The sequence below is a fragment of the Ambystoma mexicanum genome, chromosome 2q, assembly GCF_040938575.1.
Source record: "Ambystoma mexicanum isolate Mex_15411 chromosome 2q, UKY_AmexF1_1, whole genome shotgun sequence".
Lineage (NCBI taxonomy): Eukaryota > Metazoa > Chordata > Amphibia > Caudata > Ambystomatidae > Ambystoma > Ambystoma mexicanum.
The window spans coordinates 1,000,351,996-1,000,496,174 of NC_090924.1; positions in this window are offsets into that span (position 1 = coordinate 1,000,351,996).

Here is a 144,179-nt window from a genome sequence, read left to right on the forward strand (position 1 = left end):
TCGGGCGAAGTGAGAGGCAACAGTGAGCAACAACGCAGCACCGATGGCTAGGGTAGGTGCCCAGATGGCCGCTAACATGACTGGGCTGAGTTTTTGTCAACCTGAATAAGAGGATTTCTTGACATGGTCGGCAGGATAGTAGATGGCAATATGAAGAGGGTACATAGTGATGCAGCGGTAGTTAGCAACAATTGGAGGCAGTATCACATATAGGCAGCAAGTTGCGCGGTCTTACTAAGACACTTATCAACATAGTACAGGCAGACAATCTAATCGCTGTGGCACTGATGAGCAATGTTATGCTAACTTCAGGTACGCAGACAGAGTTCTTAGGTGGTAATAATTTCACGGAGTGATTACAAAAGAGGATACTAGCCAGCGGCGTGACAGGTCATTAGGTCAAGCTGGGCTCTGGTGTGTGAATATAGTTGGCACTAGTGCTTGCACGGGTGTGATGCCAGGCTCTATAGGGTGACTGGGTCTACATGTTTGTAAATATAGATAGTTTCTTATCATGATGGTGGCAGTGCCAACAATTATAGTACTTACCTTGCACAGATGCAGGTAGCTGGTTAACGTCTAACAAGGGGGGCAGGGTCCTTGGCGCACAGTGCTCGTCTAGCTCTGTCAGCTTGAAAAGCTTGAACTGTCAGCATTGTTCTAGTATCATTAAAGGTCAATATATATGCCATCCACATAATGGGAAAAAGATCAAACTTAGAAACTATGCAACATGTGACAGCAGGAATGCAATATATGCATTAAGATGTCCTTGTGGCAGATATTCCCTTGGGAAAATGACATGGAAGGCAAAAGAAAGATGGACTGAACAAGTCCAACCTAAGAACTGCTAATTTTTAATTCCCAGTCTACCGTCACTTCAGGGATAATAGACACACCACTGCACAAATGAGGTGCATCTTACTCAAAGTGGTACATCCACTTTCAAGAGGAGGTGACCTGGCAAAGCGCCTTGCACAAAGAGAGTTATACTGGATACATTGCCTGGACTCCATGGCGCTCCTTGGCATGAATGAAGATTTCTATCTCGGTCCATTCTTATAAGGACCTATACAAACTGAGAGTCCCTTTACCATTTAGACATTACCTATGAGTCCTGGTATAATTGATGAGAGGAAGTGCACTTTATACTGAGACAGTTTTGAATTGGCATGAGGATACTTTTGGATTTAAGTCTAGGACCAGATTGGTTGGGACAACTGTCGAGTTACTCGAATCAGTAAGAGTAATCATATGGGTGTGTCAGGGACATAGTCTAAACGTATGACTTGCATATATACCATCAACATATAAGGGGAACATCAGTAGAAGGCGGTTTCTTCTGACTCATTAGGATCTTTTATGGTTTAGACAACAGTGTATGATGCATTTGATAAACAGAGTGACTTCTCTAAAGGTACTTAACATTATAGGTTACTGTATATCAGTTGCCAACTTGCAACTTAGAATGTGAACTTCAGCTGAAGGCGGTGACACTTGTCCCCCTCGAATCCCAAGGTTTGATTAACATTTGATTAACTAAGCGAGGCTTACTATTCTAGGCCAAACAAAAAATGCAATTATCCGTGGATAAATTGCACAACCTCCTATAACTGATTCATATAAATGTATGCGTAAAAACGCTGCATAATCCCCTACAAAACCAACAACCCTACTTAAAGGGTGTATATTTTAGACATAAGACAGCATGAGAGAACTCATTTGTTTTAGATTTGTTTAATCATTTTTTAATAGTAAAAAACTTTTACAAAAGAACATATATTAATAACACATCTATAAAAAATCAATTGTCAAGAACACATTTTATCACATCAACAGGAAAAAGCTCACATCTCACATATCATTCCTTGCATACTCATTCATCCCCATGCATACAAAAAACCCACTCATACTTGTGCAAAAAACGCAATTCTGATAGTTTTGTTCTGTGACTCAGAACATCCCATCTCATCTATTCTAGGGTCACTTGCTGAACCATGCGGGCATAACGTACTTCATAAACATCTCATGTTAATTTCACTCATAGATATGTAATTTGTCTTAATTGGATCTACAGAGATGGGTTATTCAGGAGAAATACGTTTAACATTCTCTCTACACTATAAACATCATGTCCATTCGTAATATAGTTCTGTTTAGAGAACAACAGAGATGGGTTATTCAGGTGAATTATCATTCTCTCAACACTACCATCATCATGACCGTTCGAAATATAGTTCTGTTTATAAGAACAACAGGAGTCAATACCACAGGATTTCCCGTAATCTAGACTTTATTATGTACTACACTTTATTATGTAATGTTTTTTTTGGGGCGGTAACTTACCAGGCCACTCACTTTAGCCATGCTAATACCTGGACATCCATGCCTAAAGGACACCGTGCAGGTTAAGATCTGTGGTATATATCGCAAGGAAGCAGATAATAAGTAATAATGTAGATTACTGTTTCTATCCCACAATGTATATGCATTAAACTTAGTCAGAGTGAAAGTGGAACACTATCACAACGACATGTCGGAATTACCTTTTACATATGAGTACAACACATTGATCTTGGCAGGCTTATGACTGAGTAACAGTTGCAACACTTGACACAAACTGGGACTGCATCAACTTACAGTGAGGATGTAAATATTTACATTGTGACGATATGGCAGCATTTCTGAAGTAAACAATACCCGGCAAGCATGATGACGTCAACACCGTCTATTGCACGCTTTCTTAATGTCAGCTGTCGGGTTGGCCCGGCTGTCGGCCAGGACAGACGGTAAGGGAACTCGTGAGTGGAGTTAAAGGTAAATATGCAAGGTGCAAACCTGCTTTACCTAAGAGGGTGACAAGCTAAATATACACACAATGAGTATACACTATCCTGAATATTTTCATTGTTTTTGGTTATTTTGAAAGAATTGGTCAACTTTGGGTGGTGACTTTTCTCACGTAAAGAATTCATGCATCAAGCTGGATCGGAATACTTTGTCCAGTGGTGAGTCTTAGGATAACTTACCTTACCCTTTATCATGTACCAGTAGAGTCATTGGGCCTCATTACGGGTCTGGCGGTAGCCGTGCCAGTAAAACCGGCAGGTAGCCGCCAGACCCATAATTAATTACCGGCACCTGACTTCCCGGTGCCACTGGGCGATTCCAAGTCTGGTGGCCGGGAAGTCAAGCACCTGTAATTTTGTTAGTCCCCATTCCCATGGAGTTGCATAGGACTCCATGGGAATGGGGACACTGGAACTCTGCGAGCGGGTGCCATCCCGCCCAGCAGGTCTGACCCTTGCATGAGGGACGGCACCTGCCAGCGGGGTTGTACTTTGCCGGTCCGTTAGCAACAGTGCTGGTAGGCTTACCGGCACCGTTGTTACCAGACTGGCACAGTTATAATCAGGCCCATTGTATGGCTGTAGGTTCATATGACAAGGCTTGTTTCGCCTAAGTGAGTGATCTGTACATTTTTTTTATTTTTCAGACTTCACAGTCCCCTGTGATTATTGGGACAAATTGTACACAATGGGCCTCATTCCGAGTATGGAGGTAGTCATGGCGCTATTTGCACCATGACTGCCTCCCATACTGGTACCGACTCCGGTTTGGTGAAAGGGGGATTTACCGGTCCAGTTCGACAATCGGAAAGTGAAAGTAGCTAATAACGGTACTGCAAAATGCGGTACCTTAGTAGCTCTAAAGTCCCTTAACGGGTCCCGTCCTTAACACCTGGTCAGACCAGGCGTTAAGGAAGGGACCCGTTAAGCGAACTCGGAATGGGGCGCAAAGGGATTACCGGCACCGGTGTCCTTACCGGTGCCGGTAATCCCTTTGCGCCCAACTCGAAATGAGGCCCAATGTTTTTTTGCTCGTAATCTGTGATTTACTCCGGCAGAGGGGTGTTATTGTTTTTAGCTTATTATTGGGCTATTCATTAATAGGTAGAACGCAACACCATAAATTCATGGGATTGCTTAGATATTAGAAGGGTATCTAATGGTGACTCCAAAACCTTATTGGAAGACACTTTAATTGGTGGAACAGTTCAGGGATTGTCTGTAAATAAGAACAAGGTTTAGACTCCCTATTGATTAACATTCACCCAGGATTGGTGAATTTACCATATGGAAGGTAAAAATGTGCTATAAATCCGATGTGGAATGTTAGAACTCACCTGGGCTCAAGTGAATCAACCATATGGAATATATAAATGTTCTAGAAGTTTGATGTGGAAGGCTAAAACATTAACTACATGGTGATTATATGACATGAAGGACATATTGTACTTGTGAATACTTACTGATGGAATAAATGGACTGTAACTTTGGGTTGATTGGGAAAATCCCACTAAAATGCACATTGTTTCCATTCTTCTTTAGAATTGAAGTAAAATACAGCCCCTGATGAAGAGTTATGTCAACTCGAAACATGTTAGGCATGATGAATACACTTTCTGAAAAACCAATGATCATGAACTTTTGTGGATATTTGGACACCAAGGACAATGGGCCTCATTACGAGGCTGGCGGTAGTACAGGCACGGCTGCCGCCGGTATACATTTTTTTCCGGTGCCCAGAAAAGGGCAATTATCAGGTCATTACGACCTTGCCAGACCCGGTAATTGCCCTTTTCTGTGCGCCAGAAAAAATTCTTCCCCATTCCCATTGTGCCCAATAGGGCTCAATGGGAATGGGGAAGGTGGTAGCACTGGTGCCTTTAATAATGGTACCAGTGCTACCGTCATGTTCTGCTCCCGGGTGCTGGTACGGCCACCAGGTCAGACCTGGTGGCTGCAAAGGCACCCGCGAGCAGAACTCGTAGTTTTCCAGTACAGTAACAATGGTACCGGCAAGCTTACCGGTACCGTTGTTACTGTACCGGCAAACTCATAAGGAGGCCTAACCTCTCTAAATACATTTCTGTTGAAATATCATTGATTATATGAAAGTTGTTATTATAAAAAGATTTGTTAGTCTTTACCAATGATCTGTCTAAAATATTAAAATATCTTAATCTACTGATTGAAAGGTTTGGTTTTGTAGCCTTAGAAAGTGTGCGAGGGACAGGAGTTCCCTGTTTTGGGACTTTGGTCCTCATTACGCGGTAGGCGGTAGCCATGGCGCTATTAGCGGCATGGCTACCCCCTTACCGCATTCCAGGTCCGGGTTCCCGAAATAGGGACTTACCGGGTCATTACAACCTTGGAGGACCCGGTAAATCCCCATTCCGGGAACCATTCCCCATTCCCATTGAGCACCCATAGGGCTCAATGGGAATGGGGATGGAGCTAATAACGGTACCACAATATGCAGTACTGTTATTAGCTCTGAAGTCCCTTAACGGGTCCCTTCCATAATGCCTGGTCAAACCAGGCGTTAAGGAAGGGACCCGCTAAAGGACCTTGTAATAGGGTGGTAAGGGATTTTTAATCCCTTACCACCTACCGCGTAATGAGGCCCTTTATCTTGTTCTATTTAAATTAGGCTACCCTTGGCTGGAGGAAGGTGTGCCTTCCCCCTTCTTGAGATGCTTTGCTGTACCCATGGCTGTCACATTCCAGTTGAATATGACAGGGGAAGACGGTGACAGTAGGCTGTGTCTTCCTAGAGTACACATGACTATGCGTTTCATGTGGGAAGCAGATGAAATGTGCGTGCAGTGGCCTCACGCATTTCTCTGAGGTTATTCTCCCATCATTCATTTTCATTATCAAAAAAAAAAGGGAGACCCAAAGATTTAGGGTTTCAGCTTCTTTACGGCCCATAAACCTGCATATGCCTCTTTCTCTATGACTGCCCAGTTCCTTTCTCTTTTTGTCAACCGCCTGCTAATGTAGACGACAGGATTCTCTACCCCTTCAGAGTTCAGTTGCGCTAACACTGCTCCAATCCCAAAATCACAGGCGTCTTTCTGTATAATGAATTCCTGACCATAGTTTGCCACTTTCATAACTGGGGCCTTGCACAATACATCCTTGAAATCCTGAAAGGAGGTTTGACAGGCAGGGGTCCAAGTTACCTTCTTTGGAAACTTTTTTGGATGTTACATCATTCAGGGGCATGGCAATAGTCCCATACCCTCTGATGAACGATCGTTAGTACCCGGTGAGACCTAGAATGACTCTCACCTGCGTTTGTGTAGTGGGGATGTCCCAATCCTTCACAGCCTGTACCTTTGCTTGAGAGGTTGTTTCTTACCTCCACCGACCCGGTGGCCTAGGTAAATCACGGTACCCTGTGCTATCTGGAACTTCGTGGCCTTGATAGTCAGGCCTGCATTCTGCAGTGCCTGAAGCATTTGTTTCAGGTGGGATACATGATCCTCCCAGGTGTGGCTGAACACAGCAATGCCATCTAAATAGGCGACACTGAAGCTTTCCAGACCAGACAAAATCTGGTTAAACATTCTCTGAAAAGTGGCAGGGGCATTCTTCAATCTGACGGGCATCACAGTGGACTGATAATGTCCTTTTGGGGTTGGGAATGCTGACCTCTCTCTCGTTCCATCTGTCAAGCCGACCTTCCAATACCCCGCTGTGAGGTTAAAAGTACTCAGGTGGTTGGCAGCGCCGAGTTTGTCAATGAGCTCATCTGCCCCAGGAATGGAATGAGTATCTGTCTTCATGACAGAATTGAGCCCCCTGTAGTCCACACAAAAGGGAACTTCAGTCTTCCCACTAATGGTCGTTTTAGAGACCAGTACCACTGGGATAGCCCAGGGGATGTCGGATGGATCTATCACTCCTAAGGACAATATCTTGGAAACGTCCTCCTTGATGGTGTCCCTGACCTTTACGGACATCCGGTGAATTCTACTCTTCACCTGCTTCATGTCTCCAGTGTCCACATCATTGGTGCACCAATCTACATGGCCTGGAGTCAGAGAAAACAGATCAGCAAACTGTCCCAGTAACGGGCGACAGTCTGTCAATTGATGTTCTGACAGGTCAGTTGCAAGGTTGTCACCTTCAACAGACCCATCTGTGGCTTCAGTGTGCAAGAGGTCTGGAAGGGGATCGGTCTCCTCCTTAGTCTCTCTGTCAGTCACTAATGCCATGACCAAGTCATCCCGGGTATAATGGTGTTTTAACCGGTTGACGTGAAAGTCCCTGCACATCTGTTTAGGTCCTTTCACGTCAATGAGATAATTCACATCACTGACCTTTTCCAGCACACAGTAAGGCCCACTCCACTTGTCCTGAAGGGCACTGTGTTTGACAGGCTTCATAATCCACACCGACTGGCCTGGAGACTAGACTGTCACTGAGGCATTCTGGTCATGCCAGTGCTTCATCAGCTCCTGACTAGCCTTTAGATGCCTTGTTGACTGTTCCATGTACTTTGCCATTCTAGACCGATGGCCAAGTACATAGTCCACCACATCACGTGACGGGGATGAGGGTTTGTTTCCCATCCTTCCTTCACTACACTGAGGAGACCTCGTACAGGGTGTCCAAACAGAAGCTCAAAGGGGATAAACCCAACTCTGTTCTGTGACAAAGACTCTATGGTCAGAAGCCAGTCATGTTAAAAAAGTTTTTACTTTATGTACAGCAGTCTTTCCCGCAAGTCCTCAGATTTTAAATCGATACTGTCTAGCAGTGCAATAATCTTGGCATGATAATTCTTGATTTAATATGGATGGTTTTCCCCAATCAAGATGACAAGATTTTCATAGAGAGAATTGTTCGGTGGATTTAACATCTTATAAAAGTTATTTAACAATCTTCAGGTGTATCTTGCTGCCAAAGATATGATCCCTAACTCATGCTGTAATATTACATTGGGAAGGGCCATAGCTAGCAGGAGAGTGTTCTTCCAAAGCATTCCCTGCATTTGATTTACAGTAGTGTCAAGATTTACAAGGCACATATCCAAACCGTAGAGGATTACTGACTCTACTTTTAGAGTGTAATGCTGAGAGTGGTGACATGAAGAATTCATAATATCTAGAGTAGATTAATTTCATTTGGGAACGAAAGGGTTAACTTTCTCTGCTAGGGCTTTTTTCCACATAGTATCTGAGGATTTGTTACACAGATTGTAGCCTAGATATTTTGCAGAGGGGGCTTGTTCGACTTTTAAACCACTCAGCAGCAATTTATATTTAACGTGTTTCCTTTTTTGATTCTTAAAGATGATATTAGATTCGGAAATATTAGGTTGCAGGTTTAATTCCTTTGTATATGAGGCGAAAAGCTCTAACTTTGCCTGTAGTCCAAACAGAGTTGTGTCAAAAACCATATTATCGTCAGCAAATGCTAGCCAATGGATGTTAAATTTACCTAGTCTGGCCGGAAAGGTGGACATTTGTGACCATAGGGAGTCCGGTATACACGCATTCCACTGTGGTATTTTTCATCGCGTGTTTTTTCATCACCATCGTTTTTTTTGTTTTTGGGGGGTTAAAAAATTAAATATATGGTTGTGGGTGTAAGGGAATAAAAAAAAAAATAGGGGGGGGGGGCTTTGGGGTTAACCCCCCCAAAAAAACAAACAAAAAAAAACCAAGTTTTTCGAGAAAAAAAAACGGTGATGAAAAAACCTGCGATGAAAATTACTGCGGCGAAATAACGTAGAACCGGGAGTCCATATCAGCTAAATAAAGATTAACAAGAGTAGCCGCTTGTTAGGGAGAATTCTCATAAATGTGCTTATTCCTTTCACTTTAGACACCTCCAGTAACTTTGCTGGATTTTGAGGACTTGATTTTTTACCTGGAGAGAGTGTGAGCCTTTTTTCCCACTCTCTCATGTATTTTGATGTGTGTTTTACTCTTGTGTTCTTTGATTGTGGAGTTTTAGACAACTCCATAGGCATCATTTTTCATTTGTGTCACACAGCACTCTCAGTGCAGTGACACAGGGAAGCCTTTTAGGCTGTCCCAAGGTTTAAATACCTTCCCTGGGATAAACCACTGTTTCCCAGAGAAAGTAAAGTGAAATTGACCTTACTAGTCTTTCCAAATTCCTAGACCCAGCACACACTATTTTACAATAGAGTGCTGGAGGGGTTACTTAGTATCCCCTATGTCTAGAAACTCATGTAGCAGTCAAATGCTACCCTTTCCTCTCGAAATGGCTGGTGGCAGTTGTTTTACAATGAACTACCATGATTTTTCTCAACCGCGAACACCGGTAGCATTAAATCACAGGAGCCATGTTTTTCAAGATGGCGTCTGAGCCCCCTTTGTTTGAACAGGTCCTGGTCTTCTTTTTTTTCGCCATTTCTTTTTGCAAAGGTCCTTCTAGAGTTTGTCTCTGCATGCCATTTGGTCCCTTTGTTCCTACGCCTTTGGCAGGCTTCAGGACTGAAGACCGCCTCTGGCGCCCGAGTGTCTGGGGTGGGCAGGAAGTGAGGGAGGTGCCTGAACTCCCTGTGCTTAGTCTCCCTGGAGACCCAAATGCACTCTGGTGTGATTGGTTGGCTGACTGTCCGGCAAGGACAGACACCCTGCTGGGTGAGTGGCAGCTAGGCTGGAATGAATGGGAGGAAACTGGATAAAAGGCGAGTCTCTTGGCTTGGAAGGCAAAGTCGATGTAACGCTCACCTGATTCCCGCAGAGGCGCCGGTCTTGACTGGGTGAATGCCGTATCTTCAAAGGTGATGTGTAACACACGGTTGGCTCTTTGGGCTGGACCTCTGTGCACTGTATGTCTGACTCGAAGAGTAAGATGTCTTAGGTAAGTGAACGCCGAGCTCTCCATCTGCCTCGGGGCAGGGTGCCGTAACCAGTTCCTTCACTGGATAAGGGTGCAGGCCTCGACCTCAGAGGACTGCTGTCCGTCGTTAACTGCACGAACGGTAAGTTCTGGGCGCTTCAAATGTCTTAAAAGTCTTTTGTAATGATATCTCTTGTTTTGCAGAGTTCCGGCGATGGCGGATGGCGGGCTGATGAGAGTTGAGGATCGAACCCGCGTGAAGAACAGAAGCGCCTGGAAGCACGTAGGTAAGCGCTTGTAGCCTGCTTCACGACGCGCACTAACTGTCCCTTTTATCTTGCAGGTACAAGTTCGGAGCTTTAGAGAAGCTGAAGGGTGCTGGAATACCCACTGGATTCGGCGTGGGAAGGAGTAATGGCACGTGAGTAATAAAGTTGCCCAATGTCTTTAAACGCACCTTCTTTTGTCTTTCAGATGCGGGATGCAGCGCCGAAGGCCTCCGGAGCGTGCGAAGAGCTGGTAAGCTTTTGTCTTTCAGATGCCGGAATGCAGTGCGAAGACCTCCGGAACATGCGAAGAGTAGGTAAGCCTTTGTCTTTCAGATGCCGGAATGCAGCGCAAGGCGTTGGTGACAGCCGATGGACCAGGTAAGAGATGCGCTGCCACTGAAGACCGTAGTGCTAACCTGTTCTTTCTTTGTCTTTACAGGTGCTGCTGAAGACTGGATTCCAGGATGGTAAGCCTTTGTTTCCTTAGGCCCAGGATCAGAAGCAGAAGACACGATGAGCGTTCTGCTGCAGAGAATGCAGAATAACACAAAGCAAGATTCATCCATCGGGTGTGGTTTAAATAGCCTCCTGTAGTGCTTAGGTGTCTCCTTCCACAGCCACGCCTAGGTAAGAAAAGAGTTCCTGCTTTCCAGAAGAGTTCCAGTGTTCTGAACCTAGGGAGTGGCTCCTGCCCCACCCAACAGGAAAAGTAGTCCCAAACAGAAGAGGATCCGGGGTTCAACTGGCAGGTAAGTAAGCAGCATGGTCTGCTGCAGGTAAGTCCACCCAAGCATTATGAGCCCAGCGCTTCCAGCGCTGGGACTGGGCATCTTTATGAGCCTGGTGCCACTGGCGCCAGGACAGGGTCCAAAAGGTCCCAATTGGGACTGGCTGGCACTCGGAACCGGGGTTATGGGTCTGCTTCCAAGGGAGTCGGGCAAGTCCTGATCTTTTGGAAGCAGAGATCATGACAGCACCCCCCCTCAAGGCCCCTCCCAAACCGGGCTTCTCCGGGGATTTGGGCTTGTTAGGAAATGTTCGATGAAATCTTTTGATTAGACGAGGCGCGTGGACATATTCTGCAGGTTCCCAGGATCTTTCTTGGGGACCGTAGCCTTTCCAGTCAATCAGGTAAAATAGTTTAGATTTGGAGATCTTGGAATCCAGGATGCTTTTGACTTCAAACTCGAGTTCTCCATCAACTAGAATAGGTTTTGGAGATGTAGTTAGTCGGGTTCTGTATGTCTGCTGGAGTTACCAGTAGCCTGGCTTTATCCTTAACTTCCTCTATGGATTGTGTGGCGATTACACCTAGAATTCTTTGTTCGGGAATGATAGGTACAGGTTTAGGATTGATCAAATGTTCTTCCACTCCCATCCGAGAAAGGGCATCAGCTTTACCGTTTTTTGTACCAGGTCGATAGGTAATTATGAAGTCAAACTCGGCAAAGAATAGTGCCCAACGGAGTTGCCTAGAGGATTGAGCTTTTGCGGTTTTCAAATATTGCAGGTTTCGGTGATCTGTAATCACAGTAACGGTGTGTCGGGCCCCCAGAAGATAATGCCGCCAAGCCTTAAAGGCGGGCTTGATAGCTAGAAGTTCCTTATCAGTAATAGTGTAATTGATTTCAGGAGGCGAGAATTTGCGGGACCAAAATGCCACGGGATGCAACTGATTGGTTACTGGGTCCTTTTGTGATAGAACTGCCCCCATGGCAAGGCTCGAAGCATCAGTTTCAACGATGTAGGGGGGTTCTGGGCGAGGATGTTTTAAGATCGGTGCAGAGATAAATCTAGTCTTCAAATTCTGGAAAGCTTGTTCCGCCTCGGTAGACCATTCAAAACGTTTGTTTTTCTTTAACAAGGCGGTGATGGGCTGGACTATTCGAGAGAATTCGGGGATAAACCTGCGGTAAAAGTTAGCGAAGCCTAACATGCTTTGAACACCTTTTACGGAGGATGGCGATGACCATTTGAGAATTGCATCGACCTTCTTTGAATCCATACGCACTCCGCTAGGTGATAATATGAATCCCAAGAATTCAACTTCAGTCACGTTGAAAACACATTTTTCCAACTTAGCGAAAAGTTTGTGTTGACGCAATCTCTCGAGGACCATTTTCACGTGTTTCCGATGTTCAGTTTCCGATGAAGAAAAAACGAGGATGTCGTCAATGTAAACAACAACACACACATCTATGAGCTCTCTGAGGACATCGTTCATAAAATATTGAAAGGCGGCCGGGGCATTGCAAAGTCCGAAGGGCATGACCTGATATTCAAATAGCCCATACTTGGTGCGGAAGGCCGTCTTCCATTCATCGCCCTCTTTTACTCGTACCAAGTGGTAGGCTCCTCTAAGATCCGGCTTTGTATATATGCATGCTTTTCTGACTTGGTCCAGGAGTTCAGGGATCAAAGGTAACGGATATCTATTCTTAACGGTGATCTGGTTCAGGGCGCGATAATCTATACAAGTTCTAAGGTCCCCTTCTTTTTTTGGAACGAAGAACAAAGCTGAGGAAGCAGGGGACTTGGAAGGACGAATGAACCCATTCGCTAGGTATTGATCCAGGTATTGTCGGAGGTGAAGATTCTCAGGCTCGGTGAGGGCATAAATTCTACTACAAGGAGGAGTAGATCCAGGTATCAGGTCTATCTGGCAGTCATAAGACCTATGAGGAGGTAGAGAGTTAGCCTGATCCTTCGGGAAAACATCTTGGAATTCTAGGTATTCAGGAGGTAACTGGGGAGCCTCCGAGGAAATTGCTGCCAGTGCAACACCAGGTCGAGGGTGACAAGTAGAGACACATTCTGGAAACTGAACCGTTCTTGCTCGCCAATCGATCTGAGGATTGTGCTTCTCTAACCAAGGAATTCCTAGAATAATCTGGAACTGAGGGGCCTTGATCACATCGAACACGATCTTCTCATGGTGTCCCTCTTGACTTACTAGCGTCACTTCTTGGGTGGTATGCGTTACTGGTCCGGAGGCTATCTCCGTACCATCCACCGTAGTAATGACGTCCTTTACAGCCTTTGGACAAAGAGTCAGATTCATCCTCAAAACCATTTCATGATCCACATAATTGCCAATGGCACCGCTGTCGACGTAAGCTTCAATCGCATGTAATCGATCCAGATGTTCAGGGCTAATGAGGACCATAGGTATCACGAAATGCGAGGTCACGGAACTGGTTTTACCGCTCGGCAAGAGGACCTCTATTCTTGTCGGGCGAGGTCGTTTCCCTGCTCAGAGTTTGTGACCCTGGTAACTGCAGCTCCTACTGCCTTCTTGGCTGGTTTCACCGGACAGTCTCGAAGAAAGTGTCCCGAGTTTCCGCAATAGAGGCATAATTGCAGCTGTTTTCTCCTTTCCCGCTCCTTTTGTGTTAGTGGTCCTTTCAGGCCCCCTATTTGCATGGGTTCCCCGGAGTCTACTCCTTTGGTAGGAGTTGGTGGTTTGGAAAATACTCGAGCATCAAACTTGGAACGATCGGCCTTCCTGTTCTGCAGTCTGTGGTCAATTTGAACGACTAAGTCAATATAGTCCGAACAGTCTTGCGGGGGATTCACTACTTGGGCTAACACATCTTTGAGCTCTCCACGTAGACCTCTATAAAACAGCTTAATCCTTTTGTCCTCAGGCCATCGAGTTTCCACTATCAGTCTGTTGAAAGACGCAATATAAGCCAAAAGGTCTTGATTACCCTGTCGCAATGAAAGGAGCTCATGGTCCAAGGCCTGCCCCTGTGAATGTCTTGCAAACAGTTTTTCCATACTGAGCTGAAAAGCTTGAAAATCATGGAGAACCGGATCATTTTGATTAACTAGAGGGATCGACCAGTCTGCCGCATTGCCACTAAGGTACGAAAGCACGAAAGCTACCTTAGCTTGATCAGTTGGAAAGGCTGCTGGCCGGCATAAGAAGTGCAACCGGCACTGATTAATGAATACTGCAAACCTCTTTGGGTCACCAGAAAATCGTTCGGGCGGAGCCAGAGGTACATTCCCAGGTAGGTTGATCTGCACTGGGTTCGTAGAGGATGTTGAAGGAAGATTTGCCCCTGATGCGGGTAACGGAGTTTGTCCGTCTTGTGACTGTAGCAATTGTCTAGCGAGATCGTCTGTTCGCTCCTTGGAAATAATCAGTTCCCTTCTTAGAGCATTCGTTTCCTGACGGGCTGCATGCACTTCTGCTCTTAGTTCCCCAAGTAACTGGGCTAGTTGGTCGGTATCCGAGGTTTCCATAGCGCCTGGGTGGGAGTTTTGCGGTAGGCTTTGTGTTCTGTAACGCTCACCTGATTCCCGCAGAGGCGCCGGTCTTGACTGGGTGAATGCCGTATCTTCAAAGGTGATGTGTAACACACGGTTGGCTCTTTGGGCTGGACCTCTGTGCACTGTATGTCTGACTCGAAGAGTAAGATGTCTTAGGTAAGTGAACGCCGAGCTCTCCATCTGCCTCGGGGCAGGGTGCCGTAACCAGTTCCTTCACTGGATAAGGGTGCAGGCCTCTTGACCTCAGAGGACTGCTATCCGTCGTTAACTGCACGAACGGTAAGTTCTGGGCGCTTCAAATGTCTTAAAAGTCTTTTGTAATGATATCTCTTGTTTTGCAGAGTTCCGGCGATGGCGGATGGCGGGCTGATGAGAGTTGAGGATCGAACCCGCGTGAAGAATAGAAGCGCCTGGAAGCACGTAGGTAAGCGCTTGTAGTCTGCTTCACGATGCGCACTAACTGTCCCTTTTATCTTGCAGGTACAAGTTCGAAGCTTTAGAGAAGCTGAAGGGTGCTGGAATACCCACTGGATTCGGCGTGGGAAGGAGTAATGGCACGTGAGTAATAAAGTTGCCCAATGCCTTTAAACGCACCTTCTTTTGTCTTTCAGATGCGGGATGCAGCGCCGAAGGCCTCCGGAGCGTGCGAAGAGCTGGTAAGCTTTTGTCTTTCAGATGCCGGAATGCAGTGCGAAGACCTCCGGAACATGCGAAGAGTAGGTAAGCCTTTGTCTTTCAGATTCCGGAATGCAGCGCGAGGCGTTGGTGACAGCCGATGGACCAGGTAAGAGATGCGCTGCCACTGAAGACCGTAGTGCTAACCTGTTCTTTCTTTGTCTTTACAGGTGCTGCTGAAGACTGGATTCCAGGATGGTAAGCCTTTGTTTCCTTAGGCCCAGGATCAGAAGCAGAAGACACGATGAGCGTTCTGCTGCAGAGAATGCAGAATAACACAAAGCAAGATTCATCCATCGGGTGTGGTTTAAATAGCCTCCTGTAGTGCTTAGGTGTCTCCTTCCACAGCCACGCCTAGGTAAGAAAAGAGTTCCTGCTTTCCAGAAGAGTTCCAGTGTTCTGAACCTAGGGAGTGGCTCCTGCCCCACCCAACAGGAAAAGTAGTCCCAAACAGAAGAGGATCCGGGGTTCAACTGGCAGGTAAGTAAGCAGCATGGTCTGCTGCAGGTAAGTCCACCCAAGCATTATGAGCCCGGCACTTACAGCGCTGGGACTGGGCATCTTTATGAGCCTGGTGCCACTGGCGCCAGGACAGGGTCCAAAAGGTCCCAATTGGGACTGGCTGGCACTCGGAACCGGGGTTATGGGTCTGCTTCCAAGGGAGTCGGGCAAGTCCTGATCTTTTGGAAGCAGAGATCATGACAGTCGACCACTGTAACGAAAGAACCGAAGATGAGCCGGAAGAGGACGGCTGCTGCAACTCCTGGACAGTTGGTTTGCCTAGTGAAGCCCTGCTGCAGGTCCGAATCGCCAAGTTCATCTTGACAGAGAAGCCCTTCAAAGACGACTTCTCCCTTTGAGTTGCTGGGACCTGTCATGATGCCTACCCCCGGGCATCCGGATCAAGCCCATCAGCCCCGGGAGCAGGCATCCAGACATTTATAAAAACCCCAGCAGCCCCAGCTAGGGGCTGTCTGGGTTCGGTCCTGGCGCCGTAGGCACCAGGCTCATAATAAAAATCAGTCCTGGGGCCATAGGCGCCAGGCTCACAGACATTACTTACCTCATGCAGACCATGCTGCAAATAAATCCAAGCCAACTTGAGGCCTGGATGGGACTATTTTACTACAGGGACTATTCTTTACTCGGGTGTGGTCCTGGGGAACTTCTTTCCTGGGACTACTTTGGAGGCTATTTAAACTACGCCTGAACAGCAGCACATGCTTTGTGTTATTCTGCATCCAGCAGCGTGACTCTCACCGTGCCTGCAGCCAGCATCCAGTCTTCTGCCATGCCCGCGTGCCTACAGCCAGCATCCTGTCTTCTGCCATGCCCGCCTCAAATCCGGAGCTCCTAGAATAAAGTGGAAGAAAAGGACAAGGTTAGAAAACAAACTTATTTCAAATTCCTCACCTGATTCCGGATCCATTTCCTCTCCCGACCTGGAAAGTACATCAGTCCTGCATGCATCGCTTCGTCAGCTCCAGCACGGCGCCATACTCACCAGTTCTCACAGCATCTTTCTATCCAGCACTGTCTCCATCATTTCTTCGCTGTACTCCGGCACCTAGGGGCACAAGAATAACAAGGTGAGCCAAGGGAATCAACAAATACCTCTTACCACCATAGACTTACCTGATTTACCACCGGCGGTATTATTCTCCATATCTTCATATGCTGCATCTGTAAAGAGGGAGAAAAACAACACGTTAACGCATGCAATAGTTACCGGACAGCGTTGGGTAACACAGACTCTTACCTGAACGCAGCTACGAGACCTTCTTCTCACGATCTCAGTTGCAACTTAAGGAAGGAAGGGGACAAGAGTGAACATCAGGCACATTGAACTCTTTGAACTTGATACTTACCAATCCCCCCTGGGACTTCAGAGTCAATGCTTACCGGAACTCTCCCAACGCCTTCAAACCAGTGAAGTAACTGGTATCTACGCACCCCTGCAAGACACACAGGATGGAGAGCTCATCTTTTACAAACATAAGTTGAGGTTACTAAGGGGATATCGGAGGTGATTAGTGGAGGAGAGCGAGAACAGTTGGGTGGCCATCACTAAAACCCACAGGTGGCTAATCCCTGTCTCCACTTGCAGGAAAATACTTCTTCGGGTCCAGCAGACAAGACTAGGCGGGCCAGTCCAGACAGTCATCTCTGCACTATGCATCACGTTGACGGAGACCGCAGCTGTCCGGATCCGATCGACACCCCTGTGGGGTCCAGGTGAGCATAACAGGCCCAATAAACCTGTAAGCCACCTGGATAGCATTCTCGGAGCTGGTTGTATTTTCCTCAGAGTGCTGCAGGAAACCGAATAGCCAGGGAGAAGGACACCCGTTTGTGTGCTTGATTAAAGCTACTGGAATTGAAGATTCAACTTTGGCAGCTTTTTGACCAGTCCCAGTGCAGTGCAGGATTCCCCCGACGTGCTCCCTCTTGTCCCCATGACTGAGGCTCAGGAACAGCGAGATCTGCAGGAACTGCCAGGAACAAACGTCTTCAGCTGTATCTTTTCTTCATTGTAAGGTATTGTGAAAACCCGACCGAGAGAATTTACCTCTCACTACGAAAGTGCTTGAAACTTTGAGAACTTGCAGGCCTAGTCAGCTTGTGTCCTAACATATGAATCTTTCTTTTACAAACTATTGCTGAGAACTTTGGCAAAGACTTTTCCGTTTAACATCCGGAACTGCTTTATCCTATGCAAGACTTTAGCCCACTGACTTTAGCCTAAACTATTGCATTGAAAGAACTCCTCTGGTGAACTCAAACTATTTGCACTGTTTAAAAAGAACTGTAATATTCGTTTTATTAACTTATGCCTTTTTGCTCCTACTTCAAATGCTCTGAATGCCATTTTGCTCCTCCTTCAAAGTAGTTTACATGCCTCAGAGCCTGATCTTGTGAAGTACTGAAGATTATTTTTGTGTGATATAGTTTGCCTCCTTCTAGTGAATGTTTTATAACTGACTGTGAAAAAAATTAATAAGTGTTTTATCAAGAAACCTTTGTAAGTGACTTCAATGCAGCACTCCAACTAAGTCAATGCCTAGTCTGAGATGCCCAATGGAAGCCCTTATTTATATATTTTGATGTCAAAGTTCTTAAATCTGGATGATGAACCCTTATATAACGCCCCTCTCTATGGATCTCCCCAACCTCACTGAGCCAAGAAGTAGGTTTGTTTTGCAAATTAAAAGATTTATTTGAAGAATTAAACAATATATATATCACACTTTTATGAATAAAATAATATTTGAATAACACACTTATGAATATGGACGGTAATCAACAATGGGTAATGTTACAAAAATGACACTCACTTTTCCACTTCAACTGATTCCTGCGAAGCACTCTGCCGGACCAGATCCAGTCAGTATCCAGACTCCAGGCTCCAGATAGATCCAGAGACCAGACTCTAGAACCAAGCTCTAGAACCTAAAGTGGAGGCCTAACCCAAAAGCTGAACTCTTCTCAGCAGGCCTGTAGAATCTAGCAACTTGATTCTCACATTCAACAGCCGGGCTGAACCCTGCAAAGCCACCTAGATAGGGAGAAGGCAGAGAGCAACAAATTATTTCTGAAAGACCTGGACACCCAGGCAGAATTTGAGGAAGAGCGCCAGAAAGCTGGTGCCCATCAAAGGCAGAGGGACGACCTGGCGTCACAGAGGCAGGCTCTTACTCAGGAAAGGGATACCTTAGACCAGGAAGTCTGCCACTTAAAAAAGAAAATGGAAGAAAATCACCTGGCCCTCCAGGGACTGGGTGACCTCCAAAAAGAGCATCAGAACTTGTTAGAGCACACCAGGAGGGTGGATGATGCTCTGGCAAGAAAGGAGCAGGCCGGTAGGGATGGGACTCAGGAGGTAACCCTCCTGCAGCAAAGACTGGCCCAGTACTCCAGGACCAACCCGGAAGCATAGAGAGAGAATGAGGCTCTCTGCCAGCACAATGATAGGCTCCAGCAACAGGTAGCCATGCAGCATAGACTGATAGAGTCTAGTAAGGCCTTGATTGAGGAACTGAAAGCACAGGCTCTGGCAGGGCAACAGGGATCAGGGGCTGATAGATATGAGGTTCACTGGGAAAGGGAAACACCTGAGCAAAACCTCAGGAGCCCTAGTACCAGAGGCCTCCATCTCTCCCAGTCCCTGGACTCTGCCACCCCCATGTCCCCTGGCGCACATGAGCCCAGCGCCACAGGGATGGCAGATTACTATCCAGTCAGAAGTATCGGGCTCATAGGCCAGTACCTTCCAGGAATGGATGGGTGGGCATCCGGGTATGGGCACCCAGGTACAGTGCAATTTAGTGGGGAACCCCGGGAAAGTAGGCCCTTTAAGGGCATTCTGAAAACCTCTGCCCAGTTAGGTCAGTGGGGGAGTACCCATCAAATCCGGGCAGCAAGGAGAAATCTGAAGACTCCTCTGAGCATCCCAGGGCACAATAGACTAGGTCCCCACATTCTGCTAGCCATTCCTAGGCTCACAGAATCCGGGAAAACCTGGAAGATCAGACGGGCACCTCTGGGAGCAGTGCTTCTGAGTCAGAGGATGAATAGACCAGGGTTACCCGAACCTAGAAAGCTAATAAGGCAAAAAGGGCCTTGCTTAAGGAACCCTTAAAACAGATCAAAGCAATAAGGAGTGTCATCACTCCTTACCATAAGAACTCCAAGTATTCTGTTTGGGAACACTTGGAGTTCTTTGAGCAAATGATGGAGACTTTCCATTTGAAAGACAGCAGTAGCTGCATTCAGTACGTAAAATGGACATTCGCCCCAGAATACTCCAGTTTCTTTGTGGGGCTGGAGGATCAAAATCATTCAAGATGGTCGACCTACAGGGCGGCCATCTTAAAGCACTTTTCTGTTCATAGAAATCCCCAAGAGGCTCGCAAGGCAGCCTACAATTTACAATGTGGGGAGGATCAGGCCCCACAAGAATTTGTGCATGAGTTGAAGTGTGCCTTTGCGCAGACTACCAAAAGGGTGCGCACGGACAGTAAAGAATTTGTAAATACGTTTTTCCATGCCTTACCCAAATACATCATGACCCAGCTAGTGAGAGATTTTTAATGAGAAAAGGTCACTAGACTGGGTCATTGAACAGGCCACCTGAATCTATGAGGTGTAGAAGCCCATAGAAAATAAAAAGAATGCCCAGAAAAGCCCCAAACCAACCAGCACCCCTGCTACTGCTAAGGTGGCAGAGGTAAAGGTTGCCCCCATTTTGGATTTGGAGATGGGGGGGCCTAAAAACTTACCTGCACAGAATATTTCCAAGCCCAGAAGGCCCTCGGGCCAGTCACAGAAAGGGAGTCAAGGAGGTAGCCCCACAAATGGGGTACCTCACTCCCCTGACTATGTAAGTCCCCGCTACAAGGGAAACCGACCCATCCTGGGTTATGTGTGGACTCCTCCAGCCCAAGGGGGGGAATCCAACCAAGCACCTTACCCAGGGAACTTCCCTCCTAACTTCCACCAGGAGGGCAGAAATTTACCAAACCCTGGGCAGAACTTTTTCCCCAGGTATCCACCCAACTTCCAACCCCAAAATCATCCATCCTTCTTTCCCCACTTCCCTGAGCCCAGACCACCTAATCCGGGAGAGGGGAGGCCAAGGGTGGAGGGGTACCCAAATCTTCCCAACCCGGGGTACTGCCAGAGAAGGGATAGCTACCCTTCCCGGGATCAGCCCAGGGGAGAAAACAGAACCCCGTATCAGCCTGAGCGGGTTTCACAGTTAGAGTGCCAGGTCCAAAATATGGCACAGGATCTGGGTCGCATGCTGAGCGCTCAGCAGAACCCTCAGATGAGCATACCGGCACAGAATGCCCCAAACTCTGGACCTGGTGCTCCAGAACAATGACGGGGCAGCACCCCGACAACCCACCGGTTCCCAGGGAGGAGGCACAAGGGGAAAGGGGGTGTAAAGCCTTGGAGGAAGCTTTGTTTCCCACTTGTAAACAGCCCCTGGAAACCCAGGAACAGAAAACAAAATCTCCTACCCCTGAAAGTCTGCCACCCAAGGAGCAGAGAGGAGGTAGGAGAAACAAAGGACCCAAACAGACCCACTTTGAAGAGGAGGTACAGATATTCCAATTTGAAGGAGAGGGATCCTCAGAGGATCCTGGGGAAAGAATCTTCACCTTCAGAGATGGGGGAACTCATCACAAAGAAAAATGGGTCCCAAGGGATTCACATCCAGACTGGGTAGATGTGGGGACTGAGCTAGCGCTGCCCATCATACGATCCCAGAACCAACAGCAAGAAAATCCCCTGGTTCAAACCCATCCTGGGGACTGCCTCCAAAAAGGCGGGGAGGGGGGCGGCCCAGAACCAGAACCAGGGGAACCCAAAACTTCTCCTATTTCTAGTTGCCAACTTATTCTTTCAGATTCCCAAGACTCCCCACAGAATTCTGCCCAAATCTCTTTTCTCTCCATGTCCAAAACCAGAAAATTAGCCCACCAGTTGTCCAAAAATATTCATTATCTGTGCGCCCTTGCAGAGAAGAAGGGAAGATACTATGCCCCGGTACAAGTACAGGGGCAGGGTGCAATTTTGGCACTGGTGGACACTGGGTCCCAAGATACCCTTCTGTCTGGAAAGGCCTTTGATTAACTAAATTCAGGAAGGGGGGAGCATTACCAAATCCCTCTCACCTCTCTTCCTGGACAACTTCAGAACTTTGACGGGAAGGAAATTCCTGTCGAGGGGACTGCGGATCTGGACATCAAAATTGGTCGACACAAGGTGAAACACCCGGTCATAGTAGTGACTCCAGAGGGCACCCTTGTTTACTAGGGAATGACCTCCTGAGAAGGTTGTCACCCCTAATAGATTGCGTAAACAAGGTCCTCTGGACCCAGACGAGCCGGCCCATAAAATTGAAATAGAGTGTCAACCATGTTAGTCTAAATGGCACATGCCACATGGTTGAACAAAAATCTGACCAAGTAGAATTTCACTTCCAGAACAACCAAATTCCAGACGTGACAGTAATAGCAGTAGGACAACAAACTGGTGATGGGGGGTCCTCTCTATTTCTGAAAATCAACCTTCCTTCCAGTTTAAGGTGGTATTCCACACCGGAAGGAAACACTCTGAAATTCTTTACCAATCCACAATCAGACATTCCCACTCCTGTAGTCCAGAAAGATGAGAAATCAGCTCAGAGCCTGGCTGATATTCAGCAAATTGGAGAGCAGTTGTTCATCCCTGTTCAGTTAAATGAAGAGAAGGACTCTGTGTGTGTGAACAATGGTAAGAGCTTCATCAGCGAAGCCATGTTCCGCCAACTCCCAAAAGATCTAGCCATTCCCTCATTCAAACTGATAGACAAATGGGAAATGGATCTGGAAGCACCCAATTCCAAACATCCCCTGCCAAGCAGGTGTATACTCAAAATCTCCATTGGCAACAAGAGCATAGTCCATAATTATTGGGTCGTGCGAGACATCACTGCCGCCTTTTACTTAGGCAGTGACATTCTCAATCGCTTTGGCATTAGTTTGGACCTAATAAACTTCAAAGCTTGGTCCCAATTAGCGGATAATCCCATGGGCTTTGATGACCAAGAGAAAGCATTTAGGTCAGCTTAACTGCTGCCTTATGCAGTTGAAATTCAGATTGGAGAGGAAGTCACCATCCCAGAAAGGACCCGACAATTCTCCCTGGAAATGAAAGTTAAAAGGGGACAGAAATTGAAAAACCCTGATGCTTATATTCATCTAAATGCTTCTCTCCAACAGCAAGGGTTGGGGGTAAACCCAACACCATTAGTCAATATAGAACATGGCACCATTCTAATAGAGGTGGATAACAGCGACTTAAAGAGTATCACTCTAGCCGCAGGCACCATTATTGGAATGGCGGTTGATGATCGACACTTTTCCATTGATCTAGGTAACGAACTGTTAGGACCAATCCCCAAGGACTGTTTTGACATTGACAGTGATGACAATATAACACTAGACAGGATCTTTACCCGGCATGGGGGAACATCCTGGTGTACACTTCCTGCGCTTATGGTAAGGAAGATGTGACTTGTGACTTCAGGAGGGATGAGGTGATTTTTCAGATCCATGAGGGCTGCCTTTCCCACCTGAAGCCACCAGTCCAAATCAGTACTCTGACCAGGGACTTCTCGACCCAGCTGGAGGAAGCCGCTGAGATAGCGAAACCAGAAGTCTTTCCCGGCTTCAGGCAGATGGTCGAAGAGAGAGTCAACCTAGCTGATGCCTGTGTGACTCTGGAGCATAAGCAAAAGTTGAAACAAGCTTTCTTGGATTTTTAAGATCTCTTTGAGGTGGACTCATATGACTGTGGTCGCACCGACATCCACACAACAACAATTCCCACGGACCCTGGCATGACTCCAGTGTTTGTGAAGCAATATTGCTTGCCTCTTGCATCAATGGAGTCCCTTACTGAAATAATTAAGAACCTTGAGTCCCGGGGGATAATCCGTCTAGTCCACAGCACCTTCAGTAATCCGGTGCTGGGGATATTGAAGCCAAACGGCCAGTGGAGACCCTGCGCCGACCTTAGGGAGCTCAACAAATGGGTCCATACTTCCCGATGGCCTCTTCCCTACATTGACCAAGGACTGGCCCAGATCCAGGGGTCACAGGTATTCACTGCAATAGACCTGACCAGTGGATATTGGACTGTGCCTGTCAGTAGGGAGGACCAATACAAGCTGGCTTTTAACTTTGGGGGCCAGCAGTACACATGGACCCGGACTCCCTTCGGATACCTCAACTCCGGCAATGAGTTCAACATTTTCCTACATAAGGCCATGCCCGACCTCGGTGAGAGGGGTAACCTGGCTTATGTAGATAATGTCCTCATCAAGAGCACAACTGTTGAGGAACACATAGCAGAGACCCGTTATGTTCTGACACAGTTGAGGGCCGCCGGAGCAAAACTTTCCTTTCAGAAAGCACAGTGGTGTAGAACCCGTGTTAATTTCTTGGGGCATGAGATTACTCCTCAGGGTCTCTGTCCCCAGGAAAAGAAAGTGGAAGCACTTCAGAAACTGAAGGACCCCACAACTCTGCGGGAACTAAGGAGCCTCCTTGGACTGACTAATTACAGCAGAAAGTTCATTGAGGGCTACGCAGAGATCACAAGACCCCTGATTCATCTTTTGAAGGGGGGTGTCAAGTGGGAATGGGGTCCAGAACAATCCGAGGCAGTAAGACAGCTCAAAAGAAGCCTCTCACAAGCGCCTTGCCTAGCTTACCCTGTCAGAAAGAAGGAGTTCTTCCTGGAGATAGGGTTCTCTAATACATGCTTGACTGCAGTATTATACCAAAAGCATGACAAGGTCAATAAAGTAGTCTCCTATGCGAGCAAAACTTTATCCTCTGTGGAGGAAAAATTCAACGATTGTGAGAAGGCACTCCTGGAACGGTGTGGGCATTGAAGGATTACCGCCCGTTTATCTAGGGGGAACACATCATAGTGGAGACTCCACACCAGCCTCTGCAATATCTCCAAAGTGACAGAATCTGGGCCGGAAATGTGAGTAATTCCCAAATTACTTCCTGGATTCTGTCAATGCAAGGCTTTCCTGTGGAGGTCAGATATGGCCAAAACAAGAAGAGTCCCCTTGCGCAAGGTCTGGCTGATTTGCATGATTGTGCCAGAGAAAACTGTCTCGAGGACGAAGGTCTAAAAATCAAGGACAACATGGAGGCATACCTCAATTCCCCCCACAAAGTCTTTGAAGAAGACAAGTGTGAGGGAAGGGCCACTGTTTATGTGGATGGATGCTCCTACCATGCTGACAACAACGGGGAAAAAGAACTTGTGGCCGGTGTAGGGAATGCATGGGTGAATGAGTCCCCAGAACCCTCTGCTGGGTACAAGATTGGTCCCCGAAGTAGTCAAGTGGCAGAGTTGATGGCTGTGCATCAAGCCATCCTCACTGCTGTCCAACATCAACTCCACAAACTGGTCATAATCACAGATTTGGATTATGTACGGAACGGGTTCGTGGAGCACCTGGTTAATTGGAAAACCAAAGGCATGCTATGTGCTAATAACAAGCGCTTGAAACATGGTAAGTTAATCCAAAATATTGATGATCTGGTCACCTCGAATGGGATGACCATCTACTGGAAAAAGATCAAGGGTCATTCCAAAGTAGAGGGACCAGACAAAACTTGAAATGACTTAGCTGATCAGCTGGCCAAAACCAGGACCATCCAAGGGGATCTAATAGAGATCGAGTCTCTGTTGGGGGAAATCCAGGTCACTACTATCACTAGGTCCCAGACAAATGCTCACGATGATCTTTCAACTGCACAATGGAGTAAGGAGACCCCAGATGCTGATTTGATTACGGCTCAAAAAGGGGATCCAATAATTGGTAAATTTTACCAACACATTGAGGACCCTGAGAACTTTCCCCTGACGGATACCGATTACATTGGGAAAGAGGACCTCAGAGTGTTGATGAAATGTCCAAAAATGTTCCGAATCCAAGACCGTTTGTTGGTAAGGAAATCACAAGCAAGTCACGGCCATGATGCGGCCACAGCCGGCCATAGGGGGTTTCATACAACACTTGAAATCTTAAGAGAGGTTGCATACTGGCCACACATGGGGCAGGACCTCGACCAATACTTGAAGGGGTGTCTTGTGTGTGCACAATTTCAGCCAACAACCCTCACACACCGTGCGCCTCTTCAAAAGAGGGGGTTGACACTGCCATGGTCAGATTTACAAGTCGACTTTATAGGGCCTGTGATTCGCTCCTCTAGGGGGAAGAAGTACATGTTGTTACTAAATGGGTGGAATGTCTCCCGGCCCCAAACTGCAAGGCAGAAACAGCAGCTGCCCTGATGATCAATCACATCTTTTCGCGTTTTGGACTACCCCAAAGGATTGAGTCAGACAGAGGTAGCCATTTCACCAGTAAAGTAATGACAAAGATGTGGGAGATACTTGGGGTTAAAAGGAAGCTACATATTGCTTACCGGATAGCCTCTAGTGGAGTAGTAGAACGTTACAACAAAACCATTGTGAGCATCTTAAAAAAGTGTGTGGCAGATTCTGGGCCAAGTTGGGATATTCGATTACCTCTTGTCCTAATGGCTATCAGATCTACCCCTTCATCTGCAACTAAAATGTCGCCATTTGAGCTGATGACTGGACGCAGGATGGTGCTTCCCCAGCATCTGCTTTACAAGACCCAAGAGCAGACATTGATCAATGCCTCCACAACTCATGAGTATGTTGAAAATTTAAGAAAACACCTTCAACATGCTTTTGCCTAAACTCAGCGAAATCTAGAAAGATCAGCCGATAGCATGAAGACCCACTACGACTTGAAGACTACTAGGAAAGAATACAATGTAGGAGACCGGGTCTAGCTATACAATTTCCAAAGGAACCAGGCCAAATAGTGGAAATTTCTGCCTACCTGGAAGGGACCTTTTGAAATTGTAGACAAGATCTCACCAGTCGCCTACAAGATCCGCATCCCCAAAGGCAGTTTGGCGGAGGGGGAAGATAAGTGGGTCCATATTAATCAGCTAAAGTGTTGCCATCCCAGGCACACTCTACAGCAACTGGAGGAGTCCTCTGGAATCCCAGAGGAGGCCGCTCCAGATCAATTAAATCCCAACCCTAAAATATACCACATATAGGCTATAAAATATAATAATAAGAATGCAAATGTCTCCTGATTTATAAAATGTATATGCCCGCCCCACTACATTAATAGTGGTGGGGAAATGTCTACGAATATGTTTCTGCCGCTTTGCTTTGTCATCCTAGGAGAGATAAACCATGGAGACTGACCAAGGAGGACGACCCGGGGACCGGGAGCAAAGATCCGAGGGGCCGGGGTATCGCTCAATACTCCCATCAGGACTGGCGAGGAGAACCAATCGATCCACCCCTGATGGAGGAAAAGATGCTGAACTTTGCCATTTTGGAATCCGAAGAAGATGAGGCTAACATCCCAGTCTTGCGAGTTCCATTGATGGAAGATAGACGGCCATCGCAAGAGAGGGGCTTGTGGGATGTTTTAACCCACGCATCCATGCCCTACAACAGTCCTGTGCATTGCTGGCAGCAGAAACATCAGACTGGCCACGGGAAAGCATGCTGATCACTCAAAACCATCCAAAAATGCGCAGTAAAAACCGGAAAAATAGGCTGCCACCCACTTTTGCCTATATTAGTAAGCATAGGAGGTCACTGCCTAAAACCACCATTGGGCTACACACAGTAGCCTGAAACCACTTGGAAATAGCAATACTGATTGCCAAAAGCAACCCAGAGCTGTTTGGGAATTCATTTTCTTGATTATCAAAATGTGCTAAAATCATGGCTCACAAATCACCAAAAAGATCCAACCTCCTTGTTGGGTGTTCCACATCATTATACTGCAAGAATCCACATAAACACAATGTCAGCAAGAATCATATGCTATCAAGCTAAATCTCATTTTAAAGATATTGATGTAAAGACAGCTGTCAAAAATGGGTGTAGTACCGTTGCTCACCTCTACCAGAAAGCCGGCGTTTTAAAACAATTCCTTGTAAAAACTGAACAACTGAACCCAAACTATGCCAAACAAATACTGGCTATCAGAAGCCTAAGGGGTAGAGACAATGTAAAACTATATTCTGAAATGACTTGAAGGAAGCAATTGTTTAATGTATGTATTAAAAATGTGGGTTATATTGTAAGAAAAGACAAATTGTAACATTAGTGGCAGAGTTAAAAAGTGTTCCCACACTGGGATCAGACAGATTCCACACCTCTCCCTGAACAAAAGAAGCTTCCTTCTGCCCCAAGCCAAGAGATTGACAAGTTGGTGTGAAAAGGAACTAGGGAGTGGCACCCTGCACCCTGGACTGGGGCTCTGCTGGCAGGAAAAAGAGACAATGGATTCTTTCAGCTGAATAGAATATGCTGATTTGGGTGTGACTTGTCAACAGCTGCTCTAGCAGGAAGGCAGGCCATGTGACCATCTGACTCACCAAGCTTCTGGGGGGCGGACCAGACTAAGATGTGAATTGAATTACAGGCAACTGTATGTTTTATGAAATTGCAATTTACAAAGTTTACCAAGCTGACAGAAATGTCAAACTTGGAGATTTTTAAAATGACAAATTCTCTCACAGTTCAAGACTAAGCTGGACGCTGTGTGATGTTCTGAGACCACACCCCGTAATTATTAATATTGTAGCTGCTGTGTTTATGCTAGAAACATAAAAGAAAACGTACAGTAATGTGCTCAGAGAGGGTGTGTACGTCTGTGTAAAATTTGGTGCGGAACCAATCTTGGCAAATTCACCAAAATTGAAAATAAGTGGTCATTTCTGAACCCAAGCTCGTAGGAACATGGGACTTGAACAGAGACCGATCTTAATTAATCTATGAGGTGTACATGTATTCTCAACAACTTGTATATCTGGGAAACATGTTTGTTATGAAAAATGTATTTTCTAAGTAAAAGCAAAGGGGAGTGTTCTTTCCTCAAGCCATAAACACAGCATCACTCTGACTCATTCTGACACGCTAATCCTTTCTCTTGTCAGGTCACAGGGAATCCTCTAACCTATCAAATCCTTAGGGGGTTGGGCATGTAGAATCAGCCTTCCCACTCACTTTGAAAACACATAAAAAGAGACTGCTTAGGACAGGGAGGGACACACTCACTTTTCCACTTCAACTGATTCCTGCGAAGCACTCTGCCGGACCAGATCCAGACAATATCCAGACTCCAGACTCCAGATAGATCCAGAGACCAGACTCTAGAACCAAGCTCCAGAACCTGAAGCGGAGGCCTAACCCAAAAGCTGAACTCTTCTCAGCAGGCCTGTAGAATCTAGCAACTTGATTCTCACATTCAACAGCCGGGCTGAGCTGTTCTATTCTAGCCAAGAACCCTGTGCTAGGACCGAAGTCCAGACCCAGAAAGCAGCGCTGTATACAGAACCCATCAGACCCCGACCAGAGGCCGTGCTGTGAGCAGAACCAGTTCCTGAGACTGTCCGGTGGCGAGTGAAGTCCAAACCTGACCAGAACGTTGACAATGCCCATTTCCATTCCATTCCAAAACTAGGAGTGAGTATCTAGTCTAGAACTGTACAGAACCAATCTCTTAGTTTAAAATAATCCTCCTCCATCCATTTTGACCTTTTAGAACTGCATTATAGAAATCCTGTGTCCATCCTGTTGATTTTGCCCATTCATGGAATTAATCTGCGCTGAAAATGTCCTCGCAAGCGTGCGAAAGCGTGCAAATCGCAGCGCAAGTGCGAAAATCGCAGCGAAACCCGCGCACAGCGATTCATGGAAGTTCGGGCACGTGTAAATCCATGGAGGTGCGCTAAAATCCTGCGTGGCGCACGCTGGCGCACACATATTCAAACAGCGTGCGCTACGTGCACAGCGAAAGCGCACATAGCGCAGCGTATACAACAAAAGTAGGCATAACACGCGGAATGGGGAACAATGCGTGAAAATGTAAGCATCACAGTGGAAGTACAGGAGGCAAATGCGCGGAACGCACACACGCACGCCCACAACACGTATTCATGGAATTGAACGGGACTAACGCGTGTGCCAAAAAAGACGCGCTAATCTGGAAACACGTACGCCAGCAGGAAGCAGGTGTACGTGGACCCGCGCAGCATAAAAGTGCACGCAAACAACAAACAAGCTCAGACGCTAAGATGAATATACCGTTCCTCGCAGCAGTGGTTGTGGGATACCGCAGGAGGAGGAGGAGGATAGTCAGGGCCAGAATTTTTACACCAAGAACCAGCCTTTTTGGGATGCCTGATGACCAGGTGTATGGGAGGTACAGGTTTCCACCTCACATAATACTCGACCTGGTGAGTGAGTGGGAGGATGACCTCACATCACCCACCCTGTGCTCCCAAGCACTGAGCCCCTTGGAAAAGGTGCTCAATGTACTGCACTTCTTGGCCACAGGTTCATTTCATAGTGGGGGGGTGTCACATTCCACGCAGTCACGCTGCCTGCACCAGGTGTTGGCCATCATGACTGCGCACCCATCAGTCTGCAAGCACATATAACTGCTCAGAACACCTGCAGAAAGGCAGACTGTCACCCAGGATTTTTACGGGGTGGCACACTTCCCCAAAGTGCTAGGTGCCATTGACTGCACCCATGTGGCTCTACGTCCTCCCAGGGCAACTGAGCACATATACAGAAACCGCAAGCACTGGCATTCCATCAACGTGCAGGTAGTATGTGATGCCAAGGGAATCATCACCTCAGTATATGCCAACTATCCAGGGTCCACCCATGACAGTTTCATTTACAGAATGTGAACCCTAGACCGGGACCTCTAAGCTGGGCGGCATGGCGATACATGGCTGCTTGGTGAGTATAAATGCCCCTGCACATGCATGCATGTCAGATACTGAGTAATGTCACAACCCCACTAATGATACCCATCATCACCTCCCCAGGGGACTGTGCCTACCCTCTGAGCACCCACATGATGACGCCGATTTGGAACCCCACCACACCACCCGAGGTAAGATACAACACAGCCCATATTGCAACCCAGGGCATAGTGGAGCGCACATTCGGAGTGCTCAAGTCACGCTTTCGCTCCCTTGACCGCTCTGGTGGGCAGCTGCTATACGCGCCCCAAGTAGTGTGCAGGATCATAGTGGCAGCATGTGTCGTGCACAACGTTGCAACACGCCGGGGCCTGCTGGTGGACATGGTGGTGGCCCCACATCCCCAACCACATGCACGGCCGCAGCGCATGGGATCGGAAAGGGCACGTGGTGAGGCAGCCCGTACGCAGCTGGTGGCTAATTACTTCACCTAAATTCACACCCCTGTGGACTGCACACAGCCCTGGCACATACCATCAATGATGATGACATAAGGGACAGTCAACTGTCACAACCATACCAGCCTGAGATTGGTCACCTGGAAGTGTTACATTGTGTGCATCCCTACCTACCTAAAGACAACCAATGCTGTGTCACAAAAAGACCCACATTTATGCTGCATGAATGACTACCCACTTGCAAAATACAACATGAAAATAGCGCCATGTCACCCAACCCCTCCCCATCTCTGCCACCCAACACACCATGGCATGTCCTGCAATGTGAAAGCAAACAAAGGAATGCACAACACATGACACAAGTGTCACAAAGTGCACTGTCCCAAATGGAAACAGGCCACAGACAATATGCTCCCAGTAATCAATAACAAACAGCACACATGACGAAATACTTATCAGCAACACAATACAGCAACACCGCATGAAACATTGCCAAAATATGACAGTACAAACTCAAAGTAATGTAAGTCATACAACCTCAATAAGCCAGCACATCGACCCCTTCCAACTCCAGAGTGTTGCTGTCAGGTAAATGTGTCAGTGTACTGCATACAACATGAACTGCATCTGCAAAGGAGACGGCCTTGTGAAGACATGAAGAAGGTACCTGCGGATAAGGAGGAAGACATGGATGCACAAGCACATATCAATTCAATACATCATGCAGTTTTCAATACAAAAAAAACCCCACTAGGGATGTCCACACAGTTATGACTACAGACTGCCCACACAGCTCATGGGAGCCCAATGTCACTGTGTAAGTCACCGTCACTTGGTCACACCCTTTGCAAGCCCATGGAAACAGGAAGCAGGAGGGGTGTGTGTGTCAGGAACCCAAGCATCTAACCCAAACCCAGGACAAGCCTGCATGTGCCCAGCCGGAATACACAGTGGATGCCCACGGGAGCCACACAAGGCAACACACTGTAAAAAAAAAAAATCAAAAATGGCCATGTGGGGGGAGAGGCCACCCAGGAGGTCCGAGGACAGGGTGCACAACAACACCCACCTGTGTGGATGTTGCGGAAAAAAACACCTCCATGGGCTCATGGCCTGCACGGCTATGCTACTGTGGGAGAAGTCACCCTCTGCTGCTCCATCAGGAAGTGGTGGTGCTATGAGAGGCAGCCCACGCAAAGCCCTGGTATGGTCCTCCATGGCAGCAAGGATGCGGGTGTGGAAGGTCTCGTTCTGGAGGATGATAGTACGGAGATCCCCATGCAGCATGTGACGGGTTGCCTGCATTTCTGCACGCATGGACTCCCATGTTGCCCGGATCTCCTCCCGAGTTGCCTGCAGCTCAGCTGAGAGCGAACGTGTGAGCCGCTCCAGCTGCTGTTCTGTCCTCAAATTTGTGGAAGCCTCAAGTTCAACAAGAGTCTCCCTGAGGTTATGGAGTTCTACCCTCAGGGCTTCCCTGTGGCCCTGTGACTCTATAGAAATGGCTTCCCACAGAGACTCCAGTGCCGCCCGTCGGTCCCTGTTGGACGCCAACATGTCTTCCCTGTGTGATTGGCAAATGGAGTCTGTTGCCTGCTGTTGTTGCTCCATCTGCCTTTCAGGGGGGATAATGGAAGTGGCCACCATCTCCATTGCCTGAGCCATCATTTCAAATGATGCTGCCTGTTGGGTTGCCATACCGTACATGGAGTTTTCCCATACAGTATTGCCTGGTGGCGTATGGCCACCGTGTCGGTGGGCACCACACCTGTTCGGGGCAAGGCGATCTGCACCTTGCTGTGCTGGCACTGCCTGAGGCTGCAGGACTGCATTCCCCCTATGATCTGCTGGCCCAGGAACAGGATCAGATGTTGTGGAGTGTGACCCTGCATCCATAACCGCCAAAGGCGGACTTACCAACACTGACATCCCCATAGAGGGTTCTACCCCTGGTGCAGGTGGGTTGGACAGAACAGAATCCCTGCCAGAAACACTCACATGTGACGGCACATAAGTCTCATCATCCGATTCAGCACCTGAATAGAGGTCTGGGGAGGTGCACCCAGAGACACCCCTGGACAGTATGGTCTGCAGTAAGATTGGGTTTTCACCCACCACCACACCACGTCCCCCACTGGTGCCCGGTCGTGCGAGAGACTCCTCCTGGGTCTGCACCATCTCCTCAACCTCAACAGCATCAAGTGCGTCATCACCTGCAAAAACATGAAAGACAAAAAATGGAAACAGGCATTAGCACCATAGCACACACATAGGCCTGACAAGCCAGAGATCCAGTACATGATTTACACATGTCCCACATGACTATAACCCTGGCATGCATGCACTGTCACTGAGTTGGAAGGGGAGGCAAAAAGCAGACACTGATGACACCAAGATGGAAAAGCAACACATTTGCTGCATGCTGGGTAGCACTGGCATCACACATTAGCCTGTGAGTGGCATGTCCAATACACATACTTGACACATGCCAGCACACAGATGGCTTGTAGCATAGCCATGGTACATTTGACAAGTACAGCCATATGTCAGTGAATGAGTACTGTCAGCCATCCATGTGAGATGGACATGATGAGATGAAAAATGCTACATAGTGTGACAAAATATGCATGTGCCACTCACTGCAACACATCCAGTGTACAAGAATACAGTGATTGCAGGCAGATGTACACGTCAATGGTTGGTCGCTTAAACTTGACAGGAAACAACTATCATGTACCACATACAAACAGGCACCAAAAATCAATGTGAGCAGGCCAATACTCAATCAGCCTGAATGGTCTAATCATTTACATAACAAGGTAACAAATGTGGGCCAATGTGGGGTGTAATCAATGACAGAAGCATGTCACATATGTGACAATAGGGCTGAAAAATGTGTTGCAAAAGTGGGAGAATTGAAACAATCAGCCTGAATGAACACTGAAAAATTCTGAACAATGTTGTTGCAAGATGACAGTTCAAGGGCAACTGCAGTAATGTGGCACTAAATGGCTATTGTGGGCAGAAGGGATACTGTCATACCCAAATCCAAGGCCTGTGAATGTTTTGGAGGAAGCACATGTGTGACCCATACCACTCAGGTGCATACACCCTCACCTGGCACTCAATCAGAACCCGTCACCCACACAACATACACATGGATTACACACATATGCATGGGCACTCACCGGACAATGCGTCATGATCTGGTAGGTCTCCCACGCTTTGGATCTGTTCCTCTGTGACGAAGGTTCCAGCAACAGACTCATGTTCAGTGAGTTCGTTGTCCTCTTGTGGAGACCCACCACCAGTCACCAGAGTAGAAGCATGATTTGAGGCCAGCTTGTTCTTTGCTCTGCGTTTCAGGTCATTCCACCGCTTGTAGCAATCATCAGCTGAGCGCCTCACAAATCCAAGGGCACTAATGATGTCCGCGATGGTCTGCCAGTGTGCCTTACGTTGACCAGGTGTGGTCTTGCACCCTGCAGTCACCACCATTTTGCGGCTATGTGCCGACACATAGGTCACTGGTGCATCAAGTTCGGCGTCATTAAAGCTAGGCTTCCTTGACATGCCGGAGTGTGTAGCCTGTAGTGCCAGAGCACCCTTCTTCCTCTTTTTCAAAGGTGGTGCGGATCCTGAGTGGCTTATGCCGCTCTGGTTAGTAGGGCAGAACCGCCGGTGGACTGGCTACTAGGAGTGTGCGAACGCACAATGACCATAGGTCTTGGTGCAGGCATTGGCTGCAGGGTGATGTTGGCAGGGGCAACGTCTGTTTGATGGACCGGGACCGACACTGTCCCAGCTGGGAGACTCAGAGCTGGGGTGGATTGAGCTGCAGCTGCCCCTGCAGCCTCCCCACCCTGCCTACTTGGGGCAGCAGATGACATAGCTACCCCAGATCCACGTGGCCTGGTGACACCAACTTGCACCGCCACACGTGGTGTAGCCTTGCTGACCTGGAAGTCAGCCTGGGAGCCATCCTGTGATGGTTCAGGTGCCACAATGGGCTGGTCCAACAAGGGCTGAGCTGGGATGGTGTCAGCTACGTTTCCCACAACCATGGGGGGGCATGGAAGTGCCTGATTGCTCCTCCACACATGGGGGTCTAGGGGCACCTTGCAAATCCTGGCCACAACCCCTACCGCGCCCACCACGCCCACCTTTTGGAGGTTGGCCACCTTTGCCTCCCTTACCGCTTGGTCACCTCCCAACCATGGCACTGATGTTGTTGTGCGTGTGGGAGTAGCAGTAAATGATTGTCCTGGAAAATAGGGGGTGAAAGGGGTAGGGTACTAGATGGAATTTGAACCCTAGTGCTGTCTCTGACCCCTGGGGGAAGATGAGGGGACATGCAACGCACAGGCACCACAAAAACAAAAAATAACATGCACGCAACCCCTCGTAGCCCACGTGCGTGGGAAAATGAACCCGCACTACGCTGTGGCACCCAGAAACACAAAAATAAGCGTACCCGTGTTACACACAGCCTGCAATGACATCTGAAGGGGTATGCGACACACGGGGCAAGCACAGTTGGTAAATATATGCGCGACTCACCGTCTGCCTGGAAAAAGAATGTGAAAAAGACGCATGTGTGCGCGTTGGCAACACCCCCGCCAAAAGAAGAATTGTACGCTGTCTGAGAAGACAGGACAAAAGAAGAAGTGAACGCTGTTTGAGGAAACAGGCCCAACAAAAAAAATGAACGCTTTCAGAGGTAACAGGGAGTACGAACTTGAAACGCTGTGAATCAATTGCGTGTGAACCGACAAGAAGTACAGAATTCACCCACTCGCTCTCCACGAAAAGCACGTACAAGGAAATGGCGTCCTACTCGTACCTTTTAAACTGGCCCACACATACAACGTCACTTACGTGTGTACTCGCTAAGGCCCTTTCCTCCAATTACACGAGCTGACACTCGGACGTGCAGTTTTTGCACGTGTACGATGAACATGCACCCGTGTTGAGGGAGACGCCCTTGCACGTCACGTCACAGACGCGTAGGCCCTTTCATCGGATTACACGCATTCACACGTGGACGTGCAGTTTTTTCACGCGCCCTGAACCACTATGCCCACGTCACGAGGGAAATGCCTGCGTGCGTAATGTCACAGACACGCTTACACGCTAGGGGCCTTTCCTCGAATTACACGCAGACGTGCAAGATTTTCACATGCCAAATCACTCTGTATCAAGCTGGCCACGCAACAACACATGGAACACCACGCTCCTGCCCAGAAGGCCGAATTACTGCCCCCCAGAGCCCAGAGCACGCTCCCACCTGCCATCTGCTGCTGCCTGCCTGCCAGCTGCCCACGTGCCCTGCTATTTGCTGCCTGCACATCATCCATCTGCAGGGGTGCACTTGTTGTGACCACCCCTGCTGGAACTGAAGACTCCCGACTGGGATACCATCGCTCCACAGCCCAGCCCCAGGACCCAGTTGCCCACCCACACCTACCTCTGGGGTTGCCATGTCGGGCACACCACCATCTAGCACCACTGGCAACCCCCAGCCAGAGAGGCAGAGGGCCACCAGCTTCAGTGCCAGGGAAGTTGGTGTCCTGGTGGAGCAAGTCCTGGGGCAGTATGATGCCCTCTTTGGAAGTTCTCGCGCCGACTATGAAGGACGGACCAGGATCTGGATGGACATCGTGACTGCCATCAACGAGGAGGGGGTGACAGTCCGCAACATCAAACATGTCAAGAAGCTCTGGGAGGACTTCAGGTCCAGGACCCTCGACAAGGCCCGGCGCCTCTTGAAGGCAGCGAATGCCAAGGGGCGCCGGGGCCACCTGTCCGACCACCAAATGAGGGTCCTGGAACGCATATGCCCAGCGCTCCACGTCAAGGTCCTTGAGAGGCAGGCCCATCTGGAGTCGAGCGGTAAGAGTACATGCATACTGATTGGACACTGTGCGTGTCATGGTGTGCCAGTAGTGTGGAGGTTGCACAGGTGTTTTTGTAGGGCCATGTATGGATGTGTATGTACAGGGGTGTGAGGCTGACACATGCGAGTCCTCTCATGTGTGAGACACATGGATGGTGTATGTGTGGGTAAGCATGCAGGCCAAATGCAGATGTGGGAGCACACATTGAATTACTGTGTATGTACGTTGGCATGGTTGTGGTGTCACAGATGGATGTTGGTTCCAGCTGCATGTATCTGCACTGTGTACATGTGCATGTGTGTGTATTTGACAGCGTATTTACTGTGTTACTGTTGCTCTGAAATTGTGGTAAACTAGGGCTTTTTTTCCCCTCGCAGGACTCTCAAATTTAGGTGGCCTCTACACTGGGTACCTAAATTGTATTTACTGTGTTACTGTTGCTCTGGAATTGTGGTAAACTAGGGCTTTTTCTCCCCTCGCAGGACTCTCAAATTTAGGTGGCCTCTACACTGGGTACCTAAATTGTATTTACTGTGTTACTGTTGCTCTGAAATTGTGGTAAGCTAGGGCTTTTTCTCCCTTCGCAGGACTCTCAAATTTTAGGTGGCCTCTTCACTGGTACCTAATTCGTTTTTATTATGTTACTGTTGCTCTGAAATTGTGGTAACTAGGGCTTGCCGCTTCATTCCTTTCCGCTTTATCTCATCTGTCTTCCCCCCCACTCCCTCCTTATTCCATGGTGCTCTCTATCTCTACTATCTTCTCTAACTGCTTCTCCATTGACTATCCTGCTCTCCTCACTAAATCTGGCAGCAAAACGTTTAAAAAGGATATCCTGGTCTTCAACCCAGGCCTCCCTATCGCTGATACCTACACTAGCGCCTCCTCCAAGGAAACTCTTACTGACATCCTCTTTTTCGTGCCTTCCCCTGACCTATGGACCCTTCATATGGTCTCTGTGATCTCTCCCTTCTCCTCTTCTCCCATTAATGGTGGCACCCGTTGGGATGTCCTCTTGGCCTCCTTCCACTCCTCTAAGGCGATCATTAATGTCTAAGCTAATCGGACCGTCTTTGTCTAAGGCCCTCAGGCCAACCTCCACCTCTTTGATAGACGCTTCCCGCGCCTCATCAACTTCCTTTCCTCTCCTGCTGTCCCCTCTTCTCTGTCCTCGGCTACCTTGCCTCCACCCTCTCACCCTGCACTCTCTCTGGCTCCATCTTCTTCACCTCCACAGGGCATACCTCTGATCTGCACCCCTCCCCGGAAGTCCTTCAAGGATGGCAACCTACCCCACATTGCCACGCTCAACTCTCGCTCTGCCGTCAAACATTCCTCTGATATCTGTCACCTTCTTGAGGAACTGGACCTTGACATCCTCGGTCTCACTGAGACATGGTTCACGGCCAGCTCTGTCACCAGCTTTGACACACTCCTACCTGACGGTTACAAGATCCTCTCCTTGCCCAGGCCCAACCGTGCTGGGGGGGTGTGGCCCTTATCTTCCCTGAGTGGATTCCTGCCACTGTCACTCCTATGCAGACCTACTCCTCCTTTGAATGCCTTGTCTTCCGACTCTCTCCCTCTCCTTGCCATTCCCTTACCATGGCTACTATCTATCGGCCACCTGGTCAAATTTCCTCCTTCCTCTCTGTGTGGGCTGACCTCTCCTCCTCACTCCTGTCCTTAACCACTCAACTTATCTTTCTTGGAGACTTCAATATCCACCTTGATGCCTCCTGTCCTCCCTCTAGACTCTTTCGCGACCTCTGCGACTCTCTCTCACTCTCTGTTCTCCCGTCTGGGCTGACCCATTCTGCAGGGCACACTCTTGATGCTCTGATCTCTTCTGACCTTCCCCTCTCTGTCCCACTCTCCACTCCTCTCTCCTGGAGTGATCACTTTCTCCTATCCTCTCAGCTCACCCTCCCTACCCCACAGACAAAGCCACCCTCATCACTGCCACCCACCTTCGCGGTCATCCGACCCATGAAGCGCGTGTCAGTTGAGGCTTTCGCTATCACCTTCTCGCCTCCCCCTCCCCCTCCCCCTTCGGCTGACTCCCACCCTGACACAGCCCTCTCCACTCTCCACTCTGCTATATCTGATACCCTTGATATCCTTGCCCCTGTCATGAGAAACTGCCTGAAGCCCAAAGCCAAATGTAACTCCTGGTATGACTCGGATCTCGTCACCCTTAAACGCAAGTGCAGGGTGGCAGAGAGGAAATGGTGTGCTTCATTTTCATCCTCTGACAAACTAGCCTGCCGCCTGCTCCAAAGGCAATACCGGCTCTCCGTTCTCACTAAGAAGAGAGCCCTTATCCAAGCCTGCATCTCTGCGGCATCTAACAATTCAGCCGAACTCTTTAAAATCTGCAAGGAGCTGGCCAACCCTGCTGCAGTCTCCACCTCTCCTGTCCCCTCCCAGGCCCTCTGCACGGCACTGGCCTCTCACTTCATTTCAAAAACTCAAGATATCCTGTCCTCACTCTCCTCCTATCACCTCCCCTCCCCTATTCCCTGCTCTCCCTCTGGCCTTTCTGCAGCCACCCCTCCTCCCTCCTTCTCTGCCTTTCCCCTTTTTTCTGCTGACGAGGTTTCGAGACAAGTCCGATCTATGAAAGTCTTGTCAAAACAGGTCCACCCCTGTTCCTCCAAAACTATCAAGGACCACATCGACTACCTGGCGCCTGCCCCGGCTGACTTCTGCAATCACTCCTTCACCTCTGGAGTCTTCCCATCCCCCCTCAAGCACTCCCTTGTGCACCTCCTTCTTAAGAAACCCTCCTCCGACCCCTCCTGCCCAGCTAACTATCGCCCAATCTCTATCACTCCCTTCCTGGGCAAGCTCCTGGAGAAACTCTCTCAGCTTAATCTCCATGCTGAATCTGTTGGTAGTCTTCATGACCATCAGTCTGGCTTCAGGGCAGCCAGAAGCACGGAAACTGCTCTCCTGAACATCCGTGAGGACCTGTTCTCACACCTTGACTCTAACACCCCTTGTGTTCTCATCTTGCTCGACCTCTCTTCTGCCTTTGACACTGTTAACCACACCATCCTGCTCAACCGTCTCCGTGATAACCTGGGTATCACTGGTCAAGCTCTGGCGTGGCTGTCTTCCTTCCTCTCCAATCGACCCTCCCAGGTCCAACTGGGTTCCTTCCTCTCTGACATCTTTTTCTCTACCTGTGGAGTCCCCCAGGGATCTAACCTCTCCCCCTGGTTGTTCAACCAGTATCTGGCGCTTCTTGCTCACTGCATCGCCGCTCTCTGTCCCAACTTTCAGTGCTACGTGGATGATGCCCAGCTCATTTTCAGGCTACTCTCGGCCTCCTCTTCCACTTCTCTCATCTCTGACTGTCTTTCTGCTATCCAGGAATGGTGTGCCGCCAACGACCTCTGCCTTAATGCCACTAAAACTGAGATTCTACTTATCGGCACACCCACTCCCTCCTTCCCTGCAGCTCTCTGGCCGGCCTCCCTTGGCCCTCTTCCTGCTCCTACCTGCACGGCAAAAAACCTCTTCGACTCCACACTCTCCTTCTCTCCTCACATCTCTGACGTCTCTAAGAAGTCACACTACCAGCTACACCTTCTCAGAGGTATCCTTCCTTTCCTCTCCTTCCCCCAGAAGCTCACTGTCTCCAGAGCTCTGGTTCTCTCTAGGCTGGACTACTGTAACAGCCTCTATCTAAATCTTCCTGCCTCTACTCTCCGCCCTTTGCAACTCATCCAGAACAGGACTGCAAGACTTGTCCTTGGCCTCAGGCCCAGGGACCGTATCTCTCCAGGACTGAAATCACTACACTGGCTCCCAGTGGCTGCAAGGATTAAGTTCAAAACCCTCTGCATTGTCCACAAGGCCTTCTGGGGCCTTGGGCCAAAATCCCTGCAACTCTCTCTTCCTAAATATCTTCCTTCTCGAGCCCTTCGCTCATCCACCTCCAACCACCTCAGGGTCAGCCGCTTCTCCAAGCAACGAGCTGGGGGTAGATCTCTCGCCGCAGCAGGGGCCTCCCTCTGCAACAGCCTTCATGCCTCCCTGAAACTTGAGGAGAACCATCTCCGGTTCCGGAAGCACCTCAAAACCTTCCTCTTTGCCTCTGCTTTCTCTCCCTCTCTCCCCTGCTAAAATCACTGAACCTGCACTGAATCTGCAACTGGGCCACTCACCGATCTCGTGTCCTGGCCCAGCCACTCTTCCCTACACTGCCTACCTGCATTACGGGACTGTCTCTGTATCCTACAGCCCCTTCTCCCAGCACTTACCTTGCACTTGCCACCAGCTGGCCCTACTATTTATCTCGTATTCTATTAACCATGTACCGCACTTTGCTTGCACTTGCCACCAGTTGGCCCTTTTATTTATCTTGTATTCTACTAACCATGTACTGCACTTCCCCTCTCCACTTCCCCTGCACTTTTCCCAGTCCCCCTACCCTTGCACTTGCGCGATCTGAATGACACCTGGCCTAGTAGGATCGTTGTCTGTCTCCCCTTGTTCCCCCCACTGCCTCGTCGCGCCTTGAAACACTTATCATATCATATCATATCATATCAACTGTGATGCAACATGGATGCATGTGACACTGATATGTAGAAGGCTGAATGCCAGATGTGACATGGATGGCGATCTCATCACTGCGACAGTTGGTGGAGATGTACACATGCATGTAAGTGTGGTGGCGTGTGTGCATGTCTTGTGCACTCCCTGTGTTTCATGTGATGTCAGGCTCACCTTCGGCTGCTCATGCTGTTGTATGTGTATGGATGGTGCTGCCTGGTGTGATATTGCTGTGGAATTGCTCATGTGTGTGAGTTGAAATGACATGTGTGTTGGGGATTGTGATGCCATGTCTGAAGTTTGACACTGCCACTCATGTGTAACTGTCATGTGTGTATCAGTCCATTGTACAGTGCCCTGATGCCTGTGTCCTATCTCTCCCTGTCTGCAGCGTCAACTGATGAAGAGGGCGGAGAGGGTGCTGTGAAGCAAGGCGGCAGGGATCGCACCGCCAGCTGGAGACGCAAGGCCCGGCTCCCCTCCCAGGTTGTCATCTCGTCAGGGAGTGAGGAGTCTGGTGCCGTGTCCCAGGCCGCAGCTGCCGAGGGTAAGTCCAAGAGGCGGAGGTTGGAGTTGGACTCCTCTGCAGCAGAAGGGGCAGCTGAGACCCCAGAGGGTCTGACGGAGGAAGATGGCATGGAGTCATCCAGGTTGGTGGGGGTTTGGTGGAGGAGGAGGCCGTGGAAGGGACAGACACGGGTCTGGAGGTGGGGATTCCACTGGTGCTAGTGGTGCAGTGCAGGGGCAGAGACAAGAGGCAGCACAGGCCACCGCGGAGGTGCCTGTGTGTAATCCTGTCCCCGATCCTGTGACTGCATCATCCTGCACCAGCAGGGATGCCTACGTCCATACCCGTTTTCAGGGAGGGGATCCGCTTACAACAACTGGCCTTCCTCTCCATGTGGACGTGGCTATCCGGGACCGGGTTGAGCCTGTCCTGAGTGGGATGGCGTTGCGTCAACAGGGCATGCGAGGTGACCTGCAGTGTTTTCATGAGGACACTGCACATCATCTCGAATGCCTCGTTGACCGTGTTGACCTACTGGGACGGGTCACCAGGGCTGGAATCCTCCGTTTGGTGGACCTTGTTCTGACCCCCTCCTCAACTGAACCCCCTATGCGCCAGTCGTCCTCCATGCCATCTTCCCACCCATGTATCACCTGGGTACCCTGTGGAGCTGCCTCTGACCCTCCGGCCAGGCTGGTGGAGGACACATCCCTGCCACAGTCGGGAGTCGGACGTCCAGCAGGGGTGGCCACCTCAACAACTGCACCCCAGCCGGAGGAGGACGTGCAGGCAGCAAGAGCCAGGGCACAGGCACAGCAGCAGCAGCAACAAGGTGGGAGCCATGATGTCTCAGGGCCTTCAACATCGGAGGGGCAGGCATCGGCCAGAGGGCAGGAGGACCCAAGATTGGGAGTGTCTTCTGTGTGGCAGGGTTTTGGCCAGGCCATAGATGCGGAGCTGCAGCGGGCGGAAGAGGCGCGGCTCACAATGGTCAGGCCGAAGAACTCCATGTGGAGGGCTCTGAGGCGGGCCGAGTGCCTCGAGGCAATTCGCAGGGAGTTGGAGGTCCACATGTCATCGTCCCTGCGAACCCTCGGGGCCATGGAAGAGGACCGCCTCCGGGACATCGAGCAGGAGTTCGATTATGCCCTGGCCCGGGAAATCGGGAAGTGAGCCGTCAGACTAACCCGCTGCCATTGTAAATAGTTTTTAGAGTTAGGTTTCCTTTTCCTTTTCCTTTGATTTGTGGTGAATGGACTATGCCACACACATTTGTAAATAGTTTTTTTATTAGGTAGTTTCTTAGGTAGGTTTCATTTCTTTCGTTGGGCTCTTGGACCCTTGACAATGGATTGTACATAGTTGGACAATGGATTTATTTGAACTTTTTATTTGATTTTGAACATGGATCAATGGATTTTTCTTTTGGACAATGGATTGTACATAGTTGGACAATGGATTATTTTGAACTTTTTGTTTTGATTTCACCATGGATCCATGGATTTTTCTTTTTACGTTTCCTTTGGATTTGCGTTGGTGGAGGGAGAGTTTGGACTATTTTTCTTTCGGATTTCTTTGGATTGGTTATACTTTTCATTTACTCATCTTTTGCACATGCTTTTCATTTCATGTTTGCTATTTTGTTATGCTTTCATTTCATTGCTTTATTTTTTGTACATAATACATTTTCATATTTTAGTTCCATGTGTGGGATTCACTCATTGGGTTAATGCATGTTAAAATGTGGGTTTACACAATCAATGCCAACCAGTGAGTGTGTGTTTGACGGACATGTGTTGATGTACATAGTTGACTTTTGGTTTGTGTCTTCAGATAGGCATGTCAGTGTGGGGCAGATTGGGAAATCATTGCGTCTCAAGAATGGGGTGGCGTGCTGTGGTATTTTGGTGTAGAAGTGGGCCATGATTGTGCATCTTTATTTCATGTAGGGGGGGACATGAGTGGGGACCTGCTGGCAGGTGCCCCTCACTGCTGGGGGGTGGGGTTGCTGGGTGACATGAGTGGGGGGCCCCTCACTGCTGGGGGGTGGGGGTGCTGGGGGACATGAGTGGGACATGAGTGGGGGCCTGCTGGCAGGTGCCCCTCAATGCTGGGAGGTGGGGGTGCTTGGGGACATGTGTGGGACATGAGTGGGGGCCTGCTGGCAGGTGCCCCTCACTGCTGGGGCGTGGGGGTGCTGGGGGACATGAGTGGGGGCCTGCTGGCAGGTGCCCCTCACTGCTGGAGGGTGGGGGTGCTGGGGGACATGAGTGGGAAATGAGTGGGGGCCTGCTGGCAGGTGCCCCTCACTAGTGGGGGGTGGGGGTGCTGGGGGACATGAGTGGGGGCCTGCTGGCAGGTGCCCCTCACTGCTGGGGGGTGGGGGTGCTGGGGGACATGAGTGGGAAATGAGTGGGGGCCTGCTGGCAGGTGCCCCTCACTAGTGGGGGGTGGGGGTGCTGGGGGACATGAGTGGGGGCCTGCTGGCAGGTGCCCCTCACTGCTGGTGGGGTGGGGGTGCTGGGGGACATGAGTGGGGGCCTGCTGGCAGGTGCCCCTCACTGCTGGGGGTTGGGGAGCTGGGGGACATGAGTGGGACATGAGTGGGGGCCTGCTGGCAGGTGCCCCTCACTGCTGGGGGTTGGGGGTGCTGGGAGACATGAGTGGTCGCCTGCTGGCAGGTGCCCCTCACTGCTGGGGGGTGGGGTGCTGGGGGACATGAGTGGGACATGAGTGGGGGCCTGCTGGCAGGTGCCCCTCACTGCTGGGGGGTGGGGGTGCTGGGGGACATGAGTGGGACATGAGTGGGGGCCTGCTGGCAGGTGCCCCTCACTGCTGGGGGGTGGGGGTGCTGGGGGACATGAGTGGGGGCCTGCTGGCAGGTGCCCCTCACTGCTGGGGGGTGGGGGTGCTGGGGGACATGAGTGGGGCCTGCTGGCAGGTGCCCCTCACTGCCTGGGGGTGGGGGTGCTGGGGGATATGAGTGGGGGCCTGCTGGCAGGTGCCCCTCACTGCTGGGGGTGGGCGTGCTGGGGGACATGAGTGGGGGCCTGCTGGCAGGTGCCCCTCACTGCTGGGGGGTGGGGGTGCTGGGGGACATGAGTGGGGGCCTGCTGTTAGGTGCCCCTCACTGCTGGGGGGTGGGGGTGCTGGGAGACATGAGTGGGGGCCTGCTGGCAGGTGCCCCTCACTGCTGGGGGGTGGGGTGCTGGGGGACATGAGTGGGACATGAGTGGGGGCCTGCTGGCAGGTGCCCCTCACTGCTGGGGGGTGGGGGTGCTGGGGGACATGAGTGGGACATGAGTGGGGGCCTGCTGGCAGGTGCCCCTCACTTCTGGGGGGTGGGGGTGGTGGGGGACATGAGTGGGGGCCTGCTGGCAGGTGCCCCTCACTGCTGGGGGGTGGGGGTGCTGGGGGACATGAGTGGGGCCTGCTGGCAGGTGCCCCTCACTGCTGGGGGTGGGGGTGCTGGGGGATATGAGTGGGGGCCTGCTGGCAGGTGCCCCTCACTGCTGGGGGGTAGGGGTGCTGGGGGACATGAGTGGGGGCCTGCTGGCAGGTGCCCCTCACTGCTGGGGGGTGGGGGTGCTGGGGGACATGAGTGGGGGCCTGCTGACAGGAGCCCCTTACTGCTGGGGGGTGGGAGTGCTGGGGGACATGAGTGGGACATGAGCGGGGGCCTGCTGGCAGGTGCCCCTCACTGCTGGGGGGTGGAGGTGCTGGGGGACATGAGTTGGTGATCATATTGCAACGTGACATGTGGCTTGGCTGGGGGGCATGCCCATGGTGGATGGGCTGTCTGCGGGACATGACCAGGGGTGCAGGGTAGTCCCCTGTGGTGTGGGCTGCCTGCAGGGGCCGTGGAGGGGGTAGAGGGGACACCTGGGAGGACCCAAACTGCCAATTCACGTGTAGGACTCCCAGCGCACCACACTGGATACACGTACCCCGCTCTAACAGCGAAATCACGTGTGAAACTTCACACGCACCCCCGAAATACACATACCCCGCTCTGACAGCAAAGTCACGTGTGAATCTTCACGCGCACCCCCGAAATACACGTGCCCCGCTCTGACAGCAAAATCACATGTGAAAGTTCAAGCGCACCCCCGAAATACGCGTACCCCGCTCTGACAGCAAAATCGCATGTGAAACTTCACGCGCACCCCCGAAATACACTTACCCCGCTCGCACAGGGCCAATTGCGTGTGAAACTTCCCGCGAACCCCAGTTATACACGTACCCCGCTTGCACAGGGCCAATCGCGTGTGAAACTTCCCGCGAACCCCAGTTATACACGTACCCCGCTTGCACAGGGCCAATCGCGTGTGAAACTTCCCGCGAACCCCAGTTATACACATACCCCGCACGCACAGGGCCAATCGCGTGTGAAACTTCCCGCGAACCCCGAAATACACGTACCCCGCTCTGACAGCAAAATCACATGTGAAAGTTCAAGCGCACCCCCGAAATACGCGTACCCCGCTCTGACAGCAAAATCGCATGTGAAACTTCATGCGCACCCCCGAAATACACGTACCCCGCTCGCACAGGGCCAATTGCGTGTGAAACTTCCCGCGAACCCCAGTTATACACGTACCCCGCTTGCACAGGGCCAATCGCGTGTGAAACTTCCCGCGAACCCCAGTTATACACGTACCCCGCTTGCACAGGGCCAATCGTGCGTGAAACTTCCCGCGAACCCCAGTTATACACATACCCCGCACGCACAGGGCCAATCTCGTGTGAAACTTCCCGCGAACCCCGTAATACACGTACCCCGCTCGCACAGGGCCAATCGCGTGTGAAACTTCCCGCGAACCCCAGTAATACACGTACCCCGCTCGCACAGGTCCAATCGCGTGTGAAACTTCCTGCGAACCCCAGTAATACACGTACCCTGCTCGACAGGGCCAATCACGTGTGAGACTACCCGCGCAGCGGGGTACGTGTATTCGGAGGGGTCCGCGGGGAGTTTTACAGTCATTTTCGAGGTTGTGAGCCTGTGCACCATGTATGGGATTTGTGTGCTGTACATGGCGCACGGGGAGGGGTTGGGGGCTTATCTGGCGCTGCTGCAGGGTCGATGCGCCACTCTGCACCACGGCTGGTTTTGGATGTTAAAATCCATGAATACGCTGTGCGCGGAAATGGATTTTAGCGCACGCGGCTGGCACAGGAAGTCGCACGCGCACCCTGTGTGCCAGCCGCGTGCACCACTTGTGCGCAGAATTCTATGAATTACCCCCTAAATCTGTAAAGCGCCATTTGTTGATTCTGAAATCTTGACTTCATTTCTGTAAATATACCTCCACAAAAACATCTGTATCTTTTGAACCGTATGCCCTAGATGCAAAATGTAACTGTCATCTTAAAGCTAAGATCCTCAGCTTTCCAACAAACCTAAAACATTCCAATTCCTTATAGTTTTTCCGTAATCGCGATTTACGCACACAGAAAAAGTGCTGCGAATTGCAATTTAGCTAAATTTCACCCCATGTTAAAAATCGCTGCTCTTGCTTTCAACTGCTTAGATTCGTTTTCAACATGGTAATCACTCACAAATCATTGCTAGTGTTGACCTGAATTAACCCAGAGTAACTCTCACTTATTCTGAATATCCCTTAGTGAATTAAAAGCATTTTTAGTATATTTTCCAGCCATTGCAATTACATTCAAAAGTATTTTGCCTGTTTTAAAATCATACCTGTTCTCTCTATGCTCGCTGGGGGAACTGGAATTGAACTGCATTATTGATTGTATTCTTGAAACCTGTGTACCCTCCTTCCCATCTCTTCATACTGCATAGTGGGGGAGAGTGAGTAGTCACAGGGGAAAAAAGTGACCATATTATCTTTTGATTGAAATCATATCAAGTTTATTTCGGTGTTGCATTCATTCCCATTATTGCATTTTCTTGAATCATATAAAGTATTCTCTGCTACAGTATCATCCATATCCATACTCCTAAGTGATTAAAGAGATTGTAATTTTGTAATATTACCTATTGTTGATTACCGTCCATATTCATAAGTGTGCTATTCAAATATTATTTTATTCATAAAAGTGTGATATATATATATATATTGTTTAATTATTAAAATAAACCTTTTGATTTGCAAAACAAACCTACTTCTTGGCTCAGTGAGGTCAGGGGGGATTCAAAGAGAGGGGCGTTATATAAGGGTTCATCATCCAGATTTAAGAGCTTTGACATAAAAAAATATATAAATAAGGGCTTCCATTGGGCATCCCAGACTAGGCATTGACTTAGTTGAATTGCTGAATTTAAGTCACTTACACCTTTAGTATAAGAGTCTATTTGGATCCTTGTAATTATAGACCTCTGTGTAACATCCTTACAGCTCACATTCCCTCTTGAGATAAGCCTGGCTGCTCAGCATCGCTACCACAAAACTGTGTAGTACAGATTTATACCAAAGGTTGGTTTTGCTTACACCTGTAGTCCTAATTGTGTGTAGTGGTCCCAAAGGGTACTGCATACAAACTTTGCCTAACGCCGCTAGGTTGCACCCCTGTTTGACACCAACATATGTCGGGATGGAATCAGACTGGTCTCCCTGCGGAGGACTTTCTTACTCTAAATGTATTGTATTTTCATGAAGCTTAATATTGAGATTGTATGATTGTATGTGATTGGAAACCCGTTTCGGCCATCTTTCTCCAAAGAATATTCTGGATGATGCAGTCAAAAGCTGGTGTATGATTGAGGGATGCCATATAAATGGGTCCTGAATCACGGAACTTGCTTTTTTTCCAATAAATGGGCCAAGATAGTAGTATTAAGAGTTTGCCCATCTGCCAACGAAAACCCACTTGAAATCTAGAAAGAATACTATGCTGTTTTATATGTGTTTCCAAATCAGTCAGGATTAATATGGAGAATATCTTTTGGGATACATTTAATAGCGCAATTGCACAGTAGTTTCCCGGATCTTCCAGATCGCCTTTTTTAAATAACGGTATTATAATTGAGGCATGCCAAGAAATGGGCATGGACTTGGAGATGTAGATGTTATCAAATTTTATTTTGAGTATTAGCGCCCAGAAACTTGGGTCCTGTTTGATCACGCAAGCGGGAATCCCGTCGGGACCAGGGGCCTTTGTGTAGTTCAGCCGCATGATTGCCCATACCATGTCAGCTATTGTCCCTGGGCATGTCTCAAATTTTAAGTTCGATCTTTTTTTGGGGGAGGGGCTCACCTTTAACTTAGTTAGTAATTGGTATTTATCCAAAAAGAAGGCAGAACATTTTGCAGCTGCTATAAAAGATGGAAAACTATTTGGTTGCTTGGGAGAGATAGTTCTCAATGCTGCCCATATCGATTTTCTATTATTGGAAAATAAGTTAGCTATGAGAGCACGGCGGGTCTGTCAGCCGCAAGTTGATGCTATTAATTTCTTGGGAGATCATGCAAATCAGTTTACCACATAAGTGAGCACTCCATTTAATGGATATTAAGGGACGATCAACCTCTAGTAAGAGCGGGCTCAATAATCAATAGAGAGCCCTTGTCATAGACGTTGGTTGAGATGATAATATGATCACCTAGGAGGGGGTCAAGAGTTGTCACAGAATTGCAGTGCGGCAAAAGGTGATTCAATGCTGCTAGGTGGTCAATACGGGAAGCTCTGATGCCACTGTGCCAAGTGAAGGGGAGGGCTTTGGAGTTAAATTAAAAGAAATGTAATGTCCCAGTTTTCAAAAAAGGCTTTACATCTTTCGCCATGGTTAATCACCATCACATAGTGGGCGGTGGGCGCACTATGTGTACTAGTTAGTGCCTCTGGGAGACAGCATGCATTAAAATTGCCTCTAATAATGCTGTTGTACTGAGGATTATCCGAGTAAACATTTTCGAGAATAGAAGTAAGCTGATCAAAGATATAGGGCCTCATTACAACCCAGGCGGTAAGTTCCCTACTTTACCACCATGGTGTAAACTCTGTTTACACCATGGTGGATGGCGGATTTACCGCCCCATTCCAAGGTGAGTGGGGCGGTAAATCCCCATTCCCCATTTACCCTTCCTCATTCCCATTTTTGCCCCATAGGGCATAATGGGAGTGGGGAAGGCGCTAATTACGGCACCGTAAATTACGGTGCCGTAATTAGCACCAAGGCGGGTTAGCGCCTTGCATTTTAACGCCTGCTAAAAGCAGGCGTTAAAATGGTAATCAGGAGTTAAGGGTTAACCGCGCCGACGGCGCCGTTAAACCCTTAACGCCTGGGTTGTAATGAGGCCCATAGTCTAAAGATTTTTTTTACGGGGTTCCAATAAAGGGATATTATAATATATGGATCCTCGCTCGACTCAATGAAGATACATTCGATTGCAATAATGTCTTCTGTAGTAGCTCTTACTTTGGAGACTATGCTGAGGCTATTGTTGAGGTAAATGGTAAGCCCCCCATAAGGTCTTCCCTGACGACCACATGTTGCCTCAACAAAATATGATGTGAAGCCATTAATTGCAAGTTTGTTTAGTTTAATGGTTTCTTGTAGCATAAGCATTACACTTAGCAGTGCTGCTTTATCAGAGATGCCCAGTCAAAAAAAGTCAAGCCAAACTAAGAAATGACTAGACTGGCTACACCAAAATGCTTCTCTTGCCACTAATACCACATATCATGCCTGCTTAGCCTGGCCATGGATGACCATTACGATTTATCACACAATTTGCATCCCACCCCACACCCCCACACATCCCATCCCCCTCCCACGCCCTGCCCCAATCCCCAAAATCATCTTCTCAGCCCAGAGTTACCTCTGCATCCCTTTTCCTCATCCCAATGCTTACGTATGAGTCTCCTTGCCTTATAGGTATGTACTGGGATGAGGACGAGTGGGACTAGGAGTAATGAAGAATACAAGTAACTAAGCCAGGCATTGCCTCCATGTCCCTCTTCCTCATCCCACTACTTGTGTATGAGTCAAAAAGCCTCATACACAAGTACAGGGACGAACACCAATAGGACTATGTGTAATGAGGGATCAATACCATTGAGCTGACTGGCTTCAGCCCTCCCCCAGGCCCCTGCATTGAAATTTTGGGCTATGTTGACTCAACCTGGCTCACCTACAGAGCCGTTGACGGACAGAACAGGATACAGATGTTAAACGGCACCTGAGCTTCGCTGTTAACAAATGCCCAGCAATTACTAACATAAATCATTTTACTGTCAGTACCTGCATTCAAATGCATAATTCTTTTGGCAATTAAAATCTTCATGTGGGATAGTACTTGCATGCCAGGGAAGTGATTGGAAGGGTGGATAGGAAACAGGAGACTGCTTATTCTCAGAGCAGTCAATAAGTGGGTGCTTTCAGACTTAAAGGAGAGAGTTAACTGCTTGTAACATTTAAGCTGCACTAGAATAGTCTCATTAGAATGCATAAAGAAGTTAGATGCCCCACACACATAAGTTTTCCCCTCCCCCACCGCCCGTGAAGTTAGCACCTCTTCCAACATTAGAAGGGTTAACACCCCCCCTGAAATGTAGGTTTCGTTGCACCCTTGAACACAAGCACACACACCATTCCCCATACACAGACATGCACACCCAGCCACCCATACATTTAAGTGTCCACCCTTTCACCATACAGGCACACCCAGGCAGCCACCCATACATTTAAGTGTGCACTCTTTCACCATACAATCACACACGCACACATCATGGGGTTGAGGGGAGCCCTATTACTTCAAAAAGAAATGGTTTCTTTTTGAAGTCACTCCAACTTCATAAAGAAATTATTTCCGTTAAGGACCGGACAATAATGGAAATAATTTCTTTATGAAGGATGAGTGACTTCAAAGAGAAACTATTTCTTTTTGAAGTCATAGAGCTCCCCCACTCTCTGACATGGAGGCCTCCAGCCTAGAGGCTTCCATGTCATCGGTTAGGGAGAGCCCTAGGACTTAAAAAAATAAATAGTTTCTTTTTGTAGTCACCCTGCCTTCATCAAGAAATTATTTCTGTACGCTGTAACAGAAATAATTTCTTTATGAAGGCAGAGTGATTAAAACATTTTGGTTTTTTTAGAATGTTTTGGGATTTTTTAGGCCAAGAGGGCTCCCCTCTGAGGACAGACATGGGTTACAGAGCTTCCCGCATCGCGGCATCGCAGCATTGCGGGGTGGGGTGCAGCAACCCTTGTTACGCTAGTGCTTTTCAAGACCACATGGTATGCCCTCAGGCTCCTCTATTAGTGGTCCCCAATGCCATCACCTAGAATTGCATTATTGTTGCATTGGCCCTCCTTCAGTTCCATATCACTTGATTTGCCAGGCAGATATGTCGGATGTGGCCCCTCTCGTGGTGGCCAAGTCCATGTGTCTTTTACGGTTCTAGGTGTTTATCTCTAATATTAAAGGACACAAAAAAAATACATATTTCTTTGGGGCGATTTTGTATGCCCTTTACTATTTGAAACACATAAATCCCTCCCATCCCCTCACCTTTGAAATCGAGGTTTCACCCCTGAACTCTCTTCAACCTCTGCCCCATGCCAACCCCACTTCACACTCACACACGCCTTTTCTTCAGCACCCTCCCCTCCGCCCCTATCCCCCTTCTAATAAAAAAATGCACACATATACGCAGACACACTGCTTCTCCCCGGCCCTCTCCTCATCACACAAACACCCCTTTCATACACGTGCAAACATACCCTTACCTGAAACCGGTCCTTCCATGCCCATCTCGGTCAGCCTGTCAGCCCCTGCGCGCACTCGTGTGCGGCAGGAGCGTGACAGTTAAGATTTTAAAAAAACGCTGTAAGCGTTCTCAGGGCGGTATTTAAACATTGGTATTTTTCATTTTTGGCAAATATGAAAAATACCTTTTCACTTAATACCGTCTTTTATGGCATTTTCGTATGGGAACAATCCCGCATACCCAGTACCCCGAGGACACCACCCTGTTGTAAAATGCTTGTAATGAAGACAGGAGTCTCCGAGCTTGTAAACGTTGTATTTATTCTATCATTGGTTTCATGCAGGACGCACACAACATGTGTGCCTCAATAACAGAGGCCAACGGGCCTAATGTGGCTGGGAGGCAGCTGCCTTATGTCTGTGTCCAAGATTCAAAAGGAGCGGGCCCCGTATGAGGAGGGCTCAGCAGGACGCGCCTTATCGCGTCCTCCGCTCGTCCCGTAGTGCGCGCGGAACGCGCGGGGGCGGAGCTTTGGTCCGCGACGAGATCTCGCGAGAGCGCGCGCTCTCGCGATATCTCTACACATCTCCCTTTTTAAATGCACAGCGGAATCACTGTAAAACATAGTCATTATATCTCACCAGTCTACTGTGTTCTCTTCTGGGCCGATCATCAGTTCTGGTGCAATTCTCCTGTTGCTCCTGATCGGGATCTGTACCCAGTGCTTCCGGTTTGACCTCAGTTTCCACCCTCTCTCTGTCGTCTCCTTCTGGTTCTCGTTCTTCACCTGCTCCGTAGTCTCTTTCGGTTTCCGTTCGTGATCTCTCTGGGGTCTTCGCTCTTCCCCGAGTCTTCTGGTATAGTGCCACTCTTTCAAGATTCCATGCTCGCCCGTCTTCCGTACGAACATGATTTGTTCCTTTGTGAATCACTTTGATGGGTCGGCTAAACAGAGACCCTGTGACCTGATCTTTCTTCGGCAACTGGATTTTTACCAAGTCTCCTTTTCCTATGTCGGACGCTTGCTTGGTTCTTCTTCTCCTATCACTCCATAATTTCATGCGTGGCTTGTTGCTTTCGATTCTCCAGACTACTTCTGCCATATCCACCACTTCATCTTCTCGTATTTTCGACAACCATGGTGGAATCAGCGTGGATGCCGCACTCCTCCCTCTCAACATTTTGAACGGGGATATTTGGGTGATACCATTTGGAGTGAGTCTGTGGGCCGCTATGGCCTCCTTGGTGGTTTTGAGCGGGTCCATGCCCGAAGCCGTTGCTAATTGGATGGCGCCTTTTATGAACCTGTTGGCCCTCTCTACAAGCCCATTGGCTTGGGGGTGATATAGGGCCGCTTTCCTTTGTTTTATGTGATTTCTTTTTAAGAATTCCTCCATGTCTTTTGAGACTAGTTGCACCCCGTTGTCTGTAACCACTTCCTTGGGGAGGCCTTCCCTCTGAAAAATTTCTGTGAGTACTTCTATAACGGTTGCCGTGGTTATGTTCGGGACGAACGCGGCCTCCACCCACTTGGATAGATAATCAACCAGTACTATGCCATACCGGTGTTCACGTGCCATTGCTTCCAAAGGCCCTATGAAGTCAATGCCAAGCTTTGACCACACGGCTTCTGGAATTTCCGTGGGTATTACGGGTGCTTGGCGAACCTTAAGTCTCTTGTCGCTGTTGAGACATTCATGGCAACGTTCTATCATGGATCGAATCTCCTGGTCCATGGATGGCCACCAGTAAGCCTCACTCACTCTGCGACGGGTCATGGTGTTTCCCAAGTGACCTGCGTGGGCTCTACATAGGATGATCCTTCTCATTCCTGTGGGAGGAATAATCTGATCTGATTTCATAATTATCCCCTCCGTTTCAGACAGTTCGTCCGACACCTTCCAGTAGGGTCTCATGCCCTCGGGCAACGCCTTTTAAGTTGGCCAACCTTCCTTGGTCCATTTGCGAATCATGGCCATGGTGGGGTCTTTCCCATCTTCCTCTTCCCAGTGTCTCTCACTGAGTTCCAGGTAATCTGGCGCTCTCAAGTCCATGATGGATGCAACTATGCATTCTCCATGAAGGAACGTGGTGGCTTTATCCTTACCCTCCGGCAGTCTCGACATGCAGTCAGCTTGTGAATTTTTCCAACCTGAGATATGCTGGATCTCAAACGTGTACTCTTGCAGCTTGGCTGCAATGCGTGCCAATCTGGGTGTGGATACTTTTGTGCCACCCGGGCTGAGCATATGGATGAGGGGCTTATGATCAGTTACTAACTTGAATTTGGTGCCCCATACATACGTCCTGAAGTGTTCCACCGCCCATGCGCAGGCCAACATTTCTTTTTCAATGGTGGAATAGTTCTGTTCCGCTTCCGATAATGCCTTCGATGCAAAGGCCACCACATGTTCAGTGTCACCTTTCTTTTGTGTTAGCACTGCTCCCAGTCCATAAGCACTGGCGTCGGTGGTTACGACTGTTACCAACGCCGGATTAAACGGTTGAAGGCACGGGGCATCTATGATGTGCTGTTTTATATTCACCATCGCCGTCCTTTGGGGTTCTTGCCATACAAATTCCGAGCCCTTTTTGAGTACGTCGCGAAGGGGTGCCGTGGTCTCGGAAAACTTCGGTATGAACTTCGCATAGTATTCAGCCAGCCCCAGAAATGACCTTACTTCCTCTTTGCTGTTTGGTTCCGGTGCTTTAATGATTGCTTGCATGAGATTCTGTTTGGGACTGATACCTTTTTCTGAAATCTTGTACCCTAAGTATTCAACTTCTTTCACTCTGAACAAGCATTTTTCATACCGTAACCGCACCCCTGCTTCTTGTAGCTTGATTAGGACAATTCTTAACGTGGCGTCGTGCGTCTGCTCATCCTCCGCATACATGAGGATGTCATCCTGGAAGTACACCACGTTTTTAACTTTCCTTAGCAAGACATCCATCATGCGTTGGAAAGCCGATGCTGCTGATGACAACCCGAATGGCATCTTGGTGAATTGGTAGGTGCCAAATGGAGTGATGAATGCCGTGAGGGGTTTCGACTCTTCATGTAGCTGTATTTGGTGGTATGCATTCCTCATGTCCAGTTTTGAAAATATTCTGGCTTCTTTCATTAACAGAATGAGTTCATTTATGCTTGGAAGAGGGTAGTTATCTGTGATGACTTCCAAGTTTAAACTGCGTAGATCTATGCATACTCTGAGTTCCTGTGATTGGGGTTTCTTTATAAGGACGACAGGGCACAGCCATTCAGATGCTTCGATTTCTTCGATGACACCCTCCATCTTCATCTTTTCCAACTGACTTCTGAGGATGTCCCTTGCCGTGGCTGGTACTGGCCTCACTCGGTGCTTTACAGGGACCGCATTCCTTTTGAGCACTATTTTGTGCAGAAATCCCTTAATGTGCCCCGGCTCCTCCGAGAAAAGTGTTGGGTAGTCGCTTTTGACGACAGGTCCGCTCGTCACCCTGACCGACAGGACCTGATCTTCGGTGCTGGGATCCAGTCTGATTTTTAGCTTGTCTTGGTCGTCCCACCCTAGCACTGCTGGGCCTTCTTGACTGAAGTAGACCCTGGTTGTGGTTTCCCTTCCTTTGAATTCTACTTTGGCTTTGATATATCCTAACAGTTCGACTGACGCCCCTCCAAAAACCGTGGGTTTGTGCCTCGTCATAAGCACTTGCACCTTTTCTTTTCCCACCATGTCCTTATACGTGCAAAGGGGAATGATCGTTAGATCCGAACCTGAATCTGCCATGACCCTTGTTTCCATGCCATCAATCTTGATCATGCAGTGAGGTTTCTCTCTCCTTGCTCTTGTGCTGTTCACCATGATGACTGTGGGTCTTCCTTCATCTTCTGAAGATGATTCTTTCTCTGTATTGCGATCTGCATTAAGGCTGGAGACTTTCTTGTTCCTCCACCGACACACAATGGAGAAATGGCCAATGCGTTTACAAATGGAGCACTCCTTGTCTCTGGCTGGGCACTCCCTGTCAAACGCCAGGTGTTTCGTGCTGGTGCACCTGTGACACTTTAGGGGTTCTTTCCTGTTGCCTCTCCCTTCTCTCGTGTCGGTTGTCGGCCTTTCTCTTCTTGCATGGAAACCCACAGCTTGTATTTCAGCGGAACTCTGGGCCCCAGTAAGCTCCTTTCGTCTTCCCGCCGTTTCCTCGACTGCTCTGGCGATCTCAATCGCTTTCTCCAACTGCAGTTCCTTTTCCACAATAAACTTATCTTGGACCTTCCGACTGTTAGTGTGGACGACCAACATGTCACATATGAGGCTCTCCGCATTGTTGCCAAAATTACACAGCGCTGCTAATTCCCTCCGCTTGGTGACGTAATCGTCAACTGGTTCAGACATTTCTTGCCTTCGCTTGTAAAACCGTATCCTGTGGAGCACTGTGTTCTCTTTACTGGCAAACCTTTTTATGATTCTCCTGACTGCCTCCTTGAAAACATCGTCATTGTCGCCAGCCACCGGTATCGGGGTGAGACTCTCGAATATTCTTTGACCTTCCACTCCAGGGCATTTGGTAACATGGCCCTGCGCCTCGCCGCTGAGAACCCTGCCCCACCTAGGGCCTCCACATATGTCGTGAATAGGGGCTGCCATTGTGGCCATGGGATGGCAGGCCTACCTGGAGTTTGGAGAAAGGGTGGCGGTGGCGTTGCTCCTTGCATGCTCTTCCGTGAGTTCTGGTGGTGATCCTCGTCGCCAATTTATGTTGTAAAATGCTTGTAATGAAGACAGGAGTCTCCGAGCTTGTAAACGTTGTATTTATTCTATCATTAGTTTCATGCAGGATGCACACAACATGTGTGCCTCAATAACAGAGGCCAACGGGCCTAATGTGGCTGGGAGGCAGCTGCCTTATGTCTGTGTCCAAGATTCAAAAGGAGCGGGCCCCGTATGAGGAGGGCTCAGCAGGACGCGCCTTATCGCGTCCTCCGCTCGTCCCGTAGTGCGCGCGGAGCGCGCGGGGGCAGAACTTTGGTCCGCGACGAGATCTCGCGAGAGCGCGCGCTCTCGCGATATCTCTACACACCCCCAACCCCCGCTACACTTAAAACCTTTTTTCTTATTCCAGAACCCACACACCCTAAAAATATGCATAAGACACGGTAAAACATGCAGTGAAAAATGCAGTGAAACAGCCGCAATGTGGTGGGCAGGCTCTGATAGTCTCACCAGCCATTCAGTGGACCAGAAATGTGGGTATAGCAGCGGGACTGTGGCAGTAATCTCTCTCTCCATGCACTGTCAGTCCCTCTCTGCGCTGTCACTCTCTCTCTGTGCACTGCCACTCTTTGCTGCTGCCAATCTCTCTCTCATTGCACTGTCACTCTCCCTATCCTTGGGTTGTCACACTCTCTCTCAAACCTTCCACTCCCATGCTCCCTCGACCTGGCGCTGCCTCTCTCTCTCTCTCTTCACACCCTTCCTCCTGGCGCCTTTACCCTCCCCCTCACCTGATAAGCCTTGACAATATCCCCTCTTGCATCCTTATTCCATCTTCTCCAACTCTCAGATTTGCTCGCAGCCCTCAGTTTTTCTCTTATCTTTACTCTCACATCCTGTGTTTTTCTCTTACCCTCCTTCTTTCACCTTTCTCGATCATATTTCCTCTTGCTCATCATCAATGTAACCCCCTCTCAATGGCTCTCTTGCTCCATTCCCCTTCTCATTCTCTAGCACCCTTGCATCCCTTCTCGCATCCTCCCTTGAAACATTGCACTCACCACCTTGCACCCTGGTGCCTAGAAATGTAAAATTCAAAGAACAGCAGTAAAGCCAAAACTAATGGCTTTGCCAATGTTTGTTTAGTAGAGCTGGGATGTTACAACGGCTGCTGTCAGAGACAGCACAAAGCACAATTCCACTTCCACAAAAGCACTTAAAACAAACCTATGCCTTGTGAAGCCACGCTGTAAACAAAGAGTAGGATTTGAAAAAACATTTTATCACAAGGAAAAAAAACACATATGCCCAGACAGGTCAAGTGTACATGTCTAACCTTTAATGCACATTCGACATTCTATCTCCAGGTTCTATATTCTGCCTGTCGCATTCATTGGAAGCTAGTTAGGGGCTAACAGCCGAGGGGAGGCACGGCACCAGCTCACAGTGATGAGAGACTGCGCCTGCCGAGGCATACCATAGAACAACAGTTTACTAGGACACAAGTAATTACTGCTGCTTGCTGCTTGCATGGCAGAAAACACCACCACAGCACCGATGTCTTCGGATAGTCTACAGAGCGATGGCCAGATGAGGTCCGGAGTCTGCGCCGGCCCACCCATGTCAGTTTCAGTGTCGGAAGGTTTTTGTCCGCTCCGGTGCTAGTCCTCGAGGGCGATTGTTGGTGTCCTCCTCACCAGCTCCAAGTCACGTTGCAGCTCGTTATCCTTGTCAAAGCAAGTGAAGCAGGGCAGTAAATGGAAATAGGTAATTGAAGTGAGATTTATCATGAGGAAAAAAAGACCACAGGACTGATTCCCCAGACAAGTCAACACTCATTGTATAACAATCAATTGACAAGATCTTTATTAGGGGACTGAAACATTTGGCACTCCAAAATACAACTGCCACCAACCCTAGACCGCATAGTCAAAAACATCCAGAGAGCCACAGGTTGCAGACCCCTGGTCTATATTCAGGGCAGAAGCAGTGGCGTAACACAAAATGTGGGGCCCCCACTGCGAGCCATGCTGAGCCCCCCCCCCAACTCAGCAACAAATCACCGGTGGTGCCACACTCTGGGGCGGCCTAGATTATCACACTGGCACAATACGCACAAATGTGCTGCTGAAGGGGTATGCTGCACACTGTAGTATAAGAAAGATATAAATATGTGTTTTAAATCAATATACAGCACACTTTCTGAGAAAAACTGGCTAAAAAAGCCAGAGTGTTTGCAATTGTTTTGTAGGGTAACACCAATCCAATACATGCACGTCACCAACTGTGCACAGGAACATTAATGCTTTGCTATTAAAAATGCCATGCCACATTGAAAACATGTCCCACTGGCTGCACAATGTAGACCAGTGTAGACACGTAATAACATTACAGTAAAGCATTCAAGGCCACATTTAGACATACCTAGACTGGTTGCACCAAAATGCCAGTCAAAGCAATAACACTCATCAAGAAGAGAGCACACATTCAAGCCCAGGTCTCTGCGGCCTCTAACAACACGACTGAACTCTTTAAAACCTGCAAAGAACTGGTCAATCCAGCTGCAGTCTCTACCTCTTCTTTTCCCTCCCAGGCCACCTGAATGGCTCTGGCCTCTCACTTCTCCGTTAAATCTCAGGACATCCTGTCCTCTATCTCCCCTTCCTCTCCCTGTTTCTCTCTCGGCTCCCTTTGACCATCTCTACCTCTCCTCCTCCTTTCTCCTCTTTCTCTCTGACAACACCTGATGAGGGTTCTAGACAAGTCTGATCTATGAAATTGTTGTCCAAACAGGTGCCCCCTGCTCCTCTAAAACCATCAAGGACCATATTGACACCCTCGCTCCAGCCTGGGCCGATTTCTGTAATCACACTTTCACCACTGGAACATTCCCCTCTCCCCTTAAGCACTCCTTTGTGCACTCACTCCTCAAAAAGCCATCTGCCGATATTACCTGCCCAATCTCCATCACCCCTTTCCTGGGCAAACTCTTGTAAAAGCTGGCTATCTCCCAGCTTACTCTCCACACTGAATCTTTTGTCTCCATGATCATCAGTCTGACTTCAGAGCTGCCAGAGGCACGAAAACAGCTCTACAGAACACTCATGACGATCTGCTCTCAAACCTTGATTCCAGCATTCCTTCTGTTCTAATTCTCCTTGATCTTTCCTCTACTTTTGACACAGTCTACCACGCCATCCTGATCAACCGACTATGTGAGAACCTGGGCATCATGGATCAGGCCTGGGAGTGGCTGACCTCCTTTCTCTTGGACTACCCCTCCCAGATCCCTTTCTCTCTGCCACCTCTCTCTATACCTGTGGCGTTCCTGAGGGCTCTAACCTCTCACCCTGGGTTTTCAACCTCTACTTGGCCCCTTTGGCCCATCTGACCTCTACCTTCTCCTGTAACTTTCAGTGTTATGCGGATGACACTCAGCTTTCCTTCAGGCTCCTCTCCTTTCTCGCTCATTCCTGACTGTCTATCCACGATTCAGAATTGGTGTACCTCCAACGATCTCTGCCTTAATGCCAGTAAGACAGCGATCCTTCTCATTGGGACCCCTGCCCCCGCTTCCCTTCTCTCACTCTGGCTGCCCACCTTGGGCCCTCTTCCTTTGCTTTCGTGCAAGGCAAAAAACGTTGGTGTCATCTTCGACTTGACCCTCTCTTTCTCTCCTCATATCCCGAACATCGCCAAGAAGTCCCACTACCAGTTGCTCCACCTCAAAGGGAATCTTTCCTTTCTCACTTTCCCTCAGAAGCACACTGTGTCCACAGCCCTGTTTCACTCTAGGCTGGGCTACTGCAACAGCCGCTTTCTCAATCTGCCTTCCTCTACTCTCCGCCCTATGCAACTAATCCAGAACAGGACTGCGAGACTTATCCTTGGTCTCAAGCCCAGGGATCATATCTCTGCAGCCCTGAAATCTCTCCACTGTCACCTAGTGGCTGCAAGGATCAAGTTCAAGACCCTTTGTATTGTCCACAAGGCTTTCTGGAGTCGGGGCCCACACTACATCCTTCCAAAGTACCTTCCTTCTTGAGCCCTTCCCCCAGCTACCTCCAACTCTCTAAGGGTTAGACGCTTCTCCAGGAAGAGAGTGGGGGGTAGATCTCTCTCCTCTGCAGGTGCCTCCCTCAGGAATGGCCTCCCTGCACCTCTGAAAGTTGAGTGGACACCCTGAAGTTTCTCTTCTCCTCTGCTCTTTCTCTCTCCCTCCCCTTCTGACCTACCTGACCTACCTGTCTGCTGTACTGACTGGTTGCTTGGCTAACCTCAGAGTCTGACTGAGTCAGGCTCTTTCTTGATCAGTCACCCTTGCAATGTCTCCGGGCCACGCATTTAGGGGTTGTAACTGTAACCCTACAGTCCCTTTTTCTCTTTGCACTACCCAGAGCCGCACTGCCCTGTCTGCACTTACTCAGAGCATTACTGCCCTGTTTCCCCTCCCCTCATCCTTGCACTTCCCTCTTGCATTTCACGTTCTCGCACTTGCACAATTGGAATGACACAAGGCCTAGTAAGATTGTCTTGTCCTCCCTCTATCTTCCCTCCCTTGTGTTGTTGCACCTAGAAACACTTGTGTACAGGTGTGTTATAAATGACTTGTATCATATCATATCATATAATTTTATCACAGATGCCCATAAAAATAAACCATGCTGCAGTAAGAAACAGCTAGACTGGCAGCACCCAAATGCCAGTCTAGCAAGATAATTACACTTGGCAGGACTGCTTTATCAGAAATGTGCAGTTAGAATAAAGTCATACCAAACTGAGGAATGACTAGACTGGCTACACCAAAATGCCTCTCTAACCACTAATACCACATATCATGCCTGCTTAGCCTGGACCTAGACAACCATTATGATTTATTGCACAATCCTGGCCCCCACACTACACTCCTCCCCCCTGAAATTTTGGGCTATGTTGACTCAACCTGGCTGACCTTCAGAGCAGTTTCCGGACAGAACAGGACAAAGATGTTAAACAGCACATGGGTTTCGCTGTTAACAATGGCCCAGCAATTACTAACGTAAAGAATTTCACTGCTAGTACCTGCATTGAAAGAGTACATTGTGTAGTGGGTTTAGTACTTGGATGCCAGGGGAGTGATTGGAAGGGTAGAGAGGGGACGGTAGACCGCTCATTCTCACAGCAGTCCATAAGTGGGAGCTTTAAGACTTAAAGGAGAGAGTTAACTGCTTGTAACATTGAAGCTGCACTAGAATAGTCTCATTAAAATGAGAAATTGGAGTCCCCGATACAAATAAGTTTGCCTCTCCCCCACTGCCCGTGAAGTTAACGCTTCTCCCAACATTTGAAGGATTAGCCCCTTGAAATGTAGGTTTTGTTGCGCCCCTGAACACAAGCACACACACCATTCACCATTATCACATATGCACACCCAGCCATCCATACATTTAACTGTGCACTCTTTCACGATAAAAGCACACCCATGCAGCCATCCATACATTTAAGTAGGCACCCTTCACCATACAGGCACACCCAAGCAGCCACCCGTACAGTTAAGTGTGCACCCTTTCATCATAGAGGCACAGACACCCAGGCACCCACCCATACATTTAAGTGTGCACCCTTTCACCATACGCTAACACAGGCAGTCCCCTATACATTTAAGAGTGCACCCTTTCACCATACAAGCACATCCAGGCAGCCACCCGTACATTTAAGTGTGCACCCTTTCACCGTACACGCACACACGCACACCCAGCCTCCCATACATTTGTGTGCATCCTTTCTCCATACACTCACACAGGCAGCCACCTACACATTTAAGTGTACACCATTTAAAAATACACTTACACATACACACATCATGGGTTTGAGGGGAGCCCTATCACTTCAAAAAGAAATTGTTTCTTTTTGAAGTCACTATGACTTCATAAAGAAATTAGTCCCGTTAACGACCAAACTATAGCTGTAATAATTTCTTTCTGAAGTCAGACTGACTTCAAAAATAAACTATTTCTTTTTGAAGTCATAGGACTCCCCACTCCCCATAACATGGAGGCCTCCAGCCTGTAGTCTTCCATGTCATGGGCTGGGGGGAGCACTCAGACTTCAAAAAGAAAGTTTCTTTTTGTAGTCACTCTGCCTTCATAAAGAAATTATTTCTGTTACAGAAATGTCTTTATAAATGCAGAGTGCGTTAAAAAAGAAACATTTCTTTTAAAAATAGAAAATGATTTGTTTTTATTTTTTTTCTCCAAGTGGGCCCTCTTCCCAGGACATGCGCAAGCGGGGCCCCCCACACTGCAGAGGCTGCGGGGGCCCTCGTTACACCAGGGGGCAGAAGTCCTAAACAAGAGGGGGGGCTCAAAATCAGGTGCAATCGGAAGTGATATCACGGAAAGTGTTTATGTTTATGTTCATGTTTATTTGCTCATATTGCGCCGGAGCCAGCAGGCATCAGGGCCCAAACACAGAACAAGAAAAACAAACAGTACCATAACATTGTAATCTAGACAAACAGTAGTGTTTTAAGACTCTTCCTAAAAACAGAGTTGTTTACTTCTCGACGCATCTCCAAAGGGAGTTTATTCCACATCACCCCAGCCTGTGATGCAAAGGAACGTCCATTACCTTTGACCCTTTTGCATCTTGGCTGAGTTAGGCCCATGGAGTCCTTTAAACGAGTGACTTTGGTAAAACGTCACAAAACCAATCTGTCCTGCAGGTATTGAGGTGCTTTTCCATACAGGCACTTGTGTACAATAGTGTTTAGTTTGAAGCGTATTCTAGCATCCATTGGGAGCCAATGAAGCTCTTTCCTGTGTGTGGATACAGGGTCCCGTCGTGTGGTGCCCTTAATAATCTGAACTGCATCGTTCTGAAGTGTTTAGAGTTTTTTGATGTATCCCTTACTAGCTCCAGTAAGTAGGGCACGACAATTGTCCAACCTTGGCATAACAAAGTCTCTCACTAGTGTTGTGCAGTTTGCTGCTGATACATATGGCCTCACTAGTCTAAGCAGCCTTAGATGATATTGGGCTTTCTGAACTACATTATTTACATGAGTTTCGGAGCCCAATGATGATTCCAAGATCACTCCCAGGGTCTTCACCTTGGGAACAACTTTGATGTAATGACCTTCTATGGTAAACCCCTCGTACAAGTTTGCAAGTTTAGCGTGTGCCAGCCAAAGATCAGGAACTCTGTTTTATTAGCCTTGAGACAGAGACCATCCATTATCATCCAGGCCTGAATAGCCTCCTACACTTTTTCTATGTTCTCCAGATCTTTCTCGTAGACCCCACTCAGCTCTATAATGAGCTGCGTGTCATCTGCATAATTTGAAAATGGCACCCCCAATGCATCCAGAACATCGCATAGGGTGCGACAAAATATGTTAAATAGAACCGGGGAGAGACATGTCCCCTGTGGAACACCACACTTAATTAGTTCGAACTCAGAGCATGCCTCGCCCCAGACTATTCTTGGCTGTCTGTCAGGAAGAAAGGACCTAATCACTCAATAGCTCCACTAGAGCATCCTCCCTGATCTGCACGCTTAGTCAACAATCTTTCCTGATCTACAAGGTCGAAGGCTGCAGACAAATCTAATAGCATCAGCAGCCCCGACTTGGTCCTATCTATGATATCGAGCGTTTGTGATTGCAGATCCAGCCACTGCCTGGCTGGATTGCCTCCTTGATTCCGCCTCTCCAGGATTTCATACGGACTGTTTTCAAAACGTGCCATCACCCGCCTCCTCGTGCCTCCTCCAGCTCGCCCCCCTCCAGTGTGTCATCAGCTACTTAACCTAAGGTGCACGCGCATTGTGCGTGTGCATCTGAAGTAGCAACATAAGTAGCTGTTTGGCTGCACTGCCTGGCTGGATTGCCTCCCGGATTCCGCCTCTCAAGGATTTCATACGGACTGTTTTCAAAACATGCCATCGGTAAGAGGAAACCCTTGGTAAGGCGTAACACGGACTAAGCAAAATTGAAGAAGTGTGGAAGTGCAACATAGACTGTACTTTATATATTGAGCCTGTTAGTTAGAACTGTGGGCTCTTTTTGTTGGAACTGTGGGCGTTCTTAAAGGAACTTGGGGCATTCTTTCAGACGTTGAGTGTTTCCCAGCATTTTACAACGCCCATAACGTTGTTTCTTTTTTTTACCAACAGCCCCGCCTCCTCGCGCCACCTCCAGGCCGCCCACCTCCAGTGTGCCATCAGCTACTTAACCTAAGGTGAGCGCGCAATGTGCGCGCGCATCTGAAGTAGCATCATAAGTAGCTGTTTGGCTATTCGGCAAGGAGGCAAGGGGCAAGTGTGTGTATGCTGCTCTAAGGTAAAATTACTCATAGAAAACTAAGAGATTTTGTTCTACTTGCTCTCACATGTGTGCAGTAGTCTCCCCTACTGGTAGAAAATAACATTGTACAGGTCTCCTAAAAAAATTAAAACAAACATAGTAAACGGTCGTAACTTCAAGAAATTACTCTAAACGTTCTCTTCATTAGTGGAGACACACTTACTTTGGAAATCATTAGTTGTGTCATAGGACAATAATGGAAACAACACTCAGAAATGGGGAAAAAATAAAAGAACTCCCCTTTAAGGATCACTTGCTACCCAGTATTAATAAAAACAAAAATAAAAGCCAGGACCCGTGCCATCTCTAAATGGGAAATATTCCTTCCTATCCATTATCCTCTCAAGCTCTAGAGGGGGGACATTTAGAAGAGGCACACGTAGAGGAAATTGCCATCCCGGATATACCTAAATTGAAATCACTTTGGTCTCTGAAGATGGCAAATGCTGACATAACACGTGACCCTTTTATTGACAAAGACTTACTAAGAAGGGAATATATAGTGGAAGTTGAACTACATGAAAACAAGTTCACCCCTCTGGCTGATATTTCCATGCTGGCGTCAGTTGTTATGGCAGACTTAGACAAACGTATACACGTTTCTCTGGGACCTTCCACTCCTGTGTCATCACTTGGCAATTTCTGTGAACATGTGCAATTTCATCTACCCCATACACGTGAACATGTAAGACCCAAACCACCTGTTATCGGTATTGATTCCGTGTATATACCAAAAATAGCATGCATGTCTGCTAGTTCGCCCACAGACATGCATGAGAAGAAAGATAACATCCCACCCCATGCTAGTCCACAAACTCATGGTTCCTTTCCTTCACCAGTTTTCAATCTATCCAATTCACAAGACGCTTCACAGCTACCTGAGAGAGGTTCCCCAGATCTTCTCGAAAAAGAAATCCAGGATTTCCCTGTACTTACCAGAATTTAAAATCTTCTTGATGGGAGGACATGAATTCACTCACTCGTTTCTCAAAGATTTAAAAGACTCCATATCTCACAACACAGAAAAACTTATAAAACTGAAAGGATTTATTCTTGCGCAAGAAGCATGCCACAAATTTCATACTGAATGTCCAGAAAGAGCCGTTATGGTGGTTTAAAGGGAGCTTTCAAAACAAGCCACAATAATGGCTACTATCAATGCAGTTAAACAAACCTCCGATGATCCGTTGCTATTGAAGGCAATGCCTACATCCTTTTCAAAAGTACTAATGAAACGGGAAATCTCACTCAGTGAAAGCCCTCCTGTAGCATCCATCGACTTGTTGGAGTAGGGAAACTACAACACAATCGTTTGCTACAGCTAGAACAGATCTTGTTCAAAGCTAATTTAATTCCCCAACCTAATCAAGGATATCTACATATATATCAGACTGCAGGTAGTGAGGAAGATCCTCCTGATAGTCCCTCTGCCATCACTGATATTATAGATCAGGAAAAGACCGAAGCCGGAGTAATAGAGGACTCCGCAGAGAAGAGCTCTCCCGGTGAGGGTTTCTATCACTTGTCCAAACGTGCTAAAAAAATCACCAAAAAGCCCTAAAAAGGAAAAGAGACATCGGACAAAAGGCGGCAAGAGACACACGGAGCACACAAACAAGAACATAAAGATATGCCCAATCGCAACAATAAATAATAAGCAAAAATTTCAAAAAATTGAGACTAATAATGTGGTAAGTGACGAACATGCCCTCAATCTAAGCCAATTGCATGAAGAAATCAAAAAAGTGCTTCAGATCTCTGCATTGACAAATGAACAGTCAAGTAGTCTGCCTGAGAAAAACTCAATCCAATACCTTTCAGGTTCGCCTGAAAGGATACATATGAGCCCCACATCGGCTCAAACAATGCCGCCTCCCATGCCAGGCGCAAACTTAGGCATTTTGACACAGACGAATCTAATCTCTTACTTCCCAGATGTAATAAATAAGAAAACAAACAAACCCACAAGACCGGCTCTGATCACTGAAATGAAAAATGTTCTTTCAAAGTCTTTGGTGACAAAACCTTTGCAAGGTACTGAGATTATCAACATTATAAATAAAGAAATGCCCTCAAGTCTCAGTACACCTGCACAGAGAGGTCCTCAACTGGTACCCAAGGCCAGTACTGAGCCTGGACACTTATGCACATCTGGGATCTCAGATATCCCTGCAATCACCTGTCAGTCCTTACCAAAGTTCGACATGGAACCTCAGGTTGCGGCTACTTCTCACAATGTGGGGTGCGCCTCTCAAGTCTGGTGGGATGCGTGGGAGGGGACACGCAACCCGGATAACAGCCACTATTAGGTACTATTGCCTTGAATTCCAATACCTTATGTAAATGTCAAGGAGGAAAAACATCCCCATTTCCGTTAGCAATTTCTGATTCAAACCTTGTGTCTTTTCACACCATACCAAATGAGATGAAAATCATAATAGGATTGAAGAGCGACTCCAATATCAATGGTATGGTCTGTATTATTCGCTCCTTCCTAATGAATACCTTATTTAAAGTACCACCCCTTTGCAGCTTAGTTACTAATGACATAGAATGGTTTCGACTCCCCAATCACAATAATAACAGGATGCTTGCTAAAGTCTAATCTCGCAGCATTGCAAAACTACTGTGGGAATTTAAAACAGATTTAAGTATGCTGGGCCTTGAAATGCATGCCTTTCTTTATATAGAAGATGCTATGTCCTTTCTTGAATTTCAACCTATTATCGCCTCTCCATCTGACGATACAACGGTTCAAGCAGACTTAACCACTGGTACTACTAAACATATGATTGAACAGCTAGCAACACTAACCTCTGCACTAAACGGACTCATATGGCTAGAACATTTAATAAAAGCTTCTGTAGCCATAATTCCATCTCAAGCGTCATCATAATTGAATGATCTGAGGATCACTTCGTGGAATTGCTGGGGTTCTAACAACCTTAAAAAATGGCTCAAATCCCCTTCTGAGCCATGTTGATCCATGTTATTAATTCAAGAAACCATGTGTCGGGCAGCCCTTCAATTTTATGGGTTTACCTCTATTACACATCACGCATCCCACCCTACTGTAGGAAGACCCTCAGGAGGGCTAGCCATTATCATTAATAACAACTTACAATTCACCATTAACCACATCTATGAAACAGACTTATATCTGATTGTTGACATAAAGCTAGACACACGGTACCCTTCAAACCTTTTTTTTAATTTCCTTATATTGGAACCCTAGAGTATCATCAGCGATTCAAGCGTGTGAACTGTTTCATAATGCACTTTTAGAGGCATACACATACAATCCCCACACTGAAATAATTATCATTGGGGGCGACTTTAATGCTGTCCTTCACCCCCTGCCTTTGCAGAGTGACAAGCTGCAAAAATTGGTCCACTCTTGCGGTTTGAGAGATAATGGAAAAGTGTGGACGAAATTTTTAAAAAGCTGGAATATTGATATAGTGCAGCCAGATGTCACACATGATAATTTTACATGGAAGAGTGGACCTTGCTCTTCATGGATAGATTATATGGCAGCCTCCAGGACAATCTCCGGTAAGCTCTCACTTTCAGCTAGCCTGACACCATCTTTGGGAGACCATGTAATGATAGTCACTTCCCTGGTGGAACACTCAATATATCATCAGGGAACAGTGCCTGGCCCTTATTCAGATGGACAGACAATTGTTGTCTATTAACTGGAAGGCTTCTACATGTAGAAAAATATCCTTCCTTGTAAAGTGTGACCTATGGGTCCCCAAAAGTGAGTCCCCCATGGGAGTTGATAAAATATTACTATGGAATATGAATATGATGCAAACCCACCTTCACATAATTGCTTTCTTACATAAAGCGTCAGTGTCAAATAAAGATCAAATGTCAGATTCTTCTCACGCCATTACACTTCTCAAATGAAAAAAAAACTTTGAACTTCGGAGAGTTTGGAAGACCATGTTGGAAGCTGATCTGAAATTATACCTGCAGACAAAAAAACAGAGCTTGTTGAAATATAAACTCGCAATACTTAGAATACGCTCCCCAGTCTCTTTAGAACACAATCAAGAGATGGTTGTGATGTTATGTAAGCGTAAAACCAGAGAGATCTGGAAATTCATACGAACAACTGCTAAGTCTTCGAATTTAGTCCTAGAATCTGAGATTGATGGACTAACGTGGTCTTCTTTCTTTTTGAAGAAATATGCACTCCGAGTGGTTTTTGAATCATCTGAAAGGCCCCTAGAGTGCCATAAAATTCCTGACATCTGCCCGTTGGGATATGACGATATTCTATACGTAATTTACAAACTAAAACCTTCTAAATGTGCAGGTTCTGACGGTCTTCCGCCCTGCGTTATCAAAGATGATCCCCGCTTCTGGGGAACTTTTCTTTTGGAGATATTCAGAGCAATCTTCAGAACCAAAACAATCCCTCCCTCCTGGCTCACTTCAATTATTATTATGTTTCACAAAACAGGGCCCATTGACATTCCTAATAATTTCAGACCTATAGCTCTTATTGATGTGGCTGCCAAAATATTCTCTGCATTGATATTACAAGAGGTCGAAAGTGTGATATGTGCGAATGAGTGCCTGAGTAAAGCACGAGTGGGATTTCGAAAAGCCATCGGAACGCCTCTTAATGCATGTATATTAGCACATTTAATAGAGTCAGCACATCTTCCCGACTATTTTTGTAGCCTCACTTGACCTAAAAGCTGCCTTTGACAGTGTCATTAGAGGAATTCTCTGGCAAAAAATGCGTAACTTAAATTTTCCCCCTTACTTGGTAACACTCATTGCAATGTTACACCATAAGACTAACTTCAAAGTACGGATTAATCGTGATGGTACACTTACTGGGTGCATTCCCAGTATGATAGGGGTAAAACAAGGTTGCAACATTGCAGCCATTCTTTTTAATCTTTATATGGCCGACCTCAATCATATTTGGAATACAACCAAATCTTTTGCAATTCGGTTGGGAAACTGTAAAATATCGTGGTTGGCTTACACTGATGATATGCTGTTTTTCGACAGCACACAATCTGGTCTCCAACATAAGCTTGAAAGTGTTCTAATGTATTACAATGCAAATAACCTCACGGTTAATCCACAAAAATCAAACATTATAATTTTTTTAAATCGAAAAAAGTACGCTAATTTTCCTGGTCGATCAACTCATTGAAAATAAATATTGTACAAAATCTGACCTATTTAGGTTTCAGCCTTTCAAATAACACACCATTTAGAAGAGCTAAGGACAGCCTTATTGAAACACCCCTACCCCTAATTGGGCAAATGAAATTGATTCTGAAGAAATACTGTACATTTTCCTTACTTCCTCTGTTTGAATTTAATGGTAAAAAGGTTGAGGCAATCCTCCTCTACGGGGTAGATCTTTGTTTTATGATCTTGGACCGTTCTTAGACCTTTTACAAGGGAAAATATGGAAATCAACTTTGGGCTTGCCTTTATATATACCAAATGCAATTTTGAGACACGAGTTAGGGCTGGACTCACTTTCTCCACGTTACAACTGGCGTCTCCTAACAAACTATTCTAAGATGGTTTTTCCTCCTAAAAATTCGATCTATGTAGACTTTGCCAATATGTTGTCTAACAATTATCCATCATCTATTGTTCTCTTTAAAGAGAAGATCAATATGCAAACTGTAGATCTTCAACTCCATATGTGTTTGGTAAAAAACAAAAACATTTTCTAAATGATTGGGCCGATTGTGTAGATTGTATCCATTTATACAAGTCCTTTTCAAAATATGCAGTATTTAGACATAACCAAACATCACGTTTGCCTTATTTGATGTTATGCCCATGTAATAGATCTCGCACCACTTATATGCGATTTAGATTAGACCTTCTGCATACTAAAAGGCGGACTAAACACTGGCTCAGGAACAATGATCCAACTTATAATGAGGCCTGTCGATTTTGCAATGATGCATTGGAAACAACGAAACATTTGTTTCTCTTCTGTTCATATTTCGAGGAAAAGCGTCTTATAATGTTGAAAGAATTTGTGCACGCACATACAGCTTTTGCAAGAAATTTAATATGGCTAAAATGTATGTGGGGGTCTAATAATGCTATTATTCTTGCAACGGTGCGATTAGTAAGTCAGATAGAATATGAATTAGAACATAAACTAATTTAAAGTGTGGATTATAAGAAAGCATATGTCATGACTTGGCAATATACAAACATTGAAAGAAATACCATCAACACAGAAATTTGTGAGATAGAAAATATTGCAGTTGTTAATAGGAAAGATATGACTTATCAGGATGATTTTGATATATTTTTAGAGTTACACATATGTTAGAACGGACTAAAGATGCTTGTTTTAATATGAAGATTTTTTTTTCTTTTTATATTTCCTCCATTGATAATTATTTGTTATATGTGAAATAATTTGTAAAAGTGTCTTAGCACTAAAAAAACATTTTTAATAATAAATAAATAAATAAATAAAAGCTTGATTGCTTAGGGTGAAGAATTTTTTGACTTTCTGCATATTCTTGCAGCTGGATAGTGGCCAGTTTCTCTACCATTTTCAACAAAAAAGGTACATTTGTTATGGGTCTTAACTTATTGCAATGTTTATAGTCCTGCCCAGGTTTTTTAATCAACGGGCTGATAGTCACCTTCTTCACCAGGGCTTGCACATGATTACAAGCAAATGTGGTGTTAGCGAAATGCAGAAGAAACGGACTACCCATTATTCTAGAACAATTCTTGCTTCAATGATATCCTCCAAGCAAGTAGTTGGATGCATTGCTCTAAGAACCTTCTCTAACTCGCTTTTTTGTGATAGTTTTAAAGGCAAATCTAGGAGTGATAGTACATCTTCACTTTCCTGCAATTATGGCCATGGATTTAGGAGAAAGTATATCTTGGTTATTTGCAATACTAGCTTGGGCTAACTTGACTTTATCAGAAAAGGCTCTTAGGACTTTCTCACAGTCCTCTTGGTAGGATCTAACTTTTTTTCTTGGGCCTGAGTTTTTTTGACTGATATTTGTGTATTAAAATAGTCCTGTTTAGTTAAAAATGTCTTTCCGATATATTTTTTCTAATTCTTTCCACTTATTTTTACTCTCTTGTGTTTGCAACTTTATCCAATTTCTTTCTGCTTTCCAATTTATCTGTTTGCTAAGTGAAGCTATCTCAGAGTGAAATATGCAAAGTTCATTCGATTGGTCTTTCCTAATAGAGGAAACTGGACAGGGTGAATGACCCTTTGCCTTGAGGCATCAAAAGATGAGAAAAAACATGAGAGAGGAGATTTTTCAATCTACACACCTTCTATACTTTACCAGACTGGTTGCTAAAGTATAAAATGTGTGCACCTTTTAAACTCAAGAATCTGTGCATTCGTGAAATACAATCAGATCTAAAAAGAAATATCCAAAACAAGGCGTGTTGCCTCTGTACTGCTTTGAAGTTTTGGACCCTGAAATAACATGATGTGAGTTACCCAGAACAGACTCCTTTATGTGGGTACTAGAAGTGAGACACAATGGAAGTTTTGGCTGAAAAATTAATGTCATTCTTGGGCACTTTTGGGAATTAAATAAGCCTTGGTTGCGTGGAAACAAAGCAAAAGACTGGGCAACCCTCCAGATCATCGTTGTTCAACTGTCAAGCCATTAATGAAAGGGGAAAGACCATATGCAAATCAGGCTTGTTCCCACCTCAAAAGGGGCAGTCCAGCCCAAACTGCCTAGTCACATCCCTTCTGCATGAGACCACAAGTAACCTCAGAAATGTATCGGCCTCACTGGGCATCATAAGTGAGGAGTAGCTTGTGTTTCTAGCCCCAGCAGGCAGGGGACCCACAGTCTGGGCATACCCGTCCTACAAGGGGTGACTAGAGCAAACCAAAAGAGGTGATGGCTGGAAGGTTTTGAATTAATCTGCATATGGTTTTTCTCTTCTGTAATAGCTTGGCAGGCTGAAAAACGACGGTCTGGAGGTTACCCAGCGCTCTGCCCATGGTTATGATTCTTTCAAACCCTTCCAGCCATCGTGTTTAGGTTTTGCTGAAGTCATCCTGAGTGTGACGGGTATGCCCACAAGTGGGTCCCGAGCCTGCTGTGACCAGAGAGCAAAGCTACTCCTCACTGATGAAGGGATGTAACCTAGCATTTCAGGCTGGACTGACCCTTTTGGGGCGGGACCAAGCCTGATTCACATATAGGGCCTCATTACACGGAAGGCGGTAATGGTTAACGGTCACCGTTAATGGTAACGGTGACCGTTAACCATTACCGCCTTACTACGAGGTCCCTTAGCGGGTTAGTGCTTTAACGCCTGCTTTTTGCAGGCGTTAAAAACCAACCCGCTAAGGGACCTTGGTGCTAATTACGGCACCGGAAAAATTGCGGTGCCGTAATTAGCACCTTCCCCATTCCCATTATGCCCTATGGGGCAAAAATGGGAATGGGGAAGGGCAGTGGTGGAAGGGGGAATTACCGCCCCGCCAACCTTGGAATGGGGCGGTAATTCCCCTTTCCACCAAGGCGGTGCCGGTATTTTACCGGCATGGCCCAAGGTGCTAACAGCACCTTGGTCCTCCGCCTTCCGTGTAATGAGGCCCATAGTCTTTCCCCTTCTGTAATCGCTTTGCAGGCTGAAAATTGCTGGCCCAGAAGGTTGCCCAGCCCTGTGCCTGTAGTCATGATTGATTGAAAACCTTCCAGCCTTCCCCTTTTGGATTGATTAGTTTCCTGGGAGGGCATGAATTGACACGCAGTCTCTAGCTGACATTGATTACAGGATCCACAATTGCTGTTGCACACTGAGCTGCAGAGACATGCAGTGCATCAGTTGCCAAGGATAACAGCCCAGCAAAGGCAAAGGAGATGTGTGAGGAGTAAGCCACCCATGCCTCATCTCAGCCGCTTCCCTGGGCAATGATCGATGAGCAGATCAGCACATTGTTTTGGCACAACATGGACACCATAGCAGAGCTGCACACCCTCATACAGGTAAACCTCTAGAGTCAGATCAGCATCAAGACAGCCATCCCATCTCTGCTGAGTCCTGCACTTGCTAGCAATGGTCACTTTAGAGCACACCATTGGAATGCTACATGGCATGTCTTATTTAATTTTATTTATTGGGTGTTTTATAAAGCGACTAGACAACAAATGGTGTTTCAATGTGTCACAAATCAAAAAAGGGCATGGGACAAGAGAGCAAGATAACAATAACAGTCCTAATAGGTCTTGTGACTTTTGGATCGTGCAAGTGCAGTAACATGAAGTGCGAGCTAGAAGGGGGGCATGGAGAGGGAACGTGCAGGTCTGCACAAATTCAAAGTGCAGGGTGGGAAGGGAAGTGCATGGCAAAGAGGAGAGGTTGCAGGTGAAACGGGAGGGTGGAGGATGGGGGAGAGGTCCCGGGGGCCAGGTGAGGCCAGATGGGCAAGTGCCAGGGATTACATGGGATACAGGGGGTGAAGGTACATATGATAAGTGCGAGGAAGGGAGTGGACTGGGTGGGGGGCTTGGTGCCCTGCATAACTCAGAGGGAACCAGGCAGCCAGTCACAGAGACAGACAGAGGCGTTAGCAGGGCGGGGGAGAAGAGAAAAGGAGAGTCTTGAGCTTTCAGAACTTAGGAGATCTGGCTCAAGCCCGTGAGGTGCAGGAAGAACGTTACAGAGGGAGGCTCCTGCAGAGGAGAGAGATCTACCCCCTGCCCCCCACTCTCTGCATATAGAAGCCTCTGATCTACAAAGAGTTGGTGCTAGAAGACCAAAGGACTCTAGCAAGGAGGTATTTAGCGAGAGAGAGTTGTAGCTAGCGGGGTCCCAGGCCCCAGAAAGCCTTGTGGTTTATGCAGAAGGTCTTGAACTTGATCCTAGCAGCAACGGGAGCCAGTGGAGAGATTTTAGGACTGGAGAGATGCGGTCCTGGGCTAGAGGCCCAGGATAAGCATTGCAGTCCAGATTGGGGTTGAAAGACCGAATTACAAATGTTCAAGGAAGAAGAGACCGAAGATAACATTTTCAAAATAACCTTCAGTCTTTACTACCGTGAATATTTCAGACTTGGCCAAGCCCGTGCCCACACCCCCACCCACACCCCTGCCCACACCCAAAAACAGATGCCGCAGGTGTCCTTTCCTTTTGTTTTTTTTTTTTTTTCGGGACAGCTGCGTGAGACACCCACGCAGCCCTTTTTTTCATTTTTTTTTTTTTTTGGGATGACTGTGGGGGACACCTGTTAGGCAGAATCGTATGCAGTATCCTTTGGGAAGACCACACACAATTAAGATTACAAGTGACAGTACAAGTTCACCTTTGGTACAAGCCTGTACTGCACAGTAAAGTTGCTATGGTTCAAACAAACACTGACTCAAGGTTTCTGAGTAAAAGAATATACATTTATTTAGACAATCATTTGTAAAACAGTTCACTAAGTAAAGCGGCAGAAAATCACAATCTTAACACACTACACAACACCCAATGAATTCTGGACAAGTTAAGCTCAAAAGGAAGTGTGAGCAAAATGGCACTCCAGTAATTTAAAAACTGAGGGAAAGACAAGGTTATTCAAAATCAAGCAGTGTCAACAAGTAGGCAGGGCAATCTAAAAAAAAGTGTTACTACAACTAGGATTCAAATCAATAGGCCTGGGCCAATGTTAATGGTTCAGAGAGGATCACACAGTTCAGAGTAGTTCGCAGTTAAGTCTTTGTCAAGAGTTCGAAATGAAGTTGGTCGGCAGAAAAGTTACTTAAAAGAGTAGAGAAGGACAAGCCTTGGGATTGGCGAAAGATTTAAACACTTTCACCACGGTCGGACAAAACCCAAACAGGGTCCGGTCCTCCTGGCTATCCGGGTCAATGCAGCGATGCACAGCAAATTCGACCAGGAAAGGGAGGCCTTGCTTGGTGTTTGGTGAACTGGTTGGTCCCACCAGCTCAAGGGATGAAGGTTCCTTGCAGATCTTCTCTGTCGTCGAAGTTTAGGAGATTCGGACCTAGCCAATCAAACAAGAGTGCAACTTGGGTCTCCAAGTAGACCCTGTGCAGGGGTCCTAAAACCCCCTCCCTCACATCCTGTCTACCTAGACTCTCAGGCACCTAAGGTGGTCTTCTGTGCAGAAGCCTACCAAAGGACGGCGAACAAAGGAACCAAACCTGGTTTGGCACGCAGAGTAAAACGCGAGAAAGACCTTTACAAAAAGAAATGGCGAATGAACCCAGCAGGAACCAAATAAAATTAAATGGGGTCCAGTGGATTAAAGTTTGAGGCTACTAACTTAGCCTAAAACAGTACCAAGGCTATTTTCATAGACTGCGGTAGGAAAAATATGGTAGATACCACTGCCACCAGCCAAACCGTAAAGAAAGGGGAACGAAATAATGTTCCATGAGAAACAGACAAAAAGGGATAACTATTACCCCTTTCCAGTACTCTATGGAAGATAGTTTGTACTGGGTCTGTGGATTTAAAAAGACTAATAAAGTCAATGGCAACTTTACATGTTCTGGGAGACAGTAGTCAGTCCCAGAAAATTGAGTTTTAAAGTGGGAAGTCTGAAAAATACAACCCTGTGTCACTGCACTTAAGGTGCTGTGTGACACACAGTAAAAAGATGATGCCTATGGAGTAGGTGAGGCCCCACAGTCCATGAACACAAAAATATAAAACACATCGCAAAACACATGTAAGAGGAGTGGGAAAAAGGCTCACACTCTTACCAGGTGAAAAAAATAAATCCTAGAAATCCAGCAAAGCTGCTGAGGGACTCAGTAGGTAAGGGAAATTAGGCATTCTGGAGAATCCTCCCTAACACTTGCCCCCCCCCAGACTAAGGGACAGGAGGATTTAATCCACCCCTGGATGAATCATTTCACTCTAGTCGGTTATAAACATCCTAGAAAGACCATCAGCATATTGGTGGTGACATCCTGACCTGTGCTCAATGGTGAAATCATACCCTTGCAGACAGATTGACCATCATAGTAGTTTTGGGTTCTCCCCTTTCATTTGCATTAACCATCTCAAGGGTTGGTGGTCTGCCTGAATCACAAAAGTAGATCCATACAAGTATGGTCTAAACTTCTTCAGAGACCACACAATGGCAAAACACTCACGCTCAATGGTTGCCCACCTTGTTTCTGGTTCCTTCAGCTATCTGCTGATGAAGCAAATGGGGTGCTCCCTACCTTTCTCATTTAGTTGACTAACGACTGCACCTATACCTGTATTGGATGCATCTGTCTGCACAATGAAGGGTTGGTGATAATCAGGAGCTCTTAGGACTGGATCTTGACAAAGGCCTTCTTCAGGTGTTCAAAGGCTTGAGTGCACTCCTCATTCCATCTAATCTTTTTAGGGAATTTTGGAGAGGAGATTACATTCAGAGGAGAAGCTATGGACCCATAGTTCTCAATGAAATTCCTGTAGTACCCAGTGAGACCTAGCAAGGCTCTCACTTGGGTATGAGTAGTAAGGGTGGCCCAGTTTTGTACAGCTTGCACTTTTCTAGGCAATGGCCTTATTTCACCTCCTCCAACCTCATGTCCAAGGTAGACCACTTTGCTCTGGCCAATTTGACATTTGCTTGCCTTTATGGTCAGATGGGCCTGCTCAAGAGCCTGCCAAACATATCCTAAGTGAGAAACACGTTCTTTCCAAGTAGGGCTGAACACTGCAATGTCATCCAAGTATGCCATGCAGAAGTCCTCCATCTCATTCAGAACTTGATTGACCATCCTTTGGAATCTAGCAGGTGCATTACTTAATCCAAAAGGCATAACCTTAAACTGGTAGAGGCCGGCTGGGGTTGAAAATGCAGTTTTCTCCTTGGCATGGTCTGTCAGGGCTATTTGCCAATAACCTGACGTCAGATCAAATGTACTGAGATACTTGGCTGCACCAAGTTTATCCACTAGATCATCTGTCCTTGGTAAAGGATGGGCATCAGTCTTAGTGAATGCATTTAGAGTTATATAGTCCACAAAGAATCTCAACTCCTTGGAACCTGCCTTTGGTACTAGAACAACTGGACTAGACCATGGCCTTGTAGCTGGCTCTATAACCCGAGATCAAGCATCTTGTTGACCTCTTCCTTTATGTGGGATCTTACATGTTCTGACATTCCGTAACCTCTGCTTTACCTTTTTTACCTTTAAAAGGTAAACAGTCACCAGTTAGAATATCATGCTGGATCCAAGGGGTCAAGCCTGGGGAAAGTGAAAACAGGGAGGGAAACTGATTTAACAGAAACTTGCACTCATCCTGTTGTTCAGATGTCAGATTAGAAGAGAGATTAACTCCTTCTATGTTCCCATCCAAAGGCTGACCTCTGAGTAGGTCAGGTAGAGGTTCACTCTCCTCCTCCTCTTAAGCTGAAGCTAGAAGCAAAGCTCCCACTTCTGGTCTCGAGACATATGCCTTCAAACAGTTGGTGTGAAAGAGTCTGGGAGCCTCCTTAGGTCTGCCTAAGTCCACCAGATAGTTCACCTCTCCAAGTTTGGCCACAACCTTGAAGGGTCCTATCCTTTTGTCCTGAAAGGCCCACTGCCTTGTTGGCACCATAACTAGTACAAGCTGGTCTTGAGTAAACTCAACCATGTTGGCCTTCTGGTCATGCCAATGTTTGACCAGAGCCTGACCTGCTTTCAAGTTATCACTTGTTCTGCCATCATGTGTGACATTCTCCTCCAGAGACCTTCACTCTGACTGGCTTGGGGGAAGGAGCACTCTCCAACCCCTCCTTAATCAAGGCCAAGGGACCTCTGACTGGATGGCCATAGAGAAGTTCAAAGGGACTGTATCCAACTCCCTACTGAGGGACTCTCTATAAGCAAAGAGAAGGCATGGCAGTAGAAGGTCCCACTTTCATTTAAGGGTTTCCTCTAAATCACCTATCATGCTCTTCATAGTACGATTACACCTCTCTACCAGTCCATTTGTCTGTGGATGGTAGGCTGTAGAGAACTTGTAAGTGACACCACAGTTTTTCCACATGGCTTGCATGTAGTGGGACATAAAAATGGATCCTATGTCGGATATCACTTCCTTAGGAAACCCTACTCTGGTAAAAATACCAAGTAGAGCCTTAGCCACAGCCTAAGCCGTAACGGTCCTCATAGGTATTGCTTCAGGATACCTAGTAGCATGGTCTACTACAACCAGGATAAACATGTTTCCTGAAGATGTGGTTGATGCCCACCCTCTCAAAAGGAACTCCCACCACTGGGTGAGGCACCAAGGGTGCAACATTCTTCCTCCACTCTTGCCTGAGGTTTGGCAAGTGTGACAGCTCCTACATAATTTGTCAACTTCTGAACCCATCTTAGGCCAGTAGAAGTATAAAAAGAGCCTTTCCTTGGTCCTTTTGAAACTCAAATGGCCAGCCAAAGATATCTCATGGGCCAACTGTAGGAACTGGAGTCTGCTTTCTAGGGGCTCTACAAGTCTTTTGCAGTCCCCAGGGATAGACTCAGTCTGTTCACTGTAGAAGAGGTCATCTTCCCAGTGCAACCTATGCTTCCCAGGCTCTTGCCCATCGAACTGAGAAGCTGCCTGTAGGCGAAGACCTTCAAGAGTAGGAAACTCTCTTCGTCCTCTGCTGAAGTCTGCCCTGTTGGGTCCACCTTCTGCCAGTAAAGACTGCTGCTCAGGATGGTCAACAGGATCCAGATCTCCAACTAGAGTTATGCCTTCTTCCAGAACTGACTCTTCAGAAGCTGGATCAACCACGCAGGGTTGTACCTCACACTCAGCCTCAGCAGGTGGAGGAGTCACAAGTGTGACTTTGGACAATCTTGGGGATGTCCTTGTTGGTAGCACAGGGGTGCTATCTGCTTTCTTCTTGGAGGTCTCGGGTTTCCCCTTTGCCTCTTTCTTTCCTGAAATAGCACTGAGCAATTCCTGTGGACGGGGGGGGTGATAGTTTCCTCTATGAAGTCCCCTGGAGAGCCTCTCAAGGTTCTCTACCTTGCAGGCCTAGTGAGCTCTTGTTTCCTTTTACTGGGAGGTCTCGGGGTACTGGACATAACTCCAAGAGTTTTCAGGTTATTACCAAACAGGGCTCTCCCAGGCACTTCACTCTGCACACTAACAGGTATCTTGACAGTAATTTCATTGCACTGGATGAGAGCTGGTAACTGGGGAAGCATTTGCACAGGGCCTCCAGCTAACTTGGTTAGGTGTTTGGGGGCCTAAGCAACATCCTCCACCTTGAAAAATGATTAATCAACCACAGTTATGCTGGCTCCAGTGTCTCTGATGGCAGGGGTCTCCTGGCCATTCACAAGAACACTATCTTTATAATACTCTTTAGTATTACCTGGGATGGAATTATAGACGTCTAAATTGTGTTGTTCCCACAAACTCAAGGACACTAAAGAAACACTAGTTGACACTCTCATGGGTTCATCAACCAGTATGTGAAAGTTTCCACTTGCCATAGGTACTTCTTCCTCTGGGGAGAAGGCTAAGGAGACAGTGTGGACCCCTGAAGGTTTACCCTTACATCTGGGATCCCCTTTAACATGGTCAGTTGACCCATAAACATAACATTTCCCATATGTTTTGATGAATGGGGGTTTGTTCTGACCTCCAATGGTTTGGGTCCAGATGGTGGACTAGCATGATTTGGTTTCCATTGTGGCTTACCCTTATTGTTTTGTTGGGGCCCTCTTTTGGATGGGAGGTATTAGAATTATCCTTGTTATCATTCTTTGGCTGCTTTCCCTCATCCTTCTTCTGAGTTGCCCCAGAATCGTTGTGAGTAGCCCTGTTGGCAACCCACAAGTCAGCAGCCTTAGCTAACTTCTTTGGATCTATCTCCTTAGAATCAGCCAAGTACTGCCTGAGCTCAGGAGAGCAGGCATCATAAATTGACTCCAACATAACAAGATTTCTCATACCTTCATAAGTGTTTACTCTGTAAGTCTTAAGCCAACCATCTAAGTATTTCAAACATTCACATACCCAGGTAGCCCATGCTTTTTGAGGGTCCTAAACCTCTTAAGGTAACTGGGAAGGGGTCTTCCCAAATCTAGCAATTAAAGCTAGCTTCACACACTCATAATCCATCCTATCCACCTCCCCCAACTACATCACAAGATCAGATTCAACAGTGGGTAGCCTAGAGAAGAGCCAATGAAGTAACTGATTCCCTGTAATATCTTAAATCCCATGGTTATACTCAAACATTGCCAACCAATCCAAAATATCAAGCTTAGCCTCAAACATACCAACAATTTCTTTAGGCATACAGGGTCTCTTAGGACTGGAAGACTTAGAAGACTCTGGGAGAGAAGCATTTTCAATAGACAATTTCTTCATTTCTAGTGCATGGTTCAAGTCAATTTCTCTGAGCTTAAGTTCTTGATGCTTTTGTTCAGTTTGAGCATTAATACGTTTGAATTCCAATTCAAGCCTCATCTTTTCTAGAACAATGAATTCAGGACTGAGTGTAGGACCTGATGGGTTCCCAGTGGACAAAGGTGGAGGTTGTTGAGCAGGTAGAGGAGCAGTAAGGCCTGCATTGTGAGACACATCTGCTTCATCTAACTCATCCATAATAAGTGACACATTATCATCCTCATCAGTTTTCACATTTGCTGGAGGGTTAGGTATTTCAGACCCACTCTCCAGACTTTGGGCCTCATTACGAGTTTGGAGGTAGCCATGGTGGTATTGGCGCCATGGCTACCTTCAAAATCGTGTCTTGGTCCGGGGTCTGTGAATGAGGAATTACGGGTAATTCCAACCTTGGAGGACCCGGTATCTTCCTCATTCGCAAAACCATTCCCCATTCCCATTCGAGTCCACATAGGGCTCAATGGGAATGGGGATGGAAATGGCCCTTTATTAGCTCCTTGGTCCCTTTGCGGATCCGCAAAGGACGTCTGGTCTGACCAGACGTTCTGTGCGGATCACACAAGGGAACCTCGTAATAGGGCGGAATGGGTTTACCCGCAACGGCAGCATTACCGGTAAACCCATTCCGCCAACCTCGTAATGAGGCCCTTTGTTTCTCTAACAACCTTTCAATTAATTCTGACTTTTTGCCTTTAACAGAGGGATTCCTTTCTCTACACAGATTTTTCAGATAATCAACAGTGTAACTAAGAAGGGTCTCCTGACTGTAGCTTTCTATATCAGACATGATTAAATTTTGCTTTATAGTGATATTTAGCCTTATGGTCAGTTGATAAAAGGTAATAGCAGCACTCTAAGTGTAATCACTATACTTGATCCTCACCGCTGTGCACCAGTGTTAGGCAGAATCATAAGCAGTACCCTTTGGGAACACCACACACAATTAAGACTACAAGTGACAGTACAAATTCACCTTTGGTACAAGCCTGTACTACACAGTAAAGTGGTAGCGATGGCTGAGCAGCCAGACTTATCTCCAGAGTAAAGTGAGCAGTATCAGAAGTTACACAAAGGACAGCAATTGCTATGGTTCAAACGAACACTGACTCAAGGTTTCTGAGTAAAAGAATATACATTTATTTAGACAATCATTTGTGAAACAGTTCACTAAGTAAAGCAGCAGAAAATCACAATCTTAATACACTACACAACATCCAATGAATCCTGGACAAGTTAAGCTCAAAAGGAAGTGTGAGCAAAATGGCACTCCAGCAATTTAAAAAGGGAGGGAAGGACAAGGTTATACAAAATCAAGCAGCACCAACAAGTAAGTAGGCAGGGCAATATAGAAAAGGCTTACTACAACTAGGATTCAAATCAATAGGCCTGGGCCAATGTTAATGGTTCAGAGTCTTTGCAGAGGATCACACAGTTCAGAGTAGTTTGCGGTTAAGTCTTTTCCAAGAGTTCAAAATGAAGTTGGTTGGCAGAAAAAGTTACTTAAAAGAATATAGAAGGACAAGCCCTCGGATTGGCAAAAGATTTAAAACACTTTCACTGCGGTCAGACGAAACGAACAACCGAGTTTGAACAGTATCTTACAAGAAGAAGAATTCTGTAGCTGAGGCAGAAGTTCCTGGCAGATCCTGCAGGCTCACGGTTCCTGAAGCGACTGTCGAACGGACACGAAGAAGGAAGACTGGAGGGTCCTGCACTGCCCAGGGAAGAAACCAGCAGCAGAGCAAAGCAACAAATAAAAGGTGCGCTCCTTAAAACCCAAACAGGGTCCGGTCCTCCTGGCTATCCGGTTCACTGCAGCGATGCACAGTAAATTCGAACAGGGGAGGGAGGCCTTGCTTGATGTTTGGCGAACTGGTTGGTCCCACCAGCTCAAGGGAAGAAGATTCCTTGCAGATCTTCTCTGTTGTCGAAGTTTAGGAGATTCGGACCCGCAGCAGGGCTTCATCGGGAAGTTCAGTAGTTGCAGCAGTCCTCTTCCTTCAGCTTCTCTTTGGTTCTCTTGATCCAGTGATGACTCTGCCTTCCAAGTCCCAGAGACCTCCTTTTTATGCAGTTTTCCCCCATTCACACAGCCTGGCTGTCAATCACACAGCCGGGAGGCTGTCCTGGCAGGACAGTCACCTAGCCAATCAAACAAGAGTGTGACTTGGGTCTCCAAGGAGACCCTGTGCAGGGGTCCTAAAACCCCTCCCTCACTTCCTGTCTATCTAGACTCTCAGGCGCCTAAGAGGGGCTTCTGTGCAGAAGCTAGCCAAAGGATGGCGAAAAAAGGAACCAAACCTGGTTTGGCGCACAGAGTAAAACTCGAGAAAGACCTTTACAAAAAGAAATGGCGAATGAACCCAGCCTGATCCAAATAAAATGTAATGGGGTCCAGCGGATTAAAGTTTGAGGCTACTAACTTAGCCTAAAACAGCACCAAGGCTATTTTCATAGACCGCGGTAGGAAAAATATGGTAGATGCCACTGCCACCAGCCAAAACTGAAAGAAAGGGGAATGAAATAATATTCCATGAGAAACAGACACAAAGCGATAACTATTAACCCTTTCCAGTATTCTATGGAACATAGTTTGTACTGGGTCTGTGGATTTAAAAAGACTAATAAAGTCAATGGCAACTTTACATGTTCTGGGAGACAGTAGTCGGTCCCAGAAAATTGAATTTTAAAGTGGGAAGTCTGAAAAAGACAACCCTGTGTCACTGGACTAAAGGTGCTGTATGACACACAGTATAATGATGATGCCTATGGAGTAGGTGAGGCTCCACAGTCCATGAACACAAAATTGTAAAACACATAGCAAAACACATGTAAGAGTGGGAAAACATGCTCACATTCTTACCAGGTGTAGAAAATAAATCCTAGAAATCCAGCAAAGCTGCTGAGGGACTCAGTAGGTAAGGGAAATTAGCCATTCTGGAGAACACCCCTGCATTCCTCGCTCACAATATAGTAAGCAAGGTTGCGGGGGACACCAAGCACACTGAACGTGTGGTTTGGTTGAACTTTTCGGCCATTCGGAGGTTTTGAACGGATGAAATTTGGCCAAATCACACATTCAAACAGTTTATATCGGTCTTTGTGGATGAACCCTTGTAGTCCTATTCTGGATTAGTTGAAAGGGGCGAAGGGAGGATAAAGTAAGATTTAAGAAGAAGCTCTTGCAGTAGTCTAGCCTAGAGAGGACCAGAGCTCTGGAGATATTGAGTTTCTGGGGGAAGGTGAGGAAAGGGAAAATGCCTCTGAGGACGTGCAACTGATAGTGGGCCCTCTTGGCAAGGTCCGCAATGTGAGGAGAGAAGGAAAGCGAGGAGTTCAAGATGACACCAAGGTTTTTGCCTAACAAGAGGGTGAGTGCAGGGGATCCTTAGAGGTTGGCCAGAGGTAAGGGGGGAACGAGGGAGCTGGGGTCCCAATGTGAAGGATCTCAGTCTTACGGGCATTAAAGCAGAGATCATTGGCAGCGCACCATGCCAGAATTGAAGTGAGACAGTCAGGGATGAGAGAGGAGGAAGGGGAAGCAGTGGAGGGAAGCTTGAAGGAGAACTGTGTGTTGTCTTGTCTGCCTAACACTGGAAGTGAGGAGAGAAGGAGGAGATCAGGTGGGGCACAGGGGTAAGGTAGATGTTGAAGAGCCATGGCAAGAGGATAGAGCTTTGAGGGACACTGCAGGTGGAGAGTGTGATAGGGGAGAGAAAAGGGCCCAGTTGAACCTGAGCAGGTCAGTCAGAGAGGTAGGAGGTCAACTAGTCCAGTGCCAGACCTGTGATGCCAAGGGCATCATGGAACAGATTTGTCACAGTGATTCTTTCCCTTACTAAGTCCTTTTGTGTCACTTCATTTTTAGAACAACTATCTGCAATTTCAGCTTGTGCTAGCTGAACTTTGGAAGCAAAAGCTTGATGAAAGAAAGGATGATTATTTTCTACTGGACACCATCTATTATGGATGCCCAATAAAACATGCATAGTTGCGTGCCACTACCCCACCGCCCCCACTCCTATCCCTCACCTACTCCCAACCCAGCAAAAACAAACATGCATACACATTTACACAACACATCACACATAGCATTCACTCACTCATTTACAGACGCATTAATACATCATACTAACTCATTCACGCACACACATTGACATTATGATACAACAGTATAAAAATCGTACCTACACGCAGCTCTGATCATTTGTAAGATCAGGAGCACCCTCTCGTACATACAAACAAGCAGTCCCCCAGCCAGCATTCCCGACAGGCCATGAAAGGCTGGGGAAGCAAAATGCCTCTGACCTTGATGACTCATTGAGCATGCGCAGCTGGGAACTATACTGTCAAGCCAAACCAGGAGCTCTCTCTTGGCTGCACAAAGCAGCCAAGGCAGCGCTCCTGGGCTGACATGGCTCCTCCACAATGGGCAAGGGTTCTGGTGGGTTGACGCTCCCTCACCTTTTATGGCTGAACTGCCCCTGCACAGCAGAAAATCTACTGCAGCAGAAAGCAGTACCATTCCTGTGCAAATTATCTGTGATTTCGATGTGACGGTTAGAAACTTCGGTGCACATTTCACAGTTTCCACCCATGATGTCTGCAGAGCAGCATCCTTCCAGGATACATGGACTCTAACAGGGGACAATGTAGATGGATATTGGGTAAGTAGAAAGACTGACAATACAATGCACATGTGGAGCAAAGAATGAGAATGGGATAACTTGGGAGTCATAGGAGTACTGCCATATACGTCATGCATGGCCAAACCATTGTCAGTACACGAGTCACGTGAGTCAAAGAATGAAGTCCTACAAGGCGGAATTGCTCCCTAAAATCCAGAGCGAATAGACCATCACCAATATCACCCTCTCCGCAGTGCACAGTGAAACAAGAGTTTGCATGATAAAAGGCTACTATGATGAATCTGTTGGTGTCATCACTCCTTTCCCGATGATGTTCTCTCCCCATGTGGCCAGGGAACTGCAGCCGCTACCTGATCCTGGCCCTGGGGGCAGCTATATGAGGGGGGTGACATAGGGGGAGGCGACCCTCGAGGGGTGTTGTGGCATCATCAGACGATACATGATTTCCACTTTTCTCGTTTGAGGATACCTCTGACATTTCCCATGCCCTAATGGCATATTGTCATCCCTACCCTCACCAACCTAACAAAGGCACTGAAGACCTCTTCCCAGATTCTGCACACAAGACATCAAGGACTGTCTTGCTCGTCAAAATCACTAAGAACACTGTACCATATTTTGTATCCAAGTTACCAGCAACAGACTTGTATTTCCCTCAGTGTGAAAATACTGTAATGAGAAAGATGACCCAAGTAATGAAGATCAATGGAGGCCAAGAGAGCAAGCTGCGGTGCAGTTGTTTCAGAAACCGACATGAAGCTGGGAAATTTAAACCGGCACAACAGCTGATAAAGAGATGCAGGCTGGATAACACTACCTCTCTCAGTGCTGACCGAAGAACTGTGGGGCTGGAGTGGTATCCATGGAGCGAAGCAGCTTTCTGATAATAGAAAGGAAAGCAAATTGCTGGCGAACGTACGCAGTGAGGATGCCAGAAACCAGCAGAGAGCTTCTGGCCGTTCGTCGGTACTACAAGGCAGCCTCCACTGAACTGAAACCTGGAGAGATGCCGAACAGAGAAGCAGGGGCCGCGAGAGGCTGTGAAGCTGGGAAGCAGAGAAGGCAGCATGCCGCAAGGCCTCCAATAGCCTGCAGAAGGAGAGCCGACATATCCCAGGCAAAGCCAGTGAGTCTACCCAAGGGAAGCAGGGACACCAGAGTGTATCAGCAAGTCTGTAAAACCCAAGTAAATGCAAATAAAGGAAATAAGAAAGAACAAGCAATTGTAATTCTCTTAAAGAGGCATTATGGAATATACAGAAAAGACGGTCAAGTTTGTGAGTGTATGCAATACACCTATGAGAAACACCCTGGCAGGATAGTATACACGGGGGATTCAAGACAAAACAGTGCTGATAATAGAGACTATCGAGTTTACAAGTGTGTGCAATTTTCACATGAGAAAGCTTTGGCAGTGGAGTATACTAGGCAAATTAAAGGTGCAAGAATATACACACGAGAAAAGCCCTTGCAGGAAAATATACCAGGCAGATTAAAGGTGTAAGAATATACAAATGTGAGAAAGCCCTGGCAGGAGAGTGTACCAGGGAAATACAAGTCAAAATAATTTATTCACATAAGAGAAGCCCTGGCAGGAAGGTATGAGTTGCAAGTATCTTTAAGTGAAAAAGCCCTGGCTGGAAAAGTATACCAGGCATGCTTCAGTTGAACAGTGTGTACTATACAGTAACTGAGAAAGTCCTGATCAGGATATATTACGGCCAACGAAAAGGCTGTAAATAAACACCTTAAAAGTAAGTGGAAACATAGAAGGAGAGCACACCAGGTATCCAAGTAAGATACGGACTAGCAGGCAAGTTGTTTTGTGTGGTTAATCAAAAGAAACGTAAGGAACTGACATTCTTGAAATACAATGAAGAGTGATGTGAACCACCCTCTGGAACAAGGAACACTGTCCTTCTGGAAACCCTTTTTGTGTTGGAGTTACGCATTTCCTTTTGGCATTTGTGCACTACTAAACGGCAAAGACATATTCCCTTTTCAGTTTAAATTTTTTTTTTCCTAGGTGTGAGGGCCAAAATAGTACTTTGGACACAGGACGCAGGACACAGGACTATTTGCTTTCGACATCCTGACCTTAGACAAAACCCTTATTTTTTTACGTAGGGAAAGAGCTCTTAGAGTAGGGACAGAGAGGCATTTCCTAGCCCCCTTTAATTTTATTTTTTATTTTATTTTTTTATTTGATTTGATATGGTTTATAAACAAACCTTTACAAAGGTAAAAATCATACAGTAAAAATACAGTAAAAATACATTAAACATAATCAGTTGATTAACAGAATCGCGAAAAAAGAAAACATCAAATCCATAAGAGAAGCAAGTGATCCATAGTTAATACGTTCAACATATGATAAAAGAGAAAGGAAAAAAGCATTAACCTTGATAAAGGTTTGTACCTATTCTACAAATTCATACTTTCAATAAAAGCAGATAGCGCTAAACTGTCCCGGGCATGCCGAATATTTAGACATTGATGCATTAGAATTTCATCAGTACAGATAGAGTTAAACACCAAAAGTCTCCTCAAACATGTCAACCTAAGATGGCTTAGGCTTTAACAATGTAGCATCAGGTGCTTAATGGTTTCCAAGTTTTAATTACAGTTCAGTGGTTATCTTTCTCCTAAGTTGAATTTCTCTAGTTGGGAGAAAATTCCAATGTAGTCTTATAAGTATTTCTCTATAGTATCGATTTAGAAACATAATAAAAATTGGTGAAAGCATCCCTCTTTTTTAATGTTCATACATGAGATGGTTCATTGAAGGGTAAGAGTGGAATAAGTCAACTGCTGCAATTCAATCCAGATCAAGCAGCAATTTTTTTACTTTGTTTGGTTACTCAATAGACTTTCAATATCGCCTGAGATATTAGATAGAATTGCTTCACAGCTTTTAGCAAATTTGGCAATATAGTTCACTTGTTCAGTATTAGTTACACTCTTAAAAGCAAACCCCATTGCCTCATATATCGTACCAGTTACTGGTGCATTCAGTTTTGCATATAGAGAAAGCATGCACCATTCAACTCTTGCCATTAAGGATATGGTGCCCAGTTCATATCTAATGGCCGCTAAGGGAATCACATTTGCGACCCTCAATATTTTCTGCCAAAGCCTTGCCTCTATTCTGTCTAACATTTTGGCAGTTAATATGCCGTAGAGCCCCAGGCCATAAGTTAGCTTGGGGACGATTTTACCCCAAAAAACAACAAAGCAGGTTTAATAGAGAATCGCCCATATTTAAGATCAACTCTTAATATTTGGCTCTGCAGAACAGTTGATTTTTGGAGTAAAATCTCATACACATTCCCAAGGCCTGGTTGTGCACGGAAGTTGAAACCCAAATAAGTAAAACTTAGAGAGGTCTAAATCAAAGCATCTTCCTGGATCCAGGACAAGCAACACTTATTGTTCCTCCCCCTTATGAAGGCCAGTATCCTTGTTTTATCAGGATTGATTACAAGACCATTCTCCTTAGCACACACTGAAAAAGAATTAAGGAGCCTTTGAAGACCAAACTCAGAGTTATCAAGAAGCAGGATATCTTTAGCATATGCCAACCATGCGATTTCAAATTGTCCCACTCTTGGAGTAATCAAGCCGGCTTTCTCAAGATGTTCAATGGGGCCAGGACGCATTTCTGTCGCAAACCCACATGGGTGCTGATTTTCAAAGTTAAGTCCCCCTCCTTAGTTATACGTATCTGGATATTTGAGTTCTCATATAATCCCACCAGGAGGCACAATAGTCCATTAGGCAACCCCCAACTAGCCAATTTGGCTCACAGTCTGTTCCGATCTACGCGATGAAATGTTATGTTATGTTATTTTGCATTTATATAGCGCCTTATGTATCATTGGCGCAGAGAGGTTGATTGACGCCATATAGGTACACCCATCTCCTTCAGACCATGCTGCTTCCTGAAGCGATTTCATGGTAAGCCCATTGATGTTAATCAAGTGACCTCTGCGAAGACCAGTCCGTAGTTTATTAAAGACATGCATTTTAGCGACCTGAATTTTCAAATGAATCACAAGGAGGGAAGTGAACATTTTGCAATCAGCATCAATTTTATTTTTTTATTTTTTTTTATTTGAAAGATACTACAGTTTAAACACAAGGAACAAACTTTTGTTTAAAAAAAAATGTGTCTAAATCCACCAAAAACCAAAGAGAGTAAGTTCCACGGCAAGTTTCTTAACATTCACTCTCTCATTTTTTTACACTAAAAAACTTCCCTCATTGCATAGACACAAAACCATTCAAAAAGTCACGATGTTGATGGTGAATGCACTACTTTAGACATCTACTTTCAAGATCATGTCCATGTAGTTCACAATTGCACAGACAAGTTTTATGTTGTTCCCAGAGATACTCCTAGTCCACCACTCATCCATATCTTTGTCGAGTGGGGCAAGCTTTACAAGATGTAAAGAACGTTGGTTAACTGTCTGGGTGCATTCAATAAGCAGATGTTTAGAGGTTTCAACACACAATCGACAGAAGCAGCAAAGATTATCTTTTATAGAATTGTCTTTCCTTAGCCAAAGTATTTCTTTTGTTTTTAGGATGTTTGTCCGAAACCTAAAAAATTGTTCGCGATGATGGCGAGATGGACAGTGCAATAAATGTCGTGCTTGATCATTTAATTTTTTAGGTTCAGATCCCAAAAATGTTGGTGATTGCATTGTTTGACGTGTTTCCTGATTTACAATCCAAGCCCAATTTTCAAATTTCTTTTTGCCGCATTGCAGGCGGTTTAGAATCTCTTGGTTATTTATATCAGCTGCCGTCAAAAATGAGAGCAGCTTGCAAAACCATAGGTTAAGTAGATTTTGGCTGTTAGGAGCATACTCGTTGGCAAAGATTTGGTATGCCGGTGACTTTACAGCCATCTTGCGCATTGTCATAATAGAGTTCCAAACCACTCTGATGTGCAATGAGTTTATGGCTAGTTCGTGTCTCGGTATCCTCATCGATGTTGATTGTGGCAACCTCAACACATGTCGCCAGAAACGCCCTTCCAACATTTGCCAGGTTTGTTCGCTTATGTTCCACCCTGCCTCAGCACCGAAAGTTATAACTGGAAAAACTTTTTGCAAATGGAATCTGAGGACAGGTTCCAATGAGAAATTTCCATAATTCCTATTGATTTTCGCACCTTGAAGAGCAAGCATCAACATTTTTGATTTTAGTTCTTTGACCCAATAATATTCGCAGATGGAGTTTTTAAATTCAATCCCTAAATATCTTATGGTATCAACAGAAGGAATATGGGCTTCAGCGACTTGCCACCTAAATTCTTTGTCTTTCTTATTTTTTACGTTTCCAACTGAGACAATTTTTGTTTTTGCTGTATTTATTGTCAATTCATTCGCAATGATGTACTCCTGCAGACTCACAAGAAGGCACTAAAGTCCTATTTGGGTTCTGTCCATCAGCACCAAGTCATCCGCATATATGATGCATTTGATCGGTATACGATTAATCGTTGTCGAGAAACAAGGAACCGGCTCGAGATCGTTTGGCAGGTCAGCCAAAAATAGTTTAAAGAGCTCCGCAGCAAGCTGACAGCCTTGTTTAACACCTTTATGGGTCGAGATGATGTTGGATAACAAGCCACTGTTGTTTAGTCGCACTCTAATAGATGTTTGATCATGGAGGGAAATTATTAGTTCAAGAATGGATGTCGGGCATCGCCATTTTGAAAATTGTGCCCAGAGCAGGCCACGGTTAACAATGTCAAATGCCTGTTTCATGTCTATAAAGGCAAAATGAATTTTTCCATTTGCCTTTAGCGTTTCCAGTTTTAAGATGGTCAGAATTAGCAGATTTGCGTCCACCCCAACACCTTTCGTGAATCCGGTTTTGCGTATATCCGCAATCTGTGAAGCCTCAGCCCAATTTGAATCTTAAACTTGACCCAAAGATTTTGCCGATCGTATCAAGAAGGGCAATTGGGCGATAGTTGTTCGGATCATCCCAATTGCCCCTCTTATGAATTGGTACTACTATACCAGTAGTCCATGATTCAGGCAATTTTGTTTACACTGCAATTTTGGTGAATAAGTTCCCAATAAAGTGTGCCCACTCACTTGGATGTTTTTTAAGGGCAACATTAGAAATCAGATCAGGTCCGGCAGCACGCAAGTTTTTTAATACATTTATGGCTCGGACAATCTCATCATGCTACATCTCAATGTCCCACTGAGTATCGTCAGCAATAGTCGTTGAGCACGTCGCAATTTCAGACTTTTGAAATACCATGGAAAAGTGCATATCCCATACATCTCCTGAAATTGTATTTATTAATATTGGAGTGCATTTTGAGAGGTCCATATTCAAGATCTGCCAAATTTCATTTGTATTTCTTGTCTTAAGTAGATGTAGCATTTGCTTGGCGCAGTCCTGATCAATAACAATAGCATTTTACTTTGCCCAATTTCAATAGAGCGCATGTCTTGATTTTATCGCGACTTTCACTTCTGATCTTGGTAGGCATTTTCTTATTACTCTTAGATCTTTATGCAGTGCCTTTTTAGCTTCATGTAGCAGTTTGCCGTAGAGATGTCGATGAGAATGCCCATAGTCCGTAGATGATTTTGCAGTAGTGGTGAAATCTGTCAGCAGCAGAATATAATCATTTCCTTGAAAAACTGGAATATTCTTTAGCCTCATCCCAAGCCCTTGAATCTGCTTTCCATTCAGACATAGACGATTTCCCTTAGAGTTTGCTTCCAAAGCGTTCTTATATAAAACAACAGCAGGGGTCATGGCCATCATACAGCTGAATTGCAGGAGGCTGTGGTCACTGTAATTCATTTTCAAGACTTGTAAGTCTAAGATCTTTGATTCAATGTTTCTGGATACCCAGATCTAATCGAGTATACTGTGTTTTTTTCACAATGCCATGTTGTTTTTGGGGGGACGTCTCCTTTTACAGTGCCATTGAGCATGGATAAATCGCACATCATCATCGCATTCTGCCATCTCTAGCCTCTTTCCTCAAAAGCAGCATCCGGCAGTCGCTTATAAATCAGTAAACATTTATCAAACTGAAAGCAGGTGCAGTTTAAGTCTCCACAGCAAATTACTGATAAGTTGTTGTAAGCTAACATGGCGTCATCTATCAGCTCTGAGATTGCATTTATGAATTCTTTAGTACTGATTTTTGCTGGATTCCAGTATCCATGTATGATCAGTAAATAATTCCTGGCTTGAATGCTTTTTTCCATCGTATGGATTATTGTGCCTTGCACGTATGGATTTGGATTTATCAGAACAGGAACTGACCATATTTGTGTTATTCTCACCATTGTTATTAGACCAGAGCTTGGACGACCATTAGCATTTTTTTCAGCAGGATTTAAGAGGGTGGTGAACCCATCGCACATTGGGTTTTACAAAGCCAAGTTTCCTGAAGACAGATAACAAGCACATGTTCCAAAGGGATTTCAAAATAATTAAATAAATGTTTAAATCCGCGTGTGTTCCAAGATAAGAACAAAAGTGGACACTCATGTTCTGTCAGTCATGGCTATTGATGACCCCATGGCCTGTTCAGATTTGCTTTTTTTGTTGGTAGGTTTTTTTGACAAATTTTGTTCTTATCTTGAATTTTGACTGATACTCATAAACTGCCGTAGAACTGCAGAATCAACAGGTTTCAATTGATGTTGTTTTATCTCTGTTTCTTTGTCAACTTGTGATGATTCTGCCTGATCAGGTTCAGATGAGATCTCAAATCCAAAGAACAGAAGATCACACGCTGATTGCGTTGATTTGACGTGAATTTTGGATTCATCTGCGGGTCAGCACCAAGCACTAGATTTACCTTTACTACAGCATCAGTATTTGTTGGATGTTGCTTGACCATAGTTTTCGTTACAATAGGTATCGCTGTGTTTGGTTTCAGAGAGTTTGCCTGATTGATGGCAGCTAGAAGAAATGGACACATCTTGATCCTCATGATTCGAATAAGTGGATAGGTCACATAGATTTATAGAAGTGGATGCAGTTGTAATCCCGCTTGTCTCAGAGTCATAAATTATTATTCTTCGTTTAAAAGCTGTTTTTTGTTTGCCTTGAACGATGAAGACGTGAGCAGCTATTTTTGTGGCAATTTCTGATGTTTTGTTATTTGTGCCATCATCACATTTGAATAAGCTCAGCCTCGGCGGAGAAGATACATTTCTTATAAATTTCTTGGTCTTTGCATGATTGACCAATTGACCTTTCTTTAACGATTTCCAAATTGCGGCTTTGTCTGATGTTTTGTTCGCAACCAGAACAGTTGTAGGAACAGTTGTTTTTGCCGCACCAGTAAAGATACCAAATGACGAAAAATGATTTTCAGGGATGATCTTTTGCGCTTCAGTATCTTCCTGAGTAACTTTGTCCAATGCGCCTTTAGTTCCATCATCATTGTTTGTGCTTTTCAGGCCACTGAGAGATTTTTTGTTTCTGTTTAAAATTTTCTGCGCCGGCAAGCTTTGTGGCATAACATCATCCAAGACTGTGGTAGGGTTTTTTAGAGTCGGCCAGAGTTCAGCCGAAACTACTTTGGTCAGAGGGACCTTGTCAATCAAGGTCAAGGTCTCATCTAGATCGACAATGACTTGCAGCGCATTTGAAACTTTCGTATCAGCTTTCCTTGGACAATTTCCAACACACCCGCTAGAGTTGGAACATTGACACTTACGCATCCACTTAATAGTTTCCAGCATGCTTTCAACCAGATTCTCACTTTGGCATCGGTGTTGAGTAACCATATCACTTTGCCTTTGCTGCCACTCCGCAGTAAGAGCGGCCTCTGAAAGTATTTTTTCTTTTAAATAGACGTTAGTCTTTTCTATTTGTTCCATTTTTTGGTTCAAATTTGACAGCATTGCTCCTTGATCATGAATCCTTTTGTTTAAAGCTTCTCAAAGTTTCACGAATGGTATTAGGGCGAGAGAGGATGCGGCCAAGACGTTATTATGAATCTGCATAGCAGCAGCTGAGGAAAGACTGTCCTTTGCAGGTGTGAGGCAGGGATTATCTGCCCCAATACTCGAGTGCCTCGAGATGTCTTGGATTGCCATATGGGCTTCCACTGCATGCACATTACCTTGCGCTGACCCGGGCCTTATGGCGCTATTGCTTTTCCTGGTCGATGCCATTGGTGTACTTGTCTTAGACTTGGCATGCTCTGGCACTTGGAGAGGCAAAGTAGCTCTCGAAGATTTCATTGTTGATGTATACTTGTTTGAGCTAGATTTTTCCGGGTAATCTGCTGCAGTTAAGACTGGCGAGTCCGGAGCAGTAAGCAAGACCAAGGGGTTCCGTATTGTGGCCCCGGGTGTCGACTTCTGCATTCGATAGTTAGAGTCCCGATTTGAAGAGTTGGCTTCAGCTTGCGAAGCAGGGTTTGAAGGCGCCGTGGATGAAATAACCATTGAGGTCTGCATACAGCAAGGGCTGTTCTTTCTGGGCCTGGCATCGTCACATTCAAGGTTCACAATACTTTCATCCGGCAACAATTCCGAGAGATTTAAAGATTTTCTTACAGATTTGTGATGAATACAGTCACTGGTATCGTAACACCTTTGTACCATTTGGCGCCAAGCCCTCTTGAGTAGCAAGTAATTGAATTAATTGAAAACCTTTCGAGGGGACACTAGAAACTCCTTGCACACTCCCGACACAATAAGATGTAGCATCAGATTTATTTGCTGGAGCACTAAAACCATCTATTCATGATGGCTCTATTATCGCTGCTGGAGGACTTTCAGCTGAACTACACACTGACGGTAAGCCTTGCTTTAAGTTCACACACATTTTTGGCATAGAGCCATTTCGGCTTTTCAGTGTAGTTTGTTCAGCTTCGTTTGAGATAAGGTCAGTATTAGGAACTGTCATCAAATCAGCATCAGTAATTTCAAATGGCGAGTAGAAACTTTCTGGAGTGACGGGACTGTAAATAGACTCCCGTAATTCGCACATCAATTTGGAAACAGGTTCCAGGTTGATTAGTGATAGCATAGGAATTTGTGAGGGCACTAACACGGGAGGCGTATCCTGCCTAGTTAGTTCAATTGGATTTCCCATTGGAATCCGAGTGCTGCAGATGCTGCTGCTGTCATTTACAGGCAACTTGTCGGGAAATATCAATACCTCAGGCAAGTTTGCCTGTAGGCTAGTTTCCGCTCTGGCAGCTGCTACAGATTCAACTGATTCTACGGCCGTAGCCCTCATTGCCCTAGCTGATTTGTCAATCGGTAAAGCAACAATCTGTTTGCTTACCTTACTGTTAGTAGATTCTGCCTTGTTCGCAACTATCCAGGGGTTAAACATGCGGCGCTGCTGCAACCTTTTATGTCGAGTCTGGGGCCCAGATTTTTTTGGGAGACAGTCAGCCATGGACGCACCCTGTAGCGGACTGGGGCAGACTGGGAACTCGGTGCCAGAACTCCGCGCCGCGCTTCGCGCCCAAAGTCAGTTTATATAATAAACACAAATGCTGGACTTCAAACACGTCATGCAGCTCCTCAGGCAAAAACACAATGAGACTGGGGCAGACTGGGAACTCGGTGCCGGAACTCCGCGCCCACAGTCACTTTTTATAATAAACACAAACGCTGGACTTCAAACACGTCGTGCAGCTCCTCAGGCAAAAACACAATGAGACTGGGGCAGACTGGGAACTCGGTGCCGGAACTCTGCGCCGCGCTCTGCGCCCACAGTCAGTTTATATAATAAACACAAACGCTGGACTTCAAACACGTTGTGCAGCTCCTCAGGCAAAAACACAATGAGACTGGGGCAGACTGGGAACTCGGAGCATCAATTAGTGAAATGGGTCAGTAATTTTTGGGTTCTGATCTAATTCCCCTTCTGAAAATAGGAACAACATTTGCTATACTCCATGAGTTTGGCATCAGATCAGTATCTAAAATACTCCCAAATTGCAGGATCAGAACATTAGTTCAATTAGAAGGGTCTGCCTTAAAGGTGGCAATTGTAAGGCCATTCGGCCCTGGTGCCCTATGTTTCTTACATTTTATATTAAGTAATAAATTACTTCTCTATCTAGTTCAAATGGCCAATTCTGTTCAAAACCTGGGGAAATTAACAGCAAGATCATTACCCATAGTTCTTAATGGGATGCCAAACATATCTCCAAAACATTTGATCCACTGGTGTTCTGACACTGCATTGATTTGGGACATGTTGATCACATAATCGTGTTTATTAATCGTGGTCCAAAAGGTTCCTACATTTGATGAAATCAGAGTTTGTAACATAACCTAAGCATCCTTTTGCATCATTGACCCTCTAATTTATTTACAAAAATGTTTATATTTTTGCTTGATTTATTTTAGTGCTGGGTCTAAGGATAGGGTCTTAAAATATCTGATCTCTTTTCTAATAATTACCTTTGCTCCTGTCACCTCCTCATTATGAATATGGATGGGCTCCATGTAGTTCCTACCTCTATTTTTAGAATTTGTTCGAACTTGGTTAACCATATCGCCAATAAAGCCATCAAAATTCTTTGTGTTAAATACTTCCATATTCTACTCCAAAGTGGTTACTTTCATAATGGAGTGTAATGCTAAATGTAATGCAATAGCATTGCCTGAGGCGGTAGTTCTCCATTGGGGCATCTTAATACATTTTCTAATATTTAAAACCAAATTAAATTCAACCTCTAGTATACCATGGTGACTCCATTCATTTTTAAACACTGAGAAAGAATTCCAACAATTTAACAGATAATCATTAATGAAAACGTAATCTGAAGTCGATGAACTTGCTCCTCTGAACCAAGTTTGCATGTTATGAATTTCACCAAAGTCCTTCCCTTTCAGCGGGTAGAGTCCTAGCGTCTCAAAAGACAGGCACCAGCTCTACCTGTCTGTGATTTTAAATTTGATATTTCTGTTCCAGCATCCTCTTGATCACATGTATCATTCAAATCTCCAGCAACAATCACCCTCCCATTGCTATTCAGGGTTAGCTATAGTAGCATTCTTTCCAATACTACAGCTATAAAATGGCTAAGATCAGAAATCCCCTTGTGCCAGTAAATATTAACTAGAAGACATGAACACGAGTGATCATCCGAAGTTAAATCTTCCAGTGCAATTACATTAATTCCGAGGGCCGAGTCAATTGAAATAATAAGCCCTGCCGAGGCCCTCCCGCCTTTACTCGTCCTAGCCGATTAAGAGGAGCCCTATTAGCCATCCATAACCGGAGACTCATATCAACCATGTCTCTTGTAGGAGAATGCAATTTGCCACCTTTAAGAGGTTGGTGACTATCGGGTTCATAAGTAGATGTTGGCTTTCCCTTGAGTTCCAAGATTTAATACATTGTGGCATCCTCTCTTTTCAGCATTAACTTGCACTGATTTGCTAAGGGTCACATTTTCTCCAGGGGGTTGATATGAGTGATAGCAGGCCTTCAATCATGATAACCATTGGCATGGTAATTTTGAGTGGTAGCTAATCTCATCCGCTGATAGATCTAGTCAAAGTATTTGGTCCCCCTAGGGGACTCATAGATTCTCATTAGGAGAGCTCAGGTTGCATACATCAAAACCAATGGCTTGTAGGCTTAGCCTTCTAGTAAGGACAAGCTCTTTCACTAAATTAGAATTTAAATAAATAATGACAGACTCAGGGTTATTTCTATCTGGAAAAGCTACCCAATCAATATCACTAGAGGAAAGAAGTGCCAAGTCTGGGATCTCACCAAAGATCGTCAGTATATTTCCTCTATTAAGACAACCCTGATCATCGAGTCCCAGTTGGCTGATTAGCTTTAATACATACTCAGTTTGATTCATATCATTCATCAAACCCACCTGACTTGGAATATTTTGGACCAAATTCTTATCCAATTGAGATTGGGAATTGGCATGCAATTTGTGGCAAACAGGCCCATGCATATTTACATGACCCCAGTTATGCGGGTGTAAAATGGATGTATACAGTCTGCTTAGGAGGTCTCCTACCCCAGCAGCCAGTGTTGGATACATATTAGATGGTAAATTCCCCATAGCCCTTGAGCTACGGTCCATAAAATCAGTACAGTTTTAGTTGAATGTCAAGTTCACATCGTTATTCTGGTAGAATGGGAATCTCTTATCGGATACCGGCTGCAGTGGGAGATGGGTGGTGAAAGTACGTTCACAATACAAAGAGTCATGACAATGCATGTTCTGTAAATAAATTATCCCTCTTGGTAGAGAGTGGTTGAATTCTACAATCTGGTGCTGGGGCATTGGGGGAAAAAGTAGATTCTCAGTTGTAACAAAACATTTATTTAAATCCATAATACAATTTAATTGACCCAAAATCTCGGTCCCAGCCACCTCCTTTACTGAATCAACCAGTACCCCTGCACTGGTTGAGGGCATCACACAGCTCTGGGTTACCAAAGGCACCGGGACCTGAGCATGAAGGCCAGTGGAATGCTGAGTCGGTAAAGTTGTAGCTACAGTCGCAACCTTATCCCACAGACCTGGTCCAGTCTGAGAGGTAGAGTCCACAGTAAGTGACTTTACCAGGTGGTGAGTAGTCAAAATCCTATCCTCAGTCACCAGGTGCAGACTTTTCGGCATGAATAGTTCAGAGATAGGTCGTGAAGCATTAGAAGTGTTTTTCCGTGCCTGTAGGAATTTATTTTCTTTATAGCTTTGGCCGTTTTTGTCTTAGACAGATTATTAGCTAGCTGAGAGGTTGACAAGCGCTCCCCTGCCTCTTTAGGATTTCTGCTTACCGGCGAGTCTCTAGTTAAGTCAACAATGTCTGGATCCTGAGTGGGTATGCTAGTTGATCTCATACCCTCCTTCAGTTGACTACTTTGGGATGCAGGGCCAGGGCGATTATAAATTGCAGTAGAAGCTCCCGAGCATATCTCAAACTCCTTTTCCTTAACTGTAGGGACACAGTTCACTGACAACTGTGCTTGGCCTTCTCCGGGATTTGCCCCAGGCAATAACCCCAATTGCGACCGCAGACTGGGGCCCAAGAGATCCAATTTGCCATCCACCTCTGAGAGTAGTATCGAAGTTGTCTTCATCTTGCTCCATATATTGTCGCATAGGGCGAAAAAAGGAGCTCAAAACCATATTCAGAGCAGAGACAGTCAGGTAGGTCAGTCTGATTCTGTGATCTACCGCCTGGAGAGTGTGGTGCATTGCAGCATATCCGGTAAGATTTCCGACCTCAGCTGACCATCTGGTTCATTAGTGATAGAGTATTAATCAATAACTTTTGTTAGATCAGTGGGTGATCCTGCATGGGGCACATTGCGATTTTGTTGCATAGCAACCACACCAGTCGTGGCTCTATTCAGCACATTCTCAATGGCACTCGGGAAAGGATTATTATCCATGACCATATCAACAAATTCGATAATGCTAAGGTCAATTAAATCTTCAGATCTTATCGCCATATTTTGCCCATCATAACAGAGTGGCCCAGCATTACAATTCCTTTTACCGGAACCACTGCTTTAAGTCCTGTGCTAGATCCAATAGATTATACACAGTAGTGATCCATAAAGCATTGGCCGGCAATTAGGGAAAATGGGAAAACTGATGCTTTTGACCAGTGGTTTTGAAGCCAACATTATTTATTTTCACAAAATGTGGCAGCAGTGGCTGTTTCACCTTCTGTTTGCCTTTTGCCTCAGTTTCCGCACCGGCCCCGGCATCTACCTGAGCAGGGATGTCATTTAGGGGTTACAAGGGGTCTCAACTGCGACCCCTGAGGTCTCCCTTGCTACCCCTAAAAAAAGTTTAAATTGTTTTGTTTTTTGAACTTCTTTTATGCAAGGTCCTGGGCTGTGGCCATTGCCATGTGGTTCTTTCCTTCTGGAGTGTCTGGCTTTCTTGTTCAGGCCTCTTAAAAAAACAACAACAAAAATAACAGGGGTACCACAAGTCTAACACTTTCAGCAGTGACCCTAAATAAGAAAGAATAGGAATACCAAATCATTTGTATTTCTGGAATTCTATACAATAATTGCTAGACTCAGGGGGTGAGTCACTGATTTATTCTGTTCTTAAACACCTCAACTCAGCCTTTCATCCTTCTGAGGTCGATAAATGAGTACCAACACAGGTTGGGTGATATTGTATGTATATTTGTTCTATAGAAAGCGCTTAAGTGTAAGTACCATATAATTACACATCAATATCATTTGGCCATGGACGTCTGCTTGCATTCACAGTCATTTTGTAATATGGGCCTATACACAGTCATCTTAATGATACATATGCGATCCATTCTTGTATGAAACGTATATCACATTATAGTGATATTGTAACCAATTTAGGGACAATGCTATGTGATTCCACTTCCTGTTTGTGAAGGGATGAAAGGTTGTGTTCCATTGCTTGCCGTAATATCACTTTGGGGAGGGGGTCATCAGAGGTTAAGGGTTGTGTGATGTCACTTCCGCTACCCCAGGCATGTTGGTGAAATGACATCCCTGTACTTGAGATTGTTGATTGCAAAAATTTTGCACACCATGCATAGATATTCTAACAAATTAACAAGGGGGGGTCCTGGGAGTCTCTCTGCCAGACATTAGTCCTGGTTGCGAGAGACTTACCCAGAGTCTTTAGCTCACTATCTTTCACAGAGAAGAAATATCCTAAACATATCAGTCTTTGTCCTGCCCTGGGGCAGTCTAGCACCGAAATGCTAGGCAATTCTCCTCTGAACAAGAGTACCAACAGCATCCTCAGACACGTGTTTCGGTCTGGTTTGGGTCTCACCCTAAGTTACTAGGGGAATCCAGACGTGGAACCCTTGCTCACTATTCTTAGAGAGGCACAGCTCCTCCCTACTGATGAGGTCCAACCAGACCAAAACACGTGTCTGGGGGTGCTGTTGGTACTCTTGTTCAGAGGAGAATTGCCTAGCATTTCGGTGCTGGACTGCCTTAGGGCAGGACAAAGACTGATATGTTTAGGATATTTCTTCTCTGTGAAAGATAGTGAGCTAAAGACTCTGGGTAAGTCTCTCGCAACCAGGACTAATGTCTGGCAGAGAGACTCCCAGGACCCCCCTTTTTAATTTAGATATTCTAACATCCACGTTAATTGGGCAAGGTTTGTAATTTTCACATGGTGTAATAGGAGGCTTAACAAGAATAGGTAATTGAAAGGACTCCATTAGCACCAAATTACTGGTACTCGCGATGCATTCCGGAGCAGATAGTTCCATAAATTCTTCATTGGTAATTTGGCTTCTAAGCCCCGCTCTCATACCGAAGCCGGTATTTGTTGCTCACCGGTAAGAGGGAGGGCTGTTGGACTGTATCTGGAGACTACATCAAAGGGAGAAAACTCCCCGCAGTCTCTAGGCAATCTCTTAGTTTTTTACTGTAAGATTTGTAAGTGCCTGACACCAGTTTAGGTGGAGCTGTTTTGTAAGTGGAACCCAGTTCAAAGGGTGAGAAACTTCCCACAATATCGTGGGGATCTCCTAAAAATGTTCAAAAGCCTGACAGCATGGCAGAGTTCAATGTAGCAATCAGTCTAATTGTGTAAGGTGTGAGGAGATGAAGAATGTGTCTTCAACAGTTCTCGAGGAGTCAGGAAATTGGTCCTGAGGCAGCAGGCACAAAAGCACAGAGCACAAGACACACTGCAATACTCTGCTATCAGTCAGTATAACAGGCACTTTTTGCTCTTGCTTGGGGCCACTCACCCACAGCATGCACCGTTGGTACACATGCACACTGGCTAAGGCCAACTGCCCGCACTGGCCCTAGAAAGCAAACTCAGAGCGGCAGTATGCGACCATGCGTTCGTATCCCTCTGTGCTTTACCCCTACACTAAGCACAGCACTGGCTAAGCCACCCAATTAGAAACTATACTAGTGTCCTTGCAGGGTGTGTGAAGCAGGTCATTACAGGACCGTGGTTAGGTCGATCGTTGGGGAGGGATTAATGGAGCAATTCTGCAAGCCCAAGCACCGAAAAGTCCCAAATACCCACAGTCTTGGTATGCCTCAGCAGTCCCAGCAGTAAGAAAGCGGGTGCAGCTCACAGTTCTCTTCACTACACACATTCCAGGTCTCTTGCAGCACACCTCCAGCTCCAGCACTGTGTAGGATGCTAGAGGAGTTGACCTACTCACGCCACAAACAGCAGTAAGACGTGTCAAGCTGCACTGAATTGCTCAGACGTTCTGCCACTCGGCTGCCTCAGCCACTTCTGACACAGATTTTATTTTACTAAAAGTCTTTGATCAAAACCATGAATCCACTGTGTTTCCATCTCATTCCTGGCTCTTCACAGTACACCAATGTATATGCACCAATATCCCAGTGTATGCACCAATATCCCAGACAATAACTACTGCACTGTAACAACGAGAAAGGCATACAAATGACAATAGCACCCAACAATGCACAGTACATATACCATTGAATAGCAGTAGCAGGCCAGAAACATTGAAGTGAGTAAGGGTGATGTTGTAGCAGGGATAGTGAGGCAAGAACGGTGGCCAACTCATTCACCATTGAGCAAGATCGGCAGCACTCCTTGCCTGGTACTCACTTTAAGACCCACACAGCCTTAATGCTGAGTAGTGTGAGCCCACATGTATACTTTTTGATGCACCTGATGAAAATGCCGGTCCTGCAGCATAGTACAATGATGACTGTCTGAATACCCAATACTCCCATCACTCAATGCTACTCTTACATATTGCAGGTGACTTTGGCTATCTGCAGCTGCCATGACTGATGACACCCATCAGAAACCTTGCAATGCCACAGAAGGTGACGTAAAATGAGGCACAAATACGGACCAGGGTGTGCATAGAGTGCACATTTGGACTGCATAAGGCAAGATTCCAGTGCCTCAACCGGATCGGTGGGGCACTCATGTACAGCCCTGCGAAGGTGGGGAAGATTATCATGGTCTGGACAATGATTCGCAACATGTGCATTAGGAAGAATGGAAAAGCTAACCGAGACTCTGATGATGAAGATGATGCTCACCATCACAAGTCACTCAGGGAGGATGCGATGATGGAAGGGAAGGATGCATCATCTGTCAGGAGCTCATTGAGAACTAAGCTTGAAATACACACGATTACGATTTTGACTGTACAATTACTCATCAATAAAACACATCAGTGACAAAAATGAAATGACCACTGAATTAACTGATTGGAATGCTACCAATTTTATCGTGCCGGGACATAACTATGCTCACCCACCACCCTCATCCCAAACATCCAACCTCACTTACCACACCCATAACCACCCACCACCCTTGTCCTCAAAAGCCATGCCCACCCACCACACCTGCCCGCTGAACCAATGACGGTGCTTTGTCAGCTCCTACCTTCGCATGTGCTTGCCATGTCCTTGCAAAGGCGATGGGGAGCGAGACAGTATCAACTGTGATCTCCATTCAGGAGTGTTGGGTGCAGAACACTCTGTGGGGTTAGCAGAGATGGAATGGATATATCCCTCTGATGTGCTGTAGTGTGAGTTTAATGGCTCCCAGGACTGTCTCATTTCTGACTGACATGACCTCAGTCAGCTCTCACACTCTCTGCCCAACCATGAGATAGCAGCTGTGTCATCAGCAAAGCGCCTTCTCTGCATCTCCATGGCACTGGTCGCCTGCCTCGATGCCCCCATGCTTGGCATCCCTCATGACCTGCAAATGACCCTGTTGTTCTTCTACAATCTTTTCCATGTCCCTCTACTGATGCTCTATCACGTTCAGTCCCTCCAATATTGTTTGCAGGGTAATCTGGGGTACCAAAGATGATTGGCTGGGGCTTTGCCAGATGAATGTGCCTCGACATAGTTTGCTGTGGACACAGTGGTGTTATTTGCAACTGCCACAGCCTGGGCTACATCCAGCTTTTGTGATTCTTTTTGTCCTTGGGTGATAAGGAGTAGCTTGTGAGACTGTTTGTTTGGTGCACTGAGAGCAGGAATCTATTTGCATAAACTAACTTATTTTTGGGCATTAAACTGACCTTTACATTGATTTTATTAAACTGCTTAATAGCTTTTTTTAAAACAGATTCCACTCACACAAAACGGTGTCATGTTTTCCATTACGACAGATTCTACACTGCTGCATCAGAGAGAGAGCAAGAGAGCAAATATTGAAGGGGAGTGAATGTGTAGTCATGTTGTTGATCATGTTGTTAAAGGAACACATTGCCACTTACCATAGATAAAAAGGATGTTACATGTGACCTCGGAGTTGCGTGATTTTATGAAGGAGCTCAATCTGAGACCACGTTTCCCTGCTTCATCACAGGTCTGCATGGGGGCTAGCAATGTAAAGATGAATATTACATGTAGTATTTAACTTGCTTTTTTAGTATTCCATGGTGTCCTTTTTGTGAAGACTAGTGTATGAAGACTACTTAACATGCTGAATACTCCTTGATCACCAAAAGAATACTAAACAAACACGTGGGTGCCATTCTTGTTGTCTTCACTTAGTATTGAATAGCACATTACCATTACTGAGAACACTAAAAAACAGTAAAGGAAGATCTTCTATTTTGATGATCGCCTTCAAAAGTACTATACGGTGTACTTTACCCTATATATGCTATAGATGGGGCCCCCAACCTTTTCTGTACTGAAAGCTACTTTTGATGAGTGAACATCATGCCGGGCTAGCAATTATAGCATAAGCTGATCTATTCAGCAGGTAAAGGAAAAGATGGATGGCTATTTTATTATAGCTTGCAACACTACCATGTCACTTGTGAGACCTGGACATGTGTGATTTGGAAAGGCTTAGCCTTTTTTTAATTGTAGGTGGACACATATTCCATGATCTCTTTTTGAAAACACCTTTCTTCATTAACAAATGACACATCATTTACACTACATTGTTAATGTGAAGAGTGACTGCAAAATGTACTAAAATACCGAAATTTGAAATCATTATTTCTGTGCACAATTCATGAACAATTACAATGCAGATTAAATCGCTGCACATAGAACTAGTAATCATTTAATTGGTATTTAGCTGCTTCTTAAGGTTTAAACTAATCTTTGATCGCAACTGAGCTCTCTACGTGTGTTGGAATCCCACAATCTTTAAAAATGTTGTTTATAATATGTTTGTTTTATTTGCCTTGAACTTTCATACTGTGGTCTATGTTTTTACCACCTATATCATAGTTGGTCCTTTGTTGAATCTTAAATGTGCCCGGACCTCAATCGGATCAGGGGGTCAGAGTACTGATGTTCAACTCCTGCTTGCACACTACGGTCGTGCTTTTATCTCCACTTCTCTGCTTACTTACTTCCCTCCCCCATTATTTCTCTGACATTGAGCACTTTCTGTTGTGACTTTTAAATGCAACCCCCTGCGCCACCCAGCTCAACCTTTGAACTCACGCCGTGCCTCAGGGCGAGTTTGTTCAAGGTGTTCATAAATAGATGACATGAACCAGATGTTTTTTCCTGTAGCGCATTATCAGCCGCAGACAAAGGTAGAGGACTCCAAAAGCTGGAGCCTCTGTCCTTTCTTGATGCCATTTTAACTTTGTAACTCCTCTGGCACTGTCGTGGAGGCAGCAATGGCAACTTAATTCACTCAGAAAGGTACTCTCTGGCAACCTGAGAACTACCAGTTGTTGACCATTGAACTACAGTGTCCAGATGTATTTAGGGTCGTACTTACAGTTTACTGGTTGTAACATACTGTATATTGCCGTGCAGGGCTTTATGCGGTTAAGCAGAGGGTTTGGAATTCCACCCTATGTTTAATCAGACCGCTGTGCAAACATATGAGTATAGTTCCAACTGATTAAAACCATGGTAAGGACTTAGGAGTTAGGCCTCTTTAGATACCGTTTCAATAAAAAATTAGAGAAAGCAACACAGCTAAGATGACAGTGATCTTTTGAGAGGTCATCACAAGAGGAAGAGACACTTAAAGAATGTGAAATGTAAGGCAGGTCTCATCAGAAGCACCTCTCTACATCCGCTGATCACCCACAAAGCTATGCGATGAGATGACCTTACATGTCGCTCACAAGATTGTGTTCGATCTCTGGTGAATTGGCATTGTCTCTGACAGCAAAGTTGACATATTTGTATCCTTGGAACCGTGTTGCTACCAGAAGCCTAGTCAGGGTGAGGTTCTAGCCCAATCTCACATCTTACAAGCGTACAGTCTCAAATGCACCCAGCTCTAGGAAGGGGGGGCATTGCATGGCAGTGCTGCCTTATGATCTTGGCCAAGCAATACACATGTTGAACTCGTGGGTTCTATATGGATGCCTCCATAGCTCTCAACTCTCACGCTTTTGGCGGGTGTCACCCGCCTTGTAAACAGCTCACTCACCCGCCAAGCCTCCAGCACGCCCATTCATTCCAATGGGCGTCTCACCCGCCAAAACTAAAATCGGGTGTTTTCACCCGCCTTCGCGACCCAAATGGTTGAGAGCTATGTGCCTCTCTTGGCATATAATAAACACCTCATTAGTGGTATTTCTCACCCGGTCTTTCCACCCATACTGCCCATGCTGCATTGCCCTCCTGTTACCAAAGTGTAAGAACCTGCTAGAAATGAGAGGAGTTGGGGGAAGGCACAAGGTGAGTAGGTGTGCAAACAAACAGCTAGCTGACCACTTGCCCATCAGAGGGAAGACCACTGTAATGACAGATAAACAAACCAACTGCTCTAAATGGGCAGTGGGCGCTGTAAACAGCCAGTCGCCTTCTCCACTACTGCTTCTTTTCCTATTAAGGGAAGTGCGGCCATACGCTGTAGTAACCTGTGGCCGCCTGTGTTCAGGTGGTTCAGTCCTGCTGGAAACATGCTGTGTGCAGTACAACACATTGCATGCCCTCACACGTTTGTGTGCTATAGCCACAGAATGTGCAAGTCCAGCCTCTGTATTTTACAGTTACAATTATCCGACATGGTCATCTATAATGCCTATAACAAGGGGGGTCCTGGGAGACTCTCTGCCAGACATGAGTCCTGGTTACAAGAGCCTTACCCAGAGTCTTTAGCTCACTATCTTTCACAGAGAAGAAATATCCCAAACATATCAGTCTTTGTCCTGCCCTGGGGCAGTCCAGCACCGAAATGCTAGGCATTTCTCCTCTGAACAAGAGTACCAACAGCAACCCCAGACACGTGTTTCGGTCTGGTTGAACCTCATCAGTAGGGTGTAGCTGTGCCTCTCTAAGAATAGTGAGCAAGGGGTCCACGTCTGGATTCCCCTAGTAACTTAGGGTGAGACACAAAGTTACTTGAAATATGTTAATAACAAGGGGGGTCCTGGGAGACTCTCTGCCAGACATGAGTCCTGGTTACAAGAGCCTTACCCAGAGTCTTTAGCTCACTATCTTTCACAGAGAAGAAATATCCCAAACATTTCAGTCTTTGTCCTGCCCTGGGGCAGTCCAGCACCGAAATGCTAGGCAATTCTCCTCTGAACAAGAGTACCAACAGCAACCCCAGACACGTGTTTCGGTCTGGTTGAACCTCATGAGTAGGGTGTAGCTGTGCCTCTCTAAGAATAGTGAGCAAGGGGTCCACGTCTGGATTCCCCTAGTAACTTAGGGTGAGACACAAAGTTACTTGAAATATGTTAATAACAAGGGGGGTCCTGGGAGACTCTCTGCCAGACATGAGTCCTGGTTACAAGAGCCTTACCCAGAGTCTTTTGGGGATGCTTGTGGTCTCGTGCAGAAGGGATGTGACCTAGCAGTTCGGACTGGACTGCCCCTTTTGGGGTGGGGCCAAGCCTGATTTGCATATGGTCTTTCCCCTTCTGTAATGGCTTGGCAGGCGAAGAACGGTGGTCTGGAGGGTTGCCCAGAGCAATGCCAGTGGTTAGGATTCATTCTAAACCTTCCAGCCATCACCTCTTTGTTTTTGTTTCATCTATAATGCCTAGCATGCTTGTGTTTGGGGCTTAAACCTAATTGCATTTTGCAGCCATCCTAAGGCTCCCCCTATGAAACCTGCCTTATTTCCTGGGTGACCTCAACTCCCCCCTACAAAGTAACTAAGCAGTGTCACTAGAGTGGTCCTGTCCATGCCAAACAATGTGGAAACTAAGACCTTTCTGAGGAGCCTATTGCCATCTTTTTGTGTAGGCTAGCTAAGCAGGTTAAATCACCTCTATCCAAGATACGTGAAAAATATGTTCCTATCACCATACTCTCCCTGTTTTGTCTCTGTAATCAGAAACAGCTTGAGTTGGGGGAGAACTCAGAGTTGATCATGAACTTGCACAACAAAAAGTATGAGGGGAGCTACCCCTTAAAAGATACCCGTCCTTATGCACCAGGCTGACAACGAATCATAACAGGTGAGTAGCCCACATGTTGGGCCTCAGAAGTCCTAGAGCGGTGTATGGAGTGAGGGAGATGGGATTACTGAACCCCTAGTCAGCATACAATGAAACATGTCTTCCTGGAGAAGACGCAAGGTGTACGACTGAAACAGAGAGCGCTGAGTGGGAAAGTAAGGGAGGGGAAGGGAGGTCTCTGGGTTGCTGCCTGAAATTACATTTCTCCATGGATGTGATTGGGACTACACCAGCCTGGGAAGCAACCAGGTTTCTTTGCCAAGTGCCCTTTAAACAAACCTCATCAGTTTATCTCACTAATATGCAATGCCAGATGCTCCAATGATCACAGAAAAATGACGTAGTGTGGGTGACATGCTTCTCCATTTTGTGGATGATTTCTGGTCCTTTATAGAGTGAGGAGCCATGAGAGGGAAAGTGCTTGATGCAGTATCCAGTGAAAATATTGCCAACAACAATGTAGTCAGTAATACAATCGTGGTGAAAATACCTCTGCAGTGAATATATATAACCATGCAAAAAAGTACTCCAGAAATGCAGCTGAAAAGTAGCCACAATTGCAGGATAGTGGTTAGGGTTGGAGTAAAGATGTTGGTTAGAATTAACATAAGGGTAGGGCAAGGATGGTTGTGGGAGGTCTTGTGAAGTAGGGGTTTGGTTAGTGCTTAGGATAGATTATGTGTCATGGTAAGTGTTAGGGTAGAGGTTACGGCAGGGCTAGGGATAATAAGGTAATGGTTTAAGGTAAGTATTAAAGAAAGGGACAGGGAGGTTGGTGTTGGATAGCGGACAGGAGAAATCTAGGGGTTATGGTAAAGTAAGCATTACAATTATAATAACGTGTCATTATATAGCATTATTATTATTATTATTATTATTATTATTATTATTATTATTATTATTATTATTATTATTGTATTTATTGAGCATGGACCTAGCTTCGAGATGCAACAGAGCGCTTTACAGAGCGATACAACAGACCAGATGCATAACAGAGTGCTTTTCAGAGGTAACAACAGAACAGATATACACCGGGGGGTAGGATGCAGAGGGGCACAGAGGAGGGGTACAGCTGTACTAGGTGGCTTGGAGGAGAAGCACGAGCTGCATCTAGCGAGTCAGGTGCCGCAAGGGGTGCAGTGATGACTTACGTGTTGAGCAGGAGAGACTCCTTGAAGACGTGGGTCTTCAGTTCTTTTCTGAATTGCAGGAGCGTGGGGGCGAGTCTGATGCTGATGGGTAGGAGGCTCCATAGTCTTGGGGCATATGCAGAGAAGGCTCATTTTCAAGTCCTTTCCTTTTTGCAGCAGCGGATTTCAAGTCTGCATGTCTCCTGGCTTCTGGTGGTGCGCTGTCCACCAGAGATGCTGAGTTTCTCTGTGAGGTAGCTGGGTGACTTGAGGGCGACTGCCTTCTAGATGATGCAGCAGGACTTGAAGATTATTCATGCATGTAATTCGCCAGTGACTGTCAATGAGGGCCAGGATAATGTGGTGGTATCTGTGTAAACCCTTAATGAGCCATGTGGACGCATGTAGGGCAATTCTCAGGGGCACAACGGAGGACGACAAGAGGCCTCAGAGGAGTGCATTGCCCCCATTCAGATGGGATAAAACCAGGGCTTGAACGGTGGATCTAAAGCTGTCCGGAGGGACGAAGGGCTTGAATTTCCACAGAAGGGAGAGCTGATACCAAGCTGTCTGAGTTTTCTTAGCTACGCGTGTCTTGATAGCGACATGTTTGTTGATGTGGAACCCAAGGGACTTGGCGCAGGAGGTGAGCTCGGTTGTTAAACCCTCAGAGTTCATGGTTGATATCCAGGTCTGTATGTCTGGCTGTTCGGTGTTGTTGTTGAGGAGTACAAATTCAGCCTTGTTGTTTTTGAGGAGTACAAATTCAGTCTTGGAAGGGTTGAGGTTCAGGTATGCACTGGACATCCAAGACTGGATCAGCAAGAGGCAGGTTTTGAGCCTATGGATATCCTTGATGGAGTTGATCTTGAGGTGTGTAGTCAGCGTATTGGTGGATGTGGATGTTGTGTGTGGCTAGGAGGGCTTCCAGCGACTCCATGTATAGATTAAAGATCATAGAGGAGTCCATCTGAACAAACTGCTGGCGGTTGGCGAGACAGGACTTGAACCAGCGTAGGACAAGGTATCTGATCCCCATGTGCCAATGTAGGGTGGCTTTAAGCGCCTTTATCCAAAGTGCTTTACATACAACATTTTATATGCAATTGTTATTACCCAATTGAAATTGGTAGTCGGTTCCATTGACCATGGAAGGATGAAAGGCTGAGGTGACTTTTCCAGGATTCAAACCTGCCACCAACAGATTACACACAGATTGCAGCAGCGAGCGCTGAACCTGCGGAGCTATTGCACTGGTTAAGAGCAAATGTTAGTGTTGCAGTCAGGGGAAGGCTTTGATATTTTTGGCGAGCCGGTGATGGGGTTAGGTACACTTTTTATTTTCTATTTAGGGTTTTGCATTGAGTTGGTTAGTATTAGGTAAAGGTTCAGGGTAAAATAAGGGTTGTAATTAGAGCCAGGGTAAGGTTTAGGAATAGGGTTAGGGTGATTGTGGAGGTTTTATTAGAGGTTTGGGTTATTATTAGGGTCACCGCCTTGTACCTTTCTGTACTTAAAAATGGCTTTTAGATGACCTTATTACTGGCAACATTTTCACACTGCATTACTTATATTGAATGACTATATTTGTGAAAACTGCTTTTTGCTAACTACTTTTTAATATGGCTACATATTCCTGGGCACATTTCCAAACAAAACCCTTGATATATATTTATCAAATATATGATACTTATCCACTGTTTATGAAAAAAGTAAATTTGCAGTTTGCTGACAAACAAAAATTAACAATTAGAAACAATGGTCAATTGAAAGAGAAATTCTCACAAGAAAATATTGAACCTTGCAAAACCAAACGAATCCCTATTCCTGCACCAAGAAAATAAAGACCAAATCCACAACAGAACACAGAGGTACTAACTATACCCGATAAAGTTCAGGAGGAACGTAATTTAAGTGCAAAAACTGTGGAAGTGTCGGTGAACTCAGCAGATCTGATGGATTTATCACAATATTCCATTGAGGGATCAGAATCAGAGCTGAATACAGAAACCCAGCAGAACCAGTCAGCTAGAAGAGGCAGTTCACTTGACAAATAATACTAACAAGATAGGAACCTTCATGACACTAGCAGAAAAATGCGAACAACTAGTGGAGTTAGGAAAACGCTGTTCAAACAGCTCTAAATCCCAGAAACCACAAGTGAACAGAAACAATATCTAAGATTGTGAAAAAGGGAAAAAAGAAACAGGAAGTACACATAATAGCCCGGAACTAAGCGAAATCAGAGTTTGTCGAAGAGAGAGTAACTGTAGACCCAAGAGAGAAATTATCAACCCGAAAAGAGCGACGAAGATCTGAAGAGCACCATCGGAAAACAAACTCAAGGGTCGAGATGGTGAATGAGCGACGTCTCACATACCGGGAAATAAATCAAAGTCTTAGAAATTTTAAATTGGAGAAAATCGGAGTAAGTCAAGGAGATACAGTTCTAAACAGGAAAAACATAATGATACTTATTAACTGTATTCCAAATCTCCAGCAAATATCCACGGACGATATAAAAAAAAGAAATAATAATAATAATTGTGGAATTAGGATTCAGAGAGAGAATGGATTGTGTATATCTCCATGTCCCATCGCTAGTAGTGAGGTCAATGGTGGTAAATGCCACAGAGAGCTTTCAACTTCTAGGTTTCGATCTTACTGAATATATTTCAACTGAAACACCACCAAAGTAATTCACCCGAAAAGAACACAGAAGCTCAGAAGAAAAAGTTCTACACGTGAACTCTCACCAAAAAACGAGTCAATTTGAGAAAGAAAAGGAAGAAAATTTGAGGTCTGGAAACAAGGAGAAAGGGATTGAGCCCCACATATGTAAAAAACAAAAGGAGGTAGAAACAGAACCATCAGAAGAGGAGCAAAACCTCATCCTTGCTCACCACAAGATTTACCTTTACCAAAGAAACAGAGAGCTTAAGCCGTATCAAGACCCATTGAAAATAGGGCGCAAACCACAGAGCCCACTCTCAAAGCTAACAATTTCATTTAAAATAGACAAATCATCTACTGACTCAGCGGATTTAGAAGATTGCCCACAAAACAAACCTCGAGATAAGTGGGCCTGGATACCTAAAGCACTGGTAACCTCAACCCGAAGATAGCAACTCTCTGCCATGAAGTACAAACAAGGGCCCCAGAAGGAAATGATAAACACAACCAAGGGGACTGGCCAATTAACGCTGGGTTTGTGAAATACCAGAGGCTTTACACATCTCCTCTCACCAAGTGATGTAAATCTGGGAGATTTTGATATTCTGTGTCTTCAGGAGACGTGGCTTACAGAAAAACCGTATATGGATGGCTACGAGACTTTCTTTTCAGTAACCGTGAAGGACACGCATGGTTGTCCATCTTCAGGTCTTCTGACTTTGATACCTTCGGGCAGTGAAATCCGCCACATAAAAATCTTGATGTCAAATCTCTTTTTTCAAGCGTTACATCTGAAGTGACAATATGGGGAACATTCGAAATCTGAGGATGATGGAGAGGATGTTATTGTATTTAACACCTACTGGAACCCTTTGGCTATGAGCAACAAAAATGTCATCGACCTGGCTGAACTGACACTGGATGAAGCCTTATCAAATGTACAACCAAAGTACGTAATTATGTGCAGAGACTTGAATTTGACCTATCCTAAAGTTGGTAGAAACGGTAAAACCCGAAACCAAGAGTCAGCGCCGCATCAAAGGGGTATACTATGGCAATCAATAATGGTCCCGAGAGAACTGCTAAAATCTACACCAGACAGTAGAATCAAAAGGGGGCTCGATCCCAATTTGGGAAAGGAATGGTAACGCATCCATAATAGATCATATTTTTGTGTCAAGAGAGTTACTGACAGGCATTACAAAATTCTCTACGATTCGAACTACCCACAGTAACCACAATCTATTGATGCTGAAATGGGACAAGAGATGCAAGATAAAAGAAAAGATGAGAATGTCACTAGAACAATGTGGTGAAAGAACTCATCTAAGATCATTAGCTACAGCAATAAAAAGACTAACAAGGACATATACCGAAAATGTTCTAGAGAATGACGCTGGAGATGTTAATAACAGTGATTATGAGCCTTTCTTGAACATCTATCGAGTGAAAGGCAGAAACATGAGCATCGAGCAACATGACCCAAATCGACACGTATACGATAAGAAGGTAATTGAAGAAAGAAGAAAGTTAAGAGCATTGAAATGGTATGCAAAAGAGGTTAATACAACAAAAGCAGAAAAAAAGTAGAAACAGCACAACAAACATATACAAACTGGCTGAAATCATACCGAATCTCACTCTATCAAGTAGACGCGGAAGAAATGCTTAAAGTGATCTGCGGGAGAAAACAGAGAGATTTCTGCTCACTCATAAACACCACAACGAAGGGGACAAGGAACGTGTTGCAAAACAAAGTGGGAGAAACGGTGTGGATAAAGCACTTTACAGCATTTTTTTGAAAGCCTCTAACACTGTGTCTGGACCACGCTGACAACAGTTATGACAACAAATCACCTAACTGTACGAATACAAAGTGGGATATCTCCTGCGATGAAGATTTAATATGGGAGAAAATTCAAAAACTAAACACATCGAGGGAACCAGGCCCTGACGGCCTGACAAATGCCCGCCTAAAGGAAAACCTGACAGAATGGGTCACCTTCATCACAGAGGTCATTAGAAAAATCACTGTCGCAAAGACCATTCCATCATCATGGAGAACTGCTTCAGTGGTGGCAATATTTAAAAACAGGGCAAGAGATAATCCAGTGAACTATCGGCTGATAGCATTATTATACGTTATCGGCAAGATTTTTGGCCCCTTGCTGCTGGAACGCTTACAAGTATGGGCAAAAGAAGGCAATTTGGCCGACCCCTTTCAATCAGGTTTTGTTAAAAACGCTGGAACATCAGTAAATATTTTGTTCCTGAGTGAGTTAAAGGACAGAACAAAAGATCAGAGCTCAAAAACCTATGTGGCGTTCGTTGACCTGGTCCAAGCGTCTGACCAGTGCACCTGGGAACTCCTTTGGAAGAAGCTTTCGGCAAGAAACTGTCCAAGTGAAATCTTAGAACCAATTCAATCTCTACATAAAGACACTTCCATGAAAGTAAAGCTGAATCAAGCAGATTTATTGTCCTCCACAATTCCAACTGCAAGAGGAGTTAAACAGGGGTAGCCTCTAGCACCAACCCTCTTCTGCTCTTACCTATGGGATTTTGCAGAATCAGAAGGTGATGTGAGAGCTTTTCCACCAACGATGGGAGGAGTAAAAATGTCCGGTTTGCCCTACACGGCGATCTGATATTATTAGATCAGACCGCCATAGGTCTTCAATAGCAATTGGACAACTTATCTAACTACATCAAAAAGAACGATTTAGAGATAAATAAGAAATAGACCAAAATCATGATTTTAGAGAAACAAACAAGCAACATCGAGAAAACACAACGGTACCTGGAAGGTGTAAAAATCCAGTGTGTGAAGGAATTCAAATATGTAGGGGTCTTGCTGAGCAACAGCCCAAATGAAACCATTATGCAAGAGAGTCTGGTGGAGAAAACTAAGAAACTAATAGTTAAAGCACAAGCCATAAACAGAAAATTCTACTGGTTCACTTTGGTTCCACTAATTCAGTTTTCCAAGACAAAAGTGGTTCCTTCCTTGAAGTATGGGGAAGACGTGATGCCTAAGATCTCTGATGGAATCTGACCCAAATTAGAGGGACAATTTTGGCGTTAGGTTCTGAATCTACCAACATCTACGCCTTTACCAATAATACGTCAGGAATTAAGTATGCTGTCATTGCAATCCACAGTGGACAGAAGCAGTCTTATGCTCTACAGGAAAGTAATCACGACAGAATGAACAAAATGTTATCAATAATGAGATAATACGAGGAAAGTATAAACTGCTAGCGGAATGGATTTGGAAAAACAAATCTAAGCTGGAAGAACTAAACTCCACTGAGGAAGAACTAAAGAAAAATCCAATGAGAGTAAAAAAGAAACTGGAAGAGGGAGATTGGATACAAACATTAGACATTAGCACGAAATACAAACTGAACGCCAATCCCCCTCCTGTAATGGTTCGCTTTCCCGAAATCAGAAGGTACTAGTTTAAAACGCGAGATCCACCTTTATGAGGGCAAGACTAAATCTCCTCCTGACCAATGAAACTAGATTTATAAGAGGCATTTCAAAATCCAACAAATGCAGATTTTGTTCAAACCAAAACCAATTAGAGATGCTTAGACATCTACTGTTAACATGCGAAGGATCGCAAGTTGAAAGAGACATTCACATGGGTAGCTTGTTCAAAGATGCAAGGACATTTGAAGAACTATGGTGGAACCGTTTAATTGAAGGAGAGCGAACCGGAGATGTGATAGCCGTGACTCAATTCCTTCAAAAAATCGATCTGCAAAAGGAATGAAATGCACCAAAAAATATCAGCCTTAGAATTAATCTTTTGAGGACGGAGACATGACAGCAACAGAAGAAGTTTGAAAGTTTTGAAGTTTTGAAACTACTGTACCAACATCATTTGGTTTTCACGCATGTCTTTATGAAACCTCAGCTTGAGGACTGTTTGATATGGCCTCACAGGTCACCTATGTATTGGATGTAAATGGAAAACTAAATATTCTGAAGGGATAGGTGACTTTGGAGACAAGAGGATTGCGATGGAAAACACTGTTAAAATTTTGTAAAAATTGTTTTAAACAGTTAAACTGTTAAACCAAGTAAATATATATATATAGAAACACACACACACACACACACACACACACACACACACACACACACTATCTCTCTCGATGCAGCCACCATTTGAGTTTGGACATATTTTCTGTGACTGACCCGGCTCTTGGCTATTTATTGCTCCTCCCTTACCATGTCACATCATTAAAAAAAGACTAAAGGGCAACGCCATGAAGCCCTGAGATGTAAATGGCATGGGCATGGAGTGTGATGTATCCTAAGGACACTTGTAGATACTTGTCATGGCTCTTTCCACATTACATGACAATAATTGCGGATGCAATAAATTGCACTAAAGAACTGTCTATAAGTTAAAAATAAGAAAGGAGCAAAAGTTGAAGGTAGGCTTGGATGGAGCAGAAGGGTATGATAAGTCAAGATGTTGGGGAGCAGGAACAGCAAGAGTAGATTAGATTGTTTCTAGATTGGTGAATGCTATTCATGCAAAATAGAAGATTAAAGGAATGGTTTGGTCAAAGATTTTTATTGCCCCTACGGGTCGGCCATGTGTTTTTAAGCCTAAGTCGCTCGATTTGTGGAGATGAACGAGCCATGTGCTTGGTTCAGGCCGGTTCATATGCAGACCGTGATCTCAGAGAGTGATGTGTTACATTTATTAGCTGTTGCAAATACCTCTGGAGTTTTCCAGTCAGAGTGGGAATGAGGCTGTGGGCCATGTGCTCTGCGCGCTGTACTATCGCAGTGAGGCCTGGTCACCAAAATGGAGTCGAAAGGGGGTACAAAAATGGATGCTCCGTGTCCTGCTCAGTGTTCCCATCTACGCGAATGTCATGCAAAGTTAACATCACATAAGGGCAAGGGAAAGGCGCAAATGGCCAAGGTGCCAAACAGCATGTACACTTCAAAAGGTATCCCACGCCCAGGGGCCATCGCTCACATGGCCCCCTCAGACCCCGTGTCTCCAGGCAGGCCTCCCCTGAGGCAGGCCGCCCCCCTGCAATCCACATAAGTGTGTCTCCATTCAGCAGTCTTCCTGTGCCTTATCTGCACGCCCTAGGCCCATCCATCCCACCCCCTCTATCAAAGGCGGTTCGCACCCGGGGATGAGCCCTGGCATGGGGGGCTGTGACGGGCGCAAACGGCCAAGGTGCCAAACAGGTGCCAAACAGCATGTACACTTCAAAAGGTATCCCACGCCCAGGGGCCATCGCTCACATGGCTTCCTCAGACCCTGTGTCTCCAGGCCGGCCTCCCTTGAGGTAGGCTGCCCCCCTGCAATCCACATAAGTGTGTCTCCATTCAGCAGTCTTCCTGTGCCTTATCTGCACACCCCAGGCCCATCCATCCCACCCCCTCTTTCAAAGGCGGTTCGCACCCAGGGATGAGTGCTGGCATGGGGGGCTGTGAGGGCCGCAAACAGCCAAGGTGCCAAACAGCATGTACACTTCAAAAGGTAACCCACGCCCAGGGGCCATCGCTCACATGGCCTCCTCAGACCCCGTTTCTCCAGGCAGGCCTCCACTGAGGCAGGCTGCCCCCCTGCAATAAACATAATGCCACGACATACACACGTCATTCATTCACAAACACACCCCTGTTTCTAATACTTTAGAAACCACTTGATATGTCTCATGAGAACATCTTTGTGCTTTGCAAGTCAACTCCTGAACCTTCTACCCGAGAAGCACTGAGATCTATGCTAATCTGCTCGTCGCCGTGCTATCTGTGACCGCTTCGAGCAAACTCGTCAGTGTGCTACCTGTGACCATCTACCTGTTCTCCTGCAACATACTGCTCGGCCTGCTGAATCCAACTGTTTGTTGGTCAAGGTAAGGCCATGTATCCTATTCATATTTCGGTCATTTTTACATTTCAATCTATTTGCTATTACAGTACCCAATAGAGCTATGGTCATTGGTCTCATTGCTGTTGACATGAGTTTCAATTGTTATGCTATCAATAGATCAATTTATTTTCATCTGTGTCTCTTGTCATCGAATTGCATCCTTCGGGGGTCCAGTCTATAATGTAAGCATGGTTCCTTTTCGTGCAAGACAAAACAGAAATTTCTGTAACTTATGCAAATACTAAGCCGCACATGATGAACTGGTATAGTTCCGGCGAACAAAACAAACTTGAGCATGGTATGGTTCATTTACTTTTTTATGACATTTTTATTCATCAAGGTTTTATAATAATCTTGATATTTACTTTTCAGAATTTACAACAATGCCTGCCTGTTCGATTAGCGGTTGCCCTTCGAAGACCCATGCTAAATCTGAAGGCACTACAATCCATGTATTCCCGAAAACTGTTGATCGAATAAGAGAATGGGTCAGACATTGCGGATATCCACTGGATGAGCTGAAAAGTAGAGTCCAACAAGTCTTTGAGAACAAGAGGGGTGATCGATACCGCATCTGCAGCCAGCACTTTCCCTCGAACATGTACACCACATCTTGGGTGACAAAGAAGAACAAACGGCGATCGACCCGAAAATTGCTCGCAAACGCTATTCCCACTCTATTCATCCACAATCCGCCACTAGTGAGTCAAGTGTCCATTTTTAGCTTTAGGCCTTGCAGTAGTGTGTAGGTAGCCGAATGGATTCATTGATATTTTAGGTGTTGTTTGCAAATTGTAATACTTTCGACATTGATATGAGTGTATAGCTTTTTGAATAATGACATTTATCAATATATTATTTTTAGATTTCATAACCCACAAACGAAATGTATATATGGGCACAGTGAACTGTGCTATATTGCGCATTACTCAAGTATTCTGTCTCCTTACATGGCAATTTTAAATATTGGCATTTCATTATCAAACAATAATTTACCTTTACAACTTCTTGACTATCTCTTGAATCTGAAGCAAGAACATTCCACTTCCGTCACATGCTCGCAGTTATCAACCACTTCTAGCGCGTATCAGGTAATCATACTTGGCTATTCCGCTACAGACTTGTTTTATGCATGTCAAGTAATAGTTTGTATGCATCGTGTGATAATTTTACAAATTATTTGGTTAGTGCTTTCCAATTGATATACACCTTAGTTGTCGTCCCCTGGTGTTTGTTTTCAGTTATAATTAGTGTTATCCATACTAATGCAAGTACTGTCTTTCAGGGAGATGCTGAAGCGTCCGCCACATCTACAACATTTCTAGATGTTCTTCAGCAGCCCGAGGTATGGATACTGACAGCTCAACTGACCGTGATCATCAGGACTGGAACACTTGTCGTTTGATTGTTCTACACCATGTTGTGGTTACCCGTTGATATGTACCTGTGCGGTCGACCCCAAGCGTGTTTTGTGTTTTCAATATTGTAATCCTTACTAATGCAAATACTATGTTTCAGGCAGTTGTTGAATCGTCAACCCACGCACTTGATGCAGAGCCTGACATTCAAGTAATTCCGGTGGAAGCGGGACCATGCGGATACGAATCGGCGCAACAGCTTTCGGAAGTGCGCACCACATTGACAACAGCCCTAGATATTCTTCAGCAGCATGAGGGATGGATACTGACAGCTCCATCGAGCGTGATCATATAACGTTTGCTATACTTTCTTCCCTATTAACTCAAGTACTGTGTTTCAGGGAGATGATGGAGCTTCCACTACAATCACAAGATCCCATTTAGATGATGCAGATGTAAAGAAATCGGAGAAATAAGTCGATTAAATCTGATCATTTTTAAATATTCCTTGATTCTTTCAGACAATGCAACATTTGTGGTTATCTCTTTATATGTACCTGTGCCGTCGACCCCAAGTGTGTGTTATGTTTACGATATTGAAAACCATACTAATGCAAGTACTGTGTTTCAGGGAGTTGCTGATGCCTCCTCTTCAATACAATCATTCGTGGTAGTCCATGTAGAGCCAGAGGTATGGATACTGACATCTCCATAGAACTAGATCATCAGAGCTCGAATACTTGTCGTTTGATTGTTCCACACTATGTTTAAATCGTGTTTGGCTATTGAGATGTACATGTGTGTTCGTCCTCACGTGCGTTTTACGCTAACAATATTTTGATACACAGTAATGAAAATACTATGTTTCAGGGAGTCGATGGAGCCTCATTCCGTGCTGTCTATGCGGATACAGAAAATATAGTCGTTGCAGCGCAAGAGGAAGGGGAGAAATTCGGCTACGTATCGGAGCAACAGCGTGCAGATGTTGAAGGTCGAGTCAAAAAAGTTGCAAAGAAAAGAAACAAAAATAAGGTTAGTTACAAACAGTTCATAACTTTAGAAATTTTTTTGTGCTGGGGACTATTTTATGTTTTATTCCAGTCAATTGTGCTATACTTTATCTTGTGTTTAAACTGAACATCCCTTTTCCAATCTGTCCTCTAGTTATCCGTGGGTCTACGAACTATACATACACAGACAGTGAAGCGAATGAGAGATGTTGCTTGCCAGACCATTTACACTATGGAGGAACTATTAATTCAGAGGCGGCATGTTGAGACTCGGGATGCTCATGTCCAATGGCCAGAACATGAAATTAATGTGTCCGGAGTATCCAGCAAAGTTGTATTGGACCATTGCTACAGTACGACCGCACCGCCACAACAACATGATACTGGATATATTGAAGATAGCTCTGAAGTAGTCGCAGATCAATTCACACAATCTACACCCGCCAAAAAATTGCCACCAAAAAAGCTGTCGACATTGTTGTGTTCTCCCATCAATGTTGAGGTAGCAGATGTTGAAATAACAGAGAATGAACCAGCAGCAGCATTCACAGACGCATCAGAACTTGATAGCAGCAATATTTCTTTCAAATGTGGTGATATGTCCTCAACATCACAGGTCGAAACAACTTTGACGCAGGATGACAGTCTAATGAAAGAGGGCAAATACATAGTATTCAACAGTTGTTTGATGGATATTATAAGTATGCTGAAATGTGGGCATTCCGTCAGAGGGAAAGTATGTGGGAAGCCATTGATTCATGTGACTCGTCAAAAACAAGGCAGTAACGTCACAATACATGCCACCTGTAGATTGCATCATACATTCTCATGGTCTGCACAACCGATGCTGGGGAAACTGCCAGCAGGCAATCTACTGTGTGCAGCTGCATCACTTTTTAGTGGCTCCAGTTTTAGAAAGTTAGAGTCTTTCTTTCAGTTTGTGGGACTCGTGGGACAGTACTACAAATACCAACATGATTATCTGTTTCTGGCCATTAGTGATGCTTGGAAAATTGAACAATTGTCTCTAGCAAGTACATTCGAAGGAAAACGATTCAGGCTAGCTGGCGATGGACAGTGTGACAGCCCTGGATTTTCTGCCAAGTACTGCACCTACCACTTTCAGGACATGGATAGTAAGAAATTTGTGAGTTCGGTGGTCGTGCAGGTAACACAATGTACATCCTCAGTGGCGATGGAGAAACTAGGATTTATAAAATCAGTGGAATATCTACAATCGAGGGGAATGCACATCGACCTCATAGCCACGGACAGACACATTTCAATTGCCAAGACAATGAGAGAGCAGTTCCCACATATTAAACATCAATTTGACGTATGGCATCTTGCTAAATCAATCAATAAGAAAATCTCGGCTCCAGGGGAAAAAAAAGGTTTGGAAAGTATTTCAGAGTGGTCCCAGTCTATCAGCAAGCATCTTTGGTGGAGCTCCAAAACCTGTGAAGGGTCAGTGGAACTACTACTTGAAAAATGGCGGTCACTGATGCACCACTGTCCCAACGTGCACCGCTGGTCAGAAAACCTACATTTCCACCAATGTGAACATGGCCCTTTATCCCCAGTGGAGGCACGGAAGAAGAAGTGGTTGAATCCATCTTCACCGACACACAAAGCCATTGAGAAGATTGTTTTCAATAAAACTCTATCAAGAGATTTGAGGAGACTGACAGAATTCTGTCACACCGGAGGTTTGGAGGTGTTCCACAATATGTGCCTAAAGTACAGGCCAAAGCGCTTGCATTTCAGCATACAGGGCATGAGACATAGGACTCTACTTGCCGTCTTGGCCCATAATTAGAATCTCGGCCGTGAACAATCTAGGACTAAGGGTAATGTAAGGATGCCTCGCTACACTAAGGCCTTTTCAAAAAGAAGTAAGCAATGATCAAAACACTCTATGAGGAAATGGAGTTCGACTTTGTCAAAAGCCTTATTGTTGCTGTATTAGAGAAGCACAGATATGGAATTTTGAACGTTTCTGTGCAGAGCACTGATCCATTGCCACCCAACATTGCCACTGTGCCATGTCCACCCAAAGGAGAGCTGGTTTTGAAGTACAAATCCCGGTTTAAATAATTGTAATACAATTGTCTTTTTGTAAATACATTTTATTGTACAGTGTGCATACAAAGTACGCTAACCCTAACCCCTACCTTCACCATCCTGGGTGCCGAACTACCTGGGTGTCATCTTTGAATTCTCTCTCTATTCACCTCATATTGCTGACCTTGTCTATATGTGTATGTATATATTTTTGTTGATGTAACTAATTTTCGCAATCTCTTATAAATGCTGGGCACTGTTAACCGAGGGGAGGCTTGCGTATTGCAAATAATAAAACAAACAAACAATAAATCTCACTTTCAACTGAACTCCTCAGGTACTTTATACTTTCCATGACCTTCCCCAAAAAATTAAAAGTCTCAATAGTTATGGTTCTTTGGGGCTTCAAAGCTTGCAGACAACAAGGACAAAATTGGGGCCTTAGAACGTGCCAAGCGAGCCGTTGCAGATAGGAGAGAAGCCAGTTCACATTTGCACATTGAGGCGCACTACATAGATGGATTCGAAACTTCAAGTTCTCACAGATGGCTTTACTACGGGATGTTGCAAAGAAAGAATGTATGGTTATTTCTAGTGAAGGTCAGCGGCTTTGATTTTCAGCTCGCGCCCTGAAGAGGCCCACAACTCGCACTGGCAGTATAAGGTTCTATTGTTTTTTGACCTTGAGAGACAGGGACCATGCAGAAAGAACTTCATTTGAAGGGGGGGGTTGGGGGGCGCAATGACGTAAGAGACGATAAGGCAGAACATTTTTAAACTAGGCCGAGTTTCATGTTAGTTCAGTGTACAAAAAATCGTTGTCAAGAGCACAGTGGGATTTACGCACTGCATTACGCAGAGACACAATGGAAATTGCAAATATAATGTAAGTAACTCTTTAGACGCTTTTATACCAGAATGAAGAATTAATGAATGGATGCATGAATAAATGAATGAATGAATGAAGAGCTTTGAAAAGGTTTGTGGGATCGTCCTTGTAGCGGGCACATGGGCATGCAGGTCCACATTCCACACGCATGTAGACAAAAAGTCGTTTCTCATTGTGTACTAACCTCGATTTATTTTGTTAGTTTTCGCATTGATTTTAGAGCCGAACATACTCCATTGCACTATCCTTGAAAGCAAATAGTTTCAGCTCGGCCGTAATAAATAAAATGAATAATATTAATAAAGATCGGCTGGCGAGACTAATTATAAATTTTATGTTTTCAAAATAGGTATATCCTTCCCTTTTGCCCCTGCCACCAGTTTCAGACACCGGCAGATGGTTTCTTCAGCCGCCAGCTGCAGCTTAATGTAAACAACTGCACCATTCTGATGATCTTATGGGATGATCGCCAAGGGCCCATATGCCCTTACGCGGTACTAGAGGCTAGAAGCAACATATCAACCTTTACGCTGGTCTAGTGCCTTCTTGATGGAACAGCCTTGAGGTTTAACGTGCGACAAAAGTGCTTCTTTGAACGAAAAGCAACACCCTGTGTACCATAAAGGAACAGCGAGTGACTCACGATAAAATTTTACAGATTTGCGGATAGAGATAAAAGAAAATAAATGACTTTCGGAGTTCATATGGCAATTGCAGAATATTCTATAAACATTTAATGTCAAATAAATGTACTTTACCAAATTTACCGTGTTGCTGTTTGATTTTAAAGTACAGTTTCATATTCCGAATTGTGGCCCGCTGTGTTGTGAGCTGATCTGTGTTGGTTTCCGGGTTCTGTGTGAAGTCGCGTAGAAGACGACTGGGCGCGTTTGTCTACGCAGCACAGAAACGTCACAGAGAGAGGCGGGGAATATGAATGTTTTGATAATGTCAGGCTCAGGGGCAGGGGATATGATTTAGTGCCGCAAAAGCAGGTCAGCCAGGGCGATGGTAGAAATGATAGGATTATCACAAAATGGCAGCTCCCTGGTGCCTGTTTTCGCGTGCGTTTAATGGACAAAAACTCGGGTAAGGTCCATAGGAAATGTTTCTAAAATCGAGCGACTTAGGCTTAAAACCACATGGCCGACCCGTAGGGGCAATAACATGTTTAGACCGAACCATTCCTTTAAACTGTTCCATGGGAATTTATTTTATTCTGTTAATTTACCTGCTGTAGGAGCCCTGTCATTGGTTTGACTCTTGGCAGAAAGATTTTGAATTTCACTATTGCACTGTTCTGGTGCAGGCTATATGAACAGGTATAGCCCTATGATAGTTCAGAAATCTGCATTCCAAGGTTACCAGCACAGCAGCCTTAGCATCAGCCAACTCCCTGCCACAGGCAAATTTATTCTCTAACAACATGTATATACTCATATATACTTTATGCCAACCCTGCTCCAGAATTATTTATCTGGGTTGGCCAGGGATGCAGTCCGTGAGGCCCAATTTCTGTTGGGTGTAAGGGTTGCCTAAACCCCCAGAAGTTACATCATATAGGTTTCCAAACAAATCCCACAATACACATGATAGATTCTGTTTGCAAAACGACTCTGTTAACAGCTACTCTACCAATATGAGTTCATCAGGCAAGTAATTACTAGTTTGAACCATGACAGGAAGAGCTGAAAGTGGTGCATATTCACCATCCTAGCCTTGCCAATTAAAGTAACAGCCTAATCAGTGAGGTGCAGCTTGATTCCTTAGGAGTAGTAAGCGAGGCACCCACGTTTGAGCATATACACTGTAGTTTAGGGAGACAAACTAAAACCTACAATAATTGTAAAAGTCAAAATGTTTATCTTATGTGTAAGCATGGAATAGGTATTTGCAGGTACTGTCATGCAAGTACTACCTGCTGGACAATGTGGCATCCACCAGCACAACTCATGGATGCACCGGCACCGTTATGAACGGTGCCGGTGCATCCGACCTCCCCATTCCCATTCAGCCGTATGGGGCCGAATAGGGATGGGGAGTCCCTTATTGCAGGCACCCACGAATGGGCAATTACCGGGTCTGCCGAACTCGGCATGACCCGGTAATTGCCCATTCATGGGTGTCGGTAAAATCACGGGTTTGCCGGCAGCTGTGTCTTTGTTACAGGCACGGCTATCGCCAAACCCGTAATGAGGCCCAATGTGTTTTATTAAACACAGTACTTTTTAAATGACTTTGTATATTTATATCATACAGCTTAATGCAAACATAACACAAATAAGGCTTTCTTTAGAACAACTAAGTGAGCTAAGCAAAAGAGTGTCTGTGTTTGATGCAGCCATGTTGTAGAATTATATGAATTGTGATTTGATATTCTGAGAAGAGATGATAGGATAGACAGCCTCATTAAAAGTGTGGCGGAATGGGTTCACGGGTGCCGCAAAAGGATGCGGACCCGTTAACTCCATTCCGCCACATTACGCGGTCCCCTCGCGGGACCCGCTCTGCACGTTTGGTTTCACCAGACGTGCAGAGCGGGTCCCGCGAGGGGAAGAGGGAGCTAACAACGGGCCGGTCATAATCGCTCCGTTGTTAGCTCCCTCCCAAATTCGCATTCAGCCCTATGGGGGCTGAAATGGAAATGGGGAAGGTCCGGGCCCGGGTTCCTGGAGGGAGGAATTAGCGGGCCCTCCGAACTCGGAATGGCCCAGTAATTTCCCATTCTGGGAACCCGGACCCGATTTTGGCAGCAACCATGCCGCCAATAGTGGCATGGCTACCGCCAAAATCGTAATGAGGCCCTGAATGTTCATTATAGGTCATAAAGGTTGAATAAAATTTGTTGGTAGGCCTACCCTTCAATAAATTATCATTACAAGTAAGAATTACACAAATACCATTTTCCTTTAATTGTCAATTGCATTTTGGGAATCTTATCAAATAGGGAATTAAAAAGTGTAAAACACTAGATACATTTATCGATTCTTGTTCTTGATTCCATGAGCAAGTTAATTGGATGACTGATTTTTCATTGCATCTTTCTCAACTTAAGACTCAACTAATGAAATGGGATTGGTCAAGAAAGGCTGATTTAATTCTTAGCAAAAAAAAGTCTGTCCTGTTATATTAAACAAAACTGTAATTATCTTGTTCCTGCACCCTACTTAATTAATTAGATTGAGATTTCTTTGAGACGGTTCCTCATGTTATTATGATTTGATCAGTTACCATTCTATGTGTCAACTGGTGCCAGACAAAACATCCCACATGATGATCGAAAAGGCAGGTTATGTAACTTATAGGTCGAAACAACATACAGGGTAATTCATAGAATTTCGCAGAAAAGTGTCGCAAGCGGCTGGCGCAGAGTGTCCGCGTGCGATTGACTGCGCCAGGCACGTGCGCTAAAACCGATTTCTGCGCACAGCGTATTCATGGATTTCAGGCTTCCAAACCAGCCGTGGCGCAGAGAATCGCAGCGACCCTGCAGCAGCGCCAGTAACGCCCCCAAGAACGCCCTCGCGCAAGGAAAAGCCATCAAAATCGCTAAATCATCGCAAAGGGCTGCGCGAACCCTGGACCAGTTCACCGGGCTGCCAAACAGCAAACGGCAAGCGGGGAACGTGTATTTCAAGGGTGCGCGGGAAGTTGCATACGCGATTGCAGCAGGGTACGTGTATTTCAGGGGTGCGCGGCAAGTTCCACACGCGATTTCAGCAAGGTATGTGTATTTCAGGGGTGCGCGGCAAGTTCCACACGCGATTTCAGCAAGGTATGTGTATTTCAGGGGTGCGCGGCAAGTTCCACACGCGATTTCAGCAAGGTATGTGTATTTCAGGGGTGCGCGGGAAGTTGCACACGCGATTGTCCCAGTGCGAGCAGGGTACGTGTATTTCAGGGGTGCGCGGGAAGTTCCACACGCGATAGTCCCAGTGCGAGCAGGGTACGTGTATTTCAGGGGTGCGCGGGAAGTTGCACACGCGATTGTCCCAGTGCGAGCAGGGTACGTGTATTTCAGGGGTGCGCGGGAAGTTCCACACGCGATAGTCCCAGTGCGAGCAGGGTACGTGTATTTCAGGGGTGCGCGGCAAGTTCCACACGTGATTTCAGCAAGGTATGTGTATTTCAGGGGTGCGCGGCAAGTTCCACACGCGATTTCAGCAAGGTATGTGTATTTCAGGGGTGCGCGGCAAGTTCCACACGTGATTTCAGCAAGGTATGTGTATTTCAGGGGTGCGCGGGAAGTTGCACACGCGATTGTCCCAGTTCGAGCAGGGTACGTGTATTTCAGGGGTGCGCGGGAAGTTCCACACGCGATAGTCCCAGTGCGAGCAGGGTATGTGTATTTCAGGGGTGCGCGGCAAGTTCCACAAGCGATTTCAGCAAGGTATGTGTATTTCAGGGGTGCGCGGCAAGTTCCACACGCGATTTCAGCAAGGTATGTGTATTTCAGGGGTGCGCGGCAAGTTCCACACGCGATTTCAGCAAGGTATGTGTATTTCAGGGGTGCGCGGGAAGTTGCACACGCGATTGTCCCAGTGCGAGCAGGGTACGTGTATTTCAGGGGTGCGCGGGAAGTTCCACACTCGATAGTCCCAGTGCGAGCAGGGTACGTGTATTTCAGGGGTGCGCGGGAAGTTGCACATGCGATTGTCCCAGTGCGAGCAGGGTACGTGTATTTCAGGGGTGCGCGGGAAGTTCCACACGCGATTGGCCCAGTGCGAGCAGGGTACGTGTATTTCAGGGGTGCGCGGGAAGTTACACACGCGATTGGCCCAGTGCGAGCAGGGTACGTGTATTTCAGGGGTGCGCGGGAAGTTCCACACGCGATAGTCCCAGTGCGAGAAGGGTACGTGTATTCCAGGGGTGCGCGGGAAGTTGCACACGCGATTGTCCCAGTGCGAGCAGGGTACGTGTATTTCAGGGGTGCGCGGGAAGTTGCACACGCGATTGTCCCAGTGCGAGCAGGGTACGTGTATTTCAGGGGTGCGCGGGAAGTTACACACGCGATTGGGCCAGTGCGAGCAGGGTACATGTATTTCAGGGGTGCGCGAGAAGTTGCACACGCGATACCAGCAGGGAATGTGTATTTCAGGTGTTCTGGGGAGTACTACACGTGAATTGGCCGCGTGGGTCCTCCCAGGTGTACGCTCCACAACCTCCACGGCCCCTGCAGGCAGCCCACACCACGGGGGACTACCCTGCACCCCTGCCCATGTCCCGCAGGCAGCCCATTCACCATGGGCATGCCCCCCAGCCAACCCACATGTCACCTTGCACTACTGATCAACAATGCATGTCTCCCACCACCCAGCAGTGCAGGGGCAGCCTCCACCAGGCCCCCACTCATGTCCCCCTGCACCCCCACCCCCCAGCATCCAGGGTCACCCTCCACCAGGCCCCCACTCATGTCTCCCACCACCCCCACCCCCCAGCATCCAGGGTCACCCTCCACCAGGCCCCCACTCATGTCCCCCTGCACCCCCAACCCCCAGCATCCAGGGTCACCCTCCACTAGGCCCCCACTCATGTCTCCCACCACCCCCACCCCCCTGCCACCATGGGCATCCTCCACCAGGCCCCCACTCATGTCTCCAACCACCCCCACCCCCCTGCCACCATGGGCATCCTCCACCAGGCCCCCACTCATGTCTCCCACCACCCCCACCCCCCAGCATCCAGGGTCACCCTCCACCAGGCCCCCACTCAAGTCTCCCACCACCCCCACCCCCCTGCCACCATGGGCATCCTCCACCAGGCCCCCACTCATGTCCCCCTGCACCCCCACCCCCCAGCAGTGCAGGGGCAGCCTCCACCAGGTGCTCACAATCCCCAATCATGTGCGTAATGGACAGCCTCCACAGCCAAAAAGCCCTACCAAGTAACCCATTCACCCACATGGAAATGGAAATCACATGTTACACCCCCAATGTTCATGAAGCTAATGAACCCATGTCCGTCACACACAATTGTTGCAATTGAATGGGAAAACACACAACATGACATGCATGAAACCAATGAGATGATACCACACAGTGAAGTATGCAAACAAAATTGTATTGAAAAAAATAAAGAATGCTAAAGAAAGAAAACAAACTACAATGTGAATGAGAAAAAATAAGCTGCATGTCCGTATGAAAAAAAAAAACTGTAAAGCATCGAAGTGGGCTCCAAGTGGACTGTTGGGCTGCCCGGAAATTTGTGAAGGAAGTTTGCTATCTGAAGGCACTAGACTTATATTGGACTTATTCTCGTTTTCCACAGCGCCGTGCGCGAGAGGAAGTCCCTGGAAGGCGAAACATCGTACTGGGAACAACAACAATCACTCATACGCTTGCTCCGCCCCCGCCTCTGCTGCTCGGCCCCCTGCTGACGCCGACGTCCTATTTAGCCCTCGCACACGCGCATCGCGCGCGCGCTTCGAAGTGGGCTCCAAGTGGACTGTTGGGCTGCCCGGAAATTTGTGAAGGAAGTTTGCTATCTGAAGGCACCAGACTTATATTGGACTTATTCTCATTTTCCACAGCGCCGTGCGCGAGAGGAAGTCCCTGGAAGGCGAAACATCGTACTGGGAACAACAACAAGTAATGAACTCGGTTATTCAGTGAACTAACTCATAGTTTCTCAATAAGAACTGCCGCGGCTTCGCCGCGGCACCTCATTGGAGTCCTCCAATTGTATCTACTTGCTTGTTCTTTTCCAGTGCCTAACTTGGCCCCTTTTCTATTCCTTCACAGTCACTCATACGCTTGCTCCGCCCCCGCCTCTGCTGCTCGGCCCCCTGCTGACGCCGACGTCCTATTTAGCCCTCGCGCACGCGCATCGAAGTGGGCTCCAAGTGGACTGTTGGGCTGTTAGGCAGTGAGGCGGGGTGTGCGGGGCAAGTAAGTATCTTAATATTACACTAATTGATTTGGATATTGAAGGTTGTGATAAATGGTTGCAAGCTTGCGAAGTGGGCACCCCTTGAAATCTTCGTCCAAAAAAACACCTAAATTAAGTAGAAAAAATAAAAAAATTCTTTTTCCTAAAGTTATGGAAAATTCAGGCGCTTGTGGGGAGACTGCGAGCTCTACTCTAGTACCTCATTGGGGGCCAATTACTGACCAAGACCTAATAAAACATGAGGTGGCTTTTGGATATGCTCGATCCCAGGCACAAGCACCACCTAAAAAAGGATCACCTACCGCTGAGTGCAAATTGCACCCTGGAAAGTTGTCACCTAAATCATCTCGAAAAAGCTTTCTTAGTATGCGCATGGATACTGCTGCCCTGGAGTCTGAGCACCCTAATGAAGACACCCCGTCCTCCCCTTCTGATAATTCTATACTAGCGCCTGTGGTACTTGCTGCTTTAGAGAAAAGGGTGAGGTTATCAGTGGGTCCTTCGACTCCTGTTACACTTATAAGCTCAAAAAGAGCTGACGTCCATATGCACTGTAAAGAGGAATTACAAATGGAGGATTTGAAGATTTCTCCTCCTCGGCTTGATAATACACTTCAATCCACCAAGATGCCTGTCTCCAGCTCGTGGCCATCCTCCCCGACCCGTCTATCTTCTTCTAACAGTCAGTCTTGTGCAACCAATCACTTGGACACAGATCCCCCTTATTCACCTGTAAAAAAGACATTGGAGCATCCCCTGGGTTTTGACATACTGGAACCTACAGGGGATATACAATCTCTTGAGGCATCTTACCCAGTCCTCACAAGGATACTCAATTTATTAGATCGTGGTCATGAATACACCCACTACGAATTAAGAGATTGTAAAACAGCTCTCACAGAAATTTTATTAAAAATTACCAAACTTGAGGGCTTTATATTTGCAGATACCCTTCGACTGGCTCCTGATGGGCCTAAACCATTGCTAAAGGGACTTCTCACTGGAACCTCAGTAACCACCCAAACAGATTTCCCACACCTACTTGCTAACGAATCTAATGATATGAATCCTCCCCCTATCACGTATGCATTTCCTCAATCCTTTGCTCAAACATTGATGGCCCCTAAACCCTCTGATACATGCCAGATCCTCACATACGGCCAACTATGTAGCAAAGTGGCTTTACATGCTGAAAAGTTGGACCAGCTTTTCTTCTTTCTCCAACCCAATTTAGGGGAGGAAAGAGTGGGTCCACCCGTGTCCGCCAAGGAGGATGCGCATTTACTTTATCCTGATAGTCCTTCGGCACTAACCAATTTATTTAAGTTAGACACTCAAATGGTTAGTGTGCCCACAAACATTCCGTCTACAATTCCCATCACGCAAGTTCCCACTGCTAAAAGCCCCTCAAAACCTGAAGAGCGATCCTTCATATCAAGGAAGGAAAAAAGGCTATTTTTCCGTGCCTTGAAAAGAAAAGCCGCTCGGGAAAAAGTCTCTAAATCATTGCAACAGGACTTGATCCCACCTGTAAAGGGAAATGAAAAAACTAAATTAGAGACAGGGAAGTCCAGTGCTCCTGCAGCACAGACAAATGCTACAGCACTGCAATTGCATTCAAATGATGAGGAACCTGGGGAACTACTCTCCAATAAAAACTTAAAAAAACAGTATAACCAAATGAAGCATCCTATGAATGAAGAGTGTGGTCATTCTTCATCTCAAACGCATTTACCCAACTTTTTCAAACCAATAGACAATAAAATTACCCAAATAGGCAGGCGCGCTGAACCTCTGTCATGTAACAGCGAGAAGGACGTGAAGACTACAACTCCAGATGTGTTGGTTTCAGCAAATCATGAATCCCCTTTGGCACTTCGGCCAGGCCCAAGTCGAGAGATTGACAAGAAAGATTCACTTGCTTGCAAGGCAAAGGGCATAGATAAGAACCAAAATCGACAGGGGGCACCTCCAAATCACTTGGGGGGGGATCATGAATCACCAGGGGAACCTTCAAAGTTATCTACTACTATTATAGGATGGGAAATTATATCATTTAAAAATGGCATAAAGCGATTAAATCGATCTGCTTTGATGCAAGCTTTCAATCGGATACCTGGTCTTCGCACACTGACCACACACGACATAGAATGGATAACATTGCCACCTATCCAAAACAATCGTATGGTGTGCAAGGTGCAATCTGCCATCATAACCAACCTCCTCTTGCAATATACTGAGGAGTTGCGGTTTATTGGCCTAATGCCGTATCCGTTTGACTCAATCGATGATGCCGTATCCTTCAATGAAACACCCCTGGCACCCCCTCCTGATCAACCTCCAAAACTGGTCCCTGGTGAATTGCAGAGTGGGGTAAGCTCTGAGGTGATTGCTCAATTAGTAACGCTATCTAACTCCAGTAAGGATTGGTCATGGCTGGTTGCTTTGCAAAATACTCGCAACCCTGCCATGAACAATATTCCTAATTAGGTAGCATGCGCCTTTATCGATTGTATCCTGGAATTCTTGTGGCTTTAGCAATTTGTCAACATGGTTTAGAAATTTGCACGGTGAAATGGAATGTGATATTATGTTATGCCAAGAAACCATGTGCACTCATGAACTCCTGATATCTGGATACACTGTTTTGCAAGCAAACGCTCAACGCGGGTCTAGTGGTCGACCGTATGGGGGTTTGGCGATATGCATAAATACTTCATTAAATATACTGTTATTGAATGTCTTCAAAGCTAAGGCAATGTTGGCTGCTTTGATTGTACTTAAAGAAGTAGATCCTACGCCTCTCCTCCTGGTATCTCTATATCACAATCCCACAATGATCTCCCTAACGGGTGTATTTCAAGAGTTGGACACGCTATTTGATGAAATATTGACACTCCATCCAAATTGTAATATTATATTGGGAGGGGACTTCAATGCTTATTGCACAAAAATTAATTCAGCCTCTGCAAATTGTGGAGGTATGCACCAACCTGGGCATAGAGGTAAATTATGGTTGGATTACTTGGAATCTTGGGAACTTGACATCCTCCCTTTTAGCACCAATGATGGGTGCAATACCTGGAGAAGAGGTGAGAGATCGACTTGTATTGATTATTTTGCCCTTTCGCGCGGACTGCAGTCCGTTTCTAGCAATACAACAATATACGATCCTGGCCTCAGCGACCATTATATGATTCATTTTAACCTTCAACTACATGCTGCGCAACTACCCATTGATAATCAACAAGGGTTTCTAGTAGGGGATCGGCCTGGTCTATCGCTTCGTTGGACTACTATCCTCTGCGATAAAGTCAATGACATGATCTGCTCACGATTCCAACTATATCAAAGATCTACCTCTCATCTCCCCACGTCAAACCGAGAGCTTGATGTGCTACTTAATATAACAACTGAGATAATTCAATCCTTGCGGGCCAAGGCAACGAGCCCCGTGTTTGGCTCGCCCCCGCAATATTCCGACTTTATTGTGAAAGCTAAAAGAGCAAAGAGAGCGGCCCTGAGGCAGATTCTTAAAATGGCTCCAAATTGGGCGAGCTACTGCATAGAAAAAAAAAGGATATTAAATACTTATCGGAACCAATGTAGGGATCACAGGCACTTCATTCAGAACCAGTTGAATCAAAACATGTTCAACACACTTTGTCACAGGGACAGAAGGTCTACTTGGGGTTTACTTAGGTCAGGAACCTCTGTACTTCCCTCCGACCAGTCATCATCGATTTCAGCACACACATGGAGAACTTATTTTGAAAAAAAATTTGCTCTCCCAGCAATATTTGAAAATCTGGAATTCAAATGGACCCATTTGGCTCCTGCTTCCTTCCCATTATGGGAGATTCCTACTATTGAAGCCACTATATCTGCCCTTAAATATTCAAAGGCAGCTGGCCCGGATGGGATTCCATCTTGTGTATTTAAACGATACCCCACTATGTGGGCCGGTATATTGAAGAAACTGTTTGACAACATGCTGACAACTACACTTACTCCACCGTCTTGGTTAAATTCTATCATTGTCCCCATTTACAAAAAAGGATTAAGGTCTGATCCAAGCAATTTTCGACCGATAGCGCTCATCGATACAGCTGCAAAGGTATTTGCCATTTTGCTCCTAGGTGAACTACAAGCGATTATTGGCGAGCTCAAGATCTTATCCAAGTTTCAAATTGGCTTCCGCTCAAGGATGGGTACACCTTTAAATGCGTCAATTATGGCGCATCTTTTAGCCAAGCATAAAATTAGGGATTCAGGGCCCTTGTATATGGCCTCGATCGACCTTACTTCTGCTTTTGACTCAGTTATACGAGCATTGCTGTGGAAAAAAATGGTTGAGATGAAGATACCTCTTTATATTATACAATTAATATCAAAGCTCCATACAAATACAGCTTACTTAGTAAGGGTAAATAATGAAGGAGCAACAACTCACCCAATAAACATCGGCATAGGTGTCAAGCAGGGTTGTAATTTAGCAGCCACGCTATTCAATCTTTACCTTTGTGGTATCAATGAGATTTGGAATACCTATATTTCCTATCCAGCAAGGCTTGGCCATTTGAAGATCCAATGGTTAGCCTTTGCGGATGACATTGTATTATTTGATCGAACGCCCAAAGGTATGCAAATCAAATTAGACCTATTTGCATCCTATTGCTTGACACATAATCTAAAATGCAATGTTGAAAAATCTAACATAGTAGTGTTCAGGAATCTTAAAAAGGGTAATATCACACGAAAGTGGAGTCTTGATAACTTTCCTCTAACCACAGTTACTCAAATTCGTTATCTCGGATATACCATAACTGATTCCAACTCGATGGCGATGTGGAGAGAGGTTCTACAGAAAAAAGCTGCACCGCTCGCTACGCAAATGCGACTAGTATACCTGAAGTTTTGTACATTTTCATTGTTGCCACTTATGGAATTTTACATCTTAAAAGTAGAGTCAGTTATTCTTTTTGCTTTGGACATGTGCCTTATAAATATAAGTACTTACCTTGATCAACTACAAGGCTGTATGTGGAAGGGGGCTCTGAGGTTAGCCAAAGCAACACCAAATACTGTGTTAAGGCAGGAACTAGGTCTCACTTCACTATCTGCACGCCGTAACTGGCGCATATTGGCTAACTTTGCCAGAATGTTATATCCACCCGCTAACTGCCTATACGAAGATTTGGGGCAACTAATGATTGCACCGGAACGATCGTCCCTGACGACTTATCATGCACAAATGATTCACCTATTGGATGAGATTGCACTTACACCAGCAGATTTGGAATTCAGGTCTAACCTCGTCAAACATCGCATCATAGAAAATGATTGGTGTAAAACGGTTTCTGCAATGGCAGATCTCAAGGGCTATAAGGAAGCAGCACGCTTCTGTTCCTCAAGACGACCACATAAACCCGATGTATTCCAGTTTCCTTGTAATAAAGCTAGGGAAGTTTACTTACGCTTCAAAATGAACCAATCCCTAACCCTAGAAAGAATTAGTGGCTGGAGCCAGCATTGGAAAGTACAGGTGGGATTAGGGTGTAGGTTTTGTAAAGATAGTGCAACTCAAGAAACTCTTAAACATCTAGTAATATTTTGCGCTCATTTTGAGTCAATACGTGCACTAACAATTGCAAGTGATTGTTCACTAACTGAGGCAACTAGGGAATGGATATGGTTAGCCTGTATGTGGGGGACTCGAACGAGCCTCATAATAGCTCTGTGCAGATTTTTACTGGTAATAAATAGTGAATTGGTGAGGATGTTCAATAAGAAAATGGTGTAATAAACTTGTTGATGCTATTAATAACGCAGCTGCAAATCAGCTGACCAGATAAAGTATATAGACTAGCTGTGAGAATTCCACATCACAGTGCGTGTCAAATTAACTTTACTGACATATATGCCTAAGTCTACAAAGATGTCTCTTAGTTAAATTCAATATGGTGATGTATTTTTATTATTACCTTGAAGACATGAAATGAAGCATTGTTGTTAATGTCTCTTCGTAAGTCTGTTAGTTTAGTAAAAGGAAATGATGTAGATGAGATAAGACTACATTAGAATGTATCAATAATTATATAGCATGAGTTTCAAAATTCTATGCATATAAAATTGTCTTTGTTAGGCAAAGCAAATGCCATATAAGAAATGAATAATGTAATTGAAATGAAATTTTGTAATAGATTATGTGTCAAATTGTGCAACATAGAAAATATTTTTATAAAAAGTTGTAAAAGTTTGTTGATCGAACTAATTAAACAACGGTTTGAAATAAAAAAAAAAAAACTGGAAATCCAAATAGAAAATTTTTTTGTCCAAAGTCAAATGTAAAAAAATCTCCATGCAATAAAGAACTATGTACAAAAATAACAAGGGTCCATGAGCCCAACTGAACAAAGGAAACCTACTAAAAAACCTACCTAAAAATCAACTATATACAAAAAGTGGAGCAGTGTCCGTCGACTCCAAATCATAATACGAAAGAAAGGAAACCTAAAACTAAAGAACTATATACAAAGGCGGCGGGCAAGTCCAGCGGCTCACTCCGTGGTGTCCCGGGCCAGGGCATCATCGAACTCCTGTTCGATGTCCCGGAGGCGGTCCAGTTCCATGGCCCCGAGGGTCCGCAGGGACGACGCTGTGTCCTCCTCCAACCCCCTGCGGATTGCCTCGAGGCACTCGGCCCGCCTCAGGGCCCTCCGCATGGAGTTCTCCGCCCTGACCATTGTGAGCCGCGCCTCTTCCGCCCGCCGCCGCTCCGCACCTATGGCGTGGCCCAACCGCTGCCACACGGAAGACACTCTCTGTCCTGGGTCCCCCTGCCCTCCGGCCGATGCCTGCCCCTCCGATGTCGAAAGCCCCGAGCCTTCATGTCTCCCACCATGTTGCTGCTGCTGCTGCTCTGCCTCTGCCCGTGCACTGCCTCCTGCTGCCTGCACATCCTCCGCCAGCTGGGGTGCACTTGTTGATGTGGCCACCCCTGCTGGACCTCCGACTCCCGACTGTGGCAGGGATGCCTCCTCCACCAGCCTGGCCGCACCGTCAGAGGCAGCTCCACAGGGCAGCCAGGTGACTGATGGGTGGGAAGATGGCACAGAGGACAACTGGCGCGTAGGGGGTCCAGTTGAGGAGGGGGTCGGAGCAAGCTCCATCAGACAGCGGAATCCGGCCTGGGTGACCTGTCCCAGCAGGCTGACGTGGTCAACAAGCCATTCGAGATGACGTGCAGTCTCTCCATGAAAAGACTGCAGGTCACCTCGCATGGCCCGTTGACGCAACGCCACACCAGCCAGGACAGGCTCAACCCGGACCTGGATGGCCACGTCCGCAGGCAGAGGAAGGCCAGTTGACGTCAGCTCATCCCCTGCCTGAAAACGGGTCTGGACGTAGGCACCCCTGCTGGTGCAAGATGATGCAGGGACAGGATCGGGGACAGGATTGCACACAGGCACCTCCGCGGCCGCCTGTGCTGCCTCCTGTCCCTGGTCCTGCACTGCACCACTAGCACCAGTGGGATCCCCACCTCCAGACCCCGTCTCTGGTGCTTGCGCGGCCCCCTCCTCCACCAAACCCCCCACCAACCTGGATGACTCCGTGCCATCTTCCCCCGTTGGGCCCTGTGGGGTCCCAGCTGCCCCTTCTGCTGCCGAGGAGTCCAACTGCAACCTCCGCCTCTTGGACCTCCCCCCGGCAGCTGCGGCCTGGGACGCGGCACCGGACTCCTCACTCCCCGACGAGATGACAACACGGGAGGGGAGCCGGGCCTTGCGTCTCCGGCTGGCGGTCGGATCCCTGCCGCTGTGCTCCACAGCACCTTCTCCGCCCTCTTCATCAGTTGACGCTGCAGACAGGGAGAAACAAAACACAGGCATCAGGGCACTGTACAATGGACACATACACGCATGACAGTTGCACAGGAGTGGCATTGGCAAACCTCAGACATGTCATCACAATCCCCAACACACATGTCATTGCAACTGGCACACATGAGCCATACCACAGCCATATCGCAACTGCCACCACCATCCCTACACATACAACAGCGTCAGCAGCCAAAGGGGAGCCAGACATCACATGCAACACAGGAAGTGCACCACACATGTACACACACCACCACACTTGCATGCATGTCTACACCTCTGCCAAGTGTCGCACTATTCAGACGGGCATCCATGTCACATCTGCCAATCAGGCTTCCACATACCGCTGTCACATACATCCATGTTGCATCAATGTTGCACCCTTGTCAAATACACACACATGCACATGTACACTTCATTTGCCATGCAAGCCCACACACACAAGCACCATCCATGTCTCACACATTACAGCCCTTGCATGTGTCAGCCCCACGGCCCTGTACACCCCCACCCATACTCGACCCAATACAAACAGATGTGCAACCGGCACAATGGCGAATGATCACCACACGCACTGCTCACAATCAGGATGCATGTACACTCACCGCTCGACTCCAGACGGGTCTGCTTCTCTAGGACCTGGACGTGGAGCGCTGGGGAAATGCGTTCCAGGACCCCCATCTGTTCTTCCGACAAGTGGCCCCGGCGCCCCTTGGCATCCGCTGCCTTCAAGAGGCGCCGGGCCTTGTTCAGGGTCCTGGACCTGAAGTCCTCCCAGCGCTTCCTGACATGTTGTAAGTCCCGGACTGCCACCCCCTCCGCGTTGATGGCAGTCACGATGTCAGTCCAGATCCGAGTCCGTCCTTCCTTGTCGGCGCGGGAACTTCCGAAGAGGGCATCATACTGCCCCAGGACTTGCTCCACCAGGACACCAACTTCGGTGGCACTGAAGCTGGTGCCCCTCTGCCTCTCTGGCCGGGGGTTGTCAGTGGTCACAGATGGTGTTTGCCCCGACATGACAACCCCAGAGGCAGGAGTGGGTGGGCAACTGGGTCCTGGGGCTGGGCTGTGGAGCGATGGAATTCCAGTCGGGAGTCTTCGGTTCCAGCAGGGGTGGTCACAGCAACACCACCCCTGGCTGATGTGCAGGCAGCAAATGGCACTGCACGTGGGCAGCAGGCAGTCAGGCAGCAGCAGATGGCAGGTGGGAGCGTGCTCGGGGCTCTGGGGGGCAGTAGTTCGGCCTTCTGGGCAGGAGCGTGGTCTTCCGTGTGCTTACGCGTGGCCAGCTTGGTACGGAGTGATTTGGCACGTGAAAATCCTGCACGTCAGCGTGAAAACCGAGGAAAGGCCCTTAGCGCGTAAGCGCGTCAGCACGCATATGCGATTCTATTGGACCAAAGGCCCTCAGCGCGTAAGCGCGTCTGTGACGTGAGCCGCACGGGTGTTTCTCACACAGCACGTGATGACAGAGCACACGTGGAAAGACTGCACGTCAGAGTGTCATCACGTGTGATTGGTGTAAATGGCCGTACACGCAGAAGTGACAAAGCGTGTAATTGGTGGAAATGGCCGTAGACGCAGAAGTTGCAAAGCGTGTAATTGGTGGAAATGGCCGTACACGCATAAGTCACAAAGCGTGTAATTGGTGGAAATGGCCCTAGCGCGTAGACGCCGCGTAAGTGACGCTGGACGTGTGGGCCTGTATAAAAGGTACGCGTAGAACACCATTTCCTTGTACGTGATTTTCGTGGAGAGCGAGTGGGTGAATTCTGTACTTCTTGTCGGTTCACACGCGATTTACTTCACAGCGTTTCAAGTTCGTATTCCCTGTTACCTCTGACAGATTTTTCTCCTTTTACTCTTTTACTGGTTTACCTGGGCCTGTTCCCTCAAACAGTGTTCCCTTCTACTGTTGTCCTGTCTCCTCAGACAGCGTACAAATCTTCTTTTGGCGGGGGTGTTGCCAACCAAACGCGCTCCTTTTTCACGCTCTTTTACCTGGCAGACGGTGAGTCACGCACGTATCTAACATCTGTGCTTGCCCCGTGTGTAGCCTACCCCTTCAGAGGTCATTCTAGGCTGCGTGTGACACGCATACGTTCATCCTTGTGTCACTGGGTGCCACAGCGTAGTGCAGGTTTTTCTTTCTGCACACGTGGTCTAGGAGGGGTTGCGTGCACGTCATCTCCCTTTTTTGGGGCTCCTGTGCGTAGCGTGACCCGTCATCTTTCCCCAGGGGTTACAATCAGCCTTGCAAGAGCACTAGGGTACAATTACCATCTGGTACCCAACCCCTTTGACCCCCAATTGCCCAGGACAATATTTTACTGCCACTCCCATACGCACATTAACATCAGTGCCATGGCTGGGAGGCGAGGATTCCGTAAGGGTGGCAAAGGTGGAAGAGCCACAAGTGGTGGCCGTGGTGGATCCGGTAGGGGACGTGGTCGTTACTTGCAGGGTGAGCCTGTCCCCCCATGTGTGGAGGACCAGTCAAGGGCACCCATAATCCCCCCCCCTCCCGTTGAGGCTGATGTGGCTGACACCATCCATGCTCAGCCCTTGTTGGACCAGCCCATTGTGGCACCAGACCTGGCTGACTCCATGGCTGAGTTCCAGGTCAGCAGGCCAATGACACGTGCGCTGGTGCACGTTGATGTCACCATGTCACGTGCATCTGGGGCAGCAAGGTCATCTGCTGCACCAAGTAGGCAGGGCGGAGAGGCTGCAGGGGCAGCTGCGGCTCCATCCACCCCAGCCCTCACACACCCAGCCCGGACAGTGTCGGTCCTAGTCCATGCTGCTGATATACCCCCTGACACCATCACACTAGAGCCAATGCCTGCACCAACTCCCATGCTGAGTGTGCAATCCCACACTCCTGATACAGAGTCCACCAGGGCTCCTGCCCCTAGTGTCCAGAGCGGCGCAGGACACTCAGGATCACCACCACCTTCCAAGCGGAAGAGGAAGAGTGCTCGTCCGGCACAGGCTGATGCCCCAGACACGGCTACACAGTCCGGCCCGTCCAGGAAGCCCAGCTTCACGGATGACGAACTGAATGCACTTGTCGAGTATGTGTCCGCACATGACAACGAGATGGTCATTGTTGCAGGATCCAAGACCACACCTGCACAACGCCAGGCACACTGGCAGACCGTTGCGGACATCGTAAGTGCCCTTGGAATCGTGAGGCGCACAGCCAATGATTGCTATAAGCGCTGGAATGACCTAAAGCGCAGGGCAAAGAGTAAGCTGGCCTCAAGTCATGCCGCAACTCTAGTGACTGGAGGTGGGTCTCCAGTAGTAGACATGGAACTCACTCCACATGAGTCAGTCGCTGGGACCTACGTCACGGAGGAACAGATCCAAGGCGTGGGAGATTTGGCTGATTACGAGGCATTGTCCGGTGAGTGCACATGCATGTGTGTGTCATCCATGTGCATGGTGTGTGTGAGGGCTTCTGTTTGTGTGCCAGGTGAGAGTGTGTGCGCCTGAGTCGTATGGGTCAGCCATGTGCTTCATGCAATACATCCTGCGCAGCTGCATTTGCCCATAGCTGTATCCCTTCTGCCAACAGTAGACATCTAGCCCAACTGCACGCCAGTTGCCCTTGAAGTGTCACCTTGCCACAACATTGTTGCAAAATTTTCCACTATTCATTTAGTCAGATTTTTTACATTCCACCACTTTTACTAGGCATGTCGCAGTCCTCTAGTCACATGTCTGACATGGCTATGGTAAAGTGGAGTGACTTTGTTACCTGGATATCATTTGTTCAAACATGTCCCTGTGCAATTGGACCATTTCGGACTGGCAGCTCCAGGTGAAGAATCTGACCTGTTTGAATTGGAAAAGCTATTACATGCGGGAACTGGACAGAATGAATAGGTGCTGCCCTCCTCTCCATCTTCACTCAATAGCAATGGTACATGCCATCTGTGTGATGGCATGTGTGTTTCACCTGCCAATCATAGGCCAATGTGTGATGCCACTGCCAGGCAGCATGCAGAAAATGTGTTCATCTTCAATCTTGGTGTCATCAGTGTGTGCCATTTGCCTGCCCTTGATACGCAGTGAGGGTGCATGCATGGGAGGGTTTTAGTCATGTGGGACATGTGTCAAACAAGTACTGGTTCTCTTGCTTCTCAGCCCTCATTGTGTGCCATGGTGCTAATGCCTGTTTCCATTTCTTTGTTTTTATGTCTTTGCAGGGGAAGACGCACCTGATACTGCTGGGGTTGTGGAGATGGTGCAGACCCAGGAGGGGTCCGAGGGCCGACCAACCACCAGTGAGGGACGTGGTGTGGTGGTGGGTGAGAACCCACAAGTGCTGCAGGTCGTGCTCTCAAGGGGTGTCTCTGGCTGCACCTCCCCCGAGCTGTACTCAGGTGTTGATTCGGATGAGACCTACGTGCTGTCGCAGGTGAGTGTTCCAGGGAGGGATTCTGTTCTGTCTCACCCGCCTGCACCAGGGTCAGAACCCTCAATGGGGATGTCAGTGTTGGCAGCTACGCCTTTGGTGGTTACGGATGCAGGGTCACACTCTGTGACATCTGATCCTGTTCCTGGGCCA